The sequence below is a fragment of the Carya illinoinensis genome, chromosome 3 (genome assembly GCF_018687715.1).
Source record: "Carya illinoinensis cultivar Pawnee chromosome 3, C.illinoinensisPawnee_v1, whole genome shotgun sequence".
In the NCBI taxonomy this organism is placed as follows: Eukaryota; Viridiplantae; Streptophyta; class Magnoliopsida; order Fagales; family Juglandaceae; genus Carya; species Carya illinoinensis.
The window spans coordinates 47136097-47280275 of record NC_056754.1 but is presented as its reverse complement, the minus strand read 5'-3'; the positions used below and the strand labels follow the sequence as shown (position 1 = coordinate 47280275).

General features: G+C 36.8%; 9 protein-coding genes, 1 long non-coding RNA gene and 1 pseudogene across 24 annotated transcripts in view; 7 read left to right on the top strand and 4 right to left on the bottom strand.

The window, feature by feature from the left end:
* Nucleotides 1–2999: 2999 nt before the first annotated feature.
* On the top strand, nt 3000–10296 carry LOC122304677 (cytochrome B5-like protein). 8 transcript variants are annotated; one of them, XM_043116942.1, is made up of 7 exons: nt 3000–3156; nt 3277–3467; nt 7240–7341; nt 7602–7642; nt 9324–9401; nt 9530–9621; nt 9850–10296. In XM_043116942.1, exons 3-7 carry the CDS (start codon nt 7263–7265, stop codon nt 9914–9916), a joined length of 357 nt encoding a protein of 118 aa, XP_042972876.1. In that variant the 5' UTR covers nt 3000–3156; nt 3277–3467; nt 7240–7262; the 3' UTR covers nt 9917–10296. The 8 variants fall into 8 exon arrangements, with proteins under 8 accessions (XP_042972876.1, XP_042972870.1, XP_042972875.1 ...); XM_043116936.1 differs by having other exon boundaries at nt 7237–7341; XM_043116941.1 differs by having other exon boundaries at nt 7232–7341.
* LOC122304678 lies at nt 3970–5394 on the bottom strand. Its single transcript, XR_006240997.1, has 2 exons — nt 4520–5394; nt 3970–4250 (listed from the first exon to the last, which is right to left on the bottom strand). It is a non-coding gene; the product is annotated as an uncharacterized LOC122304678 (long non-coding RNA).
* A 136-nt stretch (nt 10297–10432) lies between the features above and the next one.
* Nucleotides 10433–18771, bottom strand: LOC122304676. The gene is made up of 15 exons (XM_043116933.1): nt 18344–18771; nt 18193–18311; nt 16895–16950; nt 16581–16755; nt 15736–15837; nt 15424–15495; nt 15171–15287; nt 14940–15017; nt 13942–14004; nt 13769–13865; nt 12790–12868; nt 12503–12714; nt 11886–12031; nt 11268–11390; nt 10433–10906 (listed from the first exon to the last, which is right to left on the bottom strand). The coding sequence occupies exons 2-15, from the start codon at nt 18277–18279 to the stop codon at nt 10754–10756; spliced, it is 1560 nt and encodes a 519-aa protein (XP_042972867.1). The 5' UTR covers nt 18280–18311; nt 18344–18771; the 3' UTR covers nt 10433–10753.
* Nucleotides 18772–32887: 14116 nt separating this feature from the next.
* On the top strand, nt 32888–38768 carry LOC122304670 (mitochondrial import inner membrane translocase subunit TIM17-2-like). Of its 4 annotated transcripts, none has more exons than XR_006240996.1 (3): nt 32888–33671; nt 37621–37745; nt 37940–38768. XR_006240996.1 is itself a non-coding variant. In XM_043116929.1 (2 exons), exon 1 carries the CDS (start codon nt 32965–32967, stop codon nt 33652–33654), a length of 690 nt encoding a protein of 229 aa, XP_042972863.1. In that variant the 5' UTR covers nt 32888–32964; the 3' UTR covers nt 33655–33671; nt 35462–35801. The 4 variants fall into 4 exon arrangements, 2 of the variants coding, with proteins under 2 accessions (XP_042972863.1, XP_042972864.1); XR_006240995.1 differs by lacking the exons at nt 37621–37745; nt 37940–38768 and adding exons at nt 35314–35362; nt 35462–35801; XM_043116929.1 differs by lacking the exons at nt 37621–37745; nt 37940–38768 and adding an exon at nt 35462–35801.
* Nucleotides 38769–49821: 11053 nt separating this feature from the next.
* On the top strand, nt 49822–51777 carry LOC122304879 (leucine-rich repeat receptor-like kinase protein SUNN). The gene is made up of 5 exons (XM_043117142.1): nt 49822–50143; nt 50258–50399; nt 50445–50594; nt 51163–51384; nt 51474–51777. Exons 1-5 carry the CDS (start codon nt 49822–49824, stop codon nt 51775–51777), a joined length of 1140 nt encoding a protein of 379 aa, XP_042973076.1.
* A 15538-nt stretch (nt 51778–67315) lies between these two features.
* Nucleotides 67316–76920, top strand: LOC122304665 (probable 3-hydroxyisobutyrate dehydrogenase-like 1, mitochondrial). Of its 2 annotated transcripts, none has more exons than XM_043116924.1 (2): nt 67316–68416; nt 76643–76920. In XM_043116924.1, the coding sequence occupies exon 1, from the start codon at nt 67372–67374 to the stop codon at nt 68410–68412; it is 1041 nt and encodes a 346-aa protein (XP_042972858.1). In that variant the 5' UTR covers nt 67316–67371; the 3' UTR covers nt 68413–68416; nt 76643–76920. The 2 variants fall into 2 exon arrangements, with proteins under 2 accessions (XP_042972858.1, XP_042972856.1); XM_043116922.1 differs by having other exon boundaries at nt 67319–68416; nt 76637–76920.
* A 6237-nt stretch (nt 76921–83157) lies between these two features.
* On the bottom strand, nt 83158–83670 carry LOC122304878. Its single transcript, XM_043117141.1, has one exon. It carries the CDS (start codon nt 83668–83670, stop codon nt 83158–83160), a length of 513 nt encoding a protein of 170 aa, XP_042973075.1.
* An 8600-nt stretch (nt 83671–92270) lies between these two features.
* Nucleotides 92271–93291, bottom strand: LOC122304877 (protein FAR-RED IMPAIRED RESPONSE 1-like). The gene is made up of 2 exons (XM_043117140.1): nt 92493–93291; nt 92271–92371 (listed from the first exon to the last, which is right to left on the bottom strand). The coding sequence occupies exons 1-2, from the start codon at nt 93289–93291 to the stop codon at nt 92271–92273; spliced, it is 900 nt and encodes a 299-aa protein (XP_042973074.1).
* A 4045-nt stretch (nt 93292–97336) lies between these two features.
* Nucleotides 97337–102561, top strand: LOC122304657 (probable 3-hydroxyisobutyrate dehydrogenase-like 1, mitochondrial). 4 transcript variants are annotated; one of them, XM_043116916.1, is made up of 3 exons: nt 97338–97867; nt 97919–98445; nt 102298–102561. In XM_043116916.1, the coding sequence occupies exons 1-2, from the start codon at nt 97401–97403 to the stop codon at nt 98439–98441; spliced, it is 990 nt and encodes a 329-aa protein (XP_042972850.1). In that variant the 5' UTR covers nt 97338–97400; the 3' UTR covers nt 98442–98445; nt 102298–102561. The 4 variants fall into 4 exon arrangements, with proteins under 4 accessions (XP_042972848.1, XP_042972849.1, XP_042972850.1 ...); XM_043116914.1 differs by having other exon boundaries at nt 97337–98445; nt 102278–102561; XM_043116915.1 differs by lacking the exon at nt 102298–102561 and adding an exon at nt 100853–102197 and having other exon boundaries at nt 97337–98445.
* Nucleotides 102562–104635: 2074 nt separating this feature from the next.
* Nucleotides 104636–115106, top strand: LOC122304653 (annotated as a pseudogene).
* A 28931-nt stretch (nt 115107–144037) lies between these two features.
* The window catches only part of LOC122304640 (receptor-like protein kinase 5), a 3455-nt gene continuing 3313 nt past the window's right edge, over nt 144038–144179 (top strand). Inside the window, exon 1 of the mRNA XM_043116899.1 lies at nt 144038–144179. This exon is cut by the window's right edge and continues 2522 nt beyond it. Coding sequence (XP_042972833.1) covers nt 144067–144179 — 113 coding nt within the window. The 5' untranslated portion in view covers nt 144038–144066.

Sequence of the window (144179 nt, the reverse complement as noted above, 5' to 3'; positions counted from 1 at the left end):
GCCGTTTGCAACGCCTCGTGTTTTCTAAAATTGCCGTATAGCGCTGTAAGTATTTTCCAAACCCTATTTTCAGATTTAAATATATATTGCTCATTCAATTTATTTATTATCTGTTGTTGGTTGTTGATTCCGGACTGAGTCCGAGGAGTTTCGGGGGTCGGATGGATGGAGGATGGAGTTGCTTGATTATTTGATTTATGTGATTGGATCATTTTAATGTGCTTTGTTATGGCATTACATGATGCATGCACGTGTGTTTGTGGGATTGTGTGAAAAGCCTGTGTATTGGTGTGACTGGTTTTACGGGTGCGTGTGTATCACGAGCCCAAGCCGGGATGGGTTATTATCTCGGTGGAGCTCCTCTGGTCACTCGGGAGCGGAATAAACTGAGTGATGTCCCCTGAGTTATCGAAAGCGATAATGGGAGCGGGACTAGGGGGTGCTTGGCTACGAACGCGCCGAGCGCGGAACCGGGCATCGGCCTACTCACCGACTCCGTGGCCCTTCGCTGGCGAGGGCTAGAGGATGCTTGGCTACGCACGCGCGGGGCGCGGAACTGGGCATCGCTCGTTGGGTGTCACATGCGTGGCGGTACTCTGCGGTGTGACACTGGAGCCAGGGTGTGCGGATGACCCCTAGGGGAGGTCATGGTGCATACGGTTAAAATTGGATAATGGTTTGAGATGTCAAATGTGTCTTTTGGCGTGCGTGGAAAACTTGTGTTTTACGGGTTTGTGCATTGGGCATGTTTCATGCATCTTGTTTGAGTTATATGTGTTTTTATCTGGTAGTGTTTGGGTTTTACTTACCTGCGGTACCATTCGTGGTTCCGTAGCTTTTGGTGCAGGAGATGAGGTTGAGGAGGAAGAGGCTGAGCCCGAGGATGCGGCTCCGCCGGGTTGCTGATGTTATCTTTTTATTTGTTTAAAACTGTATTTGTGGTATATGTAATATTTTATCTATGTACGTTTTAAACAGCTTGTATTATGTTAAGAAAAATTCTGGTACTTAGTTATGACTATCTTATCCGCTGCGTGTTTCTCTGTACACTTTTGCTGCCTTGCACACACTCGGCACCCGTCGTTGGGGTGGTGACCCGGGTTGTCACCATCCGGACGTCTCAATTTCCCCCTGTTCGGGCGTGGGGATTTTGGGGGCGTCACAGAGGTGGCTGGAGATAATTATGGATGAGATATGGAAGAGATGAGGCTGGAGTTGAGAGTTGAGTGTAGTTTTCTCTTACCCAAAATATCTATAAAAGATTATCTCATAATATTCTATCCAATAGTATCTACAAAAATCAACTTAAGATATTTTTATCTAATAATATCCACGAAATTAGCTTAAAATATTTTCTAAATGTGGAGTAGAATTGGAAGAGTAAGGTGGTTAAAATCTTTCCATGTGTATTTTAAATCTATGTTCTTAAGATATTTTCCAAATGTGTATTTTGCTTAGGTGTCATGATCTCACACCTTGATTTCCTTCACAATTCCATCTAATGGTTTCTCTTTGTGCTAAGTATCTAATACTATTCATTATGTGTGGTTAAGATCTTGCCAAGTATCCAAATAAAATTTCGCTAACCTAATTTGGACATTTCATACTGTGATTTTGAAAACACTACGTTTAGTACGTTTACCGAGATTACCATTCACTCCAAAAATAAACGTAATAAACTTAGTACTGAAAAATCCTAAATATTCAATTAAGCCTAGTGGTGTAGACTATAATGTATTCTGACACTTCTAACTATCTCAAATAATTAAAATCGCATTTCTGGCACCATAGTGAGTGATAACACTAACTATGTTAACAGGCTAAAACCTATGCGATTAGTCGATTCGTGTAAACTTACGGAATTTTCACGAGGTTCTTAAGGTCAAAAGAAATTCCACAATTGAATTTCTAACGGGTTGTTACAAAACCTCACTATTTTTCTCTCTAAAACTCTCTCTCTTTCTCTAAATTTTTCTTTCAAAATGGGATAGGTTTTTAAAAACAAAAACATGTATTTATAGGAGTTAAAGGAGGTGGAAGATGGCGGAAGTAAATGTGAACGCAAGCTTGATGTAGGTTGTCAACTAGCCACCATTTTTGACCCATAAAGGTGGCTTTGGCGGTGAAAGATGACGGAAGCAAATGTAAACGCAAGCTTGATGTAGGTTATCAACTAGCCACCATTTTTTACCCATATAGGTGGCTTTGGCAGTGGAAGATAACAGAAGCAAATGTGAATGCAAGTTCAACTAGCTACCATTTTTTACCCATAAAAGTCCATAAAAGTGGCTTTACCGCTACACAATCATTACTCAAAACATTTTTTTTTTAATTTCTCACAAGCATTTTTATTTCATTAATTTTTATTTGAATGACTTTTTAATGCACAAAAAAATCCCTTCAACTTCCATTTTATGAAATAAATGATCATAAATTTAGACAATTTTAGAGGCCATGGGATTTTAAAGGTTAGAACCACTTTGTCTTATTTCAATTGAAACACATCATCCATTCATTTATTAAATGAAGATAAATTAAAATAATTTTATAGATTATGAAATTTTAAAGGTAGAAAATACTTTTTTATTCTTTTGTCTATAACAATTCGTTGTTTTTATATTTGAATATAATTTATTAAAATTAAGAATTGAAAAAAAAAATATAACATTTAAATAAATTCAATATAGTTATGCAGTCAAATTATGAACAAAACTAGAAAAATGAAAAAAAAAAAAAAAAAAAAAAAACAACTTCAAAATTTCACAAGCTCGAGTGTATGACTTGTTTGAACTTAAAAAATAGAATAAAGCTATATATATCATTTTCATTTTATTTTAATTCTATTAAATAAAATGTGACTTATTTATCATTATTAAATAATAAAAAAATTTAATAAATAATTTTTTAATAATAATAAATATGTAACATTTTATAATAAAAATGAGATAGTATCGTAATGGATAAAATTTTCCTTAAAAACAACGATCCGTTAGAACGTGGGCTGTTAGATCTATATGAAACGGCCCTTATACTGGAGCTTAGCAGAGCCGAGTCTACACTGAGCGAGGAGTCTCAAGGGTTCATCTCGGCCACTGCCAATTGACAAAGAGCACAGTAACACCGTTTCACCGGCCACCACAGCCATATCTAACTCTGGTAACTGCTATGCCGGATATAACTGACAAGAAGTATCAAGCATTTGTCTTTGTTTTTTTATTTTCACTAAATTTTCTATTTTTTGGGTGAGAATGGGTGCTTGGTGTATTACGCTGGCAGGAGAGGAAAAGATAAAAAAGATGAACTCGAAATGAGAGATCTTGCCTTCCCGTGACCTAGCCGTCCTCAAACCGAGTACTCCACAAGCGGTGATTTCTGCTCTATTGCTCTTCTCGACGGCGACGGGAAAGGATCTGGTCTTCCAAACGAGTTCTGGTCTTCCTCAAGCGTGGTCAAGCCAAATTGCTTTTGTAAGGTTTATTTTTCCATTCGAACCTTGTTTCGATTCTCTGTTTTTTAAAATTCCTTAAAATTCCGACTTTGGTGAATTTTTAATCTGGTAGTGTGCATAGTAATTCTATATGAGGCAAGAAGAGCAGAGAAAAGTTAGTGCAAAACTTCGAATTTCTGTTGGCTCTGTCCAAAAGATAAAGAAAAAACTTGTCCCACTACGGATTTCGACAGCCACCTCTAATAATGCAACCATGGAATCCTTATGCCAATCTTTATTTGTTATCGTAAACTAGATTTACTTTCTATAGCTTACTATTGTCATCCTGATTAGAAGAGGATATGATCCTCTGGAACTTGGCAGATTGCTTCCTAATTTCAGAGACCTGATCTTGTGATTGCTTCAAAGATTGTTCGGCATCACACACCTTTCCTTCCATTTCCATGAAAGTTTCTCCAAAGTGTTTGAATGAGGATACAATCTCACGGGCAGTGATAGTAAGATAAAGTAAAAAGATATGATTTGACCAACATGACTTGATCTGTGCATTGATCAGAATAAATAGATACACAATATACAAATCAGAGTAAAACAAGGAGCTAACTTTGACTATACACTTTCAAAGCTAAGGTACACTTTTAGTACAGATTTTACAAAATTTAAAATAACTATGCTAGCTGTTGAGTAACCATAGAAGAGTTCTTAGGTGGCTGTTGAGTGAGTTGATCTGCAGCAAGATATTCTGAAAATAGTGGTTGAAAAGATCATGCAGCACGTGGAGAAATAGATTCACTAACACTCCCTGCAAATTAATGGGGAGATTGGCCATCATTAATTTGAAATGCAAGAATGTAAAATGTATTGACGTCTGTCCATTTGTAAATACATCAGCTAGCTGATCTTGTGTGGAAATGTGACGGACCAAATTGTCTTTATTGATTATCTTTTCTCGAATAAAATGATAATCAACTTCAACATGCTTGGTGCGCGCATGAAAAATTAGATTTGAAGTGAGAGCAATCGCACCAACGTTATCACACCATAAAATAGGAGGAGAAGTAAGAGAAATACCCATATCACGAAAATAACATATGTATCCAGTACAACTCTGCTATAGCCAGTGCCATAGGCCGATACTCCACTTCGGTACTGGACCTAGACATCACATTCTGCTTCTTTGCACTTCAGGAGATAAGATTTTGGTCAATGAAAATTCTATAACAGTGATAGCATCTGCTTGAAGAGAAGTCAAGAACTTGTCCCCAGTTCTCTCGCCTCTGAATCTAAAATTCCCGTTAATAGATCAAACTCCACGCTTGAGGAAGACCAGATCTCAGTGGGAAGGCCAGATCCTTTCCCATTGCCGTCGAGAAGAGCAGCAGAGTAGAGGCTATCTCAGACAAAGCGAGATACTAGGGCTTTCGGAACATCTTTCAGACTGCAGACGTGGGAATGGGATGCCATGAAAATGAATCACGTTGATGGTTTCTGCTAGGGCTTTCAGAAGAGCTGTCGTTGTTGATGGCTTTTGTTATTTGTTGAGATGCACAGTGTGTTAAAATATTGGCTGCTCACTTGCAGAATTGGTGGGTTTTAGCTGGAAAGAATGGGTATTGAGTAAAAATTCCAACTCGAGGGTGCCTCCGCTTGAACAGCACAGTAAAACAGATTTTGAGCTACAATGCACATGTAGTATATGAATTAAAAGTAGATGCTTGGGGTAGTTATGACCAAAATCGCGTGAGATTCAAATTGATCGTGCTTTTTGCTTTTACTTTTCTGTTAGATTCCATTTTTGGTTTTACATACGAGAGTCTCTTCTGGACGGTTACGCCGTTCTCGCTCACTCAAAGGCGACAAATAATAAATAGACACGCTAATCATCTACATTTAAATTTTATGAATCACATTACACACTATAGAAAAATAAACAATTTTGCTGCAGGCAACGGGGCGTGAAACCGTTGGGGGAATCGCTTATGCCACGTCAGTCGATGTATTAAAAAAAATCAAAACAGACGAAAGAAAGGGAAAGGAGGGAAGAAAAATTTCAGAAGCTTGCTACCGTCGTGGTCTTCAGGCTTGGAGGAAGAAATAAGTTGTCGCGTCGTCGTCGTCGTCGGGTTTGGAACAAGGAAGAGCTCTGCATCATCGTCTTCGGGTCTGGAAGAACTGCAGTGCCTCATTTGGACTCTCCGATTCGTTCGTCAATCTGGTAGATCTCATCGTCTTCGTGTGGGTGTCTTCGTCAAAATTAATTACATATATATATATATATATTTATATAATTTTAGATTTCACAATAGAGTGAGAGCGATAGAAACTGTGAGACAAATAGTAAAGGAATAAAGTAGATTAATCTCCGAAGCTGATGGATTAGAAGGTGGCATGGTCTTGGAACCATGATTTTCCCCATCTACTCTGCATCTGTAGCAAAAGAACATCATACAGAGTACACACAAAATCAAAGCTAAGGTGCTGATCATCTTGGGGTTGTAAAATGTTTCAGAGTCGAAGGTCCCAGTCCCCATCACCAAGACTCAAGGTTGCCACCTCACATGATGAAGACGACGGAAGGGAGGCTGGTCACTTGAAGACAAAGGGAGGGGGAATTGTGCTGAAGGACTTAAAGGGGTTGGAATCTAGAAAAAAAAAATGTGAAACGGATTAAAACAAAACGCCCCGTTTCGTTTTCCACGGCGGCAACGGTTCCCCCGCGGTTTCCCCTTCCGGTTGCTTCCAGCTTTTTTCCAAAATAAAATACCCAATTACCGCTTCAGCGAAACCACCGAATACACTTGCACTCTTCTGCGCCACACCTCCCTTGCACTCCACACCGCCGCACATCCCCAGCCCGGCGAAACTCCCCTGTCTGTCGCAGCCCTCCTGCCCCGCGAAACTCCAGCTCGTCCGATATAGTGTTTGCGAGTGATCAAAAACCGCATATTCCTTCTTTGTTTCAGTTCCGCTTTACTCTCAAAGCCCCAAACGGGCAACTCATTTTTTTTTTTTTTTCAATCAAATCTCGTCAGTCTTTACAAGGTCGGTCTCTCCCACCCCTCCTCATTTTTCTTTTTATTTGTGAGTTATGGTAGTCGATGTTTCCACATTTTAATCATGCCCTTGTCCTCAATATTTTTTAGACTTTACTCACCTTCATCGTGTTTTCCTACAGTTGATTGGAACATTTTGTGCTTACGATCTGATACTGTTGAAATTGAATTTTGATAATTTTTTTCTAGTTTGTGCTTTTGTTGTGTAGTGAATTCGCGATTCTTTAATTTTGGGCTAGAGCTTGGAATTTATTTGATTTTTTGTCCAATGGAGAAGTGGGTTTTTGGTGTATAGAGCTTACGATCTGTTATCTGCAAGTGAGTTTTAAGATGAGAGGAGATAACTTTGCAAATGGGTTTGTTTTTGCTATCCTGTCAAATGGTGCTGATGGAGGGAGTGAGAGAGAGAGGTGGGAGAGAGAGAGGGAGGGGAGAGAGGGAGATGAAAAACTGGAGCTCGAAGTGAGGGAGGGAATGAGAGAGAGAGAGAGAGAGAGAGAGAGAGAGAGAGAGAGAGAGAGAGAGATGGAAAACTGATTGTTACTCTGTAGTGCAGTCATAAGGTTGGAAAATAAAATGTCTACGTGGCACATTACAATTGGATGCCGTTTTTAAAGGGGGAAAGGTTACGCCTCTTGGAAGATTTTCTCTTTACATATAACTTGTTTAAGCTTATCACATTCTGGTTTAGTTTTTTATTTATTTGATTTGCTCTTAAATTCAATGGAAGATCAGCAGTACGAGGAGCTGGTACTTGAGATATGATGATAGTTGTACTGGCATTGATTCTGGGGGTCTTGTTGGTATTTCTGTTTTTGATCCCACGAGACCGTAAATCTGGTACGCTTGTTTGTTTGTGTTACATTTTCTCTCTGACTAAATGCGGATTTTAAGGAAAATTCTATGTACAGTCATTTTTGCGGATTCTTTTGTGCACTCCAGTGATATAATTGGTTGTGTATTAAAAAAAAATTAATCCAGCCAATCATATCAGTGGAGTGCGCAGGGAGTGCGCAAAAATGACTGTATGTAGCATTACTCTTCTTTTAATTAGTTGTAATATACATACATCATGTTTGATTGGCGAAAAAATAATGCAGGCAGTACGAAAAAGGTTGAGTCAAATGCTAGCAATAAGAAGGTAATGACTCAATAAATTAACTCAAGTTAATAATTTTTTTTACTTGATTCCTCTTTCTTACTTGTTCCTTCATATTTCTTACTTGATTCCTTCATATTTTTGTTTTACATGATGTTATGTAATGTCCTGTTTGGTGGTTATGTTGTGTTGTTCTGATTTCTTATGCGTGAAAACTGAAAAGTCAAAGAGGTTTCTTTGTTATGTTTAGTTCAGGATATTTTTCTTGCTTTTAGGTTCCAACTAAAGAAAATCGATGTTCCTAAATGGACTAGAAAAAAATTGGGAACCTCTTTTTGTTTTAATGAAATCATACAAGTACTATCAAATTTGACCTCATGGATGTTTTTTTAAAAAATTATTGAAAGAGAACTTGCTGTGTGTGAAGCTATGAATGTGTATTCGAAAAAAGAGAGAGAGCCATGCTGTTAAAGCTTGATCCATGCTTAAATTTACTAGAGCACTCTTTCCCTTATGCACTCAGGGTCAAAGAACTATCGCCTTAAATATTGAATGACTTGTTGGTTAATGGCTTTCTGGCTGATGATTTATTAGAGTATGAGATTGGTGAAAATAAGAGAAAAATGTTGGCTGAAACAGCAATTGAACTCAGCTCATTTACACCACCCTTGAGTTGGTGAATATTGGCAGTTTAGGATTTGATGTAAAGGAAGGAATTATTTGATTAAACCAAAATAATCTCTCAAGTTTTACATGGCCTATACTCCGAAATGACTAGTTAATGATACAATTGGAGCCCCATTGGAACCTTATAAAGAGCAATAACTTCTTATTCCCAAGCAATGTAGGATCCCATACACCATCTATACTTACCCTTATATTTATCATATGGGGTATCACAATATCTCCCCTCTAAATTTTCGACGTCCTTGTCGAGCCTGTCCGTTGTAAGTGGCATGGCTCAAGTCCCACATTTTTGGTCGGGATATGCTTGATAGTATTTGTAACACCCCAATGGAAGGCCCAAACTACATGGTTTATACTCTAAAATGACTAGTCAATGATACAATTGGAGCTCCATTGGAACCTTATAAAGAGCAAGAACTTCTCATTCCCAAGCAATGTGGGATCCCATAAATCACCTACCCTTACCCTTGTCTTTATCATATGGGGTATCACAGGTTGGGATTGGTAAGGGGTATGTGCAGGCTGAGCTTGTTCCAAACTTCCATGTTCATAATTGCTCAAGTGGGTAGACTTGATTTCTAGGTAAATAGATTTATCTTAGATGAAGGTGCCTGAACTCCATAAACTTGAGCTTCAAACAATACTGCATGAAACCTTGATTATGTTCAATGCCAAACTGCTTATGTTTTCTGTTGTTGCTACAATACTGAAGTATGGAATCAAGATTTATATTGCTTGTGCATACCTTTGCAGTTAAAAAAAATAAAATAAAATGTACCTATACCCTTATTGTTTGATATTGTTCCTCTGCGGCAGGTTTTCCAACTTTTCCTAACCACACTTGTGGTATCCACTTGTTATCATTAACTACTTCCTTCCACTTTTCTGTTAAAATCACTGACTGCAATAATTTGTATGAGATCCCCAAGGGATCTAGGTGCATTTACCTTAAAGCGTTCTCAGTGTGCTTGCTTGCCTTTAATCAATCTGAGATCAATTTCATGACTGTAAGTGTGCATTTTGTTTTTGCTTTTAGGCATCCAACATCTACAGTAAATCTGACGTCGCGTTGCATAACAAGAAAACTGATTGCTGGATCATCATCAAGGACAAGGTTGTATGTTGTATTGTGGTTTGATGCTTCATGTGAAAACTGAAATTTGGAACTACCTTAAAGTAGGGGCATTCATAAGTATGTACTTAGTTACTTATTTTAGGCATATTTCTTTTTCTGGACTGCAGGTTTATGATGTTACCTCATACGTAGAGGAACATCCAGGTGGTGATGCCATCTTAGCACATGCCGGTGATGATTCAACTGAAGGTTTTTATGGGTATGCATCTATTTCTTAGAATCGCTTGGGCTCAATTTTACCTAGTAAACAACCCCATGTTGGACTACGCAACCATACAATGCCTTTATAATTCACCTACTGAATGTGAGGCATTCAATTGTCTGGGGTATCATAAGACTCATGTAGTTTTACTTTTACTTCTATCGGTATTATATATACTGTTTGGCAGTGAAACTTCTAATAGCTTGTGAATCTTCCATTTGGCAGGCCACAGCATGCTACCCGAGTATTTGACATGATCGATGATTTTTACGTTGGAGATCTGGAGCGGTAATCAATCACAGCCATCAGTTTGTGATTTACAAGAAAAATGTGCTTCCGAAAACATCATTGTTCTGTTCCCCATTCCTGCCTTATGGATGACTTCTACATTGGAGATCTGTAGCGGTAATTGATTACAGCCATCAGCCTGTAAAATGGACAAGAGAGACGGTTTCTACTTTCATTTATGACCAAAAACTGGAGATGTTTTAGTAATTAATTACAGCCATTGATTGGTAAGTTTGACAAGATAAACGTACCTTCCAAATATGATTCCTCTTGATTTTCCTGCCTTAAACGCAAGAGTCTTGTATTGAGTAAATGCTCCATCAATTGCTTAGATGACCTGAGCCATCTAATAAAAGTCTTAACCAATGTTGTCGTTCCACTTCACTATGTTTCTATGGTTTGCTTTTCTTCTGTCTATTCTAAAGTTTTACGTGCAAACCTCCATAGAAGAAGATATGATCTTGCTGTAATTTTGTGTTTGCATAACTTAATGGTCAACCTTGAATGGAGAAGAAGAGGATGGATCACAACTCTATTGTCTGACATTATGAATTGAATTGTGTAACTCATAAAATTACATGACAAAATAAGTATAAATTACAAAAAGAATCAGCCCAAACAAGGTGGGTGATGCTGAAGAATCAAATTGATTGAATGGAAGACTAAATTTAAAAAAAAAAAAATGAAGCGAAAATTCCCAAAACACTTTAATCAATTCAATGGTGGATTCACTAAGAGATCTAACAAGACCTAGTAGTATCCACAGTAATTCTTGCTTCTGATTCCTTTGCTGCCCACTTAATCTGAAATTGTGGGCAAAATGATCCAATATTTTTCTTTTCTAGATGTCATATTTCTTCGGCTGGCGCCACTGAGCTATAGTTCTGGCCAATGAACCGAGGAACGAGACTTGGGGAGGAGCTCCCTTCTTCCCATATAAGTTCTTTCCTCCCAAGTCTGTAAAAACTGGACCCATATCCCTGCTTCTTTCAATCTGCAAGAGTATACATGAAATCACTTACGGTTCAGAAAATAGGCAAAAACGACATCATAATTAATTGGTTTATTTCATTTTTTTAACTATAATGTTCCTTTTTCCATTTCTTTCCTTACCCTTTGGATTGTACAAGTTCTTAAGGGGAAAGCCCTTCAAATAGCCGACAGGTAAAGAATTTTTAATTAAAAATCCCTGAACCACAGAATATATGGGTGGCAAAGTGAGAGAGAGGGAAGATTGTTCATCTCTAAGCAAATCCATTTTTGTCTATTACCCGGCATTTAGACAAAAGTGAAATAATACTTCTATTGAAGAAAACCATGTTTTTGTAATCAACAGAAGACCTTAGCCAGCTTACCTTGAATATCTTTCCATTCTTCAAATGATAACGGATACCAGACCAATTGATAGACTGAGAAAAATGAGAACGAATTGCAGAAATAGGGTATAAAAAGTTATCCACTATCATTGCAATGAATACCTGCTCAATCAAAAATCAGTTCAATTACATTAGTAACTACGTATCAACCATAACCAGGATGTCCTAATTCAAGCAATCGAAATTATGTTGGGTTTTTGCTTAAAATTTAGACCTTCTAAAGTATTCCAACTAGCAATTATTGCTTCTAAATATCAGCTTGGAGCAATTGTTTTGTAAAATGTTCTCGCTTTTAGATATTTCAACATACTATCTTACATTAATCTAAAGGGGGTTGCAACACTTATCTTTCTTGAATACTCGTTAAAGTTTCCAGAACCTAAAATCCCTCAATATACCCACCCTACATTCAGGTCAAATTGTCATTCCAGTCGCATCTATGCAGCAAAGGATGAACTGGAAAAAGATCCAAACAATGTATCCATGGCACTAACAGAGCTCTTACAACTTCAAGAAAATGGTAATGGCATAGATGTAGTAATAGAAGTTTACCCAGTCCTTTCACTGAAAGTGAAAGAAGAGACTTAAAGTACTTACAAGACCCCAGTTGTAAGAAGTAAGTGAGAGTCGGGGTGCCTCAGGAGATAACATGTTGCATAAATGAACTTCAATCCTTGTCAAATTCCACATTGAAAGAAGTTCTATAGCAGTGCATAGAGCTAGGCAGCTTACCAATAACAACCCTGAAAATATCAGTTATTAAGCTGTTAGAACTGAAAATGTTGTCCGCATAGACTTAAAACTCACATTAATAGTGTGCTTCTCTGCCTCGAATTTCTCATTGCTAACACAAATATCTTATCAAAGTAAGAGTTTTAAACTAAAACCTCAGGGTTACAACACTAAAATACCTCCCCCACGCGCGGCCCCCCCCCCCCAAAAAAAAAAAAAGGTGGTGGGCAATGGTGGCAGTCTGAATAAAATTCTAAATTCTAAGATTCATCGGTCAACTATCATGTATAAAAGAGTATGGTGCTTTTCTCCATAGCTTGAATAAACTAGCAATCCTACCTCAACTGACCCCACATTAATGGTATGAAACATCTGTGCCAAAAAAAAAAAAAAAAAAAAAAAACCACAGGTAGGATCCTACAAATCTGTTTAATCTGATCAATACCAACAACCAACCTAAAAAGGAAAAGCAGTGTGCTCACCAGCAGAAGTCAAGGTAGTTTCCTCGAGTGAATACCCCTTAATGTAAACTCTAAGTGCAGCAGTGATATGAATCAAAGACATAACGTATGGTGCTACAAATCCCCATGACAGATAGCAGTGGGTAGTAAACAATGCACGATTCATGATCCAGTTAACCTTTGTTGTGTATGACTCCAAAACAAATGTTTGCTTCCTCAAGTAATTCCAATACCTACACAAGAAGCGAAAATTTAAAACATAGAAATTAATGCAATAGATGTGAGTTTACAAGACGGCAATCACAAACCTTGGGAAAGTAAGATCGCTTGCAAGGGGATGAGGAAATACGGCAACTGGAGGTGATGTAATGAGCCTCTTATGAGCTCCTGGGAAGGGAAAATTACAGAAAAAAACAAACAAAAAGCCACTCTCAACCATGCTGGATAGAAAATAAATATAGCTACACTCTGCAGTCGATGAGATCCATGGCTCGCACCATTGTCAAAGCACACTAAATTCATGGAGAGAACAAAGCTAAGAATATCACAACACTTCAATATTCAACCACCAAAAACTATCCATTATGCACAAGACATGAAATGACTTGTCAGTGATAGCATATCAACCTGTCGAGAATCTACAGCAAAATTTGGAATAAAATGTCTGATAGAGACCAGAATGTCCAATATGACATTAAATAGGGAATTAAAACCTAGGATTTAACCAGAGACACTACAAAACCTGAAACTTTCATTTAGTGATCTCACACGTGCAAAGTTGGTAGAAACAAAGGCCTAGTTTGGTTAAGGGCATTTTTTCAAAATTTCTCAAAACAATTTTCAAAATCAAACCAAACATCTTCGAATCTCAAAAAAATACTCTATTCCAACTTTTGAACCTTTCATCCAATCATTATTCAAATACAAAAGTCAAGGCAACCTTTACAAAAATCAAAACAAAAACTACTCTTAAACAATTATATTCAAACAACTTTTCACCTCTACCATTCACTTTCACAAACCCCAATACAAAACATATTTCAAAAAAAGTATTCAAAATTCTCTTTTCAAGAGACCCAAAAGGCAACACATCTAAAAAATTTCTCTAAAATTCTCTTAATTTTCTCAAAAATCTAGAAACCAAACATGCCCAAAGGTTCACTAGCATTTTATAAATAAGAAATCTTAGCGTATAATGGCAGAAAGCAGTGCTCTGTGTAGATGAAAGCTTCTGAGTCTCCAAAATGGCTTGCAAGAAAAAAATAATAATAATGATGGGTTCATTACCAGCTATAGCTGCAAGAGTCATATCATCAGAGTATCCACCATCTCGAAGTCCCGAGAGCACACCAAAGCGGTCAAATCTAAAATCATCAGCATGCATCTGCAAAAATTGAAAAAAATTAGAACATCTAAATTATGTAAATACGGTAGCAATAGAGAAGGTAGTATTTGTTTACCATCATGCACCCTCCCCAGAGAAAGAATGTTTTTCCACCAGTAGCAAATCCCATTGAACAAGGCTGTGAATTAGGGAGGGAAATCAATTTTCACATATACACAATCTGAAGGATACAAAAATTGATAACCCCCAATAAGGAAAGCTAACAATTAGATTGTCATCTATACCACCCCACTACTGGAGAATTGTTAATTGTTAGCTAACAATAAGGAAACCATTAACATTCCAAAATTCTATTCTAAGCAACTAAAATCAACTACAATAAACAGATCTCTATCCCAGTAGTTATGATAAAAATTCAAGAAAACCCCCTGGAGACAAAAACTGATCCTTGATAGAACTCTGTTCTCATTGCATTTGAAATTCAAAAACATATAGTTCACTCATCAAATTGTTGCATCACAAATTCTTAGTGCTTTGAAATTTCCAGGAAAACACTCATGATCACATATTTGTTTATTCTCTTGTTACTTAAAATTCACAAGAGACAAAGGACCTAGTTTTGATATAGTTTCTGGGACAGATTACCGTGAAGTCTTTTCGATCAATCTAAACATATTCCTGTTACATATATGTTTATGAACAGTTATTCATTAGAGAGTTTTTTAACAATTTATTTAAGCATACCCCCACACAAATGTGCCCAAGCACACACAGGGTAGGTCAAAGAACTCAAACACAGGACCAATCTACCTAACATGTAGTAAACAATGAAGAGATTAAAAAAATGAAAGCATCTTACAAACGTTAACATAACAGAAATTTCTAGATATGCAAATAATCCTAGCAATATCTTTTTCTTTTTGTGAGGAACCCTAGGCAAACCCAGGCTGTAGCTTTTACAACTAATATTTTCTGGTTAAACGTACTGCCAGGTTGGAAGTAAAGGAAACCCTACCCTGAAGTATCAAACAGGACGAAACATATTTGTACGCATGCATTAAGAAGCTTGGGAAAAAGAACAAATAAATGATAAACTCATAGATTGCGCTTTACCATATGATATTCATATATGCAGTAACTCCCTAAACTTCCGGAAGGTAAATCCAGAGGGTATCCAGTTTGAATAAATATCTGTAATCAAATACAAATGAAGTTAAGAACATCTCAAAGTCCACAGTTCAGATAATGTCTTATAAGCATGAAAAGCATTCACCTTAAAGATATAATGTAAATAAAATAAAATCCTAAGGAATTAGAATACAGAATGTTTGGTAGTTATCATACATCAGGATTTTTTTCCATCTCAGCGGTGAGAGCTCCAATTGTACCAGGGTGCAGCCTAACATCATCATCCAAAAATAATACATATTTGCTCTCATTATGCATTTTCTTCACACCAACCTGCACAATAGCATTATATTATATATATGACTAGCGCTTACAAAATATATGGTTCTAGGAACAGTAAATTCTCAAATCATATAGTTCTTAAGATTATTTTAGTAATCAGTACATTGGCAAAGACCATATTACATACCAATTGATTGTGAATTTTCTGACTACAAGTTGTGGACAAACCAGCTACAATAACCTTAGCATCAACTTCTTCCTGTGCACATAAAACGTGAATACAAGTGAGGAAGGATAGCCATGGTAAAGTAGCTCAAATGAGTTGATTATGCGTCCATGTTTTCATTAAAGATATTAAAAGACAAGGTTTTCCTTTTGACATCAGTCTTTTTGGCATTCAGAACCAATCACAGAGTACTCGAGGCTTCTAGCTGTATCTTCTCAATATAGCCAGAGCATATGTAAAGAGAGAAGTAAATAAAGTTCGTGAAATAAATACCTTAAAATCTGATATTAACAAAGATACAGCATTGTAAGCAGGGTCTTCTATACTTTCCACCACAAAAAGAAATTCTACAGGACCGCCATAAAGGGAAGTTACCTGTATCCATTCATGAGACAGAACCATGTGAACTCTTCAGACAAGTATAAATGTATGCAATTAGAGGGGGAAAGGTTCAATGTAAATGTAAAATAAGTATGAGGATTTGAAGCGTAATTATTAAGTAAGAAAAGAATTAGAAAATCTGAAACATGATTCAAATGCCCAAGTATCAGCTCCAAAAAAAATTGATGTTAAATAATCTGGTCGACATGGTCAACAGTGACAATAGGACATATGTATAAATACATAGCTATGCACATATCTATGAGATAATTGCACTTTTTACCCACAAATTACTGTCCCTTTTTCACTTTGCACCATAAAATACAAAGAGTATAGAGATAATAATTCAATTGAGAGTGCAATGTGAACCTATTGGCAGTTTTAGGTGCAAATTGAAACTCTCTGTAGTTTAGGATGCAAACTAAGAAGGGAGTGATAGTTTGTGGGGGGGAAAGGTATAAAATTTTTATATTTACATATCTTGATTTCTTTCCCCTTTTTTTGAAAAAAAAAATGCATTTGCTTATTTTTTATTATTTTATTCGGTAAAAATAGCATTGATATTAATAAGGAAAATAGGATTGCCTAAGTACACAATATGTATACAAGAGAGAATCCCTAGTCAAGAGCTAGACCGATATACAAGGAAATCATGGAAACTGATACCATTTGAAATCTGTAGCAATTTCCCATTTAATTAAAAGCACATGCTAAAAATGCAATGAATAATTCTTCACCTGACTTCTCCAATTGTGTAGATTGTGCTCTCCAAAACCCTTTAAAGGCATAACAACTGACACTCTGGGCAGATTGACCTGTTTAGCGTGCTCAAGTTCATTAATATCGTGATAAAGAAAAGCAAAGCTATTGCCACGCCGCATACTATCTTTCATTTGGTTGATCTCCCTATTCCTGTGAGAAAGAAGAGGATGTTGGAGATAGCTCAAATAGAAACTTTGAGTTATTTATACTAAAGATTATTAGAAGGATTAAAGCAAAGACGTCATGTCACTCAATTTATCAGTAAACTCAATCCATAGCATTTTGATACCTGACATAAGCTGCAAAAGCCCATCCAATAGCAAGAGTTAAGCAGATTAAGCATCCCTACATAAAAAAAATAAATAAATAAATAAAAAAAAAAAAATGGATACAAGTCAATACGCAATGAACTTGATAAGTTTATCTTAAAGAAACAGATGGGGGATGAACTGCCACATTACAAACCCCATGTTATTTAGATAACCAGTTCTCCAATGGATATAATAGCAACAAGGAATTTAATACCCGATTCTGTTCCCCAATTAATATTGTAGTAACAAGGAATTTAATTCTCAATGCTAGTACAAATTGTATTCTTTGCTGAAATGCCAGTGATGGAACTAGACAAACTAGATTAATATATGCAACTATGCAAAACATTGTTCTTTGCAGTAGCCTTTTTGTCACTAGTCTAATTCCATCTACCACTTAAGGAATTGTTCTCAGTTCAGTTGAATAAATTTAAGGCTTAATCTTGAGAAAGCATTTTATAATCTGGGAGTACAGTTTCTATCTCCTTATAAATACATTTCCACTAACAAGGACTCTTGTCTTTCGGTTTAGAGAAACACTACAGTTATTGAGAACTATGAAGCAATACCTTATGATTTCAAGGAGTCGCCACAGACAGCAGATACATTTATCTCTAAATGTTGAGTTATGATACTTTGAAAAAAAAATATTTTGACATCTTCACCTAATTTAACTGTCAAAGTTATATTGGAGACACATTGTCGTGGTAATAACCCAATTTAAATTGACACCAATATCTTTATCAAAGGGCATAAAAGGCATTCATTTCCTATTTTCCTGTCTTTAGCTAGAAAATGAGCCATCCATATCTCGGACTAGCATAATGAAAAGTTCTACTGTTTTCGAAAAAGAAATTAAAATTCTTTTATGCCAAATGATAAACCAAGAAGGATATTTTCGGTCTCATAATAAAGAAAAAGAGAAAAAATCAACTTTAATCTTCCGGAAAACCACGGCTCAGCCAATTAAAAATAAGGGGAAAGATTAAAAGAAAAAACTAGTCTTCCGTTTGGTTGCCGAGAAAATGTAGGAAACATAAGTAATAAAAGAAGTGAATATTAGATTGTAATTGTTTAGAAAGAAAAGGAAGAAAACGTACGAAACCAGCCAAACAAAGCGATATGACTCTATTCCAGACAGAAAATCCAGGAAAAGAAGACACGAATCACAATTTCCCATCCCTTTCCCCTTCAACAAATTTGTCGACAGCCAAAACACTTACAGATCTGAATTAAACACACAAAGCGCAAGTGCGAAGGGAAGAGAGAAACAAACCTGGATCTGAAAGTAAACAGCAAGAGGACCACAGAAAGCTCTGCTTAGAGAGAAGAGGAACGAGTCGAAATCCTCCATTGCAGGCATTGTCGCTGCCCCTCTCTCTCTCTCTCTCTCTCTCTCTCTCTCTCTCTCTCTCTCTCTCTCTCTCAAACCAAATCTATTTTCTTTAATCCCTCCGAACCTGCGCTTTCGAATACGCCAAAAACATCCACAAAAGAACCCAAAAAAAAAAAAAAACAAAGCTTCAGATTTTCGGCTAAAAGAGACTCCTCTTCACTATCACTCCCTCTTCATCAGATCACCGTGGACAGAGTAAGAAAAACATTGAGAGAAAGAGAGAGAAATTACAAATGGAGAAGGAGGAGGTGGGGTTACTGAGAGAAACCTTAAGGCCACAGAATTATTTTATTTTTTGAATTTATTGTCCAAATTAAGTTTGTTTTTGTATTTTCAGAGGGAGAGACCGTTAGATGGGGTTTGTTATTATTTACAGGTAGCATAGATTCTATTGGGGGGATGAGATGTGATGCGCCGATGGTGGGCAGAGAGACAGAGTGGACTGAGGGGGGAAATGGAAGTAAGCTGGCCACTGGCCGGTGTGGGTTAGTTTCCATTTTTTCAAAAATGAAATGAGATAATTTATAAATAATATTAAAATAATTTATGAATAGTTGTGAAATTATTTGAGTGGAAAAATATTATAAAATTAAAATATAATTTTTTATTTTAAAATTTTAAAAAATTAATTATTTTTTATGTTTTAAACCTTCGTCATTTGCCATCAATCTTAACAGTAACGTTTGGGTCCTTGCATGGAGGACAGCTCTTCTTTTTGTTTGGTTCTTTTAACTTCTTCCCCAATTTCGGCCCACAAATTATTGGAGAGTAGTAGCCAAATTTTAATTAAATTACATAATTAATGAACAGCATTTTCATTTACACCAATCTATAACCATTGTTTTATTTACTTAAATTATTGTTTCTTAACTTTGAGTTACAGTATATTTATATTGGGAAACAATAATTTAAGTATCAAATTAAATTATTAATTAATATATAGTTAGTGTAATTGTAAAATATGAAAAAAATAAATGAATAATAATATTATTAAAAAATAATATTATATTATTATTTTGACTAATTCAATGATTAATCCAATGTGGAGTTATCGTTAAGAAGGTTTTAAATTTATGAAAAACATGTATTTTTCATCAAATTTTGAATATTGTTTTTATGAAACCAACGCTAATGCTCTTAGGGTGCTTTTGTTATTCCTTTTGATGAAATATATAATGGAAGAAAAATTATATTTGAAAAATGGTATGTAAAATACATCTTTCATGTTGCTAACATGGTAGAACTTGATCAGTAGGAGAAATTTAAACCTATTTAAAATTAAATCATGTCATGTCAACAATGTGGAATGTGTATATTTTCCACGTCAGCTTATAAGTAGAACTACTCATCATGAAATTAATATTTAGTTATTATAATATTAGCATGACACTAAAAGATAAATTCTTACTCCATTAATCCTTTGATTGTCATCTATATATTAGCACAATATATCACTTAATTGGTTGATTTTTATTTTATTTTATTTTATTTTATTTCCTTTTTGGATGTAAGATTGTTTCTTGTATCAAAAGGAAGGAAACAAAATAGAGAGGGTAGAGGGGGAATAAAAGGAACTTCTTTGTACATAATAAACAATGGTACAGAATAAGGGCAGTTTGATGGAGCATACAAAGTAAGTAATAATTTGATGCCTACATGCTTGTTATGGTTAGTAATTAATATTAATTTCGCAAAAAATTAAACTTCCTTTGCTCTTAAGGAATACCCACGTGGATCTGTTAAGTATATTCAAGGTGGATAATGATAGGCTTACTACCTCTTACTACTCTTTTATTATTCATTTTATTTTATTTTATTTTATTTTATTTTTACTTAATGGTTAAAGAAGTGACTATTAGTGAAGTTGCATATATTTTTTTTTTGTTTTTTTTAATGATTAAGGATATTAAAAAATAGTTAAAAGAAAATAATAAAAAAATAAAAATTTCAAATACATTACTATAGAGTAATAAGAAAGTAGTAAGCCTATCATTATGATAAATTCCTTTAGACAATAGTGGCTACATGGACCCCTACAGTTAGGTTGTTGTCATAGAAAGAAGCTTAGGACCATTATTAGAGATTTAAAAAAGAAAAATACGGCAAGTAAGCTTTACACCACACACTTTCATCAAATTAATATATGATTTTTTTTTTAAAATTTTTATTCTTTTATTTAAATGCATACGTATTTAAACATTTAGATAGAACATATTGATTTAGTAGAAATATGTGGTATAAGACTTTTATGTAAAATTTCTTTTAAAAATAAACCATGTTTCATGATTTCAAATTCATTCTATCTAGTTGAGATCGAAGACACATCCTCCGTATAATTGGTATGATAAGATTTAATTAATAAAATAAATAAAATTTAAATTTCTTATACAAATAGATCATCGTGTCATATCAGCATTGTAGAAATGAAAAAATTAATTACAAGCACAATTATGCACTAATCTGCGCACCAATTTAATGTAATTGGTCAAAAAGTAAATTTTATTGAAAACAGTGTTAATTTAAATTTTAAGTATGAAAGAATCAATATTGATATACAAATTAGTGCGTGACTTTACTTATATGTAATAAAACTCTTGTAGAAAATGTGTCATTCACGTCAACTTATAAATATAACTTTTCATACACAACGCCAGACATATATAGTTCATTGACGCGGGAAAACAGCAATAAGCCATATAAGGTGACAGAAATATCAAGTACTTTGGCAAAGCAATGGGCTGTCAATGCAAGGATGACAATAATATTAGTAGGAAAGGAAGCATATTCTATATTATTTTATACGTCACTCACATGGGCTGTGCCAGCATTGCTTTTCAAAAACCATGTCAGGAAGATATGGTTTGCCATGCCATGTGGTAGGCCCCAATATATATATATATATATATATTAGGTTGGAGTAACGTGTAAAGTACATTTATCTAATTAAGTGAGACAAGAATTTTAATTAAAAAAATATTATTTTTAACAAAAAAATTAATTAATGCATAAAAAAAATTAGAAATATTTTTGGATAATGATAAGTTAGTGAACTTTAATAATTACATGTTTTGATATATTAGAAAACAAAAAGATTTGTTTTATTAGACTCAAGAGGTAAATTAAATTTATTTGGAGTCCTGCTACATCCACCGAAGGATGTGGCCCAAATTGCCACCAAACACTGTTTTTTTGATTTTTTTTCTTTCATTTTTTTATATTCTTAAATATTTTTTTTAAAATTCACAATATCACTAAAAAAACACTTCCTTAATCATTAAGTAATAAAAAAAAAAACTTTCGATGCACTTTTTGGGTCCTGAATTATTTCTGATTTATTAATACTAAATCATATAACTAAATAACTTTAATATTTTAGCTTAAAAATATAAGGTTTATGTAACAATATCAAACCAGGCCCATAAAAATGTTCTTATAGTTTTTGAATTATAACCACTCAACCCACCCTGATTTAAAACAAAGTCTAATTAAAATAAGGCCAACAGAACTTGAAACCCCCAAAAAACACCATTCATTTATGAAAAAGTCTAGTTACAGGCGCCCTGCGTACCACTCGGCGCACCATTGCTGACCTGTCAAATGAAACGGTGCGTTTCATTGATAGAGTTGCACAGCATCATTTGGAGCGAGAAGTGACCTTGGTCTTCATCAAATGCAAAATTCATTCTCCTTTCCACCAAAATCTTCTTCTTCCAGTGGCAGACCATCGACATTTCAATTCTCAAGTGCCAAACCAGTCCGATCTCCTCCTCCATCGAAACCCTTACCCTTTTAGTCTTCGTTTTCCCAGCCAACAGTAGCAAACCACATTAATCGGGCTGACAATGGCGTTGGGGGTGGCGACGTCGCTAGGCCTCCGCCGTGCAATAGGTTGAGAGCACAACCATGCTCTGTTTCGGTTGAGAAAACAGAGTTGAGCCCGTGCGTTTTCGTGTGTATATGTGGATTTATGGATGAGCTATGGATTTCGGTTCAACGGGAGGAGGAAGGGGTTGGCCAAAGCGACTTCGTGGCAGTGCTCGATGGGGCTAGAAGCTGACGATGGAGGCGCTAGGAGCTGCTCATGGTGGCTGTGTGTGTGAGGAGTGGCTGTGTCAGTTTTGTGGGTTTCTAAAGTAGGGAACTTTTGGGTGCTTGATCCGTGGTTCACATGGGTTGGATACGGTGGTTACAACAGTGGTTGGGTGGTTTGCAAGGCTAATGTGAGAGGAGAGGGTGGTGATCTTACAGTTCATGGTGGCTTTTGGCCATGGATTTGGTGCTCGATGATATGCTCGGTTGATGCGTGGAGGTGATTTCTGGTTCAACGTGAGATGAAAATAGAGAAACTGAGAAAGGAGTTGGCGAGAAGAGATGAAAATGGTGGAGGAGATCCATGGATGAGGTGGTCGCAGAGATGAAAATGGCTTAAGCATGTTCTGATTTCGTTTCCCTCTTCTTCTATGTTTTTTTTTTTTTAAATAATTTCGCCTGCTACGTCAGCAAGTGGTGCCCAAAATGGTGTGCAACTTGCCTGTATGTAGAAGAACTCTTCATTTATTCGGCTATACCTTTCAAAATATAAGGGCATATAAGTAAATTAATACAACTAAAATGTAAACCTAAAAACAACCAAAACTCATCTTCACTCTACAGCGACAATGTCTTAGAAGGAAAACCAAAATAGTGTAGTGAAGGCTTACCCAAGGAAGAACAAGAAACAGAAACTCCATGGGAGATAGGCGACGGAATTGGTGGCTATACGGCTGGAGTCTTATGATGGTGGGAGTGGTGGAAGAACACTCGGATGGCTGGCTCGACTAGACGAGTGTTGAGGGGAGGAACACGTGAGCAGAACGGCGAACGGCGTTGCAACGTTGGTGATGATCAAACGCACTGTGAGTGGAGCTTTTGCTCTGTTTTTACTGAGCAAGAACATAGGTGTTCTCGTTGATGACCCAACCATGGAGAAGGTAGAGTGTGGGCACGGCTGGTCTACGTTGAACTAGGATGAAGGCTACGGTTGGCTTACGACATAGCTGGAAGAGACGTTGTGGGTGGCTAGATTTAGACAGACGAACATTGCATCAACATTGCATCGTTTAAAATTAACAATTTCAATGAATTTTTAAGAAATATCTTTTTCTTGCATATTAGTTTTCCCGAAAAATTTAACTGGAAACAGAGACAAATAGATCTAAGGTTGAAGGTAGGAAATCAGAGAAAAACTCTGCAATGGCAAGCAATCCTCCACAAAAATATTAACGAGAACTTCATACTCCCTTTCGGATCTTTAGATAAAAGAAAAAAGGAAAGTTGTAAAAAATAATTATGTAATCAGCTTTCTTGAGATTCGATTTGCTTTTAAAGCAAATTGTTGTGAAAGCAACAAACATACGGATTTATATGAACGATGTTAACTTTAACAGAAAAATAATAAAAAACTATTAAAACAACAAATTTTCATTAGATAGGCTCTTTTTATATATAAAGATGTAGCACTTGTTCATTGTTATAAACCTACTAGTCTTCCTGCCATTTTTTAGATGGATGGAAGATGATTGATGATTGTCAGCGTCTCTAACTCTTCGAATTCAAATGAGTTTCAAGAAACTAAATTTGAATTATGTCTTCTATTCATTGAAAAAGCATCATTCGTGAAATGTTACGATTTTAAGGGTTAAGATATTACTTAACATTCTTGAGATTACTGGATCAATGATTAAATTCGTAGCGGTTAGTATCAAATAACGCATCATGCTACAAGCTTGAATTATAAAAGATGTTATTACTATGTATGAACACCATATCAATATTAGTAGACGAGTGGAAAAGATTACTTCTAGTTCGTGTTAACAAAGTGAATCGTCGTCAACATCAAACTAAAACAATGTTATAAAATGTGTAATAGTCTTAGTACTTTTGGATTAGTAAGTAGACTGGTAACCATTAAACCTTGGTTGAGTTGGAGCTAGTTAATTGAACTGCCCACATCTTACTACAAACATCATTTAATTAACCCAAAGAAAGAATCAGTTCCCTGTTTGAAATGACCTGGTTGTGGTAGGAACCTTCTTCCCCCATGTTGATGGTCAGTAGATTTTTGGCAGAATCTACATATGTGAAGGGTACAACATTGTTTTTTCCCATTTCGATTTTCTTGAGGTAGCATGTTAAAACTCAACAACTTGGATAAAAACAACTTTTCATCATTTCCACCCAATTTACAAGATCCAATATAATATGCCTCTCCAATTGTTTTTAAAAGAGTAATTATACGTATAATCATTTTTGTATATTTTTTGTGTATTACACTTATGTGATTGACTGTGTTAATTATTTTTAATATGCAGGTAGTCACATCAATAGAGTGAGCAAAAGAATATATAAAAATGACTGCACATAAAATTTTTATTTTAAAAAATTCCAAAAAAGTTAACTTACCATATTAATAATTCAAATGACACCTAATTTGTGAAAGCAGTGAAGAAGAAAATGAATTAGAGGAAAAACATATCGTTTTCAAAGTGTCATGCATGGAAGAGGTAAAGCCATAGCCAGCAGTTGGAAATCATGGTCTTTGCAATCACTTGAAATATTAGTATGATGTGGTAAAAAGTCTTTCATTCTCACTCTAGGACAGTAGGTATCATTATATTGAAGGGGATAAAAATAGTAGGTTGAGATTTATCAAACTCGACTCATCAAAAAGTCATCATTAGAAGGTAAGTGAGAAAATGAAGGAAGGAGACTAGACAAAAAGGAAAAGTAAGGTGTTAGAGAAAAAGAGAGAATTGAAATGCAAAAGAAGAAAAGTAAGGAAAGCGAGTTAGACACGCAAAGATGAAAGTGACATAAAATTAAGTTTCAGACCAGTCACTCAGGAGGCCTTAATAAAAAGGGGATTTAGAAGGAAAATAGACTATCTTCAACCATGGAGTCTTTCTACGTGTAAACTAATATAGCATAACACATATTTTATACTTTTGACATGATATATAGCATTCAATTTGGTAGAGAAATTTAAAATTAAAATACCTTCTAAAATAAATTTTGTAACACGAGTCTCCGCACGGGTTTGCAAATATAAATGTTCTTTGTTATGTAGTTCATAAGCTTGGTATTCATTTTTCAATGAGTGGAAAAAATTATGAGGTATTTTGATAATTTCTCTTGTTAAATATAAAATAACTTAAAATAACCTATGTTTTTATTCTAAATAGATATTATTTATTTCAAGTTAAAAATCTTGTTGTACGGTTTGGATGAAGTTATGAATGCTTTTAATTGGTATTCTCGTGACTGCAAATGAATGCTTTAAATCCAAAGAAAGAATAACAAATGTGCGGAGTCTAACAAAGCTCCAGGACTAAAGATTCGGACAAAAGCTCTAAAAAATGCAAATTCCTACCAACTGACCTAAACTCTAGTTAAAGAGTACAAAATATACTAAGCTGGGCAAGTAGGTAAGAAGAAGGCCCATGATAGAGGCCCAATGCGGCAAGCCCAACTTAGTTCAAAAGGATTAGTTCCCGTTACGGCCCAATAAGGTTGTAAATTTTCTTTATTAAAATATTTAAGAGGTTTAAAAAGATATTTTAAAAAAAATTTTAGGTTTCCATGAATTTTTTAGATTGGTATAACATTACCCTAAGAAAAACACAATTTATGAAAGTGTCAAAAGATGATTTACTTTGATGCTAACTTTTTCCGTTTTCCATTTTTGTTAGAAGACGTGTTTCAGCCGCTCACTAGTTATCATGCAGAAATCAACTTCTCTAATTACCTCGCCCCATAGAAACAAGGATTTACAACTTAGGTTCTTGAAGATGTTGAAGTGTGCTGTAATACTTTTGGAGAGAAGAATGATGTTATTCGCATGTTTACAAATAGATGATGAATTATGAGTACTTTTGAGATCCGTAGATTCCATACAGTTCAAAAAGAGATGGAAAAAATAAGTTAGGGCTGGTTTGGGAACACATTTTATATCATTTTATTTCAAATTTTTTAATAATTTTCTTTCTAAATATCACTTAAACACAAACAGTTTTCAATTTTAAATCTTTAATTTTTTTTATCGAATCATTACAACTTTATTAAACTTCTAACTAAAATACAAAAATCGATTCAACTTTTTCAAATTCTAAAACAAAAATAACTTTAAAAAATAATATTTTAACTTTATAATATTTTTATTTAACTTTTTTCTCTCATTTCTCAAATTTCAATAAAATATTTTTAACTCAAATCATTACACTACTATTGGATGAGTCTCCTCTCTTTTTCTCTCGAGGAAGAAAACAGAGGTGGTGTAAAAATTATCAAAGTCTACTGTTGGAGGTAGAAAACAACGTTACTTTCTAGTGGCAATGATGGAGAGGATTGAAGAGATGTAGGGTTATTTAAAACTCACAGAGGATGAGGATGAGGATGAGGCAATCGAATTAGAAAAGGAAGCCACAGAAGAAGTTCAACGTAAAGGTAAGAGGTCTTTGATAGGGAAAGTCTCTATTAAAAGATTGATAGGAAAGATCATTGTTGAATCAACAATGACAAAAATTTGGAGAGTAAGTAAACAAGCAATTTTCAAAGCAATGTCTTTATTGTCACTTTTGCCACTTATGCGGATCAGAAGAGAGTGGAGTAGGATCGTCCATGGTTTTTTGACAGCCTTTCTGTTATTAATTTTTTCGATGGCTATGTTTAACCTAGCACGATGAAATTTGATAAAGTTTCGCTGTGGGTCCAAATGCACAATATGCCTTTAGCAAGCATGAACCATGAATGTGGAGAAAAAATTGGAATATAACTCGATGTGGTGGAGGAAGTGAAAGTAGATGATGATGTGAGGTGGGGCACTTTCATAGGGTGAAAATTTTGTTGGACTTGACCAAACCAATAGCACGAGGGCGTACAGTGACAATCAACGACTCAAAATTCTGGATTCCTTTGAAGTATGAAATATTGTTGCGCTTTTATTTCAAGTGTGGTCGAATTCTTCATGAAGGCAACAGTTGTCCACGGATTGGCCATCAAGAAGGAGAGATTGCTCAGTTTGGGTTGTGGCTTTGAGCATAACAAAGTGGAAGGAAACGGTGGGAAAATCATACTGGGGAAGCAATATCGATGGAGGGACGAAAATGTGGGAGGATCATTGGAAAAAGATTGACAGAAGAATAAGGATGAATTTTGGCAAATCCTCGACTGTGGATACAGAAAATGAAGGAATATTTGAATGAGGTAAGTTCACAAGGTAACTGCAAGGATGAATGAGGGTAGAAAAGGTAGTTTTCACAATGGAATTGACTCCCAATCAGCAGTTAGAGAATGTGAGCAAACTAAAGCGGCTTTCTAGGAGGTTGTAGAGGGAAATGAGGTTTAGACAGATACGATATTGAGCGATATGGGACGAGACTCTTATATGGAAGGACAACAACAAACTGAGCTCTTATATAAGAGACCCAATAATTCTAGCCCATTTCTAATATCAGTACCTGGAAGTTAGGCCTAGAAGATCTTTATGGAATTGCAAGACACTTGTGAGGGGTGCTGCCCATCTCCAAGGCAGCATGGACCAACAACATCCTCATGGTACAAAAACCAGTGGAAGCTAGAAGAAAAGGGCTAGAGGGAAAGATATGTTTTCTACCTCACTTTCAAAAGAGATAGGAAAAAAGAGAGTTTTGGAGGATTGGAGTGGGCTACATTCTCAGGCCCACATGGCTAAGAAGAGTAGAACCAAGGGAGGGGTGCTTTCCTCCTATGTGCTTGTAGAGGAGGATGCCATTATTTCTAACAGATTGTTATCGGTAGAGGTTGGTCATCAACTTTGCCGAAACCAATAAAACTCTTAAGTTTGAATTCCTGTGGGCTTGGGAACCCACATGGAATTCAAGCGCTTCGTGACTTAGTCAGGAAGGAAGTTCCCGATGTACTGTTTTTTCAAAAAACAAAGCTAGTTGATAAAAGAATAGAGAGAATTAAATTTTGGTTGGGGCATGAGTGTTGTATGGCTATAAGTAGTGAAGAAGAAGTTGGGGTATTGCTTTACTTTGGAAGAAAGATATAGTGGTCACTGTTATAAGTTTTTCCAAATTCCATATACATGCAAGAGTAAAAGAAGAAGGTGAAGATCTTAATGGATGGTTTTTAACAGGGATTTATGGCCATCCTGACTCATAAAAAAGACATGAAATGTGGTCTCTTATTAGAGTTTTAAAAGTGCCTAGTGATCATGCTTGGTGATTTTAATGAAATTTTGAGTAACCACGAGAAGAGAGGAGGGAGAGCTAGACCTGAAAAACAGTTAGTTGCTTTTCGAGCAGTGTTGGATGACTATGAAATGCACAATTTGGGTTATAGGGGAGCTCCCTTTATATGGTGTAATAGGAGAGATGGTCTATATAGTATAAGTGAAAGGCTCGATTGATGCTTAGCAAATTGGAAATGGTGCTCCTTGTTTCAAAATCCAACTGTCAGCCATGAAGTAGTAGCTCACTCTGATCATCTTCCCATCCTTCTGAACTTAAATGGGGATAGCTACAATGGTGGAGGCAAAATAATTTCCAGATTTGAAGTCATGTGGATAGAATTTCCAAATTGTCAAAGAGTCATTAATGAGGCATGGCATGGTGCTTCAGGTAATAAGGATCTAAGAACTGTGATGAGCCAGATCACAAGGTGCAGTGAAAAATTAGAGGTGTGGAATAGGAAATATTTTGGCAATGTAAGAAAGAATCTGCAATAATTAAGAGATAAACTAAAGCAGCTGCATATTCTTGATCCTATGTGCCAAAGGATTAAGGAGCATAGAGAAGCTAGAGTTGAAGATCAGATATGGTTGCAAAGAAAGGAAGTTCTATGGAGGCAAAGATCGAAAACTCTTTGGCTTAAAGAAGAGGTCCAAAACATAATTTTTTTTCCCAACAAAACCTCTCAAAGAAGGAAGAAGAATCTGATTAAAGGGGCAAGAGATGGAGCAAGACAATGGCAGGTGGAGGAAGCCAGAGATAAGGTTATTTTGGAATACTTCAGAAATCTATTCACATCTTCAGCTCAGAGAAGGGATATGGCTTTTTTGGAAGGACTTGTTGGAAGAATAATTGCAGAAATGAATCAGACTCTTACACAGGTTTTTACATAAGATAAAGTTTTATTGGTTTTGTAACAAATGAGTCCCAAAAGGCACCCTGGCCTAGATGGTATGGTACCAATATTTTTTCAAAAATACTGAGGAATAGTTGGAAAGGATGTGAGCAAAACTATTCTAAATGCTTTGAATCATGGTAAGTTCCCACAGGCCATTAATCATACTTTTATTATTTTGATTCCCAAAAAGAAGAAGCCTAAGGTAGTGGCTTATTATAGGTCTATAAATCTTTGTAATGTGATTTATACGCTGATCTCAAAGGTGTTAGCTAACAAACTTAAAACTATTCTACCCAATGTTATTTTATGCCCAAAAAGTGTTTTTGTCTCGGGTAGACTTATTTTTTATAACATTCTGGTAGCCTATGAAGTGATGAATTTCCTAAGACAAAAGAGAATTGGTAAAGCTTGATACATGTATTTAAAAATTGATATGAGCAAAGCGTATGACAGAGTTAAGTAGGAGTTTTTGGACTTAGTTGTGAGAAATATGGGTTTTCATGAAAAGTGGGTAAGACTTGTTATGAGGTGTGTCAATACTGTCTATTTTTCTATTATGATTAATAGATAACTAAAAATTGAAACATTCTAGAGGTTTAAGACAAGGAGGCCACTTTCCCCCATCTTTTCTTACTATGTACTAAAGGTCTAATTTCACTTCTGTAGCAAGCAATACAAGACAAAGTTATTAATAGGCATTCAAATTTGTAGGAGGCTCCAAGAATCAATCACCTACTATTTGCAAATGATAGTGTTCACTTTTGTCGAGCTAATATGCAAGAAAACCAGAGAATTCAGTAGTTGCTGTAAAATTATGAGAGAGCTTCTTGTCAGAATGTTAATAGAGATAAAATTTCCATGATTTTCAGTAAGAATGTCAGTCTATCATAGCATGAGGTGATTATGGCATTTTGGGGTGTTCAACAATTTCAAAAATATGATAAATATTTGGGATTGCCTCCTATGATAGGTCGAGAAAAAATTAAAGCTTTCTCAGATTTGAAGCACAAAGTTTGGAAGAAATTACAAGGCTAGAAGGAAAGATTGCTCTCACAGGAGAAAGTGAAATACTCATTAAAGCAGTAGTCATGTCTATTCCAACATATACAATGAGTTGTTTCAAGTTGCCTAAAACTTTTTGCTTTGAACTAGAAAATATGATAGCCAAGTTTGGTGGGGTCAAATACAAAATGAGAATAATGTTAGATGGGTAAGTTGGAGGAAGATGTGTGATTCAAAAGGTGATAGGGGCATGGAGTTCAAGGACCTGAAGACTTTTAATATGGCTCTACTAGCTAAACATGGATGAAGAATTATGAATGAGGAGTCTACTTTGATGCATAACATGTTCAAAGCAAAGTATTTTCCTGACTCAAGTTTCTGTGATGAAAACATAGGTGCAAAACCATGCTATGTATGGGGAGGCATATGAGAGATAATTAAGGGTCTGTTGAAAGGTTGTAGATGGAGGCTAGGGAAAGTGAATACTATAAATGTCTAGATAGATAACTGGATACCAGAAAACAAAGTTATTTTAGCATGCAATAATGAGATCAACATTCAGTTGAATGAGGAGAAAGTTGAATGTTTAATTGATCAAACTACAAAGTGGTGGAATGTAAAGAAAGTTAGAAGATTGCTGCCACCAAGAGCTGCTGCAAAAGTTTTAAATCATTTTAGCACCAGGGGATTGAGAGGATAAATTAATATAGGAGCATGAAAATGAAAATGATGGTGTCAATATAGTGTAAAAAGTGCCTATAAATTTTTTCATGCTATTAAAAAAACCAGAGATGAATGTGAGAGCTCAAATGCATAACTTCAAAAAAGTATATGGAGGAAGTTTTGGAAGTTACAATTACCTAATAAGGTGAGAGTTTTTGCATGGCGAGTTTGTAAAAATGGCCTGCCAACTTTGCACAATTTAAAAACCAGGAAGGTGGTTATAAAGGATGACTGTGTTTTCTGTAGGGAGGAAGTGGAAGATATGGGTCATGCACTTTAGTTTTACCTTTCCATTAGAGAGTGTTGGAAGAAACAACTAAACTGTTTGCCCCCAGCTAGATTTAGAGGAAAGTTTGAGGAGTTAGTGTAGGAAGTGATGAAAACCAGTATACAAGAGGAGTTAGAAAAGTTTTTTCTCATTGCATGGGGAATGAGGTACTGGAGAAATGAGAAGTTTCATGAAGATAAAGAACTCTTTTTCAGAGTAAGTGGTGACATATGCACTATCTCTACAAAAAGATTATAAAGAGTTTAAAGGTAGATAAAAGCATCTAACTCCCCTAAAATGCTGTTGGGCTTATCCACCTTTAGGATCAATGAAACTAAATGTCGATGGGGCTATTTTTCATGGTCAATGTAGAGCAGGGGTGGGCATTATTCTTAGAGATGCCAAGGGTGAAGTTGTGATGGCTGCTAACAAAAAGGAAAATGAAGTTACAAATCCTACAGAGATTGAACTGCTGGCTATTTTTAGAGGGCTTCAACCATGTCTTCCTATGGGGTTGAATGATCTGATTGAGGAGAGTGATTCTTTACTTATGGTGAAGGAGTTATAAGCTAATGGATAATCTTTCTCTTTTCTGAGCAACCTAATACAAGAAATTAAAAAACTGATGCAGAAGATCCCACGATGCATTGTGCAACATGTGAGGCGCCTAGGCAATAGAGCTGCATATAGACTTGCAAAGCATGCTTGGAATGTAGATAACATTATTGGGAGAAGGAATTCTAGTCCAGCCTTCATTTCTCAAGTTCTTTGGATAGATTTTCATTTGTAATGTTTTCTTCTCATTGAATGAAAGTGATTTACTATAAAAAAAAATCATTTCACTACTATTTACGAATTATTTCACTAATTTTCACAGATTTTTTTTTTATCTTTTCTCATTTTTCAGACGAAGCTCCTAAAAGGGATTTAATTTACCCTTCAACCATCTTATTTCTGTTGACAAATCAGATTATAGAATTTTTTCGTTGACCAATCATGTTGTTTTCCATTGACAAATATTTTCAGTCCTACTCAAACAAGTATAACATTGAAATATGTTGTTTTCCATTGACAAATATTTTCAGTCCTACTCAAACAAGTATAACATTGAAATATTAGAAAATATTATCATTCCAAACAAACACAACCTCCAACTCAATTGTAGGTACAAATAAAATGCATAATATTATCTTCCTCGAGCAGACAAAGCAACCAAAACTGGACCATCCCAGCCCATTCATTCCCTTCGCCATTTTAGTAAGCCTGAATACGGGTATAATTAAACGACATATCGTTTATTTGTTTAGAAATAAAGCCGGAAAAAAAATAAAAAAACACGTTCGTCGTTTAGTTGGAAGGCTGAAGCTCCACTATTCCATTTCCGAACCCCTTCCCCACGACACGCGTGACTATAAATTTGTTTTAGAACCAATTTCCCTGTGTGAATATTTGCTCGATCACGGTACGACGCTCAAGCCTCTCCGGAAGAAACCCTAGAGAAACTTCAGCTGATGGGGACGCCGGAGACATCTAGAGAGCCCTGCCCGGACCGTATCCTCGACGATGTAGGTGGTGCCTTCGCTATGGGAGCTGTCGGTGGTTCGGCCTTCCACTTTCTGAAGGGCATATACAATTCCCCCACAGGGGCCCGCCTTGTCGGTGGCTCCCAGGCCGTGCGCCTCAACGCCCCGCGCGTCGGCGGAAGCTTTGCCGTCTGGGGTGGCCTCTTCTCCGCCTTCGACTGCACCATGGTATACGTCCGCCAGAAGGAGGACCCCTGGAACTCAATCGTGGCCGGCGCCGCCACCGGTGGATTCCTGTCCATGCGCCAGGGCCTCCCTGCCTCGGCTCGATCGGCTGCTTTCGGGGGCGTGCTCTTGGCTCTCATCGAAGGAGCCGGGATCATGCTCAACCGTATATTCAGCGCACAGCAACAGATGCCCATGGTCATCGAAGAGCCCCCACCCAATACGCCTGCTCTTCCTGCCTTCATGGGCCAGTCACCAGGCCTCCCTCAGGCCCTGCCCACGCCTGAGCCGGCGTCGGCAGCTGGATCTTCTTCGGATTCTGGTTCAGGTTGGCTCGGAGGCTGGTTTGGCGGAGCAAAGAAAAAAGATTCGGCAGCAACTACTAGCGGAAGCGAGACGAAGATCTTGGAAAGTTTCGATGCGCCACCGGTGCCGAGTTTTGAGTACAAGTGACAAAGGTTATTTTTGAGGTAAATGAAGGGTTTTGATTTCAAAATTGTTAATTTTGGTGTTGGAAGGGTGCTTTTATTTCGGCTAGGGAATTTGGGGGGTTTGTGTTAGGCAGTGTGTAATGGACCGAAATTGGTGGTACAATTTTCTTCTTTCATAATGGTATCGTAAGGTATAGTAGTAGCACTGTATAATAATGCTTCTTCCACCATTGTATTTTGGATTTTGACTGGGAACTAAATTGAACTTTGGTTGAGTAATTATTTATTGATGGGTTTAATTTGATTTTTTGTTGGTAGCTAGCTTATGGTCTTTGTTGATGTCGTGTTTCGCTGCCCGAGCAAGTCCACGGGCTCAACCTGCACGTGCGACTATGGAAAAATGAAGGCTCCGGGATGTTGAGAAACACTTCTGATGCTTAAGTCAGAATGCGGTTCTCCGTATGTGAATTATAATGGATTGAGTGTAGAAAGTATCTAGAGAGTTTTCCCCCTTGTGAGGGGGGTATATATATACCTGATAGGGATAGTCCCTGGCAAGTCGATCGTGGGGGTGTCGCTCCGTACTCAGGATGCTTTCCCTTGCTAGCTTCCTGCCGTGCAATTGATCATCCAGACCCGATCGTGGTGGCCACGGGTAGTCCAGGTGGCACGTCGTGGCGTGCCTGCCTCCATCCTTCATTAAGTACTTTGTGGCATGCCTGTCTCTGCCCTCCATTAAATGCGGTGTGGCCTTGGTCATGTGCACCCTCAGGCCTGTCTAACCGTTGGGGTTCAGGGACAAGGGTTGTCCCTGACTTTGCATGCAAGGGTTGTCCGCCAGTAGCTCTGACTCTTGACTCCTGACCAGCATGTGCCGCTTAATCGCCTTCTTTCATGCCTCCTGGCCTGGCCCATCCTATCTTCTAGGCCACCTTCGTCTTGCCGGGCTGTCCTTAGACCTATCGAGGGCCCGCGGGTTGGGCCTGTTCAGCTCGGCCCAACATTGGGAATGACCCCCCTCGCAGTCTTAATGGGGCTATGAAATTTGCTGTAGTGCGTAAAATAGTGGTTTCTGAACTCTAGTCTCTAGATTGAGTTCGGTAGAAAAGGGTGCATCTTTTGGTTATCGTTGGGACTATAATCTTCTATTGGCATATTCACATTGTTCGATAGTGCTTCTTCCACTGTTGTATTTGGGATTTTGTTTGGGAGCTAATTGTACTCTGGTTGAGTAATTATTTATTGGTGGGTTCAAATTGGTTTTTTGTCTGGAGCTAGGTGGTCGGTAGAATCGTGGCTTTTGAACTCTAATATGAGTTTAGTTGAAAAGAATGCATCTTTTGGTCATCATTGCAACTGTCATTTCCTATTTGTATTTTCACACTGTTGTGTCTCAGACTCTTTTGCATATCTCTGTCAAGTAAACAAGTTGTGAGTGGTATTTCCTGTTAGCATCAGTTGCTTTTCGCTTTGATTATGTTTGGTTCATCATATATATATGTGTGTATGTTAGTTTTGTATCCCTTCTTGCTGAACAAGTTTAAATTAGGTTTGGTTATGTTGTTTATGATGTGGGCCAATGTTATGTTTTTTGTGAAACCTTAGAACTTGATAGTCATCAGATATTCTTTTTTATTGGCACTATCTAAGAACAAAGTCCTGACTAATCTTCCTTTTGCAGAAGGTTATAAAGTTTTTCCAGTTGCTGCATTCCTTGCTTCTTTGATAATGTAAATATAATTTTGGGCCTCTACGTAGAAGAAATAAATTTTTTTGATTGTCATAGTGTGTTTTGGAATAGCGTCCTGACAAATCTTAGGTGTACACAGGCCCTTGGCAAGGAGTTTCCTGCAAGTGCACCTCCGGTAAGTCAAGGGAAAAATCCTTGTCTGATGGCCCCTTAGGAATTGTTTGCATCCAAGATGATTTGAATCGTAGACTTGGAGGGAGCATACCATCCAAGACTAAGGCCTTTACCATTTGATCCAACCCCTAGGGGTCTCATGTAAAATAAATAATGTATGGATTACTGTGCAGGATTCTCTTATCATGCTTAAACTTTGGGAATAATTGTCTTTGTTTTCAAACTGTGGATTCCACCCTATGCCTTGAAATCTTAGATTTACCTATGGCTTTTAAGTTAGGTTGCATTCAACCATTTGGAGAATCGATTTGAGCTTTAAATTCAAGATTCTTGATGGAATGATTTCCTAGTCTTTTCATTGCAGTATGAAAAAAGTGTAGGTTAAGAGGTCGCTGGCGTAGTTAACATGCCATAACCCCCCTTCTGTGGGGGGTGACCACCTTTTTTCCAGTTTCCACCCTTTCTAATTGACCTTATTAAGATCCTCACCGCTGATTTACAAAGACCGAAATTTTCTAATCGACCTTCTTTCCACCCTTTCTAATTTACAAAGCAAGTTGCATACCTCACCGCTGGAAAGTACTACCATATTTCATTTTTTCTGTTGTTCATAGCCAGTTTTCTTCTTTGTACTTTCTGACCCCTGATTCAAACTGAAATGACCACTATTGCCTAGTTATGTTCTTTTCATTGACTAGATGTGTTATGAATCACTCTCTTGTTATGCACTATTTAAGTTTTCAGTTTGCTTAGATTATTATTATGATGTTGTTATGGGTTGACATTTTCACATATATATATATATATTTGATAATTGGATATTTTCCTATTTAGGCGTCTCTTTGATCAGCGATGATTGCAATACCCTTCTATCATTCCTCCCCAATTCATGAAGTTATTTTTCAAATTATATCTTTTCATGATGTCTTCCTTGAGATGAATACTCCAGCTATGCACTAATTTTTCACTTGGTGACGTGTGTCACTGGTAGGCTGGCTTTCATTCTATACACAGCCTGAAAGCGTAGAAAAAGTAGGACGCGGTTGAACATGTAGTTTGTAGCCATCATATTGCTGAAAGTTGATGTAAACCATGCTCATATCTTAGGTATGTTTTGAAGAATTTTGTATTGTTTTTCAATGTCTATTTCATGACAGCATGCTGTCATGTGCCGGTTTGCTGACAAAGATAGTTGAATTTCTAACCTGTGAACCAGTTCCATTGTTGGGTTGGATGGACATGTCTGGTATGTTATATGCATTTTGTATGAGGTGCAGAGAATTTTAATTATTGGCGTGTGAATCAGTATTGGTACTAGGTTGGACGCAAGTTGTGTTTAAACGGTTTAAAATAGGGAGAAATTAATGTCTTAATTTATTTATCGATATATCTACACATTGTCAAGGTATTTGGGGTTTTTATTTTTTATTTATTTATTCATTTATTTTTTATAATTGCAATGGGTCAACGATAAATTGTGTGTTTGCGAGCCAACTGTTAAAATAGGTGCCAGTTTGCACCAATTTTGAGTTTATGCAAGGTGTTCAAGGCTTTGGTTATGATTAGTAAGTAAGTTGAGATGAAAGTTGAAAGTTGAAAAATATTATTTTTTAATATTATTATTGTTTTAAAATTTAGAAAAGTTGAATTGTATATTGTATTTTACGTAGGAACTTGTGAAAGTTGTAATGATGACATGAGATGAGATGTGATGGATAAGAGTTTCTCAATCTAAACTAATCCTCAAGTTAGCTTGGTGGACTTAGGTGTCTTTAATTGTTTGGAAACCGAGTTGATTTTAGGAATCCTCAGAAAATATTTTCATTTCATCTTATTTTAGCAATCCTAGGTTGACTTTCAAAAATCCAGCTGATACAATTGAATGGGAATCAATTGTTAAATCTCAAAAGAAATGTTTTATGCAACTGCCCTATCAATTGAATGGGAAAAGGTTTGCTCATCATCAACACTGGTACCTCTTTGCTCTTTAATTATGAAAATAGCTTCCTCTTGAATAATATATTACATTGCCCTAGTGCATCTTCTAATCTCCTATCCATACAAAAGTTTTGTAGCGACAATATTTGCCATTTTGTCCTCACATCTCCTTATTTTATTGAGAAGGCCTACAGACGAAGGAAATCCTCCTCCAAGGGCAGAGTGAAGTGGGCTTATACCCTATGTACATGAAGCAGCTAAAACTCAACAAATCAACTCCCAAAGCTACTCTTCTTTCCTCTCACTGCCGTGTAAGGTGTTAAAGCTCCAATTCACATTTGGTCTCCACGTTTGTAGGACCATTTCCCTACCTTTATCACTTCTTTACAATCCGATTCAGTCTCTAACTCTCTACCCTCTATCTCAATTCCTTTATTTTGTACTTCTAATTCTCCTACCTCACCAATGCTCGTTTCTCCTAACAATTTTTCCTTCCTTCCTGCAGCAAAAGAAATTTCCTCTGCCCCCATGCCCTCCACAACTCATTGCTGAAACCACCTGTGCACCACCAACACCGCTTACACATTCTCCTAGTGAGTTACCACCCATTTCACCTACACATGATCCACCTCCTACTCTTACCCCTGCTCTCTCTTCTACCCAAATTATCACTTGTTCTTATACTAACTCCTTGAAACTAAAAAATTTCTGGACTATGATCTCTACTATTCTACCAAATATCCATTCCAAGCCCTTTACACTATAACCTTACCCTCTAAACCCCAAACCTATACAGAGGCAGTGAGGGACCAGCATTGGGTTGATGCTATGCAGGCTGAATACAATGATCTAATGGCTAATCAAACCTAGACCTTATGTCCTCGACTTTGTCATAAAAAAGTTGTGAGGAATAAGTGGTTATTTAAGGTTAAAAAAAAGTCCGATGGGAGACTTGATCGATACAAAGCCAAATTGGTAGCTAAAGGATTTGATCAAGTTGAAGGAGTTGATTTTAATGAAACTTTTAGCCCTATTATCAAACATGCTAAAATCAAGCTAGTTTTGGACCTAGCTGTGCACCACGACTGGTTTATTTGCCAACTTGACATATCTAATGCCTTTTTCTGCATGGTTACATTGAAGAAGAAATTTACATGGAGCAATCTCAAGGATTTGAGGATCCCCACTTTCTTGATTATGTGTGTCGGTTCAACTGTTGACACATTTCTATTTACCTTTAATCACCAGAACATCTCTGTCTTTGTACTTATTTATGTTGATGGCATAATTGTTACCAGCAATTCTTCCTCATCTATTGATGCTCTTCTCACTAATCTTGGTTGACTTTGTTGTTAAAGATCTTGTACCACTCTCTTATTTTTTGGGCATTCAAGTCACAAAGACTTTTGTTGGACTACATTTTCATCAAGGAAAATATGCTGCTGATTTACTACATCACACTTATTAAATAAAGTTAAATTGAATTACCTTAAGGAGCGGAATTTCTACAAGGTCAGATCTTTGCTCGTTTTATGGCCCATGTCACTTTGTTGTTTGCACTTCTACATCACTTATGAGGCTACTAGAGTCTCCTAGAAAATTCCACGCTTCAAGATCAAGAGATCTAGATGGTTTCTCTAGGAAAATGTACAGAGAGGATAATTTTTTTAGACTTTTCCACCCACTCAAATAATGTACGTAAATCCTTTATTTAAAGAGTTGTCATATGGCCTGAAGATGTGGTAGTGGTGGGGAGTTAATTAATAACTTCCCACCCATGTGGACATAACATGGGTCATGTGGCTTACCCATTACCAACATCTCCCACTTGTCTATTATGGGTGTTATGTCCATTAACCATCTCTCTCATACAGAAAATGAAGAATGCGACCTGATAAGAAGACAAAGGATATGAGTACTATATTAAGTCACCATCATATTAACATAGTACATCACTCATTATATCTCGTCTATGCTCCAGATTATTTGACCTCACTAGATCAAGTGTCTTTAATCCCTCATGAGTTTATAACTCAAAGCAATTCTTGACCTCATATTTTATAATATGCTCATGATTATATCGAGTCAAAACAACACAATCACACGGGCTATGAGATATAAAATAACAAATAAGAATCCAAACAATCTTTCCTAAACGCTTATGTCAATTCAATTAGACTTGACTGCTTTCTTAGACATGTTCTGTGAGATTGTATCATTTGTGCCCATAAGAAAATATGCTAAAGTAGCAACATCAAGTTTTCATTTCATGATATAGTTCCAGGTTCAAGGGCATATGAATAGATCATTTATTGATCTATTAGGGCTCACATAGTAATGGAGTAGGGATCCATCCAATCACTCCCTCATATGGTCGTCTACAGCATATAAAGTATGAAATCTATGTTACAACGAAACTCCCACTTAATTTGACTTGTCACATTCAAACGCCGTAGGAATTTTAGTCTAGTCACTACAAAGGTGCTCTAACTTAAGTTTCTTAGCACAATCACTCATTTAGTGCTTGTCTAAGATCTCATATTCCGCTTTAATCAGGCTTTATGAAGTTGTGCAAATACTTCATATACGACTCTTTTAAGTCTGATTTTAGCCAACCTGAGGCGACATTTTTTAAATTTATCTTAAATGCTCTAAAAGCATTAAGATATTTACTAGCTCGCTTTCCAAGCACCAAAGTAATCAATTTGTCTCTTTTTGCTTGCAATTTAAGCGCCAAGGTGATCATCCATGTGAGTAGACTGATTTCTACCTGGTGACATTTTTATTATGTGTGCTTTTCACTTAGTATCAATTAATTAATAATTCGAGATAAGCACAATAATCTCACTACAATAGATACTAACAGTGTTAAATATACAATAAAGATAAGGTATTCTCAATACAACATATATCAAATCGGATAAAGTCCCAAACTCCTAACATAAGTTTGGAAAACAATTCTACTAGTAGCCTTAGTAAGAGGATTAGCTACCATCTTGCTAGTAGAGACATGTTGTAGAATCACCTCACCTCGTGCAACAACATCTCGAATGTAGTGAAACCAAATATCTATATGTTTGGTTCTACCATGGTATTTAGGAACATTGGCATATGCCAAAGCTGCCATACTATCAGTATATATCTTAATAGCTTCATTTGCAAGAGTCGTAATCACTAGGTGTTGGAAAAATCTCCTCAACCAAATAACTTCTTTTACAGCTGTAGAACAAGCAATGTACTCTGACTCCATCGTGGACAAAGTAATGCATGATTGTTTCTTGCTACACCAAGAAATAGCTCCTCCACTAAGCATAAATGTGTAACCCGTCGTGGATTTTCGCTCATCTTTGTCACTAGCCCAATTGTTAGGTTGTGTACGCAACATAACATACGTCAGACTTCCAATTGCACTTGCATAAGGAACTCTGATTATTTCTTTTTTTTTCCTCATCATTCGTAGGGCAATGTTTTAGGCTCAAAGTATAACCCTTCTCAATTTGAGTGTCTATAGTTTTGGAATTGTGCATACGAAATTGTTCTAAAATTTTCTTACTGTAAGTCTCTTGAGACAAACTAAGAAGTTTCCTAGATCAATCCTTTGAAATTTTAACTCCTAGCACATAATTTACTTCACCCATATCTTTCATCTCAAAAATAGAGGACAACCACTCTTTTGTGGCGACAATTATCTCCATATCATTTCCAGCTAATAAGATGTCATTCACGTACAAAGATAAAATTAGAAAACTTTTTCCTGTACGTTTGACATACACACAATGGTCTTCTTCTAGCATCTCAAAGCTAATTGAAGTAATAGCCTCATGAAATCTGAAGTACCATTGTCTAAACGATTGTTTAAGGCCATAAATGGAATATTTTAGCTGGCATACTTTGTGCTCTTGTCCCTCAGCCTCAAAACCAATAGGTTGATCTATATAGATCTCTTTGTCTAGTTCTCTATTGAGAAATGCAGTTTTCACATCCATTTGAAAAAGTTCCAAATCTAGATGTGCAACTATAGCTAGAATGAGGCGAATAGAAGCAAATTTCACCACTGGGGAGGATGTTTCTTCATAATCTATACCCTCTCTTTAAGTATAGCCCTTCGCCACGAGTCGGGCTTTATACTTGTCAATTGATCCATCTACCTGACACTTAATTTTTAAAACCCATTTGTTTTCAATAGATTTGCGCCCAGGTAGAAGATCAACTAACTCCCAAACTTAATTCTTTGTCATAGAACTCATCTCATCTCTCATAGTAGCCAACCATTTTTTTGAATCTAGTGAACTTAGTGCTTCCTCATAAGAAGAAGGTTCGTCAAAGTCACACGGAGCACACATGAAAGATTCCCCTTCAATCTCAAAACGATGACGAGGAATGGTTCCATGTTTGCTTCTACGTAACTAAGACTCTTGTGAGTTATTTTCTAGTGGTATACTCCCACTAGGAGGCAAGTTACTCCCACTATCTTTTGCAATTCTAGGATGTGATAATTCTCCACTCTCACCAAAAGATAGTGTAACTCCCCCAACTTCTTGCAATTCAAAAGGTTCAAAATCATTCTTTGCTTCACCAATACTGGGAAAATCACTCTTGATAAATGTAACATCATGTGATTCTATCTCTATCATCACTCTGGTAGGATGTTCACCAAATATTACATAGCCATTTGAGCTCTTTTAATATCTTATAAAGATATGCTTATTTGCTCTAGGGCCAAGTTTCTCATACTTATGGGAAGAGGTGTGAACATAACCTGCACAACCCCAAGGATGCAAATGTTCCAAATTTGGTTTTGCATTATTCCATAACTCATATGGGGTTGAAGGAACGAACTTAGAAGGCACACGATTCAAAATGTAGGCTGCAGCTAGAAGAGCATCCCCCCAAAAAGATATTGGCAGGTTAGCCTATGCCATCATTGATCGAACCATTTCCAATAAGGTACAATTTCTCATTTCTGCAACATCATTTTATTGTGGTGTGCCATGAATCGTTAATTGCCTGCATATCCATTTTTGCTCACATAGTTCTTGAAACTCTTTAGACAAGTACTCCGACCCTGATCAGTTTGTAGAAGTTTTAAATTCATTTCTTTCTGATTCTCAACCATGGTGTGCCTTCACATTCACAGGTCAACAAATATCAGAATTGACTAGCTCTAAAGGATTAAATGCCCTAAGAGCCTTTCCAAAAGGCTTCTTACAAGCCTTACTAGCTAAACAAGGCTCACACATGGGTAGGCTTACATTAGCGAGAGACCCCGATAGGCCTTCTCTAGCAAGTCTAGCCATTCTATCTTTTCCTATGTGCCCTAGTTTAGCATGCTATTTCAATGAATTAGAAACAACATCATCATCATTTGAAACCATAAAAGAAAATGAGGAATTATCTAAATCCAACATAAAAAACAATTCGAAAGAAAATCATGTCTATACAAAGCCCTATCTAAATAAAATTCCAGTTGAGGGTCATCAAAGTGAAAAGTAAAATCAAGTTCCAGCATAGAAATAATTGAAAATAGATTACATTGAACACTAGGTGCATATAGCACATCATGAAGAAGTAACAAGTGCCCTAAACGCATCTTGAGTTGATAGGTGCCAACTCCAAGCACTTCCTCCCGAGTTCCGTTACTCAATATAACGTACTATCTACCAACTATTATTCTTCTATAATCTATAAACTCAACTTGATCTCAAGCTACATATTTGGTTGCTTCTGTGTCTACAATCCATTCAGGGATTGAGTGAGCAACAAAAATATGTAAACAAACATAAGTAATGAGAAAGTTGTGTTTAGGGGGTACCTTTTTTTGTCTCAATGCACTCACGAGCAAAGTGTTTCACTTTTCTATAGTTACAACACTTCAATTTGAACTTGTCATTGCCAGCACGCTTGCTTCTGCGGCACTTTGCTACTTTTCCATCCCTTGGCCCAAGACTTTTTGCCGCTCTAGTAGATCTCTCATGTTGTTGCGCTTAGGCCTAAATGCCTCGTGCTTCTCAGCTTGGGCAACAAGTAAAATATTACGGTGTGCATTTATGCGCTCCACCTCTAGCTCCAAATGGCGAAATATATAAGCAAAAGTCTTAATATTCTCACTGTGTGTTAAAACAAGCTTCATTTGCCCCTAAGCTGACTCAGGCAAAGATCGTATCACAGTAGTAACTTGCTGTTCATCAGTGAGATTATTGCTAAATGCTCAGTCATGGTATGTTTAGGGTCTATAACATATTGCTCAAACCTTAAGGGGAGAGCACGGAGCCTAGGAGCTGATGTCCCTTCATAGGTGATTTTCAGCTAGTTCCACATATCCTGGGTAGTTTTCAAACTCTCCAATAAGATCATTGTGCATCTTGCTAAGCATGGTAAAGGGCACACACCGATCTTTTTTTGGCCAAGCCTGATAGGTTTCCATATCACGACGATGTTGGGAAGTATTCCCTTCCTCAGGTTGTATCATAAGGTGAGATAAATTTTCAAGAACCTTTTGTTCATTAATTAGATATTGGATTTTCCTATACCACATGTCATAGTTGATCCCATCCAACTTCTCTCATTTAGTAAGGTCAGCAACTACGTTCTTAGTGGCCAGCAACTACGTTCTTAGTGGCCATTATCACTACATTATTGCGCGAGATTGACATTAGCCACTTAAATTTATCCTAAAATCTAACTATACTATGGAATTCCATCTTACATAGTGAGATCGAAAAATTTCGCGAAAAGCTAATAATCATCTCTCACTATATAAGTCAAAATATTATATCTAATTAATTTTGAATAAAATTTATATAGGAATTTTTTTAAATAATAAAAAATCATGCACATATACTCCATTCATCAAATATGAAAATTCATAATCATTGCGCTAAATACTTGTGCATAGGCTCCACTTGAAGCCTCATTGGTAATTTGGTACATCATGTTAAGGCGATCTTAAAGTATATCGATAGACGTGAAACACATTCCTTTACATGACCTCTATAATAAAATTACATTCCCAATATTACATTTCTAAAGAAAATCCTATTACAAATTTCCTAGAAAAATAATAAATAAATAGGAATGCCACGTCATCGATATACTTATAAGGTACACCTTATTCATTCACATAAAAAAAAAAAAAACATAAAATACACTTTCTCAACTAATGAGAAGGATTTAATAGGTCATCAAATCTAGAAACATATTCAATGTGGACATACATTTAATAATAATTCAATACATACATCCACAACTAATTTTTATAAATATCACATAACACAGAAAAATTAGACTTGAGGAAGTATGACAAAAGGCTTCCAAAATTATTATTTTTTTTAAAGATTTAAAAAATATTTTTCGGCTCTTTGTTGCAACTAGAGAAAGATATGAATCAACTTTAGACACAACACATGATTACACGTGCCGGAAGTGACAAAAAATGGTATCGAAATATGCCGCACGCGCTCTCGCGTGTCGCCTACGCTTGTGGGCTTTGTTTTTGCTGTAAAGGCCGTTTTGCCTCTAGTTCACTTGCCGCGGCAAAGAGTGCACATCACCTTCACCATTCACGGTGTTTCTAGACTTCTAAACATATAGTTAAGTCATTTTAATGTGTATTTGTGTCGATAAAGTGATTAAAAAAAGAATCCAAGTGGATGGGTGGACTACACTCTTTTACCGAGAGTGGGACTGAAAAAACAAATACTGTTCATCGTCTTCTTCCTTAAGCCAAAAATTCTGATTTTTTTCCATTTCGAGCACCCATGTTCAATTGATCATAACTTACTCATACAAAGTCCAAATTAATCATATGGTTTATCAAATTAAAGCTAATGAACCCAACTTTCTAACCATATAATATTTATTTCCATAAAATAAGATTTGGTTGGTTAAAATTGAGCTCAAAGTCACGGTCTCAATATGAACTTCAAAAACTAGGGTTTTGGATTTCTTCTTCTATATGCAATGAAATTTCACCAAATTTAAGAGAAATGTTTCTCAAGGAGCAAAATTTCCGTAAGGTCGGATCTTTGCTCATCTTACGGCCCACATCACTTTATTGTTTGCACTTCTACATCACTTAGGAGTCTACTAGAGTCTCTTAGAAAATTTCATACTTCAAGATCAGGAGATCCAGATGGTTTCTTTAGGAAAATGTAGAAAGAGATGAGAGTTTTTTTTTTAGACTTTTTCATCCACTCAAATAATGTACCCTTTATTTAAAGAGTTTTTATATGGGAAGTTAATTAACTTCCCCTGAAGAGGTGGTAGTGGTGGAGAGTTAATTAATAACTTCGCACCAATGTGGACATAACATGGGTCATGAGGCTTATCCATTACCAACAACACTAAATGGCTAGTGCTAAACTAGCTCCGACTCCCTACAGCTCTAAGTGCAAAACTATCAAGAATTTCGGGTGATCCATTACTTGACCCTACTGAATATCACACTCTAGTGGGAGCTCTTCAATATCTGACCCTCCCAAAACCAGACCTATCTTATTGTAACACCCCCTTCTCGTAGGATAGAGATATTATTAACATTCATAGCATAATACTTGGTAAGGAGATTCATATCCTGAAATACCCAATTTATTGAAAATATCAACTAAACTGAACATAACTATTTTTGAAACAGGAAACTGAAAACGTAAAGTAAAAACATAAACTAAACCTATGTGTGACATTTTATTCAAAAATCATAAAAGAAAACTAAGCCCTTGCATTAGATCTACTCCTAGTCCTCCAGCTTTACGTCCTCACAATTATCATCTGTGACAGTTAAATGTGGGAGAAAATAGAGAAACAAACAAAAATGAGTTGAATACTCAGTAAATAGCACATCATACCGTAAAACATAACTTAACATAGACTTAATTTTTGAAAGACTTTTCAAACAAACATATATTATTCACAGATTCTCATAGCATGTTTATTCATCATTAACATGAGCGGAAACATAGATAATCATGATAAACATATAACATGAATGCATAAATTACTTGTTTATCTTGTCTTTTATTTATTATATGGTGAACCATACTTGAGTCTGTGGCACCTGATAACTTGTCATAATATGTAGTGAAACACGCTTGAGTCCGTGTTTCCCTAAACATATGGTAATCCATGCTTGAGTTTGTGACACCTCATAACATATCATGTACTGAAATATGCTTGAATTCGTGTTTTACCTAACATATAGTGAACCATGCTTAGGTCCGTGGTATCACTTATCATAACTTGTGGTGAATACGCTTAGGTCCGTGTCACCCTTTAACATATCATGGAGTGAAACATGCTTGAGTCTATGTTTCACTTCACATATGGTGAACCATGTTTAGGTCATTGAAACCTCTTATCATAACTTTTGGTGAACACGCTTAGGTCCATGTCATCCTCAATAACCTTTGGTGAACATGCTAAGGTCCATGTCACCCTTAACATCTTATCTTTCTTAATGCATGTGAAATTTGTTGGACTTCATGAATTTTTCTAGCATGGCATAGCATAACATATCATGATATGGCATACTGTGATCTAAACATAAAAATTCCATGGCATACATGATCTAAGTTCTATATATGAACTTTACATGACATACTTGATCTAAATAATTCATTACATTACATAGCTATATGATTTAATCACTACATGAATATGGCATACATGATTTAAGTACTACATGAATATAGCATACATAATCTGGCTATTTTATTACATAGCATACTTGACTTAAATTACTACATGAACATTTCATGGCTTCCATGTGATTTTAGTAACATTCACTCCATCAAACAACAAATTCATTCATACAAGCATAATGTCATAATTCATCAAAGATCATGAAAAGAATCTAACCTTGACTTAGCTAGTAGCGTAGCGTAGACAAACATCATATTTTCATATACCATTAGAACATTTACAGTACACATGCAATTATATGATCATATTAATTACCTCTTCGCACTGCTTCCACAATTTTACGTCGTAGCTCATGACCTATACGAGGCACTAATCGTCACTAACTTTTCTAGAAAGATGTATCGCAGTGTCTAAATACTTAAAATCATATGCAGAGATAATTTAATTATACTAAGATTACTACATAATAATATTATTCAAAGCTCATAACATATTCCTTAACTTCTATTTAAAAATATAACTTAATAATTTTATAAAAATCTAGTTAAATAGTCAATTGGAATATTAGCTAAATAATAGGCTAAAAAATGGTTTAAAAAGGACACTTAAAAATATACTTTAAAATTATGCTTTAAAATCCCTTAAATACTTTCTATAAAAATAAGTCTATGACTAATATATTTATCTAAATAGATAAAGGCCATGGAAAAGTAATGTTTTTCTGAAAATATAACTAGCCCAATAAAATCACTAAAATAGTTGTTGAAATATAATAATTAAAATCAAGCCCAATTTAAAACACAAGTCGATCTCAATACACATGTCTAATTAACCTCAAGCCCAGCCCACAAGGAAATTAGCCCATGTACAGTATAAATTAAAACACAAATTTGTGATAAACACCTAAGGGCAAAGAGGCATGTAATTACATAGAAAGTACTTTAAAGAGGCATTTACAGAAAGGCTATGAAAATGGGATGAAGGGTATTTGTGTAAAACCCATAATAATGCATGGGCTTTTAAGAAGAGTCTAAAACAGAAGAAATAAAAGAAAGAAGCATAGAGGCTTGAGAAATATTTTCAATTGAAAATGACATTTGAGGAAGAAGGCAGCAAGGTAAATTTGTAATCACCAATGTTTGAAGTCTAAACATGTACAGAGGCTACAAGATATTTTCTAAGGGAAGATACCCTCAAAAGTTAACAATTAATAGTGGGCTGCAAATTGCCAAGTGCATGGATTAAAGGGCCTTTTTGTGATACTTTATGCTCATGGGTATATTATGGAAAGACCAACACAAAAGAAGCCTACTGGAAGTTACAGAATACTGGAGAGGAAAAGAATTCATGCGATAGTAGGGGACTCACCAAGAGAAGGAGGCTGAGGCGATGACGACTCTGGGGTGGCTGGAAATGATTGGTGATGCTAATGGGCTCCTCGGAATGGTGGTGCGACCCGACCCAAAAGAGAGTGAAAGTGTTAGAGAGAAAAGTTGTCAAACCGAAAACAGTGGAGGGGAAGGGAAGATTTCAGCGTGGGCTTACAGGAAATCTGTGGGTTTGTCAGGGTTGGGCTGGTTAGCACTTTCTGTGACGGCTAGGAGGTGGTTCGACGTGGTGGCTGCTTGGTTGGGGGAGTGATGGCTGCGGTGGTGCTGTCTGCGATGAGGGGCTTATGAGAGAGTTTTATTTTTAGATTTGTTTGTGTTTGTTCTGAGGGTCTTAGGGGAGGTTTTATAGATGAGGGGGAAGGAGGTCTCGTGAGTGATCTGGAAGGGTTTGAATTTGACTAGACTTTGGGAAACTATTCCCACAAGGAAGAACCACTGAGAGGATAAGAGTTTTGAAGTGTTGAGTTGAAAATTAGTTTCAAATCAGGAAACTACTCACTCTGGAAACCAAATAGAAAAATAAAAGAGGCATATGGTTTAACAGAAGAGAAATCCTATTCAAAACAAATTACTACCTCAAAACATATCTAATAAAAATAACAGTAAAAATAGTAATAATAATAATAGTAAAATATAAAATCACACTTTTGGGGTTTGGATGTTACACTTAGTGTGTGTGAACCAGTTGTGTCAATTCTTATATTGTCCCACCACAGATCATTTTGTTGTTGCCAAAAGGGTGTTGCGATATCTCAAGGGCACTTTATACTTTGGTCTCCAGTTAAACAAAGGATCACTTCAACTTAATGGTTTTTGCGACTTTGATTATGCAGTGAGTTCTGATGATAGGAAGTCCATTTCTGGTTATTGTATATACTTTAGACGTTGTCTCATCTCTTGGTCTGCTAAGAAGCAGCCAGTTGTAGCTAGGTTCAGCATTAGAGCCGAATACAGGTCTATGACTCTCATAGTGGTTGAACTTTACTAGATAAGGATTACCTTGAAGGGGGATATTAAAGATATGTGTCCCGAGAGTCCTGCTGTACCAAGATCACTTGATAACAACGATTCAGATGAGGATAAATATGTGGAACACCAAATTGCTACATAGCTTTTAGTTCTATATACTTAGTTGCTTTCTAGGCTGGACTTATTTACACTTATTTGCATTTATCTGTAACTTGTAATTCAAACTGTGTACTCGTCTATATAAATAATCAATACAATATGATTGGTATCATTGTTGAACCAGCATTATTTCATTACTTTTAACTTGTTTATCGATTCTTTCCTGCCGGGGATTGGAAAATTGTCCAATCTTGAAGAACTGGGATTGGTATTTAATTATAAAATGACATCGATGCTACCTTCTGAGTTCACCAGGTATAAGAAGCTGAAACTTTGGATGGCCCAAACGAATTTGGTTGGGGAAATCGCAAACACGATTGGAGAGATGGCATCACTGAAGCATTTGGATTTGTTGAGCAACTATCTGAGCTGGAAAATCCTGAGCAGTTTCTTTATGCTAAGGAATTTACATATAGTTTACCTTTACAAAAACGACTTGTCTGGGGAGATTCCTCATGTTGTTGAAGCTTTGAACCTAGATGTCATCGATCTCTCAAAGAATAATTTGACTGGGATGATTCCCAATGATTTTGGAAAACTTAGAAAACTTTCAGGTCTGAGTTTGTTTTGCAATTAGTTATCTGGTAAAACAGATAGCATTGGTCGTCTTCTGGGGCTGATAGTTCTTAGAGTGTTTCGTGACAATTTTTCAAGTACTTTGCCTCCAGACTTTGGTTGGTATTCAATGCTTGAAGAGTTTCAGGTTGCGTCCAATTGGTTTACGAGTCAATTGCTAGAACACTTGTGTTATAATGGAAGATTGATGGGAGTGGAAGATTTTGAAAACAACCTAGGTGGAGAAGTGCCCAGGTCGGTTGGAAATTGTAGCAATTTGAATATTTTCGTTGTATACAGTAATCAACTCTCTAGGCATATTCCTATTGGTCTGTGGACATCACTAAACATGAGTATCTTGAAGTTAAGTGATAATTCTTTTATGGGTGAGCTTCTTGAGAGATTTTCACAGAAGCTTTCACAGTTGGAGATGAGCAGCAACTGGTTCAAGTAAAATTCTAGGTTGAGAGCTTCTTCCTGGAGGAATTTGGTTGTTCTTGAGGCGAGTAAAACCTTTCTAATGGCAACATTCCTTTAGGGTTAACAACTCTTCCTCGTTTGACAACTCTTCCTCGTTTGACAACTCTTTTGCTTGATCGGAACCAACTCTCGGGCTCCCTTCCATCATATATTATATCGTGAAATTCCCTTCGTACTCTAAACGTTAGCCAAAATGCAATCTCTAGACATATTCCAAAAAAATTGGTTTTTTACCATACCTTAGCGAGTTGGACTTGTCAGAAAACCAACTATCTAGCCAAATTCCACCATAACTTGGCCTTCTGATCAAGCTCACTTCGCTCAATCTCTCTTCCAATCATATGATCAGGAGTGTCCCTATTGGATTCGATAGCTTCTTGAACAATCCTGGCCTTTGTGCAAGCGATGCATCACTAAACCTCGACGAGTGCAAATCGAAGCACCAAAGTTCAAGCAAAAATTCATACCAATTGGCTTGGATTATAGGTTTGGTGATGGAACTTGCCCTATGTTTATTAATCTTATTCTTTATTATCAGAATTTACAGAAAAGGAAAGCCTGGATTGGACTCCAAATGGAAGCTCACCTCATTCCATAATCTGAATTTCACAAAATCAGACATTTTGTTGGGACTGACTGAAAATAATGTGATTGCCGGTAGTGGTGGGTCAGGGAAGGTATACCACGTTTCTTTTAATAATTCATGTGATAATGTTGATATGAAGAACTCATTTGCAATAGCGGAAAGGTTGAAGAAAGGGTGCTTGAAAAATAATTTCTAGCAGAACTTAAAATACTGGGTTCAATTTGACATCCCAACATAGTGAAGTTGTTATGCTGTATCTCTAGTGACAATTCAAAACTTATTGCCTACGATTATTTGGAAAACCGTAACCTAGACCAATGGTTGCAATATGGAAAGAGTGAAGCATCAACTGTCTCAGGTTCAGTCTGTCACGTAGGCCACCTAGATTGGCCTAAGAGGTTGCACATAGCAACTAAGGTTGCTCAAGGGCTCGCCTATATGCTCCACGATTGCTCACAGCCCATTGTTCATCAAGATGTGAAGTCATGCAACATGCTTTTGGATTTCAACTTTAATGCACAAATGGGTAATTTTGGTCTGGCCAAGATGTTTATCATGGAGGGATAATTGGCTACAATATCATATGTGGCAGGCTCTTTTGGCTAAATAGCTCCAGGCGTGTGACATTAGAACTTCCCAAGATTCATATAATTATTAAATATTAATCATCACCATGATTTTTTGTTGAGTTCTTGTTATTCTTAAGTTGAATCTCCAGAGTATGCTGGAACGACACGAGGAGCAACTCTAAATCACAAATACTTATCCGGGACATTTTTTTTTAATGAAAGTTATATATCATTCAAACAAAACAAAATCAAAATAAATACCACATTATAAAATATTGGGGGTTACTAATTCTTGTAAGAGAGAATGAAGCTGGCGATTACAGAGCGTCAAATCTCGATCCTCTGAAAGATATAGAGAGAATGACTTTTATTTTTCTAAACGCTGAGTCCCTAATTCTTGTCAGCTGTATGACAAAATGAAATTAAATATTATAATGATTAGATGAGATGAGACGAAATATTTTTGAAAAATGCTAATCCTCCCGTTGACATTTTTTTATTTTATTTTGTATTTAATGATTAAGAAAATATTATTTTAATAATGGTTTGAAATTTTTAAAACTATTTAAAAGTATTAAAAAAATACATGTATAAAAAGTAAAAAAATCATAAATAAAATATACTAGCAAAAACCCCCAATAGGAGCTCCCAACAATGGTTGTAGAGCCATCCAATATTTTTTGCATCTAAACTTCACCTTAAAGCCACGGCGGCGTGCTGTAGAAGCCTAGAATTAACATGAGAATAGTAAAAATTAATATTTTCCGATGAATATTTTGTTGTTTGTCTTTTTGCTTTCAAGATGACACATATTTTAGATAATTTACGTATTAATATTTTATTTATAAGATTTAAATTTTTTTTATAAATTAAATCATATTTAATCTACTAAGTTGTTAATATATTTTTTTTTAGAAAAATGACTTATACTGTCACTACAACAGAAGGGACTTTTCCCGGCGATGAAAAATCGCTGGAAAATCTCCAAAAATCCCCGCCATATAAATATCCTAGCGATTTCATAGTCGCCGCGACATCGCCGGTATATCAATCTTGAAACCGTGAAATTACTTGCAGGTGATAGAAAAGTCACTGTTAAATGATATAGCAGCGATGTCCTAATCGCCGTCAAATATACCGAGATGTATACCGGCGATGTATAAATCGCTATCAGTATAAAATCCATATGCACCATTTGAAAAAGTAAGAGAAATCTGAAATTTAGACAACATTTTATAAATGAATTTAACCTTTTTTTGTTTTTAGAAAGAATGCGAAATCTAACTTAATCTTAAAACTTATAAGTTGCATTTAAATGTCAACGTGAGTTGAATTAAATTGTGAATAATAATATTTTGTAAAGAAAAAAGAAATATTTTGTAAAAAAATCTAGTTGTAAGCAATTCTGCACATCAATACATGCACCCATCCAAAGTAATTGATTAGAAAGTAGACTTTATTGAAAAAAGTGTCAATTTAAATTTTGAATATGAATACATCAGCATTGATATGCAGATTGATATGCGAATTCGCTTGTATATAGCAAAACTTGTTTCTAAATCCTATTTAGATAGATTTAACTTTTTAAAGTTGAAATAAATATAACTTTTTAAAGTTAAAATATATGAAATATGTTAAGATGGTTTTAAATTTTTAATGAAAAGTTAAAAAAATAAATAGTTTCATTAATAATTAATTTGAGATGAATTGTGAAGAGTTGAATTAAGTTAATTTCCAAGAATCCCACACATCCTTAATTTATGCATTATTATTTGGCTGGTCCTATGTCCATTGCTCCCAGCTCCTGCTGGGAGTTACTGTTAGTTATGTTAGTGTTTTCTATTTTTGGTTTATTTATATGTATTTTTTAACACTTTTAAATATATATTTTTTAAAAAAATTCTCAACATCATTAAAAAAATACATATATAATCACGAAGTAAAAAAAAAAAAAACTCCCAGCAGGAGGGTTGGACTATCATTTTCCTAATTATTTTTTAGGGTGATGCTAAGGAGCCCACTCTTTCTACCAATAATCGACCGATGCACGTGACAAATTAAAATAATAAAAAATGAAATGAAAAAGAGAGAGAGAGGGGGAAAGATTATTTTAGTTCTGAATAGTCCCATTCCCGTCCCAACTTCCATCATCCCTCATTACCCATCTTTCTCTCATCCCTCCCTCCCTCCCTCTCTCTCCCTCCATCTTGTATGGAATCAATGAGTCTGTCCGACGCTATCCTTCCATCTGCACAGTAAAGATCGTTTTCCAGCGAACTGATTGTGTTTTAGTAGTTGAAATTGAGGCAAAACTGATTGTGTTTTGTTAAAAGTGTTTGTACGTGATTTCTATTAAAGAGCAAAAAGAACTAAACACGATTTTTGTTAGAAGTGCTTGTTGAACACTGGAATGTATTGTTACAAGTTGGTTCTTTTATTCTACTTAGCAAAGAGATGGAATGTATTAAGTCAATGGTACTGAACAATTTTTTTCAGTGCATGAACCTGCTTGTAGGGTAACTTTTTGACAAGCAAGTTGCATCTTGTCCTGTAATACTTCAGCAAAATCTCCAAGCAATTTGAATGAGAAAAGCTAAGGAAAAAGAAACTGTGTGGCTTAAAATGTACCAAATCAAAACATGAACATTAGCATGTCTACATGAGGAAACATTTGGGTTTTACATGACTACAACAAAAGCTGGTTTTTGCCATGTTTGAGAGTTGTCGGAAAAGGCTACTATTAAGTCGCAATAACATTTATCCCACCAAATTACATTTGTGGAAGGTTGGTGGCATATAATAAGTGGGGAATACTATTTTTCTCACGATAAAAAATTTTCGTAGAAAATGATTGATATTTCCTACGAAAATAGTTTGTGGGAAAATTATTATGGTATGGTGGTAAACGCTATTTGGATTTATTTACCTGTGGTAAGTTAAATTAGTTTTCCCACACGTATTGTTGGTCTGGATATATATATTTCCCACGATACCATTCATGAAAAAATATGGTGGCAAAAAGATATATGTAATTATATCTTCTGGTTACAGTTACACAATTGCGACCAACTTTGTGGTGCCTATTATATCACAACTTGGGTTGTAGTTGTGAAATTCCACCTTTTCCCACCATATGCTATGATTGGTAATAGATTTTTAGTGTCGAAACGAGTAGTCGGAAAAAGGTTTTAGCTATGTTTACAATCGTCTCACATAATATGGCAACCAATTTATCCCCATTGGATGCTATAATGACAAAAATCTGTTTCGGACAATTAGTTTTGGTGGCAATATATTATTACCCATTCTTTGACAGTTTCGGCAAAATATTATTGCCCACCACTTAGAGTTATTGGAAATAAGTTAATTCCATATAACCAATTAGTCTGGAAAATGCTACATCCAGACATTATGGTCATGGGAAAAAGGTGTCAGTGGTGGAAACTAGGCATTTCGACCCTAGTCAAAACTTGTGGCTATTTATTATTATCCACTGGTCTGTTGTACAATTAAATCTTTTCACATCAATTTTCCTAGTGGGAAAAACATATTCGTATCCTTTTTTGCCATACCTTCAAAGTGGTGGCAAAACCTAGTATTTGATCATTTTTAATTTTTTACACGGAATGGGAATATGGGAATAACCTGTTTGAAGGATAATATACAAATTTTACAGTTCATAATAACCATTACCTATGTCAACCCCATTCACAAAATCCTGTTATCCCAGCTCAGAATCCAAGTATTTTTTTTCCTTGCAAAGAAACACATACAAATGATACACTTATCATTGACTTCCACAATAACCTGTCAATATACTATATATTGCCACTTGTACAAGATATACAAGAAATGCAAACATCCATAGAGACACAAAAGGATGCATGCAATCTCCCAACATTCATTACAGCACCAAATGGGTTCATACCTGAAACTTTAATGTTAATTCATCATAAATGAAATCAAGGCCATGAAACCTATAGTTTTCTTTACAACTGATATTTCAAATACATGAGGGAATTATATCTACTAGCAATTTAATGACTCTTTGAAGGATGGGATGAAGAACATATACACAGATTACAAAGCATTAATGTGATCTGCATTTCAATTTGTCGTGGAACCAACATGAGGGTTACTGCCTGTTGCTCCATTCAGCTTGGTTCTATTGTTTCCTGAAAATGAAATAGATATGCTTTCTACCGTCAAACAGTATTATATATACTACATTCATATTACATGACATATTTTACATGCTTTACATAAACAAAAGTATCAATTTCCCATATACATTATAAAAGCCTGTATCATTTACTTTGTCTCCCCATTCATACACATATTGTTTTTGTGTATTATCTACCTATAATTAATCATGAATGGTTTGCCAATATTATTAAGTTGATATTCCCATACAACTGCCCACTATATTATTATTAGCATTACAATTATGCTAATACTGAATATACTGCAGTTGCATATTCTGCGGTATAGGTATTGCTATAGCTGAAACCATACCAATCTGTTTAGCTGTATATCAGTCATCAGTTTAAACCAATATACAGAGCACAGTTTCTGAATTAGAGTTATGTACTATGTGCAGGAAAACTGGTCTATAATACCAACACATCTATAGGTATTCCCATCTACCATCTCTTAGATATTAGGATATTTGAGTATATCCTTATTTGTTTAGCTGATCAACCAAATTGAAAGGTCATCCCTAGGTTGCACGAATTTCTCTATCCTTTTTACGGAATTACTGATTACACTATTTCCCCACAACCCAACTCTGAAATGTAGTGTAATCATGTCCACACGGATCTGGACCCCATAAGAGGCTACACATGGATCTGGACCACATGCTAATGCATATATCTCATTGGTTATCTCAGTTGGGTGAATTGGACGCAACTCTCGAATCTACCACAGAAAAGAGTCGAATACGATCAAATTATTATTGTAATAGACAATAATTTTTAAGTTCATTTAGTGTAACAAAATTTATTAGGAAGGTATGCATTATCTTACGCGTGATCTAAACCACAATGGAAACGGACTCTGGTGCCTATGATCGATGTTATCAGGGTCCTCTTCTTTCATCTTATTATAGTGCTCCCTGCTATCATAAGGTAATGGTTACAAGGCATGGGCAGATTATATATAAATAAACGCTGAACTTAACAATTTGAGCATGATGTACTTACTCAATGTATTGATCAACCTCTGGGCAATTATTAAGTACATACCATCGAGCTTTGACCATTAGTGAGTCAGCTAATATGTGCGAGTGCGGTGTGCCCAATGGTCCAACCTTTTGTGAGAAAACAGATAAACTTTCCGCATTTCCCTTCCCAACCGAACCAATAAGTACATCACTATTGCATTCGTCCCGATTATATTTCATTTCTATCTATGGAGGTACATTGAGCAAAATGTTAGGCACTCGAGATGCACATATACCTCAGCAATTGAGCCTTCAGGACGGACTCTGTTGCGAACGTAATGCTTGAACTTTCCTAGATACCTCTCAAAGGGATACATCCATCTGTATTGCACGGGTCTTACTAGTAGAGCCTCCTTTGGCAAGTGAATAGAAAAGTGCAGCATTATATCAAAAAAACCTGGAGGGAATATCATTTCTAGTTTGCATAGAATGATGGGAATACTTTAAGACGATCTAATACTGATATGTTCAAAGTCCGAGAACATAACTCTTTGAAGAACCCACTCAACTCTATCAATGCTTGACGCACATCGGCCCGTAAGAACCCACCAATCACAACCGGCAGCAGTGCTTGTAAAAAGACATGACAGTCATGGCTTTTCATTCCACTGATCTTTTCGTCACTATCATTTACACACCGGCCAATATTCGAGGCAAACCCATCAGGAAATTTAACTTTTGACAACCATGCACAAAAAGCCTTTCGCTCATTTCCATTTAACATGTAGCAACCAAGGCCCATAGTTACACGATTGCCCTCATGTTGTAAGTACAACTCTTTCCTTATTCCAAGGTTTGCCAAATCCCTACGCGCATTGGTAGAGTCATTAGTTTTTCCTTCAATATTTAATAATGTTCCCAAGATGTTATCGCATATGTTTTTCTCAATATGCATAACATCCAGGTTATGTCTCAAACCCAAGGATAACCAATAGGGAAGTTCAAAAAATATGGATTTTTTTGTCCAATTTAGCTGATTGGGCATTCGTTTTCTCTTCAAAGTAGATTTACCAAACTCAACATGTGACAAAAGACTTAGTTGTTCAAGCAATTCCTCTCCATCGACTCTTGATGGTTGGAGTCTGTGCTCTTCAAACCCATTAAAAGCATTTTTTTTGCGTCTCCATGTGTGCCCTACGGGCAACCATCGTCGATGACCCATGTAGTAATGTTTGCAGCCATATACTAACCATTGTGAATTTGTGTCAGCTGTACAATATGGGCATGCCATCTTGCCTTTTGTGCTCCACCCGGAAAGATTGGCGTATGCAGGGAAGTCATTGATAGTCCAAAGTAGAGCTGCATGCAGTGTAAAGTTTTGCCCACTGTACGCATCATAGGTACGAACACCCTTTTCTCATAACTCCTTCAACTCATCGATGAGAGGACGCAAGAATACATCAATATCATTACCTGGTGGCTTAGGCCCAAGGATTAGCAATGACAACATGGTGTATGGATCTTTCATGCATGACCATGGGGGCAAGTTGTAAGGTACAAGCAGTACGGGCCAAATGCTGTATGGTCTACTCATGTTATTGAAAGGATTAAACCCATCACTGGCCAAACCAAGTCTAACATTCCGAGAATCTTGGGAAAATATATGATGTTTGATATTAAAGTCCTTCCAAACCTTAGAATCTGATAGATGTCGCATGCATGTCGGATCGTCAACACGTCCTTCTACATGCCATCTCATGGCCTGGGCTGTCTTCTTTGACATATATAGCCTCTGCAACCACGGCTTCAGCGGAAAATATCAGAGAACTTTTTTCGGTATCCTTCGAGCAGGACTTGTGCTTTGCTCCCACCTAGATGCTTGACATTTAGGGCATTCATTGTAGGTGGTATTTTCCTTCCAAAACAAAGCACAATCATTCGGGCACACATGTATCTTTTCGTAACTAAACCCTAAGCCACGCTCCAAGCGACTGGCATCGGCATATGAATCAGGGAATAGAGCTTCCGGAAATGCCTCTTACAAAAGCTTTATGACCATATCGAAGGACTTCACAGTCCAACTACCAATGCTCTTGATGTGAAACAGCTTGACGATAAATGACAACTTCGAGAACTGCTTACATGAAGGATAAAGTGGACGTTGTGCATCAGCGACCAATCCCTTGAAAGTAAAGTTTGTTTGAATATTAGAGGTGGATGGTTGATCATCCACGTTTACATCTCTGTCCCTTTGCTATTGACTTTCCATATACGAGCCATGACGAATGTCATCTAACATCTCGTCCAAATCATCTGGATATTCACTGAAATCGAAGGTGTCATCTTCTTCTTCATCAGACAAAGGAGTGGAAAGGAAAGGATCATCTTCTCCATGGAATATCCAACATTGATAAGTTGGATCAAACCCTTTAAAGAACAAATGATCTTCGACAATACGAATGGAGTGTAAAGCTCTATTCCGACATCTTCTACATGGACACCTAATCTGATCAGTGGTTGGAGTGTGTGCTACGACCATAGTGAGGAATTGTTTAACACCTTCTTCATACTCACGGGAATGCAATTTATCATCAATATGCATCCAAGCCTTATCCATCTTATGCAGCTAACCAGGTAGTAGAAAAGATTTTGTTAGGTGCATTGAAAATTGCAGTGGAATAACAAGGTTACAAAACATATTATAGTTACATCTCTTTAGTTTGAGACTAGTAACCTTTTTGGCACGCAACAAGCTGGAGCTAAATATCCAACATTAACCACGCTACTCATGCCATAGATTAGGCCAATATTGCATGGAGGGAAGGGAACATGGGAAGAAGAAGATACCGTAGAACAATAGTCAGGTCTAACACTGCATGAAGTAAATTTTAAATAAGTATAATGCCTCATGCTGGAATTTTGAGGATAAAAGATGGCCAAGTAGATAAAATTTTGGGTTGGTAGGTCAAAGTGCAAGATATAGTTTTATGGGTTACGAGGATAAAATTTTCTCCATCATTTACATGTTAGAAAGTCCCTTGGTGTAAATGTTTACTTCCATGCAATTTGACTGGGTTACAAAGCTGTAATCTCTAGGTGGATTTTTACAAGGACAATGGTTGATCCTCAGATATATTATATTCAGCAGAGGAACAAGATTAGCACAAATGCATGACTAGTGAATATATTTTGACGTGATAACTGCTGGGCATGACAGGAGAATCATCAACCAGAATCTGGAATTGTATATATCAGTCCTAGTCATTATTATACTAATGACTGATTTTTGTGTGTCCAGTACAAATCAAACTACATTATTAGTGTATAATTAAGTTTACCGTTGTGGCTAATTGTCCAGTGGACCAGTTTTTGTTAACTACGGAAAAGATTTCTATGCTCAAGTTGAACCATCTAACATCTTATACTAAATACATAATGGTCTATAATATTTGAATGTTCCATATTGTATGCATAGAAAAATGGTTCAACTAAAGACAAAGAGAAAACCTCCTGATATAGTATGTGAGCCATGCTATTATATGCATTCAATTAGTATGGAATTATAGTATGAATTTGTACAGGTTGGGATCATCAATGAAGAAGTATTGTCAATAAGCTGTGTATCAGTTAATGCATAATTTGAAGGGCAAAAATCAATGCTAGGACACACGTAGCTTCAATACATAAAACTACTAAAAAGACAAAGTTGGTAAGATGCATTATGACTCTCTATGACCGAGCCTATTAGTGGAGAGGACAATTAACAGTACTGAACAACTAGTACAATTTTGTTTATTATTTCTTCTGGGTTATAAATGTAAGTAGAGTCTAGGCATTACAACAGCTAAATGTGCACTTCCTAAACCACGGATTGAATATGTGTATGATAATGAGAAAACCATACACATAGGCCTTTCTATAAATGAATAAGATTTAGGAAGAAATCCTAAATGGCTAACCCGGTTAAACCATCTAATTTAACCAATATTCAGTTATACAGGAGGGCAGGAAATGATAGTAAACATATGTCCTCCAACTAGATGTCTTCAAATCCACACAATAAAAAATTAAACGATGGCTCTGAAAAATCAAGTCAAGCCAAGAAGAGCACAACAAAGAAACAGAATACATAATATAACATATGTAACACAAATAAGTTTCAAGAAAAAATGCAATGCCAAAGAAGCCCCTCACCCAAAACCTCAAAAGAAAACACAAAAAACATCCTGTATGTGTTACAACAGGATGTTTAAACTTATAATTAATTGCTTAATTATATATATATATATATATATATATATATATATATATTATGATTTAAAACAGCTACACATGGAACAAGGAACAAAACAGTTAAATAGTTAGGCTGAATTAACAAAACTGATGGGTATAAAATCACTCAAAATAAGATACAAGTATGTAAGCATAAACAGATATGAGCAAAGAATCAATAAGTTTTGTGTGGCGGTTAATATGTAAAACCATACCATATCATATGCTTTCAAAATGTACAAATGATAGTAAAACCATACCATATCATATGCCTAGATGTTTGACATGGATTAGTAATCTTGTTTACTCCATTTTTTGAGCACTGGTGTGAAATATACAGGTTGTTGCAGTAGGAATGCCATTGAAAATTGTCCCTCAAAATGATAACATAAAACAGATTACTAAAGATACGGATGATTACCTTTTGCCCTATAGTAAATTGAATACCTCTCCACAACAAAAAGATGAATACAATCTGAAACCAATATACAGGGGAATTATTTCTTTTGGGACTTTTCAAGATAAGATAAACATACAGCATATATATCAAGGCCATGGACAGGTAAAAATGCTGCTTAAACTAGTTCAATATGTTCAACAATAGTAAAAACCTAGAAGCTTCTAACGGCACAAAGATTAATAGACCTACAAAGGTTCTAAACAAGGGGATTAAATTATCAGAATGTAATCCACCATTGGGTACTTTGAATGTTGCATTTTTTTAATATGTAATTGGTAATTGGAGAAGAGAGAAGAATATTTAACCAAATAGAGAATATTAAAAGCATCTAAATATTTGAACTGAGATATACATTGTACTCAATGGCAACTTTCTGAATATTTGGTAGGTGAGCATGGTGGGAATGGACGTATGACAACTAGCATTTTACACGGCAGGTAGAAATTTCAATGGAATAGTGGTCAAATTTGTATCCTCCATCATTTACTCTAATGTAATGCTATTTACTTATCAAAAAATACATGAACAAATTCTATTTATGGTACAAAGTAAAAACGTTTTTATGACTTCAGCACATTCATATATACCAAGCATGCTGGAACACAGTTTATGGCTTTCATATTTGTAATGGAGTTCTAAAACTGATATTTCTTAATGAGCTATGGAAATTCCAGTCGCAATTGATTGTATGTTTTTATCTACTATTGTTGTTGGGTTGATTCTCCTCTTTTTGTCTTGCAGGTAACTTAAGAGATACACATAGTTCCAGTTGCTACCTTAGGGGCATTGGGTTATGGCAACATGTGGTGGAAGGTATGTGCTCGTTACTGCTGTAGTTTATATAGCCTTTTTAAGTGTACAGTTGTGTTAAACATTTTATTTTTCCTTGACATTCTTTTGGTGAATTTCTGGGATGTGCATACTGTTATTATAGGGAAATGAAAAATTTCCTTTCACCTCTTTTTCTTTATGAATAGGGCCTTCAATTCTCAGATCTTATGTATGTCACAAAGCAAAAAATGGCCAATGCTGTTTCATTCTTGACAAAGCATTTTAAGGAGATTCAGAGGATCTTACTGTAAGTTCATGTTTGCTGATTGCAACAAAGTGGACTGATATGGTCAATGTTACAAAATCTCTGGGTATAGATATGCTATTGAAAATGGTCGAGTAACTTAGGTAATTTGAACAAATTAGCATTGATTAGGCTTGGTTATGAGCATTTTATTTTCAAATGAGTTTATAGCTACACAGTTTTGGTCAGTGTATGCCACCATAGATTTCTCTGTTTGTGATCTTCCTAGGCTTTGAAGTATACTCTATGCTTAGGATAAATAATTTGTCTCAGATTTTATTGTTCAATTGTGAGCACATTGGATGCAGCAATGTTTAGCTAAGAGCAAATAGCTTGTGCATGCCCCTACACAATAACTTGAATGTTGGGGATTTTTTCTACCTTGTTTTGCTGTCAATACCACGTACCAGCATATTTCTGAAGGGAATTAATCTCAACATGAGTACTAGTTAATTCTTAAATGACTTGTTAACTGGTTTCTGGAAAAATAAAGTCACATACCAACACATTGGCTATGACTTGAATGAGCTACAGATTATGGTGGAAGGTTTGGTGAGTTACTTGAAATGGTAATCATGAATTGTTTTGGCAGTGTCTTGTATGGTTGAGGAAACAAGCAACGATCTTTATGACATTTTTATTCCCCCTTTATCCCAAAGCTGACACTGTGAAGTAACGGGGCTTTTTGTATTGATGACAATCTTTGTTTTAGCTGTTTGTTTCCAAGAACGGATAAGGAGAGAGTTTTATTATAACTTTCATTTCTCATAAATCAGGGAAGAGGGAGTCACCTATATAAACATATCATGCACACCTGGTGCAAGCATAATGAATTGATTCTAATGTTAATTCATGTTTTAGGATGGGAAGATAGGCACAATGGAAGATAAGCATACAAACTTTCGACATGTCTGTAAAAAAAGCTATATAACACAAATTCCAGGGTGTGCTATAACACCGCCTTCATAGGAAAATTTGCAACTCTTATGTTAGCTGGAAACACTAAAAACCCCAAGTTCAAAAAGGGAATACAGTTCATAATTAGTAATGGTTTTTTTTAAAAACTTGTATATACTGGCAGAAAGAAGATATCTGAAATAGTGGTAATCCAGTTAACAGTCATGATTTTCCTTACAAATCATATATATATAGTTGGTTTACTTAAGGTGATGGTCAAACCTGCCAAGGGGGTGCCCCCAGGGGTAGTGGGTGGGGCGGGGTGGTGTTATGGGTAGAGACATGGTAATCCAGTTGCAGTTTCTGAAATGTTAATAATATATAGAAAAAAAAACTTATGACAGCTGCAATATTGATGCATTTTGGGGAATTTGAATTCTTGCAAAATATTCCATGGATAGGTTGGATGTGTTTCACAATACACGTTTAATAAATTATGCTAATATTGATAATAGGATTAACTTGAGTGCTGTCTTAGCTTATGGTGTTCCAGCTGGAAGTGTATTTCATTGTTTCTTAAGATGCAAATTTTTGTGAAATGTAGTGATTTCTTGTGAGGATGCATCACAACCCATATAAGAGTTACATTGGCATTGGCTGGTAATGATTCTATATGTATCTGCTCGAGGGGATGCTGACATTATTTTATGGTGTCAGGATATTGCAAATCTAGGTGTTCTGTATTTGTGCAACTTTGTTGATGGAAAGAAAGGAGTAATGCCAGAAGTTTTCAAGGTATAAACCAGTAGTTGTTTAAATATTATTTGTAGTTAACACCACCAGTAGCTGATTATTTGCAATATATCCATCCTAGTAATTTATCATGTTGTATTTATAAACACTATCATTCTTGATTCACAGGACAAATTACATTACACAGATTTAAAGCAAAATATAGAAATTGCAAAATGCCAGAAATCATAAACATGCATATATATATAATTTATTTTACCCAATCATACCACTTCATAGAAAAAGAAAACGAAGGGAGAATAGAGAGAGGCTTACCGTGGCAAACGAGCCTCCGAGAGACGCACACACTACGGCCTAATGAACTGGGTTTGGAGGCTAGGGAAAATAGTGGGAGAATGCCCACCAAATGGCTGAGTCGGTGAGCTTCAAGGTGGTTGGGGCTTCTGAGGATCCAATGAGCGGCGAATATGGTGAGCTACGACGTTCACGAAAGGAGGCCAAATGGTGACATTTGCTTATCGCGAGTTTTGGGGGGGGGGGGGGGGGGCTGGGGAAGGGGGTAAATGGCTGGGGAAGAAATGAAAGAAGAAAGGCAAAAAAAAAAAAAAAAAAAATAGAGAGGATCAATATCGCGTGTAAAGCCAGTTTTATTAATTACTTTTTGCGTCAACATCTACTTGTGGGAAAAGCTTAACACAACTCGTGGCAAATATCATGTACTCACGAGTTCATGTGCCTATCATCACGTACAAAATAGCGATGATGTTTATCTGGTGGAAAAATGCTAATTTCTAACGTTAAAAGTTTTAAGCCACGAAGAATATTAATTATTGGATTCTTTTTCCCGTTAAAAGAAAATGGTGGCATGAAATGAAAAAATTCGTGGCAAAAAATGTTAATGCCAGTAAACTATTTGTCACCACTGTGATCTCATGGTAAATGACATGTTTCGCTCCCATGGATTACTCTGGTGACAATACTAGATTGATTGCCACGATATTTTGTCGCGGAACAAGAACTCGTGGCAAAAACCAGCTTTTGTTGTAGTGACAGTGTGAATCATTAATATACAAATAAGCACACAGCCAATAAATGACAAATACAACTTGATGTTTTATCAGTTGATACTACAACATAGATTTTTTCTTCCTCCAGGTTTCAAATTGGAACAGTCCTTAAGACCAATTCTTTTTCTTCTTCCGCTTCGGTGGCTAGAGAACCACCTTTATAGCTGCATCAAAAATAGCTTTGATATTCTATTTTTACTATAACACAAATCCTGTAAAAAATGAGGCCACATATTGAGAAAGATCTAAATATATTTTAACCTTCTCAATAAAAAGAAAGAAACAGAGAACAGAGGGAAAAATAAAAGTTTGCTGGAAATGGAACTTTGCATACCATATTCATAGACCCATGCCGGAAATGGAGTAGAGAAGCCAATACAAGGTCGAGGAGCATACCTTATTCATAGACCCATATCGGAAATGGAACTTTGCCACCCGGTTTTGGCCAAAAATGGAAGTGGAGCTCTTTATAAGTTCGGTTTTGCAGTTTAGTGGAAGGGAGGGAGGCGGGCGGAGAAAGGATTCAAAGGAATTAGATATGTTGTTTAAGCCAAAAGGGAGGGAGAAAGGGATTAATCTAGATTTTCCTTTTTAAAATATTTTGCATGTCCCAATTAACAGAAGACACGTGGCATCAGTTGATTCTTGGTCCAAAACTTTCTATTAGGCTAGCATTTTCTAGTTTTTAAGAGTTGTGCTAGGCTGCCGCCCAACAATGACTGCTGGACATGCTGCCTAGCACATTTGTGATTTTTTTTATCTCTTTTCTTTTTATATATTTTTATATATTTGAATATTTTTAAAGAATAAAAAAAGACATTAATATATTAAAAATCAATTTCTAAATTATTAAATAAAAAAATTAAAAATACTTAACGGTACACTTGAGTCGTTGAGCGGTACAATGCTGGCTATTTCTGATTTTTTAATAGGAAAAAGCTCCCTTGCTGCCTGAGCGGTACTACCCAGGTATATTGTTCAGGTAAAAAATATTTTATTTATTTATTTATTTTTACTTAATGATTAAAAAAGTGATTTTAAATGTATTAGTGTATTTTTTTTACTTAATAATTAAGAAAGTGATTAAAAAATGTGAAAAGAAAATTAAAAAAAAACACTAGGCAGTATGCCCAGCGGTATGAATGGGGCTGCATAATAGCTAGACCCTTTTTAATATCTAATGCTAGGCTTGCATTAGAGCATTCCCAACCGATATTGCAAAAGGTACTTTTTCCTATAATTTGATGAAAATTTTAGGGATTTCATTAAAATCACTTTTATATCTGGATCCCTATTTTAGGGAAAGTGTTTGTGGAATGTACAGTGATTCTCTATATTTAGGGAACTATTGTATATCTCTAAATTATTTTTTATCAATATTTTATTCTAATCATTTACATTTTTTATCATGTTTATCTACTTCTAATCATCCACACTTTCTATCAGACTCATATTTATTATAGTTTTAAATAATAATTTTAAAAATAATTTAAATCATTACAAAAATAGAAAAAAATTAATTTTAAAAATATTATCATACCTACAAAAAATAATTTAAATTTTTGTTTAAAATATTCACTAGAGTAATAATTCAAAATATAAGAAAAAAATATTAAGTAATTAATTTTGTAAATAAAAGTGAAAGAAAAAAATAATAAAGAAAGAATAGAGAAATATTATTTTAATACAATAGAAAAATGACAAGAAATGAGATGTATGAGATTTTAAAATGTTAAATTAAAAAAAAATTATTTTTAATCAAATTATAAGAAATTTTATAAAAAATTTAATGTGAATGCTCTGAGCAAGTTCCCACACCGTCCCAAAACAACCTCAAATTCGAGCTGAAATTACGTCTAACGGAGTCACAAGCTAGATAACACCGAGTTTGAGATAGAAAAGCAATGCCACTGCCAGTGTCTCCAGTTCTTCGATTCCTCTCACTCTTCCGCCACTCCGTCTCCCACACTCCCACGCTCTCCTTTCCCTATCTCACTTTACTCTGTCGCTCCATGGCTACCGACTCCATTAGCCCATCCAACACCCGCGTCGGCTGGATCGGCACCGGCGTCATGGGTCGCTCCATGTGCTCCCACCTCATCCAAGCCGGCTACTCCCTGACCATCTTCAACCGCACCCTCTCCAAAGCCCAACCCCTCCTCGAAATGGGTGCCCGTTTGGCTCAGTCTCCCCTCGCCGTCGCCTCCCAATCCGACGTCGTTTTCTCCATCGTTGGCTACCCCTCCGACGTCCGCTCCGTCTTATTAGACCCCACCTCCGGCGCCCTTGCCGGCCTGCGCCACGGCGGTGTCCTCGTCGACATGACCACCTCCGAGCCCTCCCTTGCCGCTGAGATCTCCGCCGCAGCATCCGCCAAGAACTGCGCCGCGATAGACGCCCCGGTATCCGGTGGCGACCGCGGCGCCAAGAACGGAGCCCTTGCGATCTTCGCCGGTGGGGACGAGTCGGTGGTCAACCGTCTGAACCCACTGTTTTCCCTTCTAGGGAAAGTTAATTACATGGGTGCCCCCGGAAAAGGGCAATTCGCGAAGCTAGCGAACCAAATCACAATCGCCTCGACCATGGTGGGGTTGGTGGAGGGGATGGTGTACGCTCACAAGGCAGGGCTCGACGTGGGTCTGTTCCTAGACGCGATATCGACCGGTGCGGCTGGGTCCAAGTCCCTGGATTTGTACGGGAATAGGATTTTGAAGAGGGACTTCGAGCCGGGGTTTTATGTGAACCACTTCGTGAAGGACTTGGGAATTTGTTTGAAGGAGTGTCAGAACATGGGCCTGGCTTTGCCGGGGTTGGCTTTGGCTCAGCAGCTCTATCTCTCGCTCAAGGCTCATGGGGAGGGCAACTTGGGAACCCAAGCTCTTATCTTGACTCTGGAGCGGCTCAATAATGTTTCTCTTCAATCTGCGGCGGCTGCTCCGTCATAGACCGGTACTGTTTTCCTTTTTCCCAATGTTTATGGGGGCGATAAAGATTCTACCCACATTTTCAAGTGCGTGTGTGACCTGACATTAGCAAATAACGGATATGGTGATCTACCCACATTTGTGCATATGTTTCGGAGTGAGACATGTTTTTGTTACTTCTGTTTGTTCTTTATACTCTTGTGTAGGATATTGTTGGATAAGTTGGTGGTGTTTTTTCATAATGAGGAAATTTGGGGAATGAAGAGATGGCATTATTTTCTTCATCACCCCCTTTTCTACGAAAAACATATGCGTTCAGTAAAGATAATTTTAGGATGCTCAAATGTATTGAATTGGTGCTAGGCAAGTTGTGAGGTAAATGTTCTCATAAGCTTCCCGAGAACCTTCATATTGCTTTACCATATTCACTTAAACATGATATTGTTGGGTGCTTAGTTTTTAACGGGATAATGCTGCCTATCTATAAAAATTTTATTGGCGCTGATTTTAACCGTGATGTTAGTGGACGTATGTTTTAACACTTATCTATCTAAAAATTTAAAGATTTGTTTAAAAGTATTAAAACTTAACGGTTAATTTAGTTAATGGGTAGTGAATGAGTAATCTGGGTCAGAATATTAGAACAGTCATCCATTCTTTGGTAGCTCAACATCGATCCAGCCTGTTAGGAATGATACCCTCTTCTTCTTTCTGTTTATTTATTTATTTATTTATTTTAATTTTTTTAATTCCCCCCTCCCCCTCCCCCTCCCGGAGCAGCATATTTATCATTATAACTCCCGTCTCTCAGGTTACACTGGCTAAATCTTGGCCTCTAGAACTCAAATCTCACAAGTTTCAGTGATTGGTTGCCATCTCAAAAAATTGACAACCTTCAATCTGGTCTGGGTTAAGAGAGTTTAAGATTTGTTGTGTTTAATACTTATCAAAAAAAGATTTGTTGTGTTTAATGAATGTCTTTCCCTTTACGAATATCGGAAGCTTGTGTGTAGGTTTGTATTGATGAGAACTTACAAGAGATTGTAGTTTATCCTAGATATACTGATACAAATTCAAAATCTAACTTAAACTAGAGATTAGTTGATTCCTTGGTCTTCGGTGGCATTATCCTTATCCAGTTGTTTGAAGGCTCAGCTTTGCCTTGTTTTGAATTGAGTTGTCGAAAACTTGGTGGAGCGGCTGCCTCATCTTGGTCTGAATGCTGCGCGTTATCCAATTGCCAAGTACATTTGTCAATTGGACCCTACAGTCTAAGTGGTAATTCATGAACAATGAGATTGAATTGGATGTTTGAAAACTTGGAGGATGGTTATAGTTTCATAAAGGTGTTCGCAAGCTGGTCTTTAGTGGAGGAACTGTAATGTAAGGTTGCCTGAGGAGACAAGATCACAAACAAAGTGGACATTTATTTTAATATGCTTAGCCCAAGCTTGGAAGATTGGGGTCAGTAATATATCTACAATGGCACCTATTTATTGTCGATGGTGTCAGCACTTGCTTGGTAATCAATTTTTGTGCTGACCAAGAGATCGTGCATTGCTTCCTAGACTTCAAGAAGATGAGGTTTTAGCGAAAGAAGATGTAGTATCCACCGGTGGAAGAATGGTAGTCATAAGGGCACTTGGCTCAGCCTGGGTTGAAGTAAGCCTTGAGAGTTGGTGCGGAGGAGCGTAGAGGAAGCAAACCATGATGAGCAGTGTGGCACAGATAATGCAAGATGCATTTGATAGCACTCCGGCTCAGTGCTGTTAGCTGGTGCATGAATTGGCACACCTTGCTGACTATGACAAAGGTGAGGTTCGGATGAGTGATGAACAAGTATTGGAGTGACCTGACAACTCTTTGATTTGTTGTTGGGCAGAGAATGCATCATTAGTGACCTACGTGAGGGAGGCCCTGGAGCTCATCAAAGAGAAAACAGGCTTTGCATGTTGCATATTTGTCTAGACAAGGAGATCAACTGTGTAACATTGTTGGGAAAGAAGGAGCCATTTTGATCAATGAGACAAGCAAACTGAGCATAATCTGGGACTGTGAGGATGATATCATCCACATATATGAGAAGATAAAGTGGGTTGGGCCAGTGAAGTGTCATATTTGGATCTAAGAAAACCAAGTTGCAAGAGTTTTGAGCCTAGCATGGAGAATCGGGCCACTGAGGCCTGTTTCATAAAGGGCTCTTCAACTTGCAGACATGATTAGGCTATGTTGGGTGAGTAAAATCCAGAGATTGCACCATCAAAATATCCTTGTTCAATTAACCATGAAGGAACACATTTTTAATATCCAGTTGATTAGTGGCCCAATTTTGTAGAGGCAGCCATAGTGTGGTGAACAACATGGGGAACAACAAAGTCATTAGGTAGAGGTTGGGTTTGAAGATCGACCTTTTAAATCAGGTCTGCATGGGGTCCAATATTGTACTGGACCAGGAGTGGTGTCGGGCAACTTTGGGAAGGACAAAGCCTTTGAGATTGGCAACGAAGCGAGAGGACATGGCAATGCCGGGTAAGCTGATAAGGACTTAGCTATTCGAATGGAAGAAGGAAGAGTAATGTGTATGGAATCAACTAGCAAATAAGATAAGCGAGCAGAAGGAAATAAACATTCATCAAAGTTTGAGATTGGTGGAGACAGAGATCCGACTTGTAGAGACATCTAGGAAACAATAACCTTTGTGGTGTGGACCATAACCAACGAACTAGTACTGTTTTGGTTGAAAATCTAGTTTGTGTGCATTATATCGATGAAGATGAGGCGAGCGAGCACAATCAAAGACTTTGAGAAAGTTGTAACTGGGTGAGTGATCGAGAAGTAACTGAGCTTGAGTGGGTAACATAAGAGGGAAGTTGGTGGGTAAGTTAGCTGGTCGTGAGGAAGGATTCATACTGGTATGCTTTAGAGCATTAACATTGGTATATGGATATGCATATGCAAAATTGACTCTTTTGCATATCCACTTTGTCATTTCAACAAAACTCCCACATTGGCTTATGCATATTTAAAGCAAAATAATAATAAAATATTATCACTTTAATATTTTTTTTTTTTGCCTAATATTAATTTTTTTACCTTGCAATTTCCATGTACTGGTTTGTACATGCAATCAGTACCCAGTACATAGATAATATCCATTAAAACCGAACCTGTCAATGAAATAATATAGACTATGTGCTCATCCATACCACCCTTTCATGCATCCAAATTTCCAGCATTCTATATATAATAATTTTTGACTAATATCAACTTCAGATTACATTTTACTAATATCAACTTCAGAATTTACATGTGACTAATTCTATGTATCAAAATCAATTTAATACAAGTTGCAAAAAGTTGATTTTTATACAAATTCAGCAACCAACAAATTCAACATATATGAAATTCAGCAACCAGAAAATAACTGCACGCCTAGCAACCTTCAGCAGGCTCAGCAGCTCCAGCACCCTTCAGCAGCTCCAGCACCCTTCAGCAGCAACAAAAACAGCCTTGCCATTGGGTCCTCCAGCGGCTCCAGCACCAACAAGTAGCAAGCAATACAACAATATCCCACCCACAATAAAATTCATCCAATAAAATGTTCCCACCCACCACCAACCACCAACAAAACAATCTCCCCGTAAAGAGAGGTACAAAAAAGGGTTTGGTGTTCATAGCAACCAGTAGTATATAAATATCCACAACAATGTCACCAAGGCTGTTTTAAATACACATTAAAAAACTGTACAAAACAAAAAAGACAACTATGTACCACCCTAGGCCTTATTTCTTTGTTCCTCAAGAATTTCCATTTGAAAATTATGGAAATACTTTTGCTGCACAGAATTCATAGACCCAATATCCAATTTCATTATTTCCATATCATTTTTTCTCTTCTTTTCAGCTAATATTATAGATCTTTCTTCTTGAGCCTTAATTTCCATTTCAACCTTTTTCTTCTGAATTTCCAATAACTCAGCATTGCGGTTTTCTACCCTCATTAATCTTTCTTTTCTCTCTAACATTAGAATCTTCCTATCATCTGTCATTTCCCTTAAGGCCTCACTAAATTCTTTATCTTCTCTTTCCCTACTTTTTCTTTTTTCTCTCTTTCTTTTTCAACCTTTTTCCCCGGAGGTCTCTCACACTCCACGGGCACATTTTCCATTGGATCCCCTAATTGTATTGAGTTTGGAGTATTACCTGAACGTGAGACATTGTCTCTTCTTCTTACGGTCTCCATGTGTGTTTGCCATTTCGGTTGGTTCTTTAAAAGATTCCAACAATAATCCAAGGTGAAGTTGGTTTTTTGGGTCTCTGGATACAAAATTTTTGCCTTGTCAATCTACAAAATATAGAAACAATTAGTAGGACAAATCTGAAAAAATTTTACACAATAACAAAATAAATGATTATACCTTGTCTAGCTCGGTTGCACCGCTTGGATGCATTCCTTCAATTTGGGCCATAGAACCACAAAATTTATTGACACTTTTTTAAATGGTTGACCACCGATTGGTCAAAGGGGGTATAGATCTTTCTTGACTGTTAGGTTTTTTATAAGTGGAGTAGTAATCATAAATTCTACTCCACAATTGTGTGGATGTTTGGTCAGTCCCCCGTATGGAATTTGTACTAACGTTAAGCCAAGCTGAAATGAGGAGAGTATCTTCCTCAATAGTAAATGACACACCCCGCTGGGATTTATGTTTAGCTGCCTTTTTTTCCCGTTGGGGTTGTGTCGCTTGGACATCAACGAAATCAGCATCCACAATAGGATTGTTTATACCACCCTCACCACTTTCCAACAATGTGGTGAAGAAGAGATCCTTATCAATTAAAGTGTTCATCTTTTAACAAAATATTGAAGGACAAAATGTTACTAAAACAGCACATATTAAGCAAAACAGGGCCAACATGTTTAAAAAAGACTGTTAAACTCATACCCAGTACATGTTTTGAGGTAAAGCAATGCCAACAAGCAGTACAAAATTCAGATTATGTAGTTTTTAAGATGATGTACAGATTTATCTAAATGCAGTTTTTATGAATTTAATGATGATGTGCAGATTTATCTATATGCAATTAAAAATCATCCATTTTTCTTGTAATAACACTGTTAAAAATTTAAAAGCTGGATGCAACAAGATCAAAACTATATATAAAAATCTAATCATTCAATATACATTGTTAACATGGATTGCTTCCACCAACTGGCCTCGAATATGAGATCTAAACAAATGTTTTTGAAAGTAATTATATATATATATATATATATATATATATATATTATACTCTATGTGAGGGGGGGAGGATAAACTTCTCTATTTACTGGACCTTTTATTCAGTACCTGGATCTATTCCTCACTCGAGTAGATGGCCTAAGACGAAGACTCTTATTTACTACTGAAGTAGAGGATGTATTAAATTATTCATTAATAAGGGAAACCTTTCAGGTATTATTATATATTTTGCTCATCAATTTTTTTCACACCTGATTTGGTAAAATTTGAATATTGGGAGTTCTAGTTGCCTTGATGACTGTGTTGGTATCTGTTGGTCTGCTGAGTGAGGGTGGGCATGATGCAGTAGGATGGTGTTAGAGTTCGAATCTTTGTTATTTGATGGTCACTACCGAGAAAAAAGACTTAAAATATGTTGTGAAGTGCTTTTATCAATGTTGTAATCGATTTGTACCCAATCACTGAAGTAATCATCTGATTATTTATACCAGACAATAATATCACGAGAAAATGCTATTTATGAGTGTTTTATAAGTACTATAAATTTTATCATTAGAAAATCCAAAGGGCATAGACTGAGTATGCAAGACTTGTATAAGAAGAATTTGAATTTGACTTGACCTATTAATTGTTGTTATTTTCTTTACTCGAACAGGAAGAATATGTTTTCATTTTTTTTTATAGGTAGGAAGAATATGTTTTCATTAGACACAACCCTGGGTACTTTTCCAGTTAAGAGTGCCATATCTAATTGTTCTCATACTAAGTTGCAAATTATGATGTGAAAGGTGCTCAAGGACAAATGACACTTTCAAATATTAACTAATTTAAACTGAATGGTAAGATCATAATTAGCCTCTGTTTTCAGCGGTATTCATACTGGGGATTTAAAAAACCTTTCAAATATGCATGAAGTCATCCCTCACCTAACATTTTCATGCTTCATGAACAACCACTCTAATATCAATGGACATTTCAAATCAAATAAATGGAAAACTCACCTAAACACAATCGGAGAGCAGATCCCAATTTGTTTTTTCTTATAGGAATTTTGGGGTTCCACTAAAGGAAATAGCCATGATCCATTAAAGTTAATTGCTATGATCGAATTAAAACAGCAACCAAATCCATTAAACTCAGATAATAGAACCCAAGAACAGAAAATCGAAACCAAGAAACCCATAATATCACACAATCAGAAACCCTAATCTAAACCAAGAACAACATCAAATGAAGAAATGGCAACAGAAAAACACATGCACGATCTAAACCCTAACCAAAACTGTGAAGAGAAAGGGAGAAATCATACCTGAAATAGCAGAAAATTAAGGAAACCAGCAACCTCCAGTGATTCCCAGCAACAGTCGCAGGCTCCGTCGATGACCGTCGTGAGAGAGAGGTGCACAGATCCAAGCTTCTTTCGATGGGGTTGTTTGGGTCGAGAGAGGAATGGGGATTCGGAGAGGAGAAACCGAGGGAGAGAGAGTGTGGAAATAATCCCGTTTGGGGGGGGGGGGGGGTCGGGGAGAGAGTGTGGGAGGAGAGAGAAATAAACATTAAAATAAAACTTGGAGAGTAAATAGTGGCTATGGAAAATTGTAATAATACTGTTCATAGTTAGCTAAAATTTTAGAGAAAGAGAATCCAATGTAGACTGATTTATGTTAATATTATGCAAAATTGACTTTGCATATGTGGATGCATGGTCTAATGTGAATGCTCTTAGGCATGTAGGTAGTGGCTAAGAGGGTCAAGCCTGTCTTGACAAAAAATGTCAATGATGGCATTCAATGGAATCGTTGTGGTGGTTTATATGAGGACATGTAAGGCGATACTCATCCGGATTGAGTGAAGAGGTTAAGATATGTTGTGTTTAATGAATGTGCTTCCCTTGATGTATATCTAGGCCTTCAACCTGATTTGTGACTGGGCCCGACCCAACCCAACTCGGCGTCCAGATCAATGCAGTCGATATGACTTGATCCGAACCAAGTTTGGAAGCAACAAGAGGCAAAACTACAATGGTGGAATCAAAGACATCTTCACTTGTTTTCTTTGACACTTGCATATCAAAGTAGAGTAATCGACCAAGATAGAGTTGGGAAAAATTACAAAAACCACTTAGGAATTATGACAAGTTTGAGAAGCACGAAAATGGGCTGTTGGATTTATAGATTTGGGAGGATTCTTCAAGTAATTTCTCGAGAAGTGAAGGATTCTTCGAGTACTTTCTATGTGTTCTCGTTTTCTATTAACGACTTCTATCATCTATGTATTTCGAGTACTTGCTTTGTGATCTTGTAGGAGACCCCGGTCTAGTGAGTCTTGGCCATGTGGTACCTTAGTCCAGCTAGGTAAGAACTGAGCTACCTCGAAGTGGTTCTTCTTTCTTCTCTTAGGATACTTCGTGGCCAAGGAAGAAGCATTGGATTTGGCATAGGAGATTGCAGAGTAGCATTGAAGCTTATGAGGAAACTGAATGGAAGCTTTAAGAGGCTTAGAGCTCGATCGCTCGCAGATCTGTTCGCCAAAGCGTTTGCCATTTATGGGGTTCGGTTGTGTCTCTGTTCTCGGCGAAAAACATTCGGCTTTCATGCTCTTTGAGCAATTTTGAAGTGAGGGTTTCATGCCCTGTAAGGTAGGAAAACTCTGTTGACAGGTGAATCCGTGGTGGGTTTGAGGGTCAGAGTCTAGACAAAAGGAGAGAGTTTGTTTTAGCGGGTTTGACCCACAAGATACTTCACCCCGTTTTTTATGGTCGGGTCATACGGATGGGCGGGGTCATAGCATTTTCCGCACAAGCCTATGTATATCGAAAGCTTGTGTGTATATTTATATTGATGAGCAGTTAGTAGAGATTCTAGTTTATCCAAGTTATATTGATACATACTTAAAATTGAACTTAAACTAGTGATTTGCTGATCCCTTGGTCTTCGGTGGCATATTATTTTATCCTTGTTTAGTTGTTTGAATACTGAACTTTATCTGGGTTTGAATTGAAGTTGCAGAGAACTTGGTGCAGCAGCTGCTTTATTTTGGTTTGAAAGCTCAGCTTTATCCAAATGCGGAGGACATAAGGGGACTCGTCTGTTCATATTGCTGAGCTAATGGGATGGACTGTTGTACGGGCAATTGTTAGAAGTTGATTCCCTTTGTTTGCAGGAATTAGAGCCAATGTGCATTCAGCTATATATGCTTCCATTTTCTGTTGTATTATCTATAGAGTCATTCTGGAGTTTAATGAAATGAGTTTGGAGTTTAAGGCTACCTCAAATTAGCCTACAAATCTTTGTTCTCTTGTTTCTTTCATTCCAATCACGACATGCATTTCAAAATCAAGGTTCATTTCACATTATGAATAAGAAAGAAATACATAGAGATGAAAAAAACAGTTGATCTTCAATTCATGGTTCTCCCATGGTTCCCCAAGTCTCTACTTCTTGTTTTCTTCAGTCTGTCAATATCGTACGATCAACGTTGGCATGACTTTTCCTCCATTTTGTAGAATTTAACGTTTTCGTGACCCTTACGGTTGGAAAACGACATATTGAGAGAAGGAAAAAGTTAGGGATACCACCGGGATCACCTGCTACATATATATATATATATTTAATTATTTTAATTTTATTTTATTCTTAGTTATTAAGAAATTGTTGTTTAATAAAATTGCATATTTTGTTAAAAAAAATATTTAAAAGTGTTAAAAAATGATATGATTAAAAAAAAATACTTAAAATGGACTAGCGAAAGTTTCCGGCAGTGGGTATAGATCCCCATTTGAGAGAAATATTTGGTCTAATAAAGGGGAGGGGGTGAAGCCACTATTTACGTAAAGTTGTGGCAGTAGAATATATAATAAAAATTAAAAATTTACTTAAAAGCGTGTACAAATATATAAGAAATTTTAAGTTCGAATGTAAAAAAAAAAAAAAAAGTATTTAACATGCCAATTGATCTCGATGTTTTTTTAACAAATAAAGATAATTAATTATCACACTCCTTCTCAATATAGACAATCAAATAAATAAATAGTTTTATTAATAATTAATTTGAGATGGATTAGGATGAGTTGAATTAAGTTAATTTCCAAGAATCCGAACACATCCTTAATTTATGCATTATTATTTGACTGGTGCTACATCCATTGCTCTCAGCTCCTGTTGGGAGTTACTGTTAGTTATGTTAGTATTTTCGTTTTTTATTTTTTTACATGTATTTCTTAACACTTTTATATATATATATATATATTTTTTAAAAATTCACAACATCATTAATAAAACAATTACATAATCACGAAGTAAAAAAAAAAAAAGGGTAGTAACTCCAAGCGAGAGGGTGGGACTATCATTTTCCTTATCATTTTTTAGGGTGATGCTAAGAGTATCCCCATCCGGTTCTGTATATAAGATTTATCCTTATATTTTAAGAAATATTTTAGGGTTTTGGCCAAAAACACATCCGCATCCCAATCCCCATTTTGCAGAAATGTTTTACGGTCTGTACAGAAGTTCCCCATATATGAGGAACTACTGTACATCTCATCGCTCCAAAGCCCTAGCGAAATACCCTTCCGTCCCGCATCTTCTTCTCTCTTGCTAGGGTAAACCGTTGGCCTTTCCCTCGCAACGCTCCACCATAGATTGCAGGTCTCCATCGGCAATTCCTGTAAGTGAAAATCTCCATCGTTACTTTCTCTCTTCACATTTTCTTCTTTCTTTTTTTTCCTTTCGGCCTCCTTCGATATTTCTTTCTGCCCTCAACTTTATGAGAAATCTTTGCCTAAAACTCGTTCTCTCTACGTCGGCTCTCTCTTTGGGTACGAATTTGAAAGGGGATTGCATCTTCACTAAGACCATTTGGCTATTGAGAAAGTTGAGATGCTTTCTCACGGATTTTATTTTTTTAATTTGTCTCTCATGTTTTACCATTTTTCTCTATTGATCAATTCATTGTGTGAGAAGAGAAAAGAGAGGCTCTCGAATGTGGCTTTTTGAACTTCCTAGTGTGTTGGGTTTTTGGTTTTGAGGAGAATTTGGTGGAGTTTGTGGTTACAGAATGGATTTTGAGTTCTTTTACAGCTTTTGGTTGTGTTGGGTGTTATAGTGCAGGTCCAAATTCTAGTAATTCCAGATTCTTCATTGACAATTTTCTTTGGTAGCAAATTTAGTGTTGATGTGGTTCTTAGCTTTATATAATGTTGAAGATGGATTCTTTATTAACTTGATATTGATTAGGTAGGGGAGAGCCTCTTTTAAGGATCCACTCTCAATGAAATGGAGCCATGGTCTGCACTAGTAAGCTCTATAATTTCTAAGCCTGATCAAGAGAAATGTAGGACTTCTGACTCTTGTTGGTTAATCCCAATTACAAATTGTTTTTTTTACAAGATAATCACCAAACTTTGTTTGACTCAACATTACAAAATATGTTTCAATTCACATATGTTGCGATTTTTTTCTCAATATTATTTTTGATATTCTTTAATTAAGCTATTAATTCTTAGGTTTGTCATCTTCAATATTTTTATTTCCTTTAAATCTACCAAACAAGCATGTATTTTTCGATTTTTGGCTAACTACTTCCTACATCAATATGAAGAAAAGTTGGTTTAGTTGGGTGCAAATTCACTGGATATTTTGTTTATTGGCCATGGTGCTTATGGTAACTTTTAGATTATAGTTAGTTGTTTAAAAATAGGTGGTTCTTAGTTGCCATTAAATGTGCGAGGTTTCAGTTCTGTATTATGTTGTAGTTTTCTTAGTTGGTACTGGAAAGGAAAATGGGTTCCATCCTCTTCTTGTATTCTGTAGGTTCTTGTCATTTTCTCTCTTGCTCTTGTTTGTTACTAAGAACTTGTGTTTGGAAAATTAGTTCTTGGGCTTTTCGACTCCTATTGGGAATATAATTAGCAAGTGGAGTTTCTAGCACTTGCTCAATGGGTTTTTCAATTTGTTGTCCTTTGAAAATACTCTCACATTAAGTGATATGGAACATTAGCTCGAGCGAAGGTCAAGCTACACATTTTGTTTGATTTCGCTTGAGCTCAGTGTAGAGCGAGTATCAAGCGTTCTAATCTACTTGAATTTGCTTGAACTTAGTGTCAAGTGATGGTTGATCAACTCTGCTTAAGTTCGCTCGAGCGCCATATTGAGCGAGTGTCGAACGTTAAACTCTGCCTAAGTTAGCTCCAGCACCCTGTTGAGCGAGGGTCGAGCGAATACTTTTGTTTTGACCAAAGACGAGCACACTTCAAGCCTTTTCACTTCAATACTTGTTACAACACTATTTTACACAGGTTTTCATAAAAATATACCAATTCACTCATTTTTCCCTCAACACATACATAATCCAAATGTTACTTAACAGGCATCTAAACCCTAACCTTTATTTTTGTGGTGTGAATGCATTTATAATATTAAAACATGCTTAAATTGGGAGTGTTATAGCCAGGACCTGTTAATCTGTTATTGGTTCAATCAGCTTGAAAGTTATTTGTCGAGGTAATAATTTTATTTTTTCACGTGTATGAATGGATGGTGTTTTTAATAGTGTGCCAATAACATGCTCATTTTCTATATGCTTAGTTATTGGAATATTGCAACTGTCCTGGTAATATCCGTGCTTTTCTACACTTCATTTGATGCTCTTAGTTTTTTATTTGATGTTGGGTCATTTGCAGGAGAGGGGCTGTTATTAGGCTGTGATGATGGTGTTAAGTCACTAGTGTTAATGGGCCCCATCGATATAACGGGGTAATCCTCACCCGGATGGCCATATTGCAGTTTGTGGTACTTTCCACAAAAGGCAATCGAGGTTCGGGTGGGGTTTTGCAGCCATTCGATGTTGGGCTCCTTACTTACAACTGCTGTTAATATTTACACCATTCTGAACCTTTTTATTTATTAATATATTCGATATATTAATAAATTGGATGAGGATGCTCTTATTTAGCCTGATTGTGATTTGCATGTTGTTTGGTTGTTGTTTTGTATTATGTTGTGATAGAGAAATAATGTGTAAACTAAACCCCTTTGGCTGTGATGATGACAACTGCATGTGGGGATAAGGAGAATTTATTTTCATTTCCTCAATGGCTAGGTAACCCGGATGGCCAATAAGTACTGGTAATCGGTTGTTGCAGGCATGAGTGGGTGGCCAAATTTTCAAGATGTCACAAACCGGTTTCTGAGCCAACCTTCCCGACTAAAACCCAAACTTCAAAGAGATAAGTCTAACAATTCAATTCTTTTTTAGAGATGGATTCACAAGACCCTGAACATATGTACTTCACCAACCTCCTTAGTCAAGATCCTCAACTTGACCTCACTTACGATAGGCAAAGTGGAACATCTTCTATGACCCTTGATGACTTTTCACCCCTACCCCCTAACGAGCCTATAGGCTTTAGGAAATCAGTCAGGGATGCGAACTTCATTCTCGAAGAAGACAAGTTACTTATCTCCGCATGGCTAAATTGTAGCCTTGATGTTGTCTAGAGAACAGATCAAAAACACTCCCAACTTTGAGAAAAAAAATATATGAGTACTTCCAGTAATTTAAAGAAACCACAAATGAGCGGACAATAAAGTCTTTAATTCATCAGTGGTCGGTTATCCAAAAGGCCACAAATAAATTTTGTGCAAAACTAGCCCAAATTGACGGGTTGAATCAAAGTGGCATGACCAAGTAAGACAAGGTAGAATTTTCAAATCCTTACTTGTTTTTTGAGTAATTCGTTGTCTTCTACATTGGTTTAACATGGATTTTTTTTTTTTTTTGGCATACAAGTTTGACAAGGCCAAGGTTATGTACCAATCTCTAGAAAAATGCTCATTCCAGTTCGAGCATTGTTGGCACCTGTTGAAAGACCAACCTAAGTGGATTTGGCGCACCACAAAGGAGGATCCAAAGAGAAGGAAGACGGTGTTCCCATCCCCGACCTAACTCGATATTCTGGCGCTACAGTTGATTCAATTTTTGGAGTCGAGACGGATAATGTGATGGAGTATGAAGTTATCGAATTGGACCGACCAATGGGAAGGAAAGCTGAGAAAGGAAAACAAAAGGGCCAAGGTAGGCAAGCAGAGGAAAATTTCCAACTCAAGAAGATGAAGTGTACTCTTTTGGAGGAGTCGTGTGCTCAGAAGAAAGAGTTTTATCGCCTTAAGGTTGAGAAGATGGAGTATGACAAGGAGAAAGAGAAAAAAAATTATGCCTTGAAAATGAAAGACTGAGGTTGGAGGCCGAGAAGATGATAATTGTCAGGAAAAATAGCAAAATAAAATTCATCAAGAGGATGAAAAACTGAGGTTGGAGGCCGAGAAAGTAGAGCTCATGAAGAAGGAATCAAATCAGCGCATTATGATGATAGACACAAGTGACATGCTAGAAATGTAGCGGTTATATTTCCAGCAACTACAGAAGGAAATTATGGCGAGACGCGAAAGTAACTTAGATTAAATGTTGATTTGTATTTTTAACAAAAAGTTACTCATTTTGTTTATTATGTATCGGACAATGATAGATGAGTATATGGATTGACTAAACTTTTATATTTCAATGTTTTGAGGTGTTGTCAATATATTAGATGTAAGGAAATTGCCCATATGAATTTCAAAAACAATTATAAATTACCTCTAATATAGTGACAATTAACATGAAAGAAATACGAAATAAAATATGATTACCATTAAAATAGTCACTACTAATATTAAGGAAATACAAACAAAGCGTTGAAATCTAAAAACATAATTACTACTAACATGAAGGAAATACAAACAAAGCAGAGATTAACTCAAACATAGTCACTACTAACATGAAGGACATACAATACTAAGGCGACAGTTCTAATTTTGGGAATATAATAGCCATTGATGTTCAATTAGATCTGCTTGGAGCTAATGATGTGCTGAGCTATCTCTAATATGATGACGACGCTGGATGAATTCTGTAAGCTTAATTGTATGATTGCGCGAGAATTTATGGAGTTCATCATCAACTTGATCATATTCAATGTTCGGACCCTCACTATCATCAAGCTTGTCTTCAATGATCATATTATATAGAATAACACATGCTTTCATTATATTTATTAGTTCCTTCACTTTGAACATTCGGGAAGGTCCACGAATGATGGCAAATCGTTATTGAAGTACTCTGAACGTACATTCGACATCTTTTCTTGTGGATTCTTGTGCTTTCACAAAATTTTTCTTCTTATTCCCTCGTGGTGATGGAATCGTCTTCACAAAAGTTCGCCACTTGGGATAAATACCATCCGCAAGGTATACCCCATACTGTAGTCGTTGCCATTGATTGTGTAATTGACTGGAGGAGCACACCCTTTGGCAAGTTCGGTGAAAATAAAAGATCTCTCTAGCACATTAATATCGTTATGTGAACCGGGCATACCAAAAAATGTTTGCCATATCCAGAGATCATATGAAGAAATTGCTTCTAAAATAATAGTTGGTTCACAGATGTGGTCGGAGTACATACCTTTCCAAGCTGCGAGACAACTTTTTCACTTCCAATGCACGCTGTCAATGCTTCCCAACATTCCTGGGAATCCCCGTTGTTCACCAACCACAAGCAATCGGGCAATATCATTGGCATTTGGAGACCGCAAATATTCATCTGAAAAAATACTTACTATTGTCTTAGAGAATGTTTTGAGGCTCTCCATTGTGGTGCTTTCACCAATACGTATGTATTCATCTATAAAATTTTCAATAACCCCATACGTCAACATTCTAAGTGTTACAGTTATCTTTTGCATAGAAAATAAATCGAGTCTTCCGGCATTATCTCTTCTTTGAATGAAGTACGGCTCGTAAGACTCTACCTCATTTAGAATACGGAGAAATAGAGGATGACTCATCCGAAAATAGATTTGAGGGATATACTGGATTTTCTGCGAAATAATCGCGAAATAGGTGTTTGTGCCATTGAATATGATCACGCCGAATAAACTTACGACGTTGGCGATTGCCACAATGCCTCGATGGCTGTCCATCAGCCTCCTCATTAAGAACATCGCTATCATCTTCAGAGGATACACATGTCAATAATTTACGAAAGAAAGTACGAGCCATTTGATGAAGCGAGTGAGAGATTAGATGATACAATAGAATTTAGGTTCTATAGATGAAATTTGTGTTGAGTTTGTGAGAATGTGAATGCTAGCAATATGCATATTTATAGAGGAAAAAGTTACCGTTACATATAAGACAAAAAATGTTACCGTTTGAGAGAAGACAAAAAAGGTTATTGTTGGAGAAAAGCCAAAAAATGTTACCATTGGAAAAAGGACAAAAAATATTACTGTTAAAAAAATGACAAAAAATTTTATCATCAATATGTGACTACGGATCCCCATTACCAAAATTGATATAGAGTACTAAATTAAAAAAATGCCCCATCATATTAGAAAATGCACTAACTAAAAATAAAAAATTATTATTTTTATAATACAAATTTCGATTTGAAAAAAAATACTGTATTGGATAGTCAAAATCATATAAATATTTAGTAGAAAATAATATTTGAAAAAAAGATAATAAGACAAAAGAGTTAGTAGTTAAGATTGTAAATGGAAGAGAGAAAAAAAAGTAATAAAAAAATAATAGAGAAATATTATTTTATAGAATAGAGATAGAGCTGGGGAATGAGATGTAGAAGGTTTTTAGAAGATGAATAAAATTTAGAGATAAATTTGAGGAAATGTGATTTTGAGTTAAATTATAAGGATGAGGATGAGGAACCGGATGTGGGTGATCTAAGGAGCCCACTCTTTCTACCGATAATTGACTGATGCACGTGACAAATAAAAATAATAGAAAATGAAATGAAAAAGAAAGAGACAAAGAGGGAAAAATTATTTTAGTTCTGAATAGTCCCATTCCCATCCCAACTCCCATATTATTTTAGTTCTGAATATTCCCATTCCCATCCCAACTCCCATCGTCCCTCAATACCCATCTTTCTTTCATCCCTTCCTCCCTCTCTCTCCCTCCATCTTGTATGGGATCAGTGAGTCTGTCCGACGCTATCCTTCCATCTGCACATTAGAGATCTTTTTCCGGCTAACTGATTGTGTTTTAGTAGTTGAAATTGAGACAGAACTGATTGTGTTTTGTTAAAAGTGTTTGTACATGATTTCTATTAAAGAGCTAAAAGAACTAAACACGATTTTCGTTAGAAGTGCTTGTTGAACATTGGAATGTATTGTTATAAGTTGGTCCTGTTATTCTACTTAGCAAAGAGATGGAATGTATTAATTCAATGGTACTGGACAATTTTTTTTTTTAGTGCATGAACCTGCTTGTAGGATAACTTTTTGACAAGCAATTTGCATCTTGTCCTGTAATGCTTAAGCAAAATCTCCAAGCAATTTGAATGAGAAAAGCTGAGAAAGAAGAAACTGTATGGCTTAAAATGTACTAAATCAAAATATGAACATTAGCATGTTTACAGGAGGAAACATTTGGGTTTTACAATGTGAATCATTAATATACAAATCAGCACACAACCAATAAAATGACAAATACAACTTGATGCTTTGAACAGGTCCTACTTCTATCGGTTGATACTATAACATAGATTTTTTCTTCCTCTAGGTTTCAAACTGGAGTAGTCCTTACGACCAATTCTTTTTCTTCTTCTGCTTCGGTGGCTGGAGAACCACCTTTAGGTTTGCATAAAAAATAGCTTTGATATTCTGTTATTACCATAACACAAATCCTGTAAAAAATGAGGCCACATATTGAGAAAGATCTAAATATATTTTAACTTTCTCAATAAAAAGAAAGAAACAGAGAAGAGAGGGAAAAATAAAAGTTTGCCAGAAATGAAACTTTGCATACCATATTCATAGACACATGCGGGAAATGGAGTAAAGAAGCAAATACAAAGTCGAGGAGCATCCCATATTCATAGACCCATACCCGAAATGGAACTTTGCCGCCCGGTTTTGGTCGGAAATGAAAGTGTAGGTTTTCATAAGTTCGGTTTTGCAGTTTCAGTGGGAGGGAGGGAGGCGGGCGAAGAAAGGATTCAAAGGAATTAGATATGTAGTTTAAGCCAATAGGGAGGGAGAAAGGGATTAATCTGGATTTTCCTTTTTAAAATATTTTGTATGTGCCAATTAACAGACGACACGTGGCATCAATTGATTCTCAGTCCAAAACTTTCTGTTAGGCTAGCATTTTCTATTTTTTAAGAGTTGTTCTAGGCTGCCGCCCAACAATGATTGATGGGCATGCTGCTTAGCACATTTGTGATTTTATTTATTTATTTATTTTATATTTTTTAATATATTTAAATATTTTTAAAGAATAAAAAAAGACATTAATATATTAAAAATCAATTTCTAAATTATTAAATAAACAAATTAAAAATACTTAACTGCACACTTGAGCCATTGAGTGGTACAATGCTAGCCATTTTTGATTTTTTAATAGGGGAAAGCTCCCTTGCCGCCTGAGTGGTACAGTCCAAGTGTACCACTCAGGTAAAAAATATTTAATTATTTTTTTAATTTTTACTTAATGATTAAGAAAATAATTTTAAGTGTATTGTTGTATTTTTTTATTGAATAATTAAAAAAGTGATTAAAAAAATGTGAAAAGAAAATTGAAAAAATAAAAAACCACTTGGCGGTATGCCCAGTGGTATGAATTGGGCGGCATAGTAACCGGACCCTTTTTATTATCTAATGCTAGGCCTGCATTAGAGCATCCCCAGTGGGTACCGTAAAAGGTACTTTTCCTTATAATTTGATGAAAATTTTAGGGATTTCATTAAAACCACATTTACATCCGAATCCCAATTTTAGGAAAAATGTTTGTGGAATGTATAGTAATTTTCCATATTTGAAAAACTACTGTACATCTCAAATTATTTTTTATTAATATTTTATTCTAATCATTTATAATTTTTATTATATTTATCTACTTCCAATCATCTATACTTTTTATCAGACTTATATTTATTATAGTTTTAAATAATAATTTTAAAAATAATTTAAATAATTAAGAAAATAGAAAAAATTAATTTTAAAAATATTATCATACCCACAAAAAATAATTTAAATTTTTGTTTAAAATATTCACTAGAGTAATAATTCAAAATGTAAGAAAAAATATTTAGTAGTTAAGTTTGTAAATAGAAATGAAAGAAAAAAGTAATAAAGAAAGAATAGAGAAATATTATTTTAATAGAATAGATAAAGGATATGGAATGAGACGTAGAAGATTTTTGAAAGATGAGTAAAATTTAAATTTTTTTTAAAAAATATTATTTTTAACTAAATTATAAAAAATTTTATGAAAAATTTAATGCGAATGCTCTTACTCTTAGCAAGGTCCCGCACTGTCCCAAAGAAAAATGCTGAGTGCAGTCGCCTGGTGTAAACAGCGTGCAGTCGACTGCTGACGTGGATAAGAAATCAAAACTCACCGTTTTGATTGTAAACAGAACTCACCGTTTTGATTGGAACCCTAAGTCTCTCTCACTCTCTGGCTCTCCTCTCTCGAACCACTTTCGAGACCCTCTCTCCCTCTCTGCGATTGGAATCCCAAATCCTCTCGAACCCTAGATCATCACGAGACCCTCCCTCTCTGCGATTGGAATCCTAAATCCTCTCGAACCAATTTCTGGTCGAGACCCTCTCTCCCTCTCTGCGATTGGAACCCTAGATCCTCTCGAACCAGTTTCTGGTCGAGACCCTCTCTCCCTTTCTGCGATTGGAACCCTAGATCCTCTCGAACCATTTTTTGGTCGAGACCCTCTCTCCCTCTCTGCGATTGGAACCCTAGATCTAGAGATGGCTTCTCTGGTTGGTTCTCCTCTGCGATTGGAATCCTAGATCCTCTCGAACCAATTTCTGGTTGGTTCTCCTCTGCGATTGGAACCCTAAATCCTCTCGAGCCAGTTTCTGGTTGGTTCTCCCTTGCGATTGGAACCCTAGATCTAGAGATGGCTTTTCTGGTTGGTTCTTCTCTGCAATTGGAACCCTAGATCTAGAGATGGCTTTTCTGGTTGGTTCTCCTCTGCGATTGGAACCCTAGATCCTCTCGAACCAGTTTCTAGTTGGTTCTCCTCTGCGATTGGAACCCTAGATCTCTCGAACCCTAGACTGCTTCTCCTCTCTCGAAGCACTTTCGATTCCCTCTCTCACTCTCTGTGATTGGTCTGGTTCTCTCTCGATTCCTCCCTCAAAACTCCCTCTCGATTCATCCCGAGAACTCCGAACCCTAAATCCCTCTGCTTACAATTTTTCATTTTTGTTTGGTTGTCATTTATTTTTGTTGGTTGTCGAACGAGAATCTGTTGGTATAGATTCACGTTTCCCTCCCTCTCTGCTTTTCTCTCGATTCACCCCTCAAAAGTGGAAACCCTAAATTCATTTCTGTTCGGTCTGTTTGCATTAAGGTAAGATTTCTCTGTCCACTAGTTCATCATAATACTATTTGGTTCTTTAATTTTTCTGTGTATAATGAGTCTTGTTCAGTTACTAGATTTATAATTTTTTAATAATTTTGTTCATCTTGTGTTATTGAATTGCCCAGTAGATGCGTTGAATCTGATTTCTGTTTTTAGTTTGTGAATTTTAGTTTATGTGCTCTGCTATGTGGTCTATTGTGAAACTTTGGTTAAGTTGGCCCAAATTGGTATGTGGTGCATTGTCGAACTGGCTGAAGTGTATGGGTTTATGAGCACATTTAATTGGGTGCCATATATGTTGGTGTAATAGATGCTCAATGTTATATAATATTTTTTGTTTAGGATGGAAATATCAGTTACTATATATCTTCATTGCAGGATAATATGCCATCTCCTCCCGTTTGTCTAAAATTATCACCCAATTGCAACATCTTATATACATATTTTTGTGGGATTGAATTGCCCTGTAGAGACGTTGAATCTGATATCTGTTCCTAGTTTGTGAAATTTAGTTGAAGTGCGCTGCTATGTGGTCTATTGTGACACTTGGGTTAAGTTGGTGGGTAATTGGAATATGGTGTTTTTTTGTGAACTGAAGTGCATGGGTTTATGAGCACATTAAATTGGGAATGGTGCCACTATATATTGTGTATTTTCTGACATGTTGGTGTAACAGATGCTCAATGTTATATATTATTTTCTGTTTAGGGTGGAAATATCAGTTACTATATATCTTCATTGCAGGATAATATGCCATATCCTCCCGTGTAAAATTATCACCCAATTGCAAAATCTTATATACATATTTCTGTTAGACAATTTATCTCTTTGCAAAATATTATGCCATACCTCTCGTGTATATTTCTTCTCCCATGCATATATACACTGTTTAATATATACTCTTGACTAGGGGCTATTTTTACTTCAATATTATGATAGAAAATGAGTTCTGCTTCTCATTTTGGGTCAAGCTTGGAGAGACCACTTTGCTATTGTGGCTCCCAAGTGAAACTACGGATTTCTGGAAAAGCAAAATCTTTTGGTAGAAGATTTTTCAATTGTCCAAACTATAAGATGAATAAACAATGTGGCTTTTTTGAGTGGATTGATCTTCAAAGTGAGCAAAACACTTGCTGTAAGATGACGTTGGAGTTAGCTGAACGGAAGCACGAAAGGGTACTTCATGACACGTTGCGCATGGAGGAAGCCAAATTTACCGCATTGGAGAAGAAGTACAAGGGAGCGTTGAAAGTATTAAAAGTCTCATGGCTTTTTTTTGTAATAGTTTGTGCTATATTTTTTGCCATCTTCAGTGGTTGCAATGTCTCTCGGCCAATGCTTCAGCTCATGTAACTCAACCCCTTTTGATGTATTTGACACTTTGATCAGTTAATGTATTAGATGTGTCATATGTAATTTCTTCATCCTGGGACTTTTGTATGTATTTAAAATTTGTAGCCAATTTCCTCGGACTTTTGTATGTATTAGCCAATTTCTTTTCCAATTTCCTGGGACTTGTGTATGTATTTGAAATTTCAGGTGAATTTTGTGGGACTTTAAACACTTTTGTATGTATATAGACCATTTCTTTATGTGGTCCCAGTATCCTTGGCATGATTATTTGGGTTTCGAATCAGCATATTGCAAAATCCAATACCCATGACTTGCTGTTGATTATTGGATACCAGCTTTTGACAGCAATTGAATACTTAGTAGTCAATATCGGCTGGCAACAGAAGATTACAAGAAACTACAATGCTACATGTTTGGCCTCTCATTACAAATTAACTTGTATAACACTGAAAATAGACCAACCCATATAAGACAACTCCTAATAGACCAACGATTATAAGACAAATCCTGCCCAATCGGCTTTCACCACAATAATTATTGGGCATCACCTAACAAAGATTGCAAAATATAAGCACCTGTTGGATACACTAACTACAATACGTTGCACCAAGTCAAAAGACGTGATGCCTCAGTTTTATACCGTTTGATCACATCAACAAAAAAATAACCCCTTATATTCTTTTGGCATCAAATCATGTCCTCCTAGAAAACACAAATTCTCCTGTCATCTATATATATATATATATACATTCGAATCTAACATCAAACATTTTTCAGCTTGCCTCCTCCTTTCATCCACTTAAATTCTCAGATCAAATATACAAAATCTAACTTCATTCTATACAAATTACAGGCAACTTGCCCAAATAAGTAAGAAGGGGAAAAATAGACCACATCTTGTAGTGTACAAAACATGCACCAGCTTGCCTCCTTGTAAATACAATTCTTTTGTGAAATATACAAAATCATTACATCCATGCGTTTGACCCATCTCCACCCAGGGAGCTTTGGTTGTGTGTCATCCAATCATAAAAAATCTATTTCCATTCAAATAAACAAATCTTTATCAAATAATAAATAATATTACAAAAATGGCCTAGATAAGTGAGAAATCTTACACTTTCTTGACTACCAACCATAGGATGAACACTTTCTTGACTACCAGAAAACATAGGCTGAACACTTTGCGTGGTCCCATTACTGTCCATGACCTGTTAAACAATAAGTGAATTTTATCACAATACAAATATTGACCTCCTTCAAAAAATATGCCAAAAGAGCTTATATCTAAACATGATACCGTAAATTGTCCGTCATTGGTTATTTATGCTTCTGATGGCCCAAATAAATTCCTATATGTGCCCATAGCTACTGTATGATTGTCATCTCGTTAAAAGTGGAGTAAATAGTTATAACTCGTAATTAGAAATAAGTGAAACTTTATCATAATGACACCAAATTCCTATAGACCAGTTTTTATTAAAGCTTGCTAAAACATGCACCTGTTTGCGTTTTCCTCCCACTTGTGCTTTCTTCTGTTTGGCTTTAATCTTCCGCATTTCTGTCTCCATCCTGGATGCTCTTCTAAGAGATGGAGGTCTTCTTTTTCCTCTGACAACAAGTGGACTCTTGAGTTGTTGTGAGCTACCAACTACAGCCCTATCTAGTATTGTAACCCCAGGTTCCGAAACTTGCCATTGCAAAAAAAATATAAAAAAAGTAAGCGACACTTTGTGTCAATCCAAAATAAATAGCAATTGTAAATACAAAATACAAAATAAAAAAATAAATATAAAATTGTAAATTTTATTGGTGGCCTAAACTTGTTTGGCCGCTAGATAAGGGTCGATGGTTCTGATGATATAATCCAGTCATCTTATGTATATTCTTCTTTGCATCTTCAAAGTCCTTATCAGATTCCACTGCATAATCTATCATCTCATAACACATATTCAGAAGAATTGATTGTTTATTACCATTTGGCCTCTCATCCTGCGCATCGTAGCTAGATCGGATGAACGTGTATCTTCTCTTGATGTCCTTCTGCCATCGGTCTAAAATGTACCGATCTGACAATGATTTTATACCGTTTGTCTTGAATACAGCCAAAATATGCCTACACAGTATTCCCCCTCATCTAAAATAAACCACATGAACACTTTGCATTGCAGTCATCGACATTAAAATCCACAAAATATGTAACCTGTTTTGTGAACTCCTGAATATGAACTTTATCTTCTACCAAATAACTCTTCATTACACCATCCATTGTCTGTAAAGATGGATCCAAATCAAGCACACTGATAACTTGCTGTTGAACTTCCTTAAATTTTGCGTTCGTGTACAACACCTGAAATTTCTTTTCAATTGGCGATCTAGATACGCAGGGAATGGTGCCACTAAAGGAAAGAAACTCTGCTTGATTTTCATTCTCAATTTTCCTTTTTAGCGCATTGTCGAACTGGTCGACAAACTCTTTCAGGTTTGTCTTTGAATGGACATAACCATCAAATAAAGCATTCATATTCTCGCTACGCTGAGTGGTACTCATTCCCGCCCAAAAATGCTTTTTTAGAAAAATCGGTACCCAATGCGCACGCTCCAAATATAAATTTTTCAACCACACATTCTCATGTAAGTCGTATGTATTAATAAACACGGACCAACATTTTTCAAACTCCTCAATAGTTTGTGTGTTGTATACACATTTCATCAACTCAGTTTTCAACCCACTTTTATATGCAGCATATGCCCCAAGCTTCTCAGGTGCCTTCTTCAGTATATGCCATAGGCAAAATCTATGTCGAGTTTCCGGGAAGACAATAGCAATTGCATTTTTCATTGCTCTGTCTTGATCAGTAATAATCGCCTTTGGAGCTTCTCCGTCCATACATTGCAACCAGGTTTGGAAAAGCCATATAAACGTCTTCGTGTCCTCACTGGAAATCAACCCAGCTCCCAAAAGAATCGACTGCCCGTGGTGGTTTACACCAACAAATGGTGCAAAGGGCATCCCATACCTATTAGTCAGGTATGTGGTGTCGAATGTCACGACATCACCAAAATACTTATAGGCTGCCCGACTACGTAGATCTGCCCAAAAAATATTTTTTAACCTCCCGTCATTGTCTAAATCCATCAATGCAAAAAATCCATGATTCTTGTACTGCATCCTTAAGAAATAATCACGAAGTACTCCAGCACCACCTGCACCAAGTCGTAGATGACGAGCTTTGTCGATGTAATTGCGACAATCCTTTTCCAGAAATGGCAGGTTCTCAAAGCCACCTGCGCCAACTACAAGAGACCCGTAACTCTTGTTCAGTCGGATACCAGCTAAATCGTTGGTGTCAAGGACTCTTTTAACTGTCTCACTCACTTCTCTGTTACATCGATAGAAGCGAGATTTCTGTAGGCTGATAACATGATTATGTGAATTATTGACTGTTGTCAACCGCATCTTTCCATTGACTCTCAACACATTTATTCTTGCCTTGCAGTTTGTCTTTCCCGTCGGATGTGGGTTGGCAACATTGGATGTCTTAATCCGTGCCTTCCTTCCCTGTGCACAACCAAGAGTAACATATCTGACACTTTGATCCTCTGACTTCTCACTCCTTTGTGTCATTACCCCAAACCTGCATTTCTTAGCATACTGCTTATAATAGCTAAACAAATCTTCAAATGAATTGAACTCCATGCCCGACTTTGGCTCCTCAATCATATCATCACCTTTCGACGATGGCACTACATGTGATGTACCAGGAGTGCAATCGTCGATTTCCCGTTCACCTGGACTGCCATCTTCAGTTTCCCTCTCTTCTGGTCTATCAAATGCATGTTCTTCCCCTTCTCCCATGCCCTGTAAAAGTTGTTCACTTTTATCTCCACATTACGAAAAAACACTTGGTAATGGCATACTAAATAAAAAAAAAAACCATAATTGACCATAACAAAATAATAAGTCTGGTATCATTTTATGGCACTACCAAATAAATAAAAATTTTGTATGTAAGCTTCACCACAATAGAAACTCATTAAACTCATTACCAAAGATTGATGTATTTAGCCCACTTTTGACGTAATTAAATCTATATATTGATGCTAATAGTTTATAATTTAGGTAGTGGAAGTAAGCGATGAGGAATTAGTAACTTTCCTATGAAATAAGCTATATCTTGGTTGATTAAATATCTGCATTGTTCCATTCAAAAATTTCTTCTCTTATGGCGTTCAACAAGTAAAATCTATAACATAAACTCCTTTAACCAAGTAGTTGCATAACAAGTTCATTAAACCAAATCATATCCAGCAGAAAAGTGCCAATAAATAATGGTGCAAAGATTTCTTTAAAAAAATTTATATATATTCAAATCATTAACCAAATATTAAAGCCATCAATAACCGAATATTAAAGCCACGGTTTTGTACTTGAATCACACCTTTACATTTTGTAGTCATCAACCAACGTAAAAAACAACATCAAACCAATATCATTGGCCTCCTACACGACACAAACCCGAGCAAAACCAAACCACATTTGCACACAACATTTTCAAAGTCCTCTATGGATTCACGTTCAACAATATATATTTACCATGTTCATTCAATTCCCACAAAACAGAGCCACATATATATCAAACAAATTATGAAAATCTATTTCAGGTTTTTTGAAGCATGCAGATATGGATCCATCTCAGAACCAGAACTTGGCCGTGGTGGTGCGGCCGTGTGACTCACTCAAAAATAAGTAGCACTAATGCTATCCCAAGTGCAGGAGGATGTCGTGTAATAATTAGGAATAAATTCCTAGATCGTCTCCTCAGGGAAAGTTGCTTAAAATTAAACTCGTTGAAAAAATGTGAAAAACTTCACAAAGAGAAAATAAAATGATGGTATATGCAATGGATGGAAAAGGGTACTAGTCATGGACTAGATTCATGTCTTTTGAATTTTTTGTTTGTTGGATTAGAATGTAAAGGACTAATAAATTAAACTTAGAAATTAATAAAACTAAATTTGAAAGTAATTGACAAAACATGAACGGAAAATTTAAAATGCCCAAAACCAAGATTCTAGAATTCATCTTTGTAATTAAATCACGAATTCTCAAAATAACACATAACAGTTGTAATCACTATTAAATGAAAACTTTAAAGAAGTAAGAAAAATAAATAACACGAAATAAGTAAACAGAAACTCAAAGTATTTTATAAACTTTAAACTGAAGTTAAATAAAATAGGGAACGAAAAGTCTAAACGAAAACTTCCTTTCACTATTCAATTGAAATTCGAAACAAAAAGGAACAATTTCTCACGTATCACTCTTGAAAATTAATCTCTAAACCTTTAATAAAATTTTTATAACAATTCCTCTGCTCTCCACGTATGATGTTCAGAAAAATCAAAAATAAAAACAAAAGCCTAAAACCAAACCTTTCTTGCAATAAATTAAGGTAACATAATTAATTAGAACTTCTAAAACAATTCTTTATGAAATAAAATAGCACACTTGATTAAAACTTCTAAAATAATTTCTTTTTGTTACATGAAATAAACTAGTAATGAAACAAACTAGCACACTTAATATTAAGGTATTACTCTTAATGAAATAAAAGTCTAGAACAAATCTTAATACACTTAATAAAAATGTTAAAACAACAAAGCTTTGAAACTAAAAGGAGAAACAAAATTTCTTAAAACAAAAAGGAACTAATTCTTTCAAGTACATAGCAAAAAATTGTGTGTGTTGAGTTGTATTTGTCTAAGTTTGAGTTGTCCTAGTTGTTCTTTTTGTAAGCTTCGGACTGCACCCATTTTATAGCCGAACATCTTGGCTAGTTCATCTCTCATTCAATTGGTTTCACACTTCAATCTTGCATTCACACTCAATTTGCATTCACACCTCAATTGGTTTCACACTTCATTCTTGCATTCACACCTCAATTTCGGCCACTTGAATTCCTCTTTAATTGCCGTGTCTTGCATTGCATTCCTCCTCTCTTATTTTATTCAATTGGTTTATTAATTCAAACCAAACAACCAAGTCTTCATGCCTAACTTCTTGCCTAACTTGTTGACTAACTTCATGCCTAACTTCTTGCAAATTCATACACGGTTTCTTCATTGCCTCCCAGTCGACTTCTTCAATCTTTTTGTTTTCAATTTCAGCACACAATACTTCATTCACACGTCTCTCTCTATTTCTGGAAATTGCCCTTTGACTTGAAGAATGCCTCTCACCGACTTTATATTTCAGCAAAATACAAACACCCATCGACAGAAAATTCTTTCACTCAATCTCGCCTGCACCTTTTACTCAATTCTCACTCCCTACACATCTCTCTCTCCCTCTCTTCAACCGACCTCAACTCCTCTCTATCCCCCACTTAATCATGCACTGACTTTTCATATCATAAGCAGCCGACTCTCCTCAATGATTTCACAAATAGCCGACTACTTCCCTTTACAATCAACCAAAACAAATCCCAACCAATTAAATTATTCCAGCTTTCAACCCCAGAAAAATCAGCACGTCATGCACTTTAATTTCAGCACATGTTTCTCTATATTTTCTTCTCATTTCGGTGGACAGCAGCAGCCTTTGATTGCACCAACTTCTTCCTTCATTTCGATGGACAGCAGCAGCCTTTGATTGCACCAACTTCTTCCTTCATTTCGGTTGACAGCAGCAGCCTTTGATTGCACCAATCCATCACATGTTCCTCACACTAATTTAGCTGCACCAACCGATGTAAGTTAAGCCAAACAAGCAGCCTCCCAATTAATGTATAATTTAGGTGGGTTGGAAATGAGTTGGTGGATTTGTGGGGTGATTGGTGTAGCCGTGTATGAGGTTAGATGGAGTTGGGATTGTTTAAATGGTGGGAAAGCTTAAGACAAAGTATGAACAAGGCATGAACATAATTAACCATAGTATGCATGTAAAATGGAGATGGAGATTAAAAAAAAAAAGAAAACACTTAACAACAAAATAACACAAATGAAAAATTAGCTTGAGCAACTTCCATTCAAAGATGGCAAGAAGTGCTTCTATCTTTTGAGGTTCATGAATTGAACCCAAAAGATGGAAAGATAGCTCAAGAAACTTTATGAACATGAAGAACAAGAAAAACAATGGTACAAATGCAAATGATAATGGAAAGCAAGAAAAATTATGGACTAGAATGCACAGTAATCAATAGTTGGTAGAATTCAAGCAGAAATTCATGCTTTTAATCAATTAAACCACAACTTTGATTTATTCATTTTAACCATTTTTCCATTTAAAACCAATAATAATGTCATGATGAATTTAAAATAAATTGGTTTTAAATAGTTAAAATATACAATATTTCAGCTCAATCACCGTGGTGGTGCTGACCCACGAAACTGACCACCCACGTCCTTGACCCAAGATGCTGGGCTGAATTGCTGGCCCGCGAATCTGACCCGAGCAGATGGCCCACTCAGCTGACCCGAGCTGATGACCCACGAAGCTGACCCGAGCGATGGCCCACGGACCGGACCCGAACAGATGGCCCACGGATCTGACTCAATCTCAATTGAAACCAATCTGACCCAAACAAGATCAGGCCTTTGACCCACTCCAACGCAGACCGGACCACCCCGAAATCAACCCACCCAAGGGCAACAGCTCTCTACACCCACGCCGATCGGATGTCTTCCTCCTTTCAGTTCTGGGGGGCTCGCGAATGGAAGAAGCGGAAAATATATCCTTTCGGAAATGCTTTCAATCTGCACCAGTTTTGGTTTTCATTCATATTTTGTTTTTGATTTTTTATTTATTTTTATTAAATAGATGCTGATATCAGCCACTGCATCCCGATTATATCGGCGACTGTGTATGGAACTACTGCTGTCCCAAAACAACCTCAAATTCGAGCTGAAATTACAGTAACGGACAAATCACAAGTTAGATAACACCGACTTTGAGATAAAAGAGCAATGCCACTGCCAGTATCTCCAGGTCTTCGATTCCTCTCACTCTTCCGCCACTCCCTCTCCCACAATCCAACCCTCTCCTTCCCCTATCTCACTTTACTCCGCCGCTCCATGGCTACCGACTCCGTTAGCCCATCCAACACCCGCGTCGGCTGGATCGGCACCGGCGTCATGGGTCGCTCCATGTGCTCCCACCTCATCCAAGCCGGTTACTCCCTGACAGTCTTCAACCGCACCCTCTCCAAAGCCCAATCCCTCCTCGAAATGGGTGCCCGTTTGGCTCAGTCTCCCCTCGCCGTCGCCTCCCAATCCGACGTCGTTTTCTCCATCGTTGGCTACCCCTCCGACGTACGCTCCGTCTTATTAGACCCCACCTCCGGCGCCCTTGCCGGCCTGCGCCACGGCGGTGTCCTCGTCGACATGACCACCTCCGAGACCTCCCTTGCCGCCGAGATCTACGCCGCAGCATCCGCCAAGAACTGCGCCGCGATAGACGCCCCGGTATCCGGTGGCGACCGCGGCGCCAAGAACGGAACCCTTGCGATCTTCGCCGGTGGGGACGAGTCGGTGGTCAACCGTCTGAACCCACTGTTTTCCCTTCTAGGAAAAGTTAATTACATGGGTGCCCCCGGAAAAGGGCAATTCGCGAAGCTAGCGAACCAAATCACAGTCGCCTCGACCATGGTGGGGTTGGTGGAGGGGATAGTGTTCGCTCACAAGGCAGGGCTCGACGTGGGTCTGTTCCTAGACGCGATATCGACCGGTGCGGCAGGGTCCAAGTCCCTGGACGTGCACGGGAATAGGATTTTGAAGAGGGACTTCGAGCCGGGGTTTTATGTGAACCACTTCGTGAAGGACTTGGGAATTTGTTTGAAGGAGTGTCAGAACATGGGCCTGGCTTTGCCGGGGTTGGCTTTGGCTCAGCAGCTCTATCTCTCGCTCAAGGCTCATGGGGAGGGCAACTTGGGAACCCAAGCTCTTATCTTGACTCTGGAGCGGCTCAATAATGTTTCTCTTCAACCTGCGGCGACTCCTCCGTCATAGACTGGTACTGTTTTCCTTTTTCCCAATGTTTAGAGCATCCTCGGTCCCTTGACCAAGTGGGATACTTGCCCAATTTACATGATTTAGTTAAAGGAAAATGATAGGGCCACCGCTGGCCCTATTTTAATTTTTTTTTTTAATATTATTATAATTTTTTTTATATATTTTTAAAATATTTAAAAATATCAAAAAATGATTTTAAAAAAAATTAAAAAAAAAAAAATTTATTTTTACCCAACGGAGCCACCAACGATACCTGTAATATCGTTCTTAGTTAAAAAATTCTTCACATTGTTAAATAAATTTAAAATAATTTAAACTTTTATTATAATGATTATCTAAAAATAAAAGATGACTATTAATTCATTAAGTATTAAAATATTAATTTCTCATTCTAAATAAATAAATTAAATAAATTAGAATATAATTAACATTTAATATTTAAAATATAATTATTACTAGCATTTAATAATATTTTTTTAATATTAATTGAATATAATATAATTATTATTAAGATTTAGCAATACTTTTTTTAATATTAATTTAATTAGAATATAATTACTATTAATATTTAATAATACTTTTTTAATGTTAATTTAATTAGAATATAATTATTATTAAAACTTAATAATACTTTTTTAATATAAATTTAATTAGAATTTAATTATTATTAACATTTAATAATACTTTTTTAATATTAATTTAATTAGAATATAATTACTATTAACATTTAATAATACTTTTTTAATATTAACTTAATTAGAATATAATTACTATTAACATCTAATAATACTTTTTTGTAATATTAATTTAATACAATATAATTATTATTAAAATTTAATAATACTTTTTTTAAAATTAATTTAATTAGAATATAATTATTATTAACATTTAATAATACTTTTTTAATATTAATTTAAAAATAATATAATAATATAAAAATAATATAATATAATTATTATTATTAACATTTAATAATCGTTTTTATAATATTAATTTAATTAGAATATATTTATTATTAACATTTAATTGGTAAAATTACAAAATGTGATAAAATAAATTAAATAAAAAATTATTAATTTAATAATATTTTATTATGATATAGAGAATGAATTCCTAATCCAATGTGGGAATTAAATTTAGATGGAATAGGCAAATGCAAAGAAGTATTGATATTGATCAAATTTAAAGATGAATTTAGTTAAGTCAATGAGAATGCTCTTTATGGGGGCGATAAAGATTCTACCCACATTTTCAAGTGCGTGTGTGACCTGACATTAGCAAATAACGGATATAGTGATCTACCCTCATTTTTGCATATGTTTCGGAGTGAGACATGTTTTTGTTACTTCTGTTTGTTCTTTATACTCTTGTGTAGGATATTGTTGGATAAGTTGGTGGTGTTTTTTCATAATGAGGAAATTTGGGGAATGAAGAGATGGCGTTATTTTCTTCATAACCCCCCTTTCTACGAAAAACAGATGCGTTTAGTAAAGATAATTTTAGGATGCTCAAATGTATTGAATTGGTGCTAGGCAAGTTGTGAGGTAAATGTTCTCATAAGCTTCCTGAGAACCTTAATATTGCTTTACCATATTCACTTAAACATGATATTGTTGGGTGCTTAGTTTTTAACGGGATAATGCTGCCTATCTATAAAATTTTTATTGGCACTGATTTTAACCGTGATATTAGTGGACGTATGTTTTAACACTTATCTATACAAAAAATTTAAAGATTTGTTTAAAAGTATTAAAACTTAACGGTTAATTTAGTTAATGGGTAGTGAATGAGTAATCCGGGCCAGAATATTACAACAGTCATCCATGCTTTGGTAGCTCAACATCGATCCAGCCTTTTAGGAATGGTACCCTCTCCTACACTCTGTTTTCTTTTTTTATTTTATTTTTATTTTTTATTTTTTTAATTTGTTTTTTTATTTTATATAAATATTTTTTTTAATCCCCCCCTCCCCTCTTTTGGAGTGGCATATTTATCATTATAACTCCCGTCTCTCAGGTTACATTGGCTAAATCTTGGCCTCTAGAACCCTAATCACACAAGTTTCAGTAATTGGTTGCCATCTCGAAAAATTGACTACCTTCAATCTGGTCTGGGTTAGGAGAGTTTAAGATTTGTTGTGTTTAATACTTATAAAAAAAAAAAAAAAATTTGTTGTGTTTAATGAATGTCCTTCCCTTTACGTATATCGGAAGCTTGTGTGTAGGTTTGTATTGATGAGAACTTACAAGAGATTGTAGTTTATCCTGGATATACTGATACAAATTCAAAATCTAACTTAAACTAGAGATTAGTTGATCCCTTGGTCTTCGGTGGCATTATCCTTATCTAGTTGTTTGAAGGCTCAGCTTTGTCTTGTTTTGAATTGAGTTGTCGAAAGCTTGGTGCAGCGGCTGCCTCATCTTGGTCTGAATGCTGCGCGTTATCCAATTGCCAAGTACATGTGTCAATTGGACCCTACAGTCTAAGTGGTAATTCATGAACAATGAGATTGAATTGGATGTTTGAAAACTTGGAGGATCGTTATAGTTTCATAAAGGTGTTCACAAGCTGCTCTTTAGTGGAGGAACTGCAATGCAAGGTTGCCTGAGGAGACAAGATCACAAACAAGGTGGACATTTATTTTAATATGCTTAGCCCAAGCGTGGAAGATTGGGGTTAGTAATATATCTACAATGGGACCTATTTATTGTCGATGGTGTCAGCACTTGCTTGGTAATCAATTTTTGTGCTGACCAAGAGATCGTGCATTGCTTCCTGGACTTCAAGAAGATGAGGTTGCAGCGAAAGAAGATGCAATTTCCACCGGTGGAAGAATGGTAGTCATAAGGGCACTTGGCTCAGCCTGGGTCGAAGTAAGCCTTGAGAGTTGGTGCGGAGGAGCGTAGAGGAAGCAAACCATGATGAGCAGTGTGGCGCAAATAATGCAAGATGCATTTGATGGCACTCCGGTGCAGTGCTGTTAGCTGGTGCATGAATTGGCACACCTTGCTGACCATGGCAAAGGTGAGGTCTGGATGAGTGATGAACAAGTATTGGAGTGACCTGACAACACTTTGACTCGTTGTTGGGCAGAGAATGCATCATTAGTGAACTACGTGAGAGAGGCGCTGGAGCTCATCAAAGAGAAAACAGGCTTTGCATGCTGCATATTTGTCTAGACAAGGAGATCAACAGTGAAACATGGAAGCTCGATTGCTCAAAGATCTGTTCACCAAGGAAGAAGCATTGGATTTGGCGTAGGAGATTGCAAAGCAGCATTGAAGCTTATGAGGAAACTGAATGGAAGCTTCAAGAGGCTTAGAGCTCGATCGCTCACAGATCTGTTCGCCAAAGCGGTTGCCATTTATGGAGTTCGGCTGTGTCTCTCTTCTCGGTGAAAAACGTTCAGCTTTCATGCTCTTTGAGCAATTGTGAAGTGAGGGTTTCATGCCCTGTAAGGTAGGAAAACTCTGTTGAAAGGTGAATTCGTGGTGGGTTTGAGGGTCAGAGTCCAGACAAAAGGAGAGAGTTGGTTTTAGCGGGTTCGACCCACAAGATACTTCAACCCGTTTTTTATGGTCTGGTCAGGTCGGGTCATACAGATGGGCCGGGTCATAGCATTTTCTGCACAGGCCTATGTATATCGGAAGCTTGTGTGTATATTTATATTGATGAGCAGTTCCTAGAGATTGTAGTTTATCCAAGTTATATTGATACATACTTAAAATTGAACTTAAACCAGTGATTTGCTGATACCTTGGTCTTCGGTGGCATATTATTTTATCCTTGTTTAGTTTTTTGAATACTGAGCTTTATCTGGGTTTGAATTGAAGTTGCCGAGAACTTGGTGCAGGTGCTGCTTTATTTTGGTTTGAAAGCTCAGCTTGATCCAAATGCGGAGGACATAAGGGGACTCGTCTGTTCATATTGCTGAGCTAATGGGATGGACTGTTGTACGGGCCATTGTTAGAAGTTGATTCCCTTGGTTTGCAGGAATTAGAGCCAATGTGCATTCAGCTATATATACTTCCATTTTCTGTTGTATTATATATAGAGTCATTCTGGAGTTTAATGAAATGAGTTTGGAGTTTAAGGCTACCTCAAATTAGCCTACCAATTTGTTTGGTCTTCTTAAATCTTTTCTTTCTTGTTTCTTTCTTTCCAATCACGACTTACTTTTCAAAATCAACGTTCATTTCACGTTATGAATGAGAAAGACATGGAGATGGAAAAAATAGATGATCTTCAATTCATGGTTCTCCTATAGTTCCCCAAGTCTTTACTTGTTGTTTTCTTCAGTAAGGTCAGTCTTTCAATATCATACTATCAACTTGGAATGATATTTTTTCTAAGATCCGGCCTATGATTTGGACTTTTTACACTTTTCCTCCATTTTGTAGAATTTAACGTTTTCGTGACCCTTACGGTTGGAACACGGTTGGAAAACGACATATTGAGACAAATATTCATGGTTCTTCAATAGTTCTCCAAGTCTCTACTTCTTGTTTTCTTCAGTAAGGTCAGTCTGTCAATATCGTACGATCAACGTTGGCATGAATTTTCCTCCATTTTGTATAATAAAAATTAAAAAATTACTTAAAAGCGTGTATAAATATATAAGAAATTTTAAGTTTGAATGTAAAATTAAAAAATAAAAAGTATTTAACATGCCAATTGATCTCGATGTTTTTTTAACAAATAAAAATCATTAATTATCACACTCCTTCTCAATATAGACCATCAAATAATTTATAAGAAGTTGTCGTTTATTTTATATTGAAAATTTATCTCAACAATATTAAAAGTTGAAAAAGTTTAAATATTTTATTTTTATTTCGAAACTTAGTCTTAACAACGTTTATGATTTAAAGTTTTCATCAAAATTAATTTAAATGTATGTACGACATAATAAATGAAATTAAAAAATTTGGGTTCACATGATGAAACAACGAGCATATATATGATTTACGTAAAACAAAATATATTTGAGATAAAAAAAAAAAGTTGAGATCTAATACTCTTTTTATTTTATATTTTTACATAATCAGGCCCCACTCTAGATTCGTCCCTGGGAACGTTGAAATCCACAGAGGGATCACGTGTGCATGAAAATATTTACATCCTCATGACCGACAGTGAAGTCCCAGTTAACAATTTAGAATTTAGCTTGATTAAAATTATTTTTTAAAGATAATTATTAAATATAAAATTTATATTAAAAAATTAATTTTTTTTAATAATAAACGTTATATATATATATTTTAAATGAATGCAATATTTATATAATTATTGCCATTTTTTTAGCTTGGTCTGGTACCATTCTTTCGTGTTGACCAATTATAATGGAAAGAGAATTATTACGTCTACGTGAGTTGATATGTGCTAAGTTTATGTTGTTCTTTTCGTACAATTTTACCCTTTAATTTGCAATTAAGAATAATAACAACTCAAATTAAGAGAATTTCACTTCATCGATTATTTAAGAAAAAAAATTCCTGAATAATTGTTATCGCGCAACACCTCAATGGAGATCGAAGTCATATATAGGTCTAGATTCTAAAATAACTAATTAATGATACAATTTGAATTCTAATGAGATCTAACTTCTTCATCATGTCAGGTCATTGTAATTGTTAAAACTCAAATTCCACATTTTTAATTTAGACAAGTTCTAATACCGTTTGTAACATTTCAATAGAGACCAAAGCCTAGATAATGATATAATTAGAATATTGTTTGAGCTGTACACCACATATCTTTATCAGTTATTGTGGAATATCACAAATCATGCTGCTTAATGCATTAACGTGGTTGAAATTGAAAGTCTTTGTTATTGCAAAAATATCGGTAAATTAAACAGATCAAAGTGCATACACATTGATATTGTTGGTTAGTAGTGCCAAGTAAAGGTAAATGGCCCGTTAATACACATTCTCCACAAAAGAAATAGAAGAAGAAAATGATGTGCTGCAAGTAGACTATATTACTTTGACTCGACTGCTACAGCTAGCAGTCAACAAAAACACCAAATTTTTATACAAAAAATATTTTGATTCAACAAAAAATTAATTAAGAATAAAATTGACTAACGCGTCACTGTAAGATAACCTTTGTGAGAGTATTTCTTTTTTCTTTTTTCTTTTTGTTTTTAATGAGATTGTTTTAAGGAGCAGAAAATTGATAAGAGTAGGAAAAAAAACAAAAAAAGGGAAAGAACATGAGAGCTGAATGAAGAGCAGATTCCAAAGTGATTTTGCTTACCTCTCCGAGAAAAAGAAAAGTCATCGAAACAATATCAATGGAAACCGTTACGTTTCTCACAAAGTTCAAAAGTCCTAAAGCCCATTGCCACAAGATCAACTACAACAAAGCCCATCAAGGAAGAACATGACTCTGCTGCTATAAAGGACCACTCTGTCAACACTGCAGCAGCAGAGCAAGGTGCAGCCACTGGTGCAGCCACTACACTGCAAAAGCACTGTCAGCAGCCACCACATTGAGGCGTGAGTGAACTGCAGCCTACCTTATTACAAAGTGATCGTGCTAGTGTTTGTGCTACTGATGTACATTCTGATTGTGTACTGAAAATAGACACCTATCTGTCTTATACTTTTCCTTTTGTTCTCTATATATATAGAAAGAATGTAAAGCAACAATTGATTAATAAAAAGTGCAGAATTTTCTTCACCTCACGAGTTGTCTGTCTTCTCTCATTCCTTTTCCCACCTTCCTTCTTCCCAAGTTGAAAATTCTAACATGGTATCAGAGCGGGTCTGACCTGGATTTTTTCATTTCTATCATCAATCATCATTCCTTTATACTTCCCTTACCACTCTGTCTGTAACTCACTGCTTCCATGGCTGAAGCAAGCCCACAACAACAGCCCCCTTCTCCATCTGAGGATCCCAACAGCCCCTTTTATTTGCACCACAGTGATAGTGCCAACACTGTGGTGGTCACACCTCACCTCATAGGGCCTAACTACCTCTCTTGACATCGCTCATTCACCTTAGCTATTTCAATCAAGAACAAACTTGGTTTTTTGGATGGAACCATTGAGACCCCTGCACTTACCAGCACCCTCTATGTTCCTTGGCTCCGCTGCAACAACTTAATCCTATCTTGGATTCTCAACTCAATCTCAAAAGAAATTGCATCAAATGTTCTATATGTGAGCTCAGCCAAAGAAGTTTGGGTAAAGCTTAAAGCTAGGTTTGCACAACCTGACAATGTGCGCATCTTCCAACTGCAACAACAACTGGGATCTATCACTCAAGGATCACAATCTGTGAGTGATTATTTTACCCAACTTAATGCAGTGTGGGAAGAGTTGCACAACTATAGACCATTACCCCATTGTTCATGTGGCCTATGTACTTGTAAGATCTTAGAATCTGTAGGAGAAGTCCAACAAACAGATTCGATCTTCAAATTCCTAATGGGACTAAATGATACTTATGATGCCATTAGAGGACAGATCATCCTCATGAGCCCCATACCCTCATTAGATAGAGTGTTTTCCCTAGTCTTGCAGGAGGAAAGACAAAGGCAAGCTAGATCCCTTGTGATGCCTCAAAATGAATCATCAGTACTAGCAGCTTACCATAGTCAAGCCAAAAAGAAAGACATTACTTGCTATCATTGTGGAAAGATAGGCCATACAAGGGAGAAATGCTATCGATTGGTTGGGTTCCCATCCAACTTCAAATTCACCAAGTCCAAACCTAGCTACTCAAATGCTGGACCAAACACTCACTCATTAAACCAGGTTACTGCTCAAAGCCAAGAAAACAGCACCTTGAGTGTCCCACAACTTCCCTTGACTGAGGCACAAATTCAACAGATAGCTACCCTTCTCAATGCTCAGACATCTCAGCTCAACTTGAAGGAGAGGAACCTGATCTCCCATTCTGGCACCAACCTCCAAACAACAACAGATACCAAGTCTCCCAGCCATCACTCCTCCAACATGGCAGGTATAATCCCTCACACAGAATCTGTCCAACAAGCATACCTTCATTTTTCTGCAAAACACAATCAAAAAGCATGCTCACAATGGATCCTTGACACTGGAGCCACAGACCACATGGTCTGCTCCACCTCACTGCTCACCACCATCACTTCTGAGAAGCAAACTCAAGTGCACCTCCCAAACAAAACTCAGGCTAAAGTGACACATATAGGCACTGTCAAAATTTCAGATAGACTCACTCTACAAAATGTCCTATGTGTGCCTAGTTTCACCTTTAATCTTATATCTGCCAGTAAGCTCACCCAAGATTCTTCTCTTTGCCTCATTTTTCTTGAAAAATCTTGCCTCATACAGGACCTATCTTCATGGATGACGATTGGTCTTGCTGAAGTTTCCAATGGACTGTATTTCCTCAGACCTCAATCCCCTTCCTGCCATGCTGTCCAAGGTCCTCCATCAATCACAGAATCTTCCAGTCAACACACCAACAATGAAGACTCGAGCTCTAACCAGCAACAAAACTTTGATCTATGGCATTTTAGATTAGGACATGTACCTCACCAAAGGATGAATGTTATTCAAACTCATGTCCCTAGTGTAAAATGTAATAGTGATATGCAATGCACAATCTGTCATTTGGCTAAACAAAAGAGAAAACCTTTCCATTTAAGCTCCATTTCTACATCTACTCCATTTGAATTAATTCACTGTGACATTTGGGGGCCCTACTCCTGTCCTTCCATTCAAGGACATCAATATTTCCTAACCATTGTGGATGATAAGACTCGGGTCACTTGGATTTACTTGATGAAGTTCAAATCTGAAACAAGAAATATCCTACAGAATTTTATCCACATGGTTCAGAATCAATTTGATGCCAAAATTAAACAAATAAGGTCTGATAATGGATTAGAATTTCAGATGACAGATTTCTACCACTCACAAGGCATTTTACACCAAAGAACTTGCATATACACCCCTCAACAAAATGGAGTAGTAGAGAGGAAACATCAACACATCCTCTCTACTGCTAGAGCCCTCCTTTTTCAAGCCTCCCTTCCACTCAAATTTTGGGGAGATGCTGTATTGACTGCAGCTCATCTCATCAATAGAATCCCCACACCTGTCCTCAACAATAAATCTCCATATCAAACCCTCTTCTCATCCATTCCCTCATATTCTCACTTAAAGGTCTTTGGATGTCTATGCTTTGCATCTACTATCAAGAGCCATAGAAATAAGCTAGATCCTCGAGCAAGAAGATGCATTTTCATAGGTTACCCTTCTGGAGTCAAAGGATATAAAGTCTATGATCTTGAAGATCATTCTTGTTTTGTTTCAAGGGATGTAGTCTTTTATGAGTCACTCTTCCCTTTTCAGCAACAAACTCCACATGTCATCCCCCCACATCACAACCTGGTCCTTCCAACGCCTCTACCAGAACCCATCTCTTCTCCTTTCCCATCTCAACATTTCACTCCCTCAACCCCTACTGAAAACAATACAAATAACCTTGACTCACATGATTCTGAAATTGACCTGCCTGCCCTCTCTCCACCTCACACACAATCACCTCCCTCTCCAATACCAAACATAACCCCTATCCCTCTTAGGAGATCTGATAGAGCTCGACACCCACCTGCTTACCTCCATGATTACCAATGCCAGATAGCTCACACCAATCCATCCTCACACCAACTTTACAACACCACTGCACACCCTCTCCATCAATACCTCTCTTACAAAAACCTGTCCCCTCATCATCAATCCTTTGCTCTCTCCCTCTCTCTACTTCGAGAACCTCAAACATACCAAGAAGCTGTTAAGTCTGAGTATTGGCAAGATGCCATGAAAGCTGAACTAAAAGCCTTAGAAGATAATGGGACTTGGACTGTTACTATCTTACCTGAAGGAAAAAGGGCAGTTGGATGCAAGTATGTCTATAAAATCAAGCTCAATTCTGATGGCACCATAGAAAGACCTAAAGCTAGACTAGTGGCAAAAGGCTACACTCAAAGAGAAGGATTTGACTACCAAGAAACTTTCAGCCCAGTTGCAAAACTCACAACTGTCCGAGTGTTTCTTGCCTTAGCAGCCACCCTTAATTGGCACCTTTATCAATTAGATGTGCATAATGCCTTCCTCCATGGGCAATTAGATGAGGAAATTTATATGGAAATGCCTCCTGGTTATCACAGTAAGGGGGAGTCCATCAAACAAGGAAAATTGGTTTGCAAACTCCACAAGTCACTCTATGGACTCAAGCAAGCCTCTAGACAATGGCATTCAAGATTTTCTGACTCACTTGTTTCCATTGGATTCCAACCCTCAAAATCAGATTACTCTCTCTTCACTAGAAACAATGAGGATGGCTTCATAGCCTTACTTGTCTATGTTGATGACATAGTCATAGGTAGTTCCAACATCAAGGCAATTGACAAGGTAAAGGCCCACTTACACTCTCAATTCAAAATTAAAGATCTTGGCATCCTTAAATATTTCTTGGGCTTAGAAATTGCAAGGTCAAATGATGGGATTCACTTGTGCCAAAGAAAATACAGCTTAGAAATCTTGGAAGATGCAGGACTCCTTGGGTGCAAACCAGCAAATACACCCATTGAGACAAATCATAAACTCTCACACTCACATTCAGATTCATTGAGTGATCCCACAAGCTACAGAAGACTTGTAGGAAGATTGATCTACCTCAACATAACCAGACCCGACATCACTTATGCAGTAAGTATACTTAGTCAGTTCATGGACAGACCAAGTGAGGTGCACATGCAAGCTGCCCATCGAGTTTTGAGATATGTTAAAGGGTCAATAGGACAAGGTTTATTATTTTCCTGCCACTCAGATCTACACATCAAGGCCTTTAGTGATTCAGATTGGGCAGCCTGCCCAGAGACAAGGAGGTCCATAACAGGTTTCTGTGTTTTCATTGGTAATTCCTTGGTCAGTTGGAAGTCAAAGAAACAAGCAACCATCTCACGCTCATCTGCAGAGGCAGAATATCGAGCTCTAGCTCACACAAGCTGTGAATTAGTTTGGTTGATTTCTTTGCTAAAGTGTTTTAATGTTATGCACACTGAGCCTGCCACCCTCTACTGTGATAACCAGTCTGCCTTACACATAACCAAGAACCTAGTTTTCCATGAAAGAACCAAGCACATCGAATTGGATTGCCATTTTGTGAGAGAAAAGGTGTTGGCCAAGGTTATCACTCCTCTACATGTTGCCTCAAGATTCCAACTTGCAGACATTTTTACTAAAGCACTAAGCACTACAAGTTTTCAGTTTCTATTGTCCAAGATGGGCATCTTGAACATCTATGCCCATCTTGAGGGGGAGTCACAAAGTTCAAAAGTCCTAAAGCCCATTGCCACAAGATCAACTACAACAAAGCCCATCAAGGAAGAACATGACTCTGCTGCTATAAAGGACCACTCTGTCAACACTGCAGCAGCAGAGCAAGGTGCAGCCACTACACTGCAAAAGCACTGTCAGCAGCCACCACATTGAGGCGTGAGTGAACTGCAGCCTACCTTATTACAAAGTGATCGTGCTAGTGTTTGTGCTACTGATGTACATTCTGATTGTGTACTGAAAATAGACACCTATCTGTCTTATACTTTTCCTTTTGTTCTCTATATATATAGAAAGAATGTAAAGCAACAATTGATTAATAAAAAGTGCAGAATTTTCTTCACCTCACGAGTTGTCTGTCTTCTCTCATTCCTTTTCCCAACTTCCTTCTTCCCAAGTTGAAAATTCTAACAGTTTCTCTTTGTGTACTCTTTATTGTTCTCCCTCCTAAGAACGTCCATTACACTTGACACCATTAGTCGAAGTCGATCAATCAGAGACGGAGACATATTGGTTTCAGCAGGAAGAACATTTGCGTTGGGATTTTTCAGCCCAGGCAGTTCAAAGAGCCGATACGTCGGAATATGGTACGTGATATCTTCTGAGGCGGTTGTGTGGGTAGCCAACAGAGACACTCCGCTCAACGATCACTCGGGAGTTTTGATGGTCACCGATGAAGGATTTCTTGCCCTTCTCAATCGCACAAATAATATTGTTTGGTCATCTAATTCATCAAGAAGAGCAGAAAATCCAGTTGCACAGCTCTTGGACAACGGAAATCTTGTTGTGAAAGATGGAAATGCTAATGACCCAAACGAGTTTTTGTGGCGGAGTTTTGATTATCCTTGTGACACATTGCTACCGGAAATGAAGATTGGGAGGAGCTTTGTAACTGGTATTGATAGATTTTTATCATCTTGGAAGAGCGCGGAAGATCCTGCTCAAGGTCAGTTTTCATTACGTATAGATCCCCATGGGTTTCCACAGTTGGTTGTTTTGAACGGAGCCAGAATAAAGGCAAGAGCAGGGCCATGGAATGGACTTCACTTTACGGGATATCCTTTACCAAGACAGAATTCAGGAATTCAGACTGAATTTGTGTTGAATGAGAACGGGGTCTATTACGAGTTTACACTTGGGAATAGTTCAGCTTTGACAAGAGTTGCGTTAAACCCATCAGGCACTGGGGAACTCTTCATCTGGGCAGACGAGACACGAAGTTGGCAACTTTTCTTTACGCTGACGGAGGCAGATCAGTGTGAAAATTATGCCCTCTGTGGGGCATTTTCTACCTGCAACCCCAGTAGCTCCATTGTATGTGCGTGCTTGGAGGGATTCATACCCAAATCTCGAAATTATAGGAATTCGATAGATCAATGGTTTAATGGGTGCGTTCGGAGTACTCCACTGGAATGCAATGGTGGAGATGGCTTTCGGAAGTACACTGGAATGAAATTGCCTGACACAACTTCTTCCTGGTTTAATAAGACCATGAGCTTAAGGGAATGTGAAGAATTTTGTTTGGAAAACTGCTCTTGCACAGCGTATTCAAACTTGGATATTAGGGGAAAAGGAAGTGGCTGCTTGATTTGGTTCGGTGATCTGAATGACATAAAAGTATACTCCCAGGGTGGGCAAGAGCTATACATAAAGATGGCCAGTTCAGAACTGGGTACCTTTGCTTTTTCTCTTGTTTTTATTCTTTTAAATTCTGCTTTTTTGTTATAAATGGAGGACAAGTTGGGCAACTCGCTCGCTTGGTCTTCAATTGGCACTTGGGAAACATGTTAATTCAGTCTCTTTTCTCCATGTTTTCCTGAGGAAGGGGGGAAAATATGGGGATGTGGGGGTAAGAAACAAAATATGCGGAAATTGTAGAAATCTGCATCTTTAGGATGTTTGATTGACTGACACTACTAGAAGATAGATAATTGAAATATCAGTGTGAAAGGTTTAGGACTCTTATGCTGTTGCAGGGCCACAGAAACAAGGATTTGGTGGAGTTGTGCCCTACTATTCTATTTTCTCTGTTCGAAAGTTTTTGGAGGAGCTAGCTCGAGGCACGACCATTCTGTAAATTATTGTAAAAACATATTATTTATTTATCTGATTTCCATTTGACAGACAGAAGCTCAAGCAATGGAACTGTTGCGCATCAAGAACTTAACCAATTATGGAAAATTGTCGTGCTTCCTACATCTCTTGCAATGCTGATATTTGTCCTTTTTGTTTATTATGTGAGGAGAAAACTCAGACAGAAGGGTAAGTCAAACACTCTTCACAAAGTTATTAGAGTAACCGCAATTTATCTTCTAAATGAAGTGACATACAATTTTTTTTTTTCACCATATTAGGAGAGAATTTGTTGCTGTTTGATTTGGGCACGATCCTGAAGACTAATAATTCTGAGCTTACTGAAGTAAATAATAATGGAAATAGTAGAAAAAGGGAAGTCAAGATGCCAAGCTTTGCAAGCGTTTCTGCTGCAACTGATAATTTCTTAGCTGCAAATAAGCTTGGAGAGGGCGGCTTTGGGCCTGTTTACAAGGTATATAGTTCAAATCTCTCTAAACGCAATACATAGTGTAATGAATGTATACGAGGTCGGTAATTTGCCAGTTGACACCTTGCCAGGTTTACAAGTCACACAAGTGATGCCAGTTTTGTTGTTACTTACAAGCTGGTGTGGAGGACAGATTCTGTACACCTTTCTCGTGTCAGGATTTTCGATCTTTAGAATTCAAATTTTTAAATTTTCTGTACAAATCAAGTCATGCCATGTCATCGGTGTAGATGATTGTGTTTTTCATACTGGCTTGCAAATAGATTTTTTGAATTGTTGGTTGTACCCCATGAGGTGTTGAATTTATCCATTGATAATATATTTCTTGTACGTGTACGTTAACAATTGGCCATACCTTTTAAGTCTTCCAATGGTCCTTTTTTCGGGCCTTTTTAACAATGGAAAGTCTTCTCGTCAGCTCCTATTTTGTTGAAGCCGAAGCACACCTTACGTGTTATAAGGTGATTTTACATTTTTATCCTTACTGCTCGTTTCAGGTTTTGGGATTCCTTCATTTCACTTCATTTCAAAATTTCAGAAAGCTGTCTTTGTCTCCCCCCACCTCGTCTTCGTCTTCCCCCACCCTGAGAACCTTTCCCCTCCCTCTCCCCCCCGACCTTCCCCCCGAGACCCTTCCCCTCCCTCTTGTTGTTTCGCAGCTGGTCGGAGAAACAGAGCAACACGCGGAGACCGAAGAGTAGCGACGACTCGCCGGTGCTGCGCGACGACTACTACGGCCGACGACGATCGTGGGTGTTCGGCGACGACATAGACGACGATGCATTTGTGTTGGCCGACCCAGTTTCTGTTCGGCCGACAACGATCGGGATGCTTTCAAAATACAGAATATTCTGTAACAGCTTCAAACAAAAAAATGGCGAGTATTCACTGGTGGGGGTGAGAAGATGAGGTTCGGCGCTGGTGGGGAGTAGATTTCAAGCAGGCTCGATTTCAACCGGGGGGGGTTCAATTCGAAATGGGAATTCCACATCTCATACAATACCGAAACGCACCGTTTCGCAAATTCAAAAAAAAAAAAAACTTTTGCCACGTACGGTGTGCAATTTTGCACACCGCTACAGTGGCTGATGCCAATCAAAACTCATTAAAATCAATAAATTAAAAAAAAAATTTCAGGGAATATTAGTGAAAGGGGAGGAGGTAGCTGTCAAAAGGCTTTCACGAAGATCCAGCCAAGGTTGGGAGGAACTAAAAAATGAAGCAATGGTCATAGCCAAGCTCCAACACAAGAATCTTGTCAGGCTTTTGGGCTGCTGCATTGAACGAGATGAAAAGATACTAGTTTATGAATATATGCCCAATAAAAGCTTGGATTTCATCCTCTTTGGTTAGTAATTTCTTATATTTGGAATCGAGATAAATCTTTTCAGTTTACAACTTTATGGCCCTTTCCAATTTGCATATAGTGCAAGTTACTCTTATATGTTGAGCAGATTCAGAAAAGCGCAGAATATTAGATTGGGGAACACGGGTTCGAGTAAATTGAAGGGATTGCTCAGGGGCTTCTTTATCTTCATCAGTATTCTAGGTTAAGGATTATTCATAGAGACTTGAAGGCCAGCAATATTTTGCTGGATATTGACATGAATCCCAAAATATCAGATTTCGGAATGGCCAGAATCTTTGGAGGAAACGAGTCACAAGCAAATACAAATAGGATTGTTGGAACTTAGTAAGTGAAACTTATGAATCATAAAAGCCAAAATAATAATATTATGAATGTGCTTTTGCATACACAAAAATCAAGCAGCTGCCGATATTTTTTCACCTCATGATCGTTTGCAGTGGTTATATGTCCCCTGAATATGCTCTTGAAGGCCTCTTTTCCGTGAAATCTGATGTCTTTAGCTTTGGGGTCTTGTTGTTAGAGATTGTGAGCGGCACGAAGAACACTGGTTTTTATCTAACTGACTCTCTCCATCTTCTTGGATATGTAAGTATCCCATTTGCATTTTCTGTTATGAAAATCCAAGCACATTTTTTTTTCTTAAAAAAAAAAGTTCTTATTCATAGGCTGGAGTGGAAATGTTTAAACTTGAGAGCCTCAAGTGGGAGGGAGGCCCTACAATATTTATTGCTAACTGTATAACTAATGTTGTTCGAAATACTCGTACGAATAGCAATAAATATTGTAGAATACCCTTCTAATTTATCAATCTCCCACTGCCCGAATATGAGTCTCCTGTACTTGAAATTTTAGACCATAATATTTCGCTTTCACGCATTTGAAGGCCTGGGACTTATGGACAAGCAACAGAGGATCGGACTTGGTAGATCCCCTACTTGAAATACCCTTTATCTCTATGCATACGGTATCGAGATTTGTGAAAATAGGTCTCCTCTGTGTTCAAGAAAGTGCAGTGGATAGACCTACCATGTCCGAGGTTATCGTGATGCTTAACGGTGAAAGTGCAGATCTGCCTTATCCCAAACAACCCGCTTTCTTGAACGTGAGAAGTATGGTGATGGCAAACACAGTTCATACCAGGCAAAAAGAAACCCGTTCTGTGAATGACGCAACAATTTCAGATATCGAAGGCCGATAACGTTTTAATTTCCGTCCACGGGCATGAGACAGTATTACAGTATACAACATTTCTCTCTTCCAATATGCATTACGAAAAGGTCAATTCTACTTGGCTTTGACACTGTATTTATTAGTTCCTCCTGATTTCCTTTTTCTTTTGTTATTGTTGAAATTCTATAACAAATAAATCAAAAGAGACTTTTGGGCCTACTTCATAAAGTGATAGGTCAATTTTACATTAAAAAAAAAAAAAAAAAACCATTACGGTCTCATATAAGATGGATTGAGATGATCAATTATGAAAATGTTGTGAATAACACTTGGTTAAAAAGCACAGTGCATTGTTTTGAAAACGATGACAGACAAAACAAAAGCAAATACAAGCGAATTAATTACATGACACAAAATTAATGTAGTTTGGCAAAGTGTCTATGTCTACATTATTGTAGAGGATTTTATTGTATTGAAGAATCACAAAATGCAATTTGGGGCAAAATTTCACTATTTAGAACTCTTAGAATTGCTATACTATTCATTAAGTACTATTTATAATGTCACACGGCATAAATCTTAATTTTCATATTTTTGCATTATTATTAACTCGAGCAGAGTGTATCGAGTGAATTCTTTGGCTGACATTTACTCGAGCGACCCGAGCAAACTATCTACCTGAATTTCGCTTGAGCTACCTGTCACGTGAACATCGGGCAAACTTTCTTCCTGAAACTTCCTCTAATCTAAAACAGTGCCAAAAATTAGGCTGGGGGTTTTGTTCTCAGACCCCAATAGCTCAAGCCTGCAATCAATAGCTCAAGACTCCTTGAAAATCTGTCAAAAAATCATAACTCATCTTTGTTGGGTTGGGTCATCAATTGGCCCGACATACCAACAAATCAGGCTCCACAAACCCAACATGCATAAGTGGTGAATAAAACGTAATCAATGGCACTCTAGCAGTGAAAGGAAGATCGGATGAACAAATTAGACGACTTTTGTGTGTGAGTTATGAACCATGTATTAGAGAAGGTATTATCACTTGTTTTCATCTGTACGTGCTAGGTATTTATGCCTCACATCTCACTAATATTGTGTCATGATCATTAGGAGGTGACAATGTCTTTGGAAACTCTTAGCTAGGCTAGGTTTGGATACAAAAAATATTTCATCTCATCTTATCTACTTATTATAATTTTTTTAAATTTCCACATAATATACAATAAACAATTCAAATTTTTTAAATTTCAAAAAAATAATAATAATAAAAAATAATATTCGAACAGTATTTTGTTTAACTTTTAACTTTAATCTCAAATCATTATCCAAACTTTTTTTTAACTTAAGTTGCTAAGGTAAATCTAAAAGAATATATATTGGCTGCTTGGATTGAGATTCCTTGTACTTGTGCCTTGGGAGACTGAATCACCACCGGAAAATTTCAAAATATCATCACACTCATATTTCTAGAGTTTTATAAAAATAAATTATTTTCTATGAAATTTTCCCAAATTGTGTCAAATACGACTTTCCTTATCATAAGAATAAAATATCTTGTAGTTATTGTTGATAATTTTTTCCGTAAGGGTGGATGCCAATGATATGGTTGCATGATCTATTGTGCAGACGAATGTGTGGCTCTTGGGGGAGCTCATCCATATTGCATGAATAATACTAAGTGCATAAAATAGAAATAAGTGAGAAAACACACATATTTATATGTTTTGACACAGCTTACGTCATTAGAAAGATGGAATCTCCTATAAATCATCTTTAGTACAAACTCTCATTTCCTTTCCAATTCTCTTTTACAATGATAATGAAGGAGGAAGAAAGTGGGAAGGAAGAAGAAGAAGCTCCCATGTTGCTTCTTGGGTCTTCGAGGCAAGTCTCCTATTTTGGGTCTTCCAGTCAAGTCTCCCATTTTTATCTTATTGCTTTTCTTTTTAGTCTCTTTGCTTGTCCTTTTGTTATTAGCTTTTTACATTTTTGTATTTTAAGTCTCTTGTCTTATCCTATCAACTCATCACCACTTTTCATTCCCTTTCTATTTACTAGTGGAGCCCCTCAAAGTTACTGCTAAAAGTTACCGTTCGATTATTTTAATTATTTTTGCTTAATAGTTAATAAAGTGATTATTAGGTTAAGTTTGGATAGTAAATTAAGATGAGATGGGTTGAGATAAAAGTTCAATAAAATATTGTTAACATATTATTTTTTTAATACTATTATTATTTTAAGATTTAGAAAAGTTGAATTGCCTATTATATTTTGTGTGAGAATTTAGAAAAATTGTGATAATTATAAGAGATAAAATGAGTTGAAGATCAACTCAGAATCCAAATGGGATTAGTGAAATTGTGTATTTTTGAATTTTTTTTAATGATTAAGGATAGTTAAAAAATTGTTGAAAAAAAAATAAAGGAATTTTTTTTTTTAAATAGACTAGCGGTACGCCCACGTAATTGTTGGGCGGCCCACTAGCAGTATTCTATATATATTGGCTACTTGGATTGAGATACCTTGTACTTGTGCCTAGGGTGATAGATCTTGTTGGAAGAGTGAGACGAGATGAAATAGTATGTGAATAGTATTAATATATTTGAGTTGAGATGGGATGAGTTGGTTTTTAAAAGTTTATATGTTTGGATGTAGCAATTATATCTATTGAGTGAACTTTCTACTTGGCGCTTCTTCTAATCACAAAACAGTGCCCAAAATTAGGGTGGGGGTGTAGGCTGCGGATTCCCACAACTTACAATAATGGTCCAAGCCTTCTTGAAAATCTGCCAAAAAACCATAATAAATCATTATTTGGTCGGGTTATCAAATTAGCCCGACATACCAACAAATTAGGCTCCACAAACTCAACATGAATAAGTAGTGAATAGAACACAATAAGTGGTACTCTAGCAATAAAAGGGAAAGCGGACGTGCAAATTAGACGACTTTTGTGTGTGAGTTATGAGCCGTGTATATAGATAGAGAAGGTGTTATCACTTCTTTTTATGTGTGTGCGCTAGGTATTTCTGCCTCATATCTTGCCAATATTGTATCATGATCAGGAGGAGACAACCTCTTCGGAAGTGGTATTGTTTGGCCATTGGAATTTTTCATCTCAAACACAAAATTCTCATCTCATCATTACAATTTTTCCAAATCCCCATACAAAATATAATAAACAATTCAACTTTTTCTTAATTTTTTCAAATCCCAAAACAATAATAATATTAAAATATAATATTTTAATATTTAATCTTAAAACTCAAAATTCTCATATGAGAATTCTCAGTGGCCAAGCAGAACTTGAAGTTGCTAAGGTAAATCTAAAAGAATAGATATTGGCGGCTTGGGTTGATATTCCTTATACTTATGCCTAGGGATATCATGAGATTCTTGGGAAATGAGATGAGATGAAAATTTTGTGAATAGTAGTAAAATAGTTTGTGAATAGTAGTGAGATAGTTTGAATAAAGTATTTATTGGATTTTAAAAAATAAGAGAGAAAAAGTTAAATAAAAAATATTATAAGATAAAAATATTGTTAGAATATAATTTTTTAATATAATTTTTGTTTTTGAATTTGAAAAAGTTGAATAATTTTTTTTTTTTAAAATTTGGAAAAGTTGTAATGATTAATTAGAAAGTATTTGTGTTTGAATGATATTTGGGAAGTAAATGAGATGGGATGAGATGTGATGAGATGAAAATTGTTTCTAAACATCCCCTAAATCACCACTTGGAAAATATCATCACTCTCATATTTCTAGAGTTTTATAAAAATAAACCTTTTCCTAAGAATTCTTCTGAAATTGGATCAAATACGACATTTCTTATCGTAAGTGGAGAGGCCAAATATACCGAGTAAGAGGCCCAAATGTTGGGCCCAACAAGTTAGAAAACGAGAGGTCCACCATACACTCACTACCATGAGATCATACCGTCCAATGAGATTAATATGGTAACTGTCATTGGTAAAAAATACTTACCTATAAGGAAACAATGAAATACTTGAGATACTTTTCCTCGATAGGGTTAATCCTTTTCTCCTGAAATCATATTCCAAGAATTTGGAGAACAAGACCCCAAGATTTGGGGAAGGTTTACCAGCAACAATCCATTTCTATATAAAGAACCAATGCTAGCAGCCCAAGGTAACAGATTCAAACCCTTCATTGTAAGACAATACAAACATATTTTTAACTTAGGCATTAGAGATGCACCAGGCACTCCTGGCCATCCTTGTTTTCTTTGTTGCAGTTCATTAGTTGAGATCAGTTGATGGTGGAGCACATCTAAAATAGTGGTGCTATTTGTGGGATCGACATAGATTTCTTGAAGATGTCTCAATGTGGTTTTCACATGCCTGCTACAACACGCTCCCATACAACCCATGACAAAGAAACCACCTTTACAAATATGGAAGCATCCCTTGTAGAGATGGAAGAGTAGTTAAAGAAGATGGTGAAGCGGTGGAGGCTCTCCAGCCAGAGAATGAGAGCATGAAATGGAGAAACCAAGACTACAGTGAGGGCGTTGTGCCTAACCACCAAGAACAACTAGAAGGAGAGGCACACAGTGCGGGCATAACAAATGCCTAGGAAGAAGAAAAAAGAAGAAGCTCCATGATGAGTTGTGCAGCATTGTTGATAAAGAGATGGCCAGGAGTGGGAGGTTCATCCTTAGTCGACTAGTTTCTTAACCATAAATTTACCCCACATCTCGGAGGTGATGGCTGTGCTAGTCCCACTAAAGTTCAAGGTCCCATAGGTAGAGCTGTATAACAGGTTGTGAGATTCGATAGACCACCTTGAAAACTCTAAAGCATACATGACCCTTCACGGGTTCCCAGGGTAGTTGCATGTCGGGCTTTCCCATTGGCATCGAGAGGCGTGGCAAGAGGTTGGTTCTGGGCGCTATGGCTGGGATCGATCAATAGCTTCAAAGAATTGGCCAAACAAATCTTAACGCAATTCATGGCTAGTAGAAGGCGAAGGCAACCCCTGGCATAACTCTTGACCATCAAGCAAAAAGGAAGGAGAGAGTCTGAAGACATACCTCACTTGATTCAATAAAGAGTGATTAAATATTGAAGAACAAGATGAGAAAATTACTTTTGCAACCCTCTTATAGGGTGTTTGGCCCCAAAGTCCATTCGTGACGGAGGTAGCGTAGAGGACTCTGTCAATATTGAGAGAATTTATGGACAGGGTCGACGAATTTGTCAATGCTAAAGACATATTACAAGCCTTACTTGCACCATGGAAAGAAGCGATGAAAGAAGAAGATAGGGAAAAGGTTGAGTGAACAGAGAGCCTTAGGTAAGACTGGATGAAACCATCATGATAAAAGGCGAGAAAGATGAGTAGCCCTGGGGAAATGTGGCTCGAGGTTTGTTCATGACAACTTGAATGTACATTCAAAGGGTAGGTCACCAGAACAAACAGAAGAAGGCATGGCAAAGAGAGGACAACGTTTTTGCGCTTACCACCAAAATGACACCCACTGGATGAAGGATTGCTATATGATGAAAAGGCAAGTTGAGGAGTTACGGGAAGATATGAGTTGGAGTGCCTGGTCGCAGAACATTTAAAGACTAGAAAAAAGCACTTGGGTTGAAGGCAGAGCAAGATCAGGATGTCTAACGAAGTGGAAGCCTGAAAAGGCAGCAATTAGTGAGAGAGGATGATCGAGATGCTTCCCGCTAGAACCCAAACTGCGATGAGGCACCCCTAGGCGATATTTGTACTATAGCAGGAGGGTGTTGGAGGTGGAAACTCTACGTCTAGTAGAAAAGTGCAAGCCTATAAGGTGAGGTATGAGGAAGTGTATATGACAGACAGACCACCCAAGCAGTTGAGGTGAAAGAACATGGAGAACATCTCTTTTGGGAAAGAAGATTGCGAAGGGGTCTTATACCCACTTGACGATGCATTGGTGGTAAAGTTGTTAGTCACCAACTTCACCTCCAAAAGATTTTGATAGACAATGGAATCTCAACTGACATCCTCTTTTGGGACGTGTTCACCAAGATGGGTATTGATCTTAGCACAATTGAAGGCATGTTCCAGAGATGAAATACAACCCTTGAGCCCAATAAACCTATCGATCATAGCCGGGAAGGGATTGCAGACCACCATCGCTCCAATGGGCAACTTCCTAATAGTCAAGGTCCCCTTATCCTACAATGCCATATTAGGGTGCCCGTTCTTTAACAATCTCAGAGTAGTCACCTCTACCTACCATTTGAAGATGAAATTCCCAATGAAGGCGGGAATATAAGAGGTCTGAGTTAAGTAGGCTCTAGTACAGAAGTGTTATGTGAAAGAGCTTAGCTCAGGACAAGCAGCTGTTTGTATTATGGAAAACCAAAGTTGAGATGAAGTCCCCCTTCTCCACTTGTCCTTCTTGACCATGGTATAGAATGAGCTGTTGGACCTAGTGACACTGTACCCTGAACAACCATAGACTACAACACGGGTTTGGCTAGACTCCATCCTGAGGTTTGAGAGGTGTTGAAGAAGCCTTTGCTCGAACATAGATACATGTTTGCATGGAGTCATGAAGATATGCCGGGCATAGAGAATGCGATCATCGGGCATCACCTTTGCGTTGACCCTACTAGCAAGAAAGTCCAGAAGAAGAGATCATTCAGCACAGAGAAGTACGTAGCCATAGCCAAGGAAGCGGACCAACTACTTGACATGAGATTAATCAAGGAAGGCCACTACCATGAGTGGTTGTCCAATGTTGTACTAGTGAAAGAGTTCATTAGAAAATGAAGAATGTGCGTAGATTTCACCAACCTCAACAAAGCGTGCCCAAAGTACAGTTTTTTGCAACCGCATATCGACTTAAATTTCAACTCTACAGGGTGTTATAGAATGCTGAGCTTCATGGACACTTACTTAGGCTACAATCAGATCACAATGAACCCAATAGATGAAGAAAATTCCTCATTCATAACAGACTGAGGACTATACTGCTATCAAGTCATGCCCATCGGGTTGAAAAACACTGGGGCAACATACCAGAGACTCATAAATTGAATGTTCAAGAAAAAAATTGGGTGGAATATTGAAGTTTACATCGATGACTTACTAGTTAAGATAAAGGTACCATTTGAGCACTTGGAAGATTTGAGGGAAGCCTTTATCGTATTATGCCAGTAGAAAATGAAACCGAATCTTGATAAGTGTGCCTTTCATGTTGATTTGGAAAATTTTCGGGCTTCATAATATCTAAAAGAGGAATATAAGCCAACACAAAGAAAATCAAGGTGATCATGGATATGAAGCCCCCCTCGAAACATTAGTGAGACCTAGAGACTAACTGGTAGGGTGGAAACATTAAATAGATTCTTGTCTAGAACAATAGAAAAATGTTCACCATTTTTTAGGGTCTTGCCAAAGTACACCCTTGGCATGATGATTGCGACAGGGCATTCCCAGCATTGAAGCAATGCCTATCTAGCCCACCATTGCTAAGCCAACGTAAACAAGGGGACACACTCTACGTTACATGGCAGTTTATCCCCATGCCGTGTTGATGGCTGTGGTAAAAGAATAATGATCGATTAAGAAGCCGGTGTACTACATGAGTTGTGCCTTATGGTGAGCGGAATTGAGATACCCATGTATGGAGATGCTAGTCTTGTGCTGGTGACGACAGCTAGGCAGTTGTGACCATATTTCCAAGCTCATCTCATCAAGGTGCTAACAAAAGATCCTTTAAAAAAGATAGTGCAAAAACTAGATGACTTTGGATGCCTAGTGGATAGGTCGATTGAGCTACGTTAATTCGACATTGATTACCTTCTGAGACATGCAACAAAGGGGCAAGCCCTTGGAGACTTTATTGTTGAGTTGACTGGATTTCCCAAAAAAGTGGGGACCACACTAGTTGGGAATCCCTGGCAACTCTTTGTCAATGGCTCATCTTGTTACGCTGGCAGGGAAGTAAAGGTCCATATAGTAAGCAACTCTGGGCTTGAACACCACTACATGGTGAAACTAGCCTTTAAAACCACTAACAAAGAAGCCAAGTATGAAGCACTAGTGGTAGGATTTTCGATAGCTGAGGCACTAGCAGCCATTGAGGTTGAGGTAAAGGCAACTTTCAAGTAGTATTTAATTAGGTACTAGGAGTGTACGAGTTAAAATGTGAAAAATTGAAAAAGTACTTGCAATTGACATGGGAGAAGTTTACCTATTTCACCACTTTGACATCTAACAAATACCGAGGGAAAGTAATAGCATAGCAGAAAAACTAGCACGAACAACCTCAAGAATGAAGGGGTCCACCTTACCACAGGAAGCTGAAAGTGGAGTGATAGAAGTTCATGTTGTTAGGATTGAGGTCGTTGAGATGGGATCGAGAGAGCAAGACTCATCTCAAGAAGTGAAGAAATACATAGATATAGGAGAGTTCCAAGTAGAAAAAGAAAAGGTAAGAAAGATCAAAAGGAGAGCTAGGCGGTTCACCTAGATGGGCAAAATTCTCTACAAGCAGGGCTTCTCCACCCCCTTATTAAGGTGCATCTACTCACAAAAAGCCCAATATGTCCTAACAAAGATACACGAAAGAGTGTGTGGAAATTACTTTGAAGGAAGAGCTTTGGCAAGGAAGGTCGTGAGGGCAGGCTATTATTCGCCCTATGCCCTTAGAGATGCAAATGAGTTTGTCAAGAAGTGTGTGGAGTGCCAAATGTTCACCCTAGTATCACATTGCCTGCCAGAGGAGCTGACCTCTATAATATCCTTGTGGCCATTCGCGTAATGGGGTTCGAACTAGTAAGGCCCTTCCCACTAGGGAAAAGAGGAGTAAGGTTCATGGTCGTTAGTGTAGACTACTTTACAAAATGGGTGGTAGCAAAACCCCTGGCAACAATTATGGCAAGAACCATCACCAAGTTCCTATGAAAGACCATTGTATGTAGGTTCGGGGTTCTTAGAGCATCATCTCAGATAATGTATGACAATTCAACTCAAAACATTATCAGGGGTGTGTATAGAGCTTGGAACTCAATTCAAGTACTCCTTCCCAAGATACTCCCACGCCAATGGGCAAGTAGAAGTGACTAACAAATCCTTGCTTAGGATCATAAAGAAGAAGCTCACAGGAAAGAGAGGAGATTGGGCAGAAGAACTCCTAGGCGTCCTATGGGAGTATTGAACCACGGTCAAGATTCGGCATACAGAAACTCTGTTTGCCTTGAAATACAGGAATGAGGTAGTAGCCCCTATAGAGATTGGGTTACCAAGCTACCACATCCAACATTTCAATTGAGGAAAGAATGACAAGGTGTTGGAAGAGCACCTAGACCAGTTAGACGAACAACAAGATGCAGCTGAAACTCAAGTGTCACTCAATAAGAGAAGAACTAAGCGATACTTCAACCAAAGAGCCAAACCCGAAGCCTTCAAGATAGGCAACCTGGTTTTGAGGGAAACTGGAACAACCATGCAAGAAGAAGAAAAACTTGGCCTCTGCTGTGAAGGACCATATGTCGTGGTCGTGAGCACACGACCAGGCTTATATAATTTAAAAGACACCCAAGGAAAGGAACTCACAGACTCATGGAACACTAAGCATCTAAAAAGGTACTATCCTTAACTAAGTAAACAATGAAAAACATGAATAAAGTTGATTGTTTCCCTCTTATACATCTCCTCATCCAAAGCACAAGACTCACAAATGTTGAGTCCTTAGACTCTAGGTGAAGAATAGGGCATGCAAGTCCTCAAATTGTAGGACCCTCACCCACCAATATCGAGCCTTTAGATCTGCGGTGAGGAATAGGGGGTGCAAGTCCTCGAACTTCATGACACTCACCCACCAATGTCGAGCCTTTAGGCTTGCTGTGAGGAATAGGGCATGCAAGTCCTTTAACTACATGATCCTCATCCACCAATGTTGAGTTCTTAGACTTGCGATGAAGAATAGGGTGTGCAAGTCCTTAGACTGCACAACCCTTGCCCACCAATGTCGAGTCCTTAGACTCGTGGTGAGGAATAGGGTGTGCAAGTCCTCAGACTATGCAACCCTTGCCCACCAATGTCAAGTCCTTATACTTGCGGTGAGGAATAAGGTGTGCAAGTCCTTAGACTTTGCGACCCTCGCCCACAAATGTCGAGTCCTTAGACTCGCGATGAAGAATATGGTGCTCAAGTCTTCAGATTGTTCGACCCTATTGAGTCCATAGACTCTTAGTGAGGAGTAGGGGGCGTAAATCCTGTTGAGTCTTAGGCTCATGGTGAGGAATAGGGTGTGCAAGTCCTCAGACCGCATGACACTTGAACACCAATGTCGAGCCCTTAGGCGTGCAACCAGGAATAGGGCATGTAAGTCCTTAGATTGCGCAACCCTTACCTACCAATGTCAAGCCCTTAGGTCTGTGGTGAGGAATAGGGTGTGCAAGTCATCATATTTCAGAACCCTCGCCCATCAATGTTGAGTCCTTTTGACATGTAGTGAGAAATAGGGTGCACAAGTCCTCAAATTACATGACCCTCGCCAACCAATGTTGAGCCCTTAGGGTAGCGGTGAGTAATAGGATGTGCAAGTCTTTAGACTGCACGACCCTAGCCCATTCATGTAGATTCCTTAGACTCGTAGTTAGTGGGGTAACCGGTCTGGTCCGGTTAGGTTTTGGACAAAATTTAGGATTGAATTGGTATGCACCGATTTTTCATTTTTCAAAACTGATAATGCACAGGTTACCCTCTTAAATCGGTACTCCGATTTTATTGGTTTCTGGTCCAATTTGGAGTTATAGGATATTAATATAGTATATTATATATATAATATATATAATATAGTATATTATAGGATATAATACTATAGTAATAATATATTGTAGTATATTATAATTGTATTATAGACTATAGTGATATATTATAGTATATTATAATATATAGTGATATAATATTAGTATAATTATTAATATGCACTATATAATATTAGTATAACTATTAATACAATAAACTATAGTGATATAAGATTTTAAAATTTAATATTATATTAATTAGTAATTTATCATATAATACAAAACTATTTTATTTATAATTATATATTATGTATAAAAATGAGATACAATATAAAAAATTAAAATATATATATATATATATATGTATATATATGAACCTGTCCTGTTTGATTTACAAAGAAAAAAGAAAAATAAAAAACAGACCAATTTTGATCGATTTAAAAAAAAATAAAACCGATACCGGATCGAACAACACTCGGTATCGGTCTGGTTTGGTCCAGTTTACTGATTCACTAGTTTTTTTCACACCCCTACTCGTAGCGAAGAATGTGAAGAAAATGACATGTAAGTCCTCAAACTGCGCAACCCTTGCCGTAGCAACACCTAGAATGTCTTAAGAATGTCGAACGATTGAAATGTACAACGTACAAAATGAAACACTTAGAGGCAATCATCACAATCAATTTACATGACAAAAAAATGTCCATTTACTCAAAATATTGGTCTAATACAAAAATGGCTAGCACAGTTCAGAAAGGAAATTTTTCTATTTACTCTAAACAAAAATGATTACAACCCAAAGGGAAAGGTGTTGTGTTCTTGCAAGAGGAGCTGGAGGTGCAGGATGGGCCTTTTCTTGTAAGAGGAAGCCATGATTGCCTACGATTTGCGACGACCGCTCATGTGATAATGGTTGGGCATCACAAAACATTTGTTAATGTGGGGCCTTGTAAACAGGGCCTCTGTCCAAACAGACTCTTGGTTGTGCTCAACCTAGTAGTGAACTCTCTCAACAAGAGCTTGCTCTCATTGAGTGAGAGAGAGTAACAACTATGACTTTGTTGACAAGGACTTTTTCCTAAATGGCACGAACTAGGAATTTGGCCTTATCAGCCTCCTTACCAGGGAACTCACACCCCTAGCCAGAAACAAGGGAAGAATTTTTTCTACCATTATTTGGCATTTGAGTGGTAGCCCTCGACTCGAGTGAGGCAATATCGAGGGTAGAAGTGAAAACTACAAATGTTGCCTTCTCCCTGACCACATGGGTAACGAGGAAGGGCCACCTTCTTAGTGAAACCCTTGGTGTCAATAGCTCCTTAGGGAGGAAATTCAAGAGTCATAGAATCAGGGATTCCATATAAATCCCTCAACTTCCTAAGTTCAGCCTCGATGAGAATATACGACTAGTTGTAGCCTTTGTAATAGGGTACATTGTGGGCAGAGGAGGACTCTGGTGTTGATAAAGAACCCATTAGAGGAGGACAAGAAGATGCATAAGGAGAAAGGTGAGAAGCAATATGACAAGCCATTGAGACAAACAAGGGATTTTGAAAAAATGATGGGTTTCAACGAATGGCACGAAAAGTGAAGAAGAGGAGTAAACAAAAGTGAAAAAGGCAACAAGAGGAAGGAGAGAGCCACTTATAGCAAGAGATGTGATGGTTGCAATACCCAGGAAGAATGTGAGCAGTCTAACAACATAATCATTGTCTACAGATCCCACGATCTGTTGACGCGACTAGGTACAGATGTAGACTCATTACAACCTCCTTTGACATGAAAGCACGAACAACCAATCAAAATTGATGAGGTGACAGGCATGAACCGTTCATAGTCATTAAATTCCTGCAACACATGCATGGCAAGAATTTGTGGGATAACTAGAGAGGCTTTCTTATCTTCACCAGATGGGCCAAATATACCAAGTAAGAGGCCCATATGATGTGCCCAACAAGTTAGAAAATCTGAGGTGTACCATACTCTCACTACCATGATATCAAACCGCCCGATGGGATTAATATGGTAACTGTCATCGGTCAAAGATACTTACCTCTAAAGAAACAGCAAAATATTCAAGATACTTATACTTGATATGGTTATCTCTTTCCTTCTGAAATCAGATCTTAAGAATTTGGTGATCAAGACCCTGAGATTTGGGGAAGGTTTAAACTATCCATATCATCAACAATCCATTCCTATATAAAGAACAAACACTACTAGCCCAAGTTAACAGATGCAGACCCTTCATTGTAAGGCAATATAGATGTATTTCTAACTTAGGCACACTGGGCCATCCTCTTTCTTTATCGTAGGTCATTATTTGAGATAAGTTGATGGTGGAACACATCTAAAACAGTAAGAATAAAACATCTTGTAGTTATTGTTCATAAATTTTGCTGTAAGGGTGGATGCCAATGATATGGTTGCATGGTCCATGGTGTGGATGAATGTGTGGTGCTTGGGGGAGCTCCTCCATTGCATGAATAATAATAAGTGCATAAATAGAAATGAATGAGAAAACACACATAATTATATGTTTTGACACTACGACTTATGTTATTTGAAAGAGGAAATCTACTATAAATCATCTTTAGTAAAAATTAAACTCTCATGTCCTTTCTAACTCTCTCTTACAATGATAATGGAGGAGGAAGGAAGAAGAAGAAGCTCCCATGTTGCTTCTCGGGTCTTGATCATGGCAAGTCTCCCATTTCAAGTCTTCAAGTCAAGTCTCCCATTTTTATCTTATTACCTTTCTTTTTAGCTTTTTGTCCTTTTGTTGATAGCTTTTTACATTTTTATTGCTTCAAGTCAAGTCAAGTCAAGTCTCTCATACTATTCTGTGTCCTTTTGTTGTTAGATTTTTACATTTTTGTATCTAAAGTCTCTTCTATTATCATATGAACTCCTCACCACTTTTAAGTCTCTTTCTATTTACTTTTATAGTAGTGGGACCCACTTTTCTAACTTTACCCCCAACAATTAGTATGGTGGTAGAAATAATGAATCGCCTCATGAAAATTATGAAGTCTTTGGTCGTTTAATGAAGCCAGACAAGGAAATACATTTATATGTGCCTTAAGGGGATTTATATGCAGCCTAAAAGCAGTGATTAGGTGAGAAGTCTAGCAGGTGTGAAGACCGCCTATCATTAGATTTGCTACAGTACATGATTACTCTGTCGTGAAAATCACTTCGCAGATTGAAGAATCCATAAGTTTGTTCACTTATATGAATATTTGCCATTTTTATTTGACAAAAGATGGATATCTCCATGAGGCTAGAACCCACAATCTCACCCTTTGTTTTATTACTACAAAGATAAGTGTTGATACTCTGAAAATTGCATAATAGGCTAGAAGGAGAGAAAGAGTCATTCCCGGCCCACCATGATGATTCAAGCCTCGAACGGCGTAATCTAGTACCCCTGATCATGTTCTGATGTGGCACATATGGGGTCGGCGAATACACTCATGGCAATGTAAGGGAATGAGTGTCGAGAAAATATAGGAAGTAGACATGGATATTTACATGGTTCTTCATGATGTCTACGTCCATAGGTGTTTGGGAAAGATGAATTCACTGTAATATTCTTATTTACAGTCTCTCATTCATCACTATACAATGATAGCTTTGGATACATTTTTTTGAAGATGAACTCTTGTGCTGGAGCCCTCTGCTCGGAGGTTGAAGGTGGAGTTTGAGAAGAAGAGAAAGCTGAAGAAGAAGAAGAGAATATTGGAAGAAGAAGACCTAGCCCCTTTTAAGGTGACCCCTCCTATTCGTGTGCCATCCTTTCCCCTTATAGCCCTATGCCCTCTGTAGCCCCTACTACCCCATGCCTCCCTAACCCCCTGCTGATAGCCCACCCTACCCCTAACTTCATGCATCCAACTCCCAACCTCATGCATCACCTGACACTCCATGCCTCCTTACCCTTCTTGTCCCTTAGCACCCAACTGGTTGGGCTGGGCCTAGTCCTTGAGCTTTGGGTTTTTACCCTCTCACAGTACCCCACAATTCTTAAGGGCAACTTGTTCTAACAAAAGGTCTTGAGAATCTTCAAGATAAAATATACATAAGAATTGTCAGTAAGAAAACAAAAATATTTTGCATGTGTTAAGCGAGAAATGCTTCTAAGGGCAAATTTAGATGGGAGGCTTGTGTGAGTGCTAAGCTTGAATACGATGGGATACTGGCTCGACTGCTTAAGTGATGAGTGCGGGGCCTATCTTGGCAAGGTGAGCGGGAGGTCGGCAAGTATCCAACACTTGGCCTTACCCTGTAGCGAGTCTAGGGACGAAACTTAGTGGTGAGTCTAGAGACTTGGCTTTGTTGGACAGGGGGTCAGTGAGTCTCGGAGACTTGGCCTTAACCAGTAGCGAGTCTAGGGACCCAACTTCGTGGCAAGTTTAGAGACTCGGCTTTGTTGGATGGGGCCTCAGTGAGTATCGGAGACTTGGCCTTACCTCGCAGCGAGTTTAGGGACCCAGTTTTGTGGTGAGTCTTGAGACTCATCTTTGTTGGATGGGGGATCGTCGAGTCTCAAAGACTTGGCCTTACCCCATAGTGAGTCTAGGGATCTGACTTCATGGCGAGTCTTGAGACTCAAGTTTGTTGGATGGAGGTTGGCGAGTCTTGGAGACTTGGCCTTACCCCACAATGAGTCTAGGGTCTAGACTTCGTGGCAAGTCTAGGGACTCGGCTTTGTTGGATGGTGGGTAAGCAAGTCTCGAAGACTTAGCCTTTCCCTGTAGCGAGTCTATGAACTCGAATTTGTGGTGAGTTTAGGGACTCGGCTTTGTCTGAAGATGATGCTTGCCTATGCTAAGAAGAGGCCAACCGAATCAGTGTAAGCAACCTAAGTCACAAAGTGAGGCGTGAACTTGACTTGCCCTACATGGCTGCAATGAAGGGTAGAGGCGTGCCTGTTGAGGACTGCGTGCTGCTCAGTTTCGGTCGTGATGGAGGCTGGGTGTGTCCCCGTATACGCGTTAGTGCCTGGCGATTTGTTTTGATGGTGTCCTGTTGGGACACTCAAGCTACGCCAAAATAGGCCTATGTTTCTGGCGTTTGCCGTTCCAAGCCACAAGAAGTAACTTTGTTAGTAGAAACAAAATGCACTTAAGTTTTTAGAGAGATAAATTGAGAGTTGTTACCAGTTGGGGGAGTTCGTGCTTACTTGTTGGGAGAGTCCGAGTGTGCTCACTAGGGGAGCCCAGATGAGCCCACTGGGAGAGCCTGAGTGTTGCCTAAGCACTGTAAGTGACTGGTCTGATCCGAGCAACCCCTTCCTCTTTTTATTTATTTATTTATTTGGAAATGGGCCATGTCTACTCACTTCTCCAAGCCAAGTTGTGCAGCTGAGTCCATGCCAGTGTTTTTGAGAGGTGTGGAACTATTAATGCGAGCTTGTTAACACATGGTCCAAGTCGTGTTTTTCTATTCGGTGCCTGGTTCGAGTGACACTAGGGAATTGTGAAGTCCCTTACAATTGGTGAGCTTGGTTGCTAAGTGTCCAAGCCATGCAAGGCTGGTCTAAATCAAGCTAATGAACGTGGAGAGTCCATGTGACCGGAAGGAGTCCATGCAAGTGGGCTCGATGAGTCCCTCATAGTTTGTGAGTTGTTGAGTCCTTTGTAGTTAGGGCATTGTCCAAGCTGTGCAAGTGAAGAGTTATTGAGTCCAATGTGAATGAGCGAGGCACTACAACGGGAGGAGGTACAGAGTCTAATGCATGTGGGGGAGCTGTTGAGCTGGTCTAAGCTCTATGCATGCTTGGTCCAGGTTGGTGCATCGGGGGGAGTCCCTGCCAGTGAGCTGTCGAGTCCCTTGCAAGTGGAGGAGCTACTGAGTCCATGGGAATTCATGCACACGAAATTTGAGACCTGCAACTGGGAGGTGCCCATGCATGTAGGGCTTACCGAGCTGTGAGGAGTCCATGCACGTGGGTACTGTGCAGAGTTGAGTGTCCGAGGTGGAGCTCGGTTGCCGAGTTGTGATGGCCTGATTCTAGCCCTTTCTAGCCCATGCACGCCTGCTAGTTGACTCTCGTGCCGTAAGTGGTCTGTTCGAAGGGATGACTCCTAAGTAATGACTTTCCTGTGTAGCCACGTTCCTGTGCTAAGTAATATTGACCCTTTCTCGTGCGGTGACCTTCTCGAGCTAAGGAGGCTTTCCATAGTGAAGGATACCAAGTAGATGGGCTTGCTGTTTGAGCTCTTGAGTGACTGAGGAGGACGCTGCCGTGGAGCGGTCACCTGTTGCCAGGTAGGTGAGCAAGGTCTTGGCCCAACTGGGTGAGTTGGCTACTATCCTGAGCAAGTGGGGTGGTCACCACGTGGCCATGCGTGAGCAACAATCATGAGCTCGCAAAGCTGTTGTGTTTGGTCATGGGGTGGGTAGTTAATGACCACCACGGGTCATGGGGTGGGTAGTTAATGGCCACCACGGGCAGGGGCTATGGAGGCCTGGCCAGAAAGTTTTGGGGTAGGCGGGTCAACTAGGCTTGCAGTGAGAGGCTGCTAGCCTCTTGCCCTAGGCAAGGTCGTTCATGTACGAGTCCGCTACCATTGGCCATCGTGTGTAAGCCACAGGTGTTGGGGACACTATCAGTGTAGCCAGAGATTGCTGGTGGTTCATGTTGTGACCGTCGGAGGGGAGCCATGCTCTCGTCGAGAGACTACGAGTTCTCTATTGTGCGCAAGGCAATGTGCACTTGGGTGCAGGGCCATTGGCTGCCTTAGTGTCAACCATAGGTGTCAAGGACAGCACCAGTGCAACTAGAAGACGCTGGTGGACCATGGAGGTCTCCGCAAGCGCCCTTTCGATCTGCACCAGGGTCGGGGTGCTGTTATGGCTTTGAGTGTAGCAGGATGCGGTCCAGGTTGGACCATGCTGAAGGGGGGTGGAGAGGGCAGTTGGTGATCAGCCTATAGGAGTTAGATGGCGTCGTCGGTCAGCATGGTGGCCACCAGTGTAGCACCTGTGTCATGCCACGTTAGAGCCGTGGCACCATTGAATGCACAGTACGGCATGGTTCGTGTGGAATCACATCATGGGAGGGGGGTAGCTGGTGGTCAGTGACCAACTCGGATGGTTTAGATGGCATCAGTGCCACCCCTTTCCCTACCACGGTTGTCTACAGCATCACTAGGTGCATGACATGCACCAAGCTGGTACGTGCTCTGTGTGCCATGCATGGGAGGGACATGCACACTGTGCACTTAAGTGCACAGTGCCATGGCCCACACATGGTGTGTGGCACAGGTGTACAATGTATGTGTCCTGAGCATGACTTACACTCTGGGCCGAGAAGGTGAGTAGCTCGGTCACTTGAGCCGCAAGTGCTATGTACAGGTGCCTACGGGCGAGCACGATTCTTGCGATGTCGTTAATAAAAATAAGAGTAGAGCGACTGGGCATATTTATCTAAAGGAAGTTTCACTAGTTCACTTAGAGAATATCAAGTGCACTGGAAAATCATCCTTCTCCCACATCCGGCTTAGAAAGTGATTAGATAGCATAGACGGCGCTACTGTTGATGCTCTTAATACTGCACAAGAAGCCGGAAGGGTAGAAAGAGTCATTCTCGGCCCACCATAACGATCTGGGCCTTGAACAGCATAGTTTGGTGTCCTCGATGAATATTTCAGTGCGGCACGAATGTGGTTGGCTTGTACACTCATGGTAGTGTTAGGGAATGAGTGTAGAGAAAATACAAGAAGTAGACATGTATATTTACGTGGTTTGACATAATACCTACGTTCACGTGCATTTGAGAAGGAGGAATTCACTATAATATTCTTATTTGTAGTCTTTCATACTCTCTCATTCCTCACTGTACAATGATGGCTTTGGATATATTTTTTGGAGATGAACTCCTGCGTCGGGGCCCTCTGCCTGGAGGTTTAAGGTGGGGTTGGAGGAAAAGAAAGCTAAAGAAGAAAAAGAGAATACTGGAAGAAGAAGACTCTGCCCCTTTTAAGGTCACTCCCTTGTCAGTGTGCCATCCCTCGCCTTGATAGCCCCATGCGCTTTGCACCCCCTGCCAGCCCATGCCTCCTTGACTTCTTGTTGACGGCTGACCCTACTCCTAACTCCATGCGTCCAGCCCCTACCTCCTGCACCCCCCTGACACCCCATGCCTCCTCACCCTTCTTGTCCCTTAGCACCCAACCAAATGGGCTGGGCTTGATCCTTGGGCCCTGAGTTTTTACCCCCTCACAAAAAGATATACAGATAAATTATAAGTCCACCGATTTTTGGAAACATTTGAGAATATGGAGTTGATTTCTTCAATAAATTTTCATTGGGAAAACTTCTAGTCACATTTCTAATTGGAGCCCGTTGTTTAATATAAGGGTACATGGAGGAGGCGTACGTACCTTATAAACCTAAATTTGCGAATTATTTTTCAATTTTTAACAAGAACGATACACAGCATGCGACAAATTATACACATCATGTGATACTATAATCAATCATATTTCTAGAGTTTTATAAAAATAAATCTCTTCCCAAATTGGGTCAAATACAACTTTTCTTATCGTAAGAATATATAGAATTTTCCATAAGGGTGTGCCAATGATATGGTTGTTGCGTGATTCATAGTGCGGGCGAATGTGTGGTGCTTGGGGGAGCTCATCCATTGCATGAATAATAATAAGTGTATAAAATGGAAATTAAGGAGAAAATGCACATATTTATATGTTTGAACACTAATGCTTACATACGTCATTGGAAAGATGAAATCTTCTATAAATAATCTTTAGTACAAACTCTCATGTCTCTTTCAACTCTCTCTTACAATGATAATGGAGGAGGAGGAAAGTGTGTAGGAAGAAGAGGAAGCTCCTAGCCTCCCATGTTGCTTCTCGAGTCTTCAAGCGAAGTCTTTAATTTTGAGTCTTCTAGTCAAGTCTCTTTTTTATCTTATTGTTTTTCTTTTTAGTCTATTTTCTGTCCTTTTGTTGGCAACTTTTTACATTTTTTTTAATTTAAAGTGTCTTGTCTTATCCTATCAATTCATCAAGACTTTTTAGTCCTTTTCTATTTATTTTTACAGTAGTGAGAGCCACTTTTCTAACTTTATCCCCAACAATTAGTATGATGGTACAAATAACCAAGAACTTCACTATTTAGAGGACAATAAAATGAGTTTTCATTAAAATTGGTCTATTATGCTAAATCAACATTTGTTTGCAATGACTATAAGATGTTTTTATTAAAATAGTGTATTGAGATTCACTATTTTAAATAAATATTCTATTTATCTAAACCAAAAGTACCATAGGTTTTAATAATATTAAAATTGATGACATGACGGGCAAGAGCCGTTTATAATCATTAAATTCCCACAACGCCAGCATGGCAAGAATTTGTGAGATAACTGGAGAGGCTTTTTTTATCTTCGCCAAACAGGACAAACATACCGAGTAAGAGGCCCATATGATGGGCCCAACAAGTTTGAAAACTAGAGGTGTACCATACACCACTTCCATGAGATCAAACCGCCTAATGGGATTAATATGGTAACTGTCATCGGTCAAAGATACTTACCTTTAAGGAAATAGCGAAATATTTGAGATACTTATCCTTGATATGGTAGGCCCATATGATGGGCCCAACAAGTTAGAAAACCGGAGGTGTACCATAAACTCACTACCATAAGGTCAAACCACACGATGGGATTAATATGGTAACTGTCATCGGACCTCTAAGGAAACAGTGAAATATCTGAGATACTTATCCTCGATATGGTTATCTATTTCCTCTTGAAATCATATCTCGAGAATTTGGCGATCAAGCCCTTCATTGTACTACAATACACACGTATTTCTAATTTAGACATCGGAGGTGCACCAGGCACACTGGGCCATCCTCTTTCTTTTTTGTAGGTCATCAGTCGAGATCAGCTGATGGTGGAATACATCTAAAATATATAGTAAGAATAAAGCATCATGTAGTTGTTGTTGATAAATTTGTCCATAAGGGTGGATGCCAATGGTATGGTTGCATGGTCCATGGTGTGGACGAATGTATGGTGCTTGGGGGAGCTCATCCAATGAATGAATAATTATAAATGTATAAAATAGAAATGAAGGAGAAAACTCACATATTTATATGTTTGGACACTAATGCTTACGCACGTCATTGGAAAGATGAAATCTTCAATAAATTATCTTTAGTACAAACTCTCACCTCTTTTTTAACTCTCTCTCTCTCTCATACAATGGTACTGGAGGAGGAAAAAAGTGGGAAGGAAGAAGAGAAGCTCCCATGTTGCTTTTCGGGTCTTTAAGTCAAGTCTCCCATTTCAAGTCTTCAAGTCAAGTCTCTTCTTTTTATCTTATTTTTTTTTTATGGTCTATTATCTTTCATTTTGTTATATATTAGCTTTTTAGATTTTTGTATTTAAAGTCTCTTGTCTTGTCCTATCAATTCATTAAGACTTTTCTGTCCATTTCTATTTATTTTTCGAATAGTGAGACCCACTTTTTCAACTTTATCCCCAAAAAATTATACACATCATGTGATCATATAATCAATCATATTTCTAGAGTTTTATAAAATTAAATCTCTTTCCAAATCGGGTCAAATACAACTTTTCTTATCATAAGAATATATAAAATTTTCCATAAGGGTGTGCCAATGATATGGTTGTTGCATGATTCATGGTTCGGGCGAATGTGTGGTGTTTGGGGGAGCTCATCCATTGCATGAATAATAATAAGTGCATAAAATAGAAATTAAGGAGAAAATGCACATATTCATATGTTTCAACACTAATGCTTATGTACGTCATTGGAAAGATGAAATCTTCTATAAATAATCTTTAGTACAAACTCTCATGTCTCTTTGAACTCTCTCTTACAATGATAATGGAGGAGAAGGAAAGTGTGTAGGAAGAGGCGGAAGCTCCCAGCCTCCCATGTTGCTTCTCGGGTCTTCAAGTCAAATCTCCAATCTTGAGTCTTCTAGTCAAGTCTCTTTTTTATCTTATTGCTTTTCATTTTAGTCTATTCTCTGCCCTTTTGTTGTTAACTTTTTACAATTTTTTAATTTAAAGTGTCTTGTCTTATCCTATCAATTCATCACTACTTTTCATTCCTTTTATATTTATTTTTACAGTAATGAGACCCACTTTTCTAACTTTATCCCCAACAATTAGTATATATGGCGGTAAAAATAACGAAGAACTTAATTATTTAGAGGACAAGAAAATGAGTTTTCATTAAAATTGGTCTATTATGCTAAATCGACATTTGTTTGCAATGACTACAAGATCTTTTTTTAAAATAGTGCATTGAGATTTACTATTTCAAATGAATAGTTATTTATCTAAATAAACAGTGCTGTAGGTTTCAATAATATTAAAATTGAGGACATGACAGGCAAGAGCCGTTTATAATCATTAAATTCCCACCACGCCAGCATGGCAAGAATTTGTGGGATAAACAGAGAGGCTTTTTTTTTATCTTCACCAGACGGGACAATATACCGAGTAAGAGGCCCATATGATGGGCCCAACAAGTTAGAAAATAGGAGGTATGCCATACACTCATTACCATGAGATCAAGCCGCCTAATGGGATTAATATGGTAACTGTCATCGGTGAAAGATACTTACCTCTAAGGAAACTGTGAAATATTCAAGATACTTATCCTTGATATGGTTATCTCTTTCCTCCTGAAATCATATCTCGAGAAGTTGGAGATCAAGACCTCGAGATTTGGAGAAGGTTTAAACTATCCATATCATCAACAATCCATTCCTATATAAAGAACAAATACTACCAGCCCAAGTTAATAGATTCAGACCCTTCATTGTAAGGCAATACACACGTATTTCTAATTTAGACATCGGAAGTGTACCAGGCACATTGGGCCATCCTCTTTCTTTGTTGTAGGTCATCAGCCAAGATCAATTGATGGGGAAACACATCTAAAATATATAGTAAGAATAAAAAATCTTGTAGTTATTGTTGATAAATTTGTCCGTAAGGGTGGATGCCAATGGTATGGTTGCATGGTCCATGGTGTGGACGAATGTGTGATGCTTGGGGACCTCATCCATTGCATGAATAATTATAAATGCATAAAATAGAAATGAAATGGAAAACGCACATATTTATATGTTTGGACACTAATGCTTATGTACGTCATTGGAAAGATGAAATCTTCAATAAATTATCTTTAGTACAAACTCTCATCTCGTTTTTAGCTATCTCATTCAATGGTATTGGAGGAGGAAAAAAGTGGGAATGAAGAAGGGAAGCTCCCATGTTGCTTTTTGGGTCCTTAAGTTAAGTCTCCCATTTTTAGTCTTCCAGTCAAGAATCTTCTTTTTATCTTTTTTTATTTTTTGTCTATTTTCTTTCATTTTGTTATAAATTAGCTTTTTACATTTTTGTATTTAAAGTCTCTTGTCCTGTCCTATCAATTCATTAAGACTTTTCTGTCCATTTCTATTTATTTTTCCAATAGTGAGACCCACTTTTTCAACTTTATCCCCAAAAAATTATACACATCATGTGATCATATAATCAATCATATTTAGAGTTTTATAAAAATAAATCTCTTCCCAAATCGGGTCAAATATGACTTTTCTTATCGTAAGACTATATAAAATATTCCATAAGGGTGTGCCAATGATATGGTTGTTGCATGATTCATGGTGCGGGTGAATGTGTGGTGCTTGGGGGAACTCATCCATTGCATGAATAATTATAAAAGCATAAAATAGAAATGAAGGAGAAAATGCACATATTTATATGTTTGGACACTAATGCTTACGTACGTCATTAGAAAGATAAAATCTTCAATAAATTATCTTTAATACAAACTCTCATCTCCTTTTTTACTCTCTCATACAATGGTATTGGAGGAGGAAAAAAGTGGGAATGAAGAAGGGAAGCTCCCACGTTGCTTTTCGGGTCTTTAAGTTAAGTCTTCCATTTTTAGTCTTCAAGTCAAGTCTCTTCTTTTTATCTTATTGTTTTTTTTTAGTCTATTCTCTTTCATTTTGTTATAAATTAGCTTTTTACATTTTTGTATTTAAAGTCTCTGGTCTTGTCCTATCAATTCATTAAGACTTTTCTGTCCATTTCTATTTATTTTTCCAATAGTGAGACCCACTTTTTCAACTTTATCCCCAAAAAATTATACACATCATGTGATCATATAATCAATCATATTTCTAGAGTTTTATAAAAATAAATCTCTTCCCAAATTGGGTCAAATATGACTTTCCTTATCATAAGAATATATAAAATATTCCATAAGGGTGTGCCAATGATATGGTTGTTGCATGACTCATGGTGCGGGTGAATGTGTGGTGCTTGGGGGAACTCATCCATTGCATGAATAATTATAAAAGCATAAAATAGAAATGAAGGAGAAAATGCACATATTTATATGTTTGGACACTAATGCTTAAGTACGTCATTGGAAAGATAAAATCTTCAATAAATTATCTTTAATACAAACTCTCATCTCTTTTTTTACTCTCTCATACAATGGTATTAAAGGAGGAAAAAAGTGGGAATGAAGAAGGGAAGCTCCCACGTTGCTTTTCGGGTCTTTAAGTTAAGTCTCCCATTTTTAGTCTTCAAGTCAAGTCTCTTCTTTTTATCTTATTGTTTTTTTTTTAGTCTATTCTCTTTCATTTTGTTATAAATTAGCTTTTTATGTTTTTGTATTTAAAGTCTCTTGTCCTGTCCTATCAATTCATTAAGACTTTTCTGTCCATTTCTATTTATTTTTCCAATAGTGAGACCCACTTTTTTAACTTTATCCCCAAAAAATTATACACATCATGTGATCATATAATCAATCATATTTCTAGAGTTTTATAAAAATAAAGGTCTTCTCAAATCGGGTCAAATACAACTTTTCTTATCATAAGAATATATAAAATTTTCCATAAGAGTATGCCAATGATATGATTGTTGCATGATTCATGGTGTGGGTGAATGTGTGGTGCTTGGGGGACTTCATCCATTGCATGAATAATTATAAAAGCATAAAATAGAAATGAAGGAGAAAATGCACATATTTATATGTTTGGACACTAATGCTTATGTACGTCATTGGAAAGATGAAATTTTCAATAAATTATCTTTAATACAAACTCTCATCTCTTTTTTTAACTCTCTCATACATTGGTATTGGAGGAGGAAAAAAGTGGAAATGAAGAAGGGAAGCTCCCATGTTGCTTTTCGGGTCTTTAAGTTAAGTCTCCCATTTTTAGTCTTCAAGTCAAGTCTCTTCTTTTTATCTTATTGTTTTTTTAAGTCTATTCTCTTTCATTTTGTTATAAATTAGCGTTTTACATTTTTGTATTTAAAGTATCTTGTCTTGTCCTATCAATTCTTTAAGACTTTTCTGTCCATTTCTTTTTATTTTTCCAATAGTGAGACCCACTTTTTCAACTTTATCCCCAAAAAATTATACACATCATGTGATCATATAATCGATCATATTTCTAGAGTTTTATAAAAATAAATGTCTTCTCAATTCGGGTCAAATACAACTTTTCTTATTGTAAGAATTTATAAAATTTTCCACAAGAGTATGCCAATGATATGGTTGTTGCATGATTTATGGTGCCGGCGAATGTGTGGTGCTTGGGGGAGCTCATCCATTGCATGAATAATAATAAGTGCATACAATAGAAATTAAGGAGAAAACACACATATTTATGTTTGAACACTAATGCTTACGTGCGTCATTGGAAATGTGAAATCTTCTATAAATAATCTTTATTAGAAACTCTCATGTCTCTTTGAACTATCTCTCACAATGATAATGGAGGAGGAGGAAATTGTGTAGGAAGAAGAGGAAGCTCCCAGCCTCCCATGTTGCTTCTCGGGTCTTCAAGTGAAGTCTTCAATTTTGAGTCTTCTAGTCAAGTCTCTTTTTTATCTTATTGTTTTTCTTTTTAGTCTATTCTCCATCCTTTTGTTGTTAATTTTTATTTTTTTTTAATTTAAAGTGTCTGGTCTTATCCTATCAATTCATCACGACTTTTTAGTCATTTTATATTTAGTTGTAGTGAGACCCACTTTTCTAACTTTATCCCCAACAATTAGTATGGCGGTAAAATTGACAAAGAACTTCACAGTAATTTAGAGAATAATGAATGAGTCTTGATTAAAATTGGTCTATCATGCTAAATCGACATTTGTTTGCAATATCTACAAGATTATGTTGCTTTTCGGGTCTTTAAGTCAAGTCTCTTCTTTTAACCTTATTGTTTTTTTTTTTTTTTTTTTTTTTTGTCAAGTCTATTCTCTTTTATTTTGTTATATATTTGCTTTATACATTTTTGTATTTAAAGTTCTTATCTTGTCCTATCAATTCATTAAGACTTTTATCTTCTATACATTAAGACTTTTCTGCCCATTTCTATTTATTTTTCCGAAGGTATGAGACCCATTTTTTTAACTTTATCCCCAACAATTAATATGGTGGTAGAAATAATGAAGAACTTCACTATTTAGAGGACAATAAATGAGTCTTGATTAAAATTGATCTATTATGATAAATCGACATTTGTTTACAACAACTACAAGATGTTTTATTAAAATAGTGTATTGAGATTCACTATTTCAAATGAATAGTCCGTTTATCTAAACCAACGGTACCGTAGATGGACTGATGGGAATCTCAATACACTGCACATTCTCTTTTCATCCCCCCCCCCCCCCCCCCTCTCTCTCTCTCTCCACTTGAAAACAATATTCTTATGAAAATGAGTGAATAACCGTACCCAAAAGCTCCCTAACTTTCTAAATGTTGGAGTTGGTGTGCTTGTCTCTCCACCTTGCTACTTGCTATCTCCCATGCCAAGTATGACCAACAACAATTGGATGGTGTTAAATGTAAAAATAATGTGCTGCCATATTCTTGTCATATGGAGTCCAACATTCAGTCCTATTGAGTTTTAAATATGTTGTGTAAAGTCCAAATTGGAGTAAAAAACAAATATTGCAAAGATATCCAAACCTAGTTGAACTAAAATGTTCATTTATAACTTCAAATTTTGACATCGTATGAAGGCGAGCTTGGTGACAGTTGAAAGTAGGTGAGTTCATTAGCTGGTGTGTTGGCCGTGAGGTTGTCTGTGGTGCTACTGGAGTTCCAATAAGCAAAAAGTTTTGGAGTTGTTGTTATTCAGATATTGAAGTCTCACTTGGAATATTTCATCTCATCTTATTTTATAATTTTTTTAAATTCTCATATAAAATATAATAAGTAATTCAACTTTTTTAAATTTTAAAATAATAATAATATTAATAAATAATATTTTAATAATATTTTATTTAACTTTCATCTCAACTCTTTTAATCTCAATTCATTATCCAAATAGCACTGAGAGTACTGCTCCTAGAATTTCAAGTTAGTTAAAGTCGGCAATGACTTTGTGAGTGTCTAAACTAATTAGGAGAATGCAAAGGGATGCCCGACATGTACTGCTGGGCGTGCCTGGCTCCTAATGCATTTGATTTTTTTTTTTTTCATATATTTTTTTAACATTCTTAATTATTTAACAAAAAAAATATATAATTTTATCAATATATAGTCACTTCTTTAATTATCAAAAAAAAAAATTAAAATAATTAAGCGATAACTTTGAGGGGCCAAATATCATTTATCATCTAATTATAATCAATTTTTATTAGATACAAAATGAACTAGTATCCAGCCCATGGCAAATTCATTGCCAAGAATAAAAAGAGAGAATAAGATAAAAAGAGAGGATAAGAATAAAAAAGGAGAGGAAAATAGAACCGCCTCCAGTCAAACAATGACCCTAGCTCCTCTTTCTTCCCTCTCTCTTTCTTTCTCCTCCCTCTCTCGATCCGAATGAAGAAAATTGGTCTACTCTTCTAAACCGAATGAATTTTTAATTTTCCACTCTGTTCGGAGCGAATGTAGATTTTTTAATAATTTTCTAGAGTTTTTGTCGTATCTACAATCAATTTAAATTAAAAAATTATATTTACAAATCAACTTAAACACTTTATACTATTGACATGATTGAATTTAATTTATAAAAATATTTAAATAATATGAATCACGTATCTTCCACGACATGTTAGAAAAGAAAGAATTGGTCATGCATGGGCATGGTGGAGTACCCTGAAGCATTAAAAGTGGCAATTATTATTACGTGCGGGTGTGGATAAGATCCGATCTATTAAAAGTGGCAAGTTGAGTCAAATCAAGTCTATTGCTCTTAATTTCTTTGGAATATGATTAGCAGTGCATGCGCCTTTATTTCCAGCCATGTATTTTACACTCATTGTGAGGTTTCGAGCTGTTCTTTCAGATTTTTGGTGTTGTTATAAATATTGTATTAAATTTATAAATCTTTCCGTTTATTTAAATTTTTGAGATAAATAATGATTTAAATTAAAAAAAAAATTTGAAATTTGAAATCTTAAACCTACTTTAAAAAAATAAAAATAAATAGAGGACGGAACTTATTTAGAAATCTGAAAATATGGTCTATCGAACCTACTTAGTAAAAAGAAGTCTTAAGGGATTGGAGGCCTGATCCACACGAGGAAAATTATTACAATAATAGATTAAACGAATAAATTTATTTTTTTCTATTAACTTTAGTTTAAAGTAGATGAGTCTGTTAGTTAGTCCTCTAATAAAATTCAAGAGATATAATATCACCATTTTCAAGAAGAGTTTGGTTCTCTTTGGGGAGACTGTAAAGATGTTGGGTGACAATAAACAAATATATCCTGAATCAATGGTTTCTGTCCATTGCACTGCACTTGGGCTAAAAAAATCAGAATATGATGAGCACCTACTCCATGCATACTTGAATCCTTGACCACCCTAGCTCGTGCCGCACAAGTGGAAAAATAAAAAAATAACAGAAGGAACAAATCTTACATAAAATTTTCATTTTATTATTATAAAATTTTTAAATTCTTACATAAAATATAAAATATAATAAATAATTCAACTTTTTCAAATCTCAATTTAACTTTTTCAAATCTTAAAATAATAATAATATTAAAATTAATATTTTATTAAACTTTTAATTTTTATCTAAAATTAAAAATTATCATCTCACTATTCAAACGTATCCTCAAACTTTTCTATTGATTCAAGGCGCTGAAAACGATGACTGGAGCTTACAATATCCACGTCATACTAGCTAACTATAGTAAACTCATAGAAACTTGGTGATAATAATTAACTACTAATTATATATAAAAAAGGAATTTTGTTTTGATTATCTAGGCTTGATCCCTCTTCTTTGAATTTTACGACCCTCGCTTTCTTTTTGCCTATTATTTTTTACTGATTTTCACCTATTAAAAAGACCAACGTTGAGATCAGAGTTCAAACCAAAGCTAAGGAACTCAACCTCAAAATGCCGAGGACAATCCTAACATTTGTTGATTTCTCTCTCTACACCAACTTCTTTATGATCATTCTCCTCCTCCTCCTCTGCCATTCCAACTCTCAACTTGGTACTCAAGAACA

Excerpts from the sequence above, each read along its gene's own strand:
- LOC122304677 (XM_043116942.1), top strand. The coding sequence starts at position 7,263 with ATGATGATAGTTGTACTGGCATTGATTCTGGGGGTCTTGTTGGTATTT. Across the intron at positions 7,342-7,601 it reads CCCACGAGACCGTAAATCTG|GCAGTACGAAAAAGGTTGAG; the intron begins GTACGCTTGTTT and ends AAAATAATGCAG. Across the intron at positions 9,402-9,529 it reads GGATCATCATCAAGGACAAG|GTTTATGATGTTACCTCATA; the intron begins GTTGTATGTTGT and ends TCTGGACTGCAG.
- LOC122304676 (XM_043116933.1), bottom strand. The coding sequence starts at position 18,279 with ATGCCTGCAATGGAGGATTTCGACTCGTTCCTCTTCTCTCTAAGCAGA. Across the intron at positions 16,756-16,894 it reads GCTTTTGCAGCTTATGTCAG|GAATAGGGAGATCAACCAAA; the intron begins GTATCAAAATGC and ends TCTTTCTCACAG. Across the intron at positions 15,496-15,735 it reads TGTTAATATCAGATTTTAAG|GAAGAAGTTGATGCTAAGGT; the intron begins GTATTTATTTCA and ends TTATGTGCACAG.
- LOC122304670 (XM_043116929.1), top strand. The coding sequence starts at position 32,965 with ATGGGGACGCCGGAGACATCTAGAGAGCCCTGCCCGGACCGTATCCTC.
- LOC122304879 (XM_043117142.1), top strand. The coding sequence starts at position 49,822 with ATGCTACCTTCTGAGTTCACCAGGTATAAGAAGCTGAAACTTTGGATG. Across the intron at positions 50,400-50,444 it reads CTAGGTGGAGAAGTGCCCAG|TAATCAACTCTCTAGGCATA; the intron begins GTCGGTTGGAAA and ends CGTTGTATACAG. Across the intron at positions 51,385-51,473 it reads GCGGAAAGGTTGAAGAAAGG|TGACAATTCAAAACTTATTG; the intron begins GTGCTTGAAAAA and ends CTGTATCTCTAG.
- LOC122304665 (XM_043116924.1), top strand. The coding sequence starts at position 67,372 with ATGCCACTGCCAGTGTCTCCAGTTCTTCGATTCCTCTCACTCTTCCGC.
- LOC122304878 (XM_043117141.1), bottom strand. The coding sequence starts at position 83,670 with ATGTTCTTAATGAGGAGGCTGATGGACAGCCATCGAGGCATTGTGGCA.
- LOC122304877 (XM_043117140.1), bottom strand. The coding sequence starts at position 93,291 with ATGGGAGAAGGGGAAGAACATGCATTTGATAGACCAGAAGAGAGGGAA. Across the intron at positions 92,372-92,492 it reads GGCAGCCTATAAGTATTTTG|TGAGGACACGAAGACGTTTA; the intron begins GTGATGTCGTGA and ends GTTGATTTCCAG.
- LOC122304657 (XM_043116914.1), top strand. The coding sequence starts at position 97,401 with ATGCCACTGCCAGTATCTCCAGGTCTTCGATTCCTCTCACTCTTCCGC.